Consider the following 144,179-nt stretch of genomic DNA (forward strand, 5'->3'; position numbering starts at 1 on the left):
TGTGGCTTCTCCTCCTCCTCCTCTACCGCCTCTTCGAATTCATCGTCGGTGTACCCATCGTTGGGCTCATACTCGTCATCGGCCGCGGCACTGCTGGAAGTATGACGCCGAGCCGAGCTCGTCGCCTTGCTCCTGGCCGAGAGACCCCGAGAGGAGTCGTTGTCGGACGCTGCCCTGAATGCGATGGCGCCCTCCAAATCGCCCTGTTGATCCGGGGCGAAGTCGTCGGCGAGTACGAAGACGTTCTCTTCTCGGCCGGCCTGCTTGGTGTTGTTGTCGTCGGACGTCGCGGCTGATCGACTTTGGTCGGACGTCGCGGCTGATCGACTGTCGTCGCTCCGTTGGAGGAGGCGGGCCGCCTTCTCCAGGACCTTCTGGGTGTCTTGGCGGCAGTGCGACGTGCCCCAAGACGACTTTACGTCGTCGTGACCTGATGAGTAATGACCATGGGACAGAATTATTCAAAGAATATTCAAAGTGAGTCTGAGTTACCGAATGATTAATTGCTATGTTTTAATTCTTACGACGAAAACGTTACTCCTTGTTTGTTTGTTTGTTTGTTTGTTTGTTTGTTTAGTGATAAGTAAAAATTGACTGCGTTACACCAAGGTGGTACTATACACCAGTATTTCGATCCTTGGTTACATGCACTGTGTTTCGATGCATTTTAGTGAGAGTAGTAAGAGGACGGGGAGGAGAGAGAGTATTGAAAGACGAAGAAGAATACGAAACCCCAAATGAGAATGAAGAAAGTGAGCCGGTAACAAATCAGTGTATATATAGGGAGGAACGAGAAATTGATGAGAGACGAGAAACGGATGGGCAAACGGAAGAATGGTAGGAGAAAGGAGAGAAGACGGAGGAGAGAGAAGAAGGAGAATAAGGGCGAAGAGGCGAGGATGAGGAAGAAGAGGAGAAGAAGAAGAAGGAGGAGGAAAAGAAGAGATGAAGGTCTAAAGAAGTAACGTGGCGAGGAGATGAAAGAGCAGATAGGAGAAGAAGCAGCTGGAAGGAAAGGAGTATATGGCACAAGCCCGACTCCGGGGTCAGATGGACCGAATGGGTGTTCCCTAAATCTCCAGCAAAAGGGTACTTTTCCCGCAACAAAATCCGGCCCAAGAAGGGGTGTATTTTACTTCTCACATGTTGCCTTCTCACCATCTCTTCTCTTTGTCAACCTCTTAGATATCTAAGAAGGGGATTACTAAATATCTTGAAAAATCATAGAAAATTGATCAGACAGTAATGTGAGTCATAATATTTTCATTTTGTTTGATCTCTGATCTGAGATCCCATTTTGAACACTCAAGAAAATGTTTCCCAAGCAAGGTATTATAATTAGAGCTTCCCTGAGATAAGGGGAGGGGTTTTGCCTTGAGACAGGGGGTTGAAATGAAAGCCAACCTGAGATGGGGGATACATATACAAGAGTATTGTTCTGTATTTATGGGGTCTCCAAGTCGGGAAAAGCCCGCGAAAAGCACGCGAAAGGGACGTTCAGAAATTTTGTCAGCCCTGAGATGGGGATGCTTCCAAGTGGGGGGGGGGGGGGGGGCATGATTATGCATAGGGCCTGAAAGATACTGAGGTAGGGTGGGAGACAAGACGTCAGTGGAGGGAGAACTATTGGGGAAAGAGGGAGAGGAGGGAGAATGTTTCAGAGGAGTGCCTGTGAGGAAAAGGGTAAATTATGAAGATAGAGAATGAGAGGTAAGGAGATGAAGTTGCCAAGCAACCTACCCGATATTTGCGGGAAGGGGGTCGCTCTCAGTGGTGTCCCTGGCCGATGCCTTGCGCTCACCAGGCTTTTCCTGGCGGCCACTTTCCTGCGAGTGGCGCTATTGTCAGGAGGGGGTTGCTTTGGTGGTGTCGGCTGGATGGCGGGCAGTTTTGGCGGACTCTTACAAGGCTTGCCGCCGGTGGAATTCTTCTGTCTGGCGGTCTTTGTCTTCTCCTCGCTCATCACGGGTAGGCGCCCGGAGTTGCTTGCCCTCTTCTTGGGCGATTTTGGCGGTTTCGGAGCCTTGTTCTGTTTAACTGATGATGGTGGATGAGGTTTCATTATTTTACCCCTGTTGCCCAGAGTTGTGGTAGCTGAGGAATTCGCTGTGGTACTGCTCCGTGTTGCCGAGATGTTGGGGTAGAAGCAGCCGGGCTGAGATGAGGAATCCTCCCTATCCATTAATCTCAGAGTTGCATCTGCAGCGATTGAGATAAAAATAGTTGAATGTCACACACTCGTCACGGCTTAGGCCTAACAACAATACTTCTTCTCTTGTCTGTCTGCAGCAGCTTTTTTAGAATAATCATTAATTGAAAGAAACTATATTTGTTTCTCTCTCTCTGCCGCAATGATGAAACACACACAAACAACAACAACAACAACAACAACAACAACAACAAGTGTTTTAATGTTTCCAGTCGCTATACTATAATTCTCATTTCTTTTCATCGATAGGGGGAAAACCCTAATAAGGTAAACCCTATAGTATTGTAAGGTAGATCACTTCCCTGACCCGATGACAAGTTTCCTCTGTCGCTATGGTTACTCCGAAATGTACTTCATCTTCATAATTTGAGTCACTTTAGTTTTCCCGAAATCGATGTGGCCATACACTTAGAGACAGATTTAGCTGTGTGAAAGAGGTCGTGCATATTATTCCAAAAGGTCCATCTTCATCGATAAATTTAAAGTTGCTTTATTATAGAGAAGCATTCTTGGAATCAAAGTGGGGAAAACTTAGAGACAGTTAGCTGCCGCAAAGAGGCATAATGTTACTCCAAACTGTGCTTCTTCACCTACATAATCTATTTTCATGTCTTTTGAGAGAATTATTCACGGAATCGAAGTGGGAGTACACTTTAGTCAAGGTCATACACTGGAATTGTTCAGTCAAGGGCAGGTATAGGCCCACTTCTCTTGCCCCTATAAGCTAAATGTTTGTAATCTCAGATCTCCATTAATATTTTTCTCAGATAACCTTCTGTTGATAAACTTCCATTCTGTTTTTCAAATCGAGTAGCATCTGACACAATATAAATAGACATTCTTTTTTTTTTCTTTTCTTTTTTTTACCATCAGGAAAGTATGAGTATACTATAACATATCTCTCTTGGTTTTCTCCTTTGACTGACCTTCAAGCGCAAGTCTGCGCATGGCAATTTCAATGAGAGCATCCTTCTCCTCGTATTCTGACAAATCCATGTTGGGCTGGTCTGTCTTCTTTCTGTTTGATCCCTGAGGCTTTATCGGGGGAAGACGTCTCTTTCCGCTGGAATCTCGAAAAACCATCGTGACCTTTCTTTCAAATCAGTCTTTGAGGAAGCTGAACTGCAATACCTTTGCTAAATCTTTCAAACGGGTTAAGTATACTCTTTTTGTCAAAATGGCAATAATCTCATATACGTCTGCAAGCGCCAAAAGTAGAGCAACGTGTGGCAAAAGATAACAACAAACAGTGCGATGACTTCTCTTTTCGTTTCTATGGTAGAAATTGGTTGCTTTGTAGCTTTCACTTTGACGCGCGCAACGTTTGTGACGCAACAATACCTGTAAGCTATTTACGCGCGCCGTACTTTATCGACGTCATAATAGTTATAGGTTCATGTGGAGTTACCTACTTCTACTCGAACTTCGATTACTAAGTTAACTAAAGTGCATGGAACTTTTCTTCTTTCGATTCTTCTTCTCCTTCTGGTTAAATCTGCCTCTTTCAATATTGTAAACAGAAGATTCTCGCAGACTGTGTTATTTATATTACAATATGGTTTGTTTACATATGATTTGTTTTCAAGCACACAGATACCAAAAATGAAGAACAGAGACTACTTATAGGGACTTTATGGAATTAGAAACTTTAATGAGCAGAGAGAGTTATCATCGATGATAGCGTGACAGTGCAAACACGAAATCTACCGTTGCTCCAGGCCCCGTTTCATGAAAAGTTGATATGATAGCAACTCCTGCTGGAATGGCAATTGTCATGGTAACAAGAATCCAGCCTCCTGATTGGCTGTTGCGATTAGAGGTTGTCGTTCTAGCAAGAGTTGCTATTTACATCTTTTATGAAATGGGGCCCTGGTTTTAGTTTAAACTCAGAGACTCCAACCCCAGCATCTCTTACCAATGCTTACTGGAGATTCACCCGTCTATACTGGACCCCCACACAAACTTGAGGCAGTTTGACATGTTAACCGGGTTTGACATTTGAAGGGTTTTATAGCTAAAGGAGCTAACTCCATTCTTGGCAAGTTGAGATATTTGTGATAGTAAAACTGCTAAGAAAAACAAAGAAAATAATAAGAAAATACCCGATAATTCTAATCATAACTTCTATAATATTCCTTATTATGTCACAAGTTAGGTATTACTGGAAAGGTTTAATTTGCTCTATCTGGTGATGGACTTACTTTGAAATGTTTAATATGGCACTCGGCTCATTTTGCAATAAAACTCGATATTTGTATAATAATTCCGTGTGACCCTTTTAGAAGGTCCTGGGAATACAACAATCAAATTCAAGAATTTCATACATTCACACTCCCCGATACAAGGATATCTTAATTGTCTATACGAGGTGATCAATATTGATTATAACCATGATAACTTACGATATTTATAACCATAAGAATGACGACATTATAACACAATTATTGAAAAAAAAATACATCTCAAATGTATAAAAAAACATGTGACACGAAAAATTAACATCAAAAGGCGCCAGGAAGCTAAATGACCTTCAACTAAAAAGAAAGAAAGAAAGAAACAAACAAACAATAATCGAAGTGTTCCCCCCCCCCCTTTTTTTTTAAGAAATAAGACTGTTCTATAGGGATCGGCTAATAACACAGAGGCTGTACTGGAACTTTGATAAATCTCAAAATGGCCAAAGTCATTCAGTTCAGTTTATTTCATTCTTCATAAAAATACATAAAGACACAAAGACACTTATGTAACTACCAGCATGCAGGACTTATTTCGCGGATGAGGATCAACAAAAAGAACTTACAGTCATTTGACACGTTAACCCCAGTCGTATATGCTTTAACACGTTAAGAAGGACACCAAAAGTAAAATCAATTTCATTCAGTCTCTCATATCAAAGTGTGTCTTTTTAAATGACTAAAACGTCACTCATATAAGACTGTCATGAAACTGATCTCAGGTCCATAGATAGATAGATAGATAGATAGATAGATAGATAGATAGATAGAGATAGATAGATAGATTATCAGGGGCGGATCCAGGGAGGACCACAACCGGCGCACGCCCCCCCTTTATTTTTTGTTGAAACAAAAGAAATAAAAAGAAAAAATGGGGGAGGGGTGCGTGCGCCCCCCTTTATTTTTGTAAACACGCCCCCTCTTTACGAAATTCCTGGATCCGCCCCTGGATTATGGATAGATAGATAGATTAGATAGGCACTGTTTATAGCACGGAAGTTGGCGCTGTGTTGAGATTGAGACTCTTTTTTTTTACGCTTTTTTATAGCCTTTATTCAGACAAATCAAATGAAATTGTTACATTGTAATGACACAAAATATAACTATAATACAATGTTTAACGGAAACAAAGGTTGTGTGCAAAGTAGTAGATAAAACATACTTAAATTGTACACATTTGACGTGATTCATGAATATACAATAAACACCTCATACAGAAATGGATATACATAATTCTAAGACACTCAGCCTTCTTACTCGAGGAAAGGAGTCACCAGTCTGAATAAAGATTTTATCTAAAACAAATACAAAAAACGTGAGAGGTGATGGACTTTCAAAATGTATCCTATTCACCAGTTTGAACATCATAATGACTAATATTCGCAGGTCTTATGCAAGTGGAGATTCATAACCAAATGATATTTGATTAAGTTTTAATGATATGATTTTTATACGCTTTTTATAGCCTTTATTCAGACCAATCAAATGAAATTGTTACATTGTAATGACACAAAATATAACTATAATACTTACACTGTTTAAACGGACAACAAAAGGTTGTGTGCAAAATAAAACATACATAAATATTGTACACATTTGACATGATTCAGTCACCAGTCTGAATAAAGATTTATCTAAAACAAATACAAAAAAAAAACGTGAGAGGTGATGGACTTACAAAATCTTTAAAATGTATTCTATTCCCCAGTTATGAACATCATAATGACTAATGTCTCTCAGGGTCTTATGCAAGTGATTGCTTGGTGGTTTGAGCTATATTGCGCCATCTCGGGGTAACCCCTGTTATGTTTTACAGCAAAGTGTGTAGCATGCAGGGCGGCAGCAGACTGCTGCAGCACTTGATAACTCGCTGGGGATTGGAATCATACATCTCATCCTTTCGCGAGCAAGGACAAGGCTGTTAGTGTTATTGAAGTTCACAAATGAGAAAGACATGATCTAACATTCCACCAAGTATTTTGATATAGCTTTGGGACATAATCCTCGTAATATGGCGAGCGCCGAAGGAGCGGAAAATGTCGATAAGGTGTCGGAAGGAAGTCAGACCAACATTGACGAAGCAGCTGCGGACATAGAGAGTGCAACCGGACCCAAGGGTGGTGAGGCCGCCGAAGTTCCGGCAGGGGCGACTGGAGGAGCCGGTAATAACGGTGCAGCTGCTGGAGAAATGACGGATGAACAACTTCACAACTATGCTGGCCATGAACATGCAGGCGCTGGCAATTACCCTCTATATGAGGATAGAAAACCCGTTGGAAATTACGAGTGTGAGTAAGAAGTAGAATCCAGCTAACGTTAGAACTAGAACTCAGAATAAGTAGCCCATTTGTTCTCTCTGACTCTGTGCATGGTGCAATGTGTGTGTGCTTTCATAGGCCCTACTGATTTATAGTTGAGAGAGTCAGACTCAGTGCAGTGGCAGTGCAGTACAAAGTGTAGACAGGGCCCTTATTTTTTCATCGTCAGATTATTAAATGATCAGTCTCATGAAAGTGGCCTTTAAAACCACTGGAATAGGACCAGCAGTGATTACTATACACCTGGAGTGGTGGGTGTACATCTGTTTTCCTCTTTGCTGTAAACTATCAGTGTGACTGATGAGCGAAAAACATGGGATTATGCGTGAAGTGTCCTAAAATTATGCTAAATTGCCATGAAATTATGTCACATGTCAACCAATTGTGGCGCCTCATCAGCTGACAAGCAAGAAAACAAAAACAAAATAAAAGGTCCTCACACTTTTTTTTTTTTTTTGCTACCAATGCCCAATCGATCGCAGACGAGCAAAGAAACAATGAAAAATAAAAATATTGAATTGTGGTGCTCGTGCAATGGCATTGTGGTTCCCAATCGCATTATGGTGCCCTTCGCATTGTGGTACATGATCGTCCTCCCCCCCCCCCCCCAAAAAAAAAAAAAAAAAAAAAAAAAAAATCCTCAAATTCTAATGCTCCCAACTGAATTGTGGCGCTCAATCACCAAAACAAAACACACAAAAAAAGTCCACCAAAAAAAAAAAAAAATTTTCACAAGTTTTTATTGTCAAATTTGTTCAAAATCAGCTCACAAACTAACATTTAACCAGCCATAAAGAGGTACCACAGTACACAAAACACCTGGACATTTCCTGTCTGTAGCAATATTTTATGCTCGAGTTATGCTAAAAACAGCCAAATTATGTCTAGCATAATGCTAAATGCTGAAACGTCTAAAATTAATCCTCTTTTAATTTTTTTTTTTTTTTTTTTGTGTGTGTGTGTATTTGCTTGTTAGCTGATGAAACTCGGAAGTGGCACCAAAAATATAAACTCAGCCCAGCCCCCCCCCCCCCCCACCCACCCACCCACTTTTAAAAATGTGGCGTCAGCCCTGTATGGAGCTTTTGACAATTTAAGCTCTACGGTATGTTAACACTACAGACTTACAAAAGTCAAGTAAATATTGGATTGAAGGTCTAAGCACTGTTGCCTGGATATGATGAATGAATACTTCTACTACTGTTACAGTTTTACATGAAGTTCTGACTGCTACTTCTACTACTATCATCATTAGTATTATTATTATTGAAAATAGTAGTAGTAGTAATAATAATGATAATAATAACAATAATAATGATAATGATCTGGATCTGGATGAATCGGACACTGAAAAACTCTGGCTAAAGTACTGAGTATCACTCAGCACTGTGGTGTGATGTGCAGCTAATCACAACGGAGGTGACGCTGGAGCGCTTCTTTATGTATCAAATTTATGAATTTGTTTAATATTACTTGGCAGATTATTCCAATCCTTCACTGTTCTATTGGAAGAAGGAGTTGGCGAGAGCAGTTGAAAAACCGTGTAAAGTAGAATAATTATCAGGATGATAACTTCGGGTTGTACCTCTCAATGCTCAAATAGGGCTGATATAATCCTCCAACTTTAAGTCAATGTTGCTGTGCTTTATTTTATGAAATGTTGATAGCCTTAAAAGCTTACCGGTACGTCGTTCTGGGAGTGGATGAAGTTTAAGATCCTTTATCATTCCAGAGACGGAAGACTGCCATTTGTTGTAATCATTATAGATGAATCTGGCTGCTCTATTTTGTACTGCTTGAATCTTCTTGATGTCACGTTGAGTGAAAGGGTCCATGGGCCAAGACCCGAAAAATGGGTTGTTGGTACCACCTGAGGTGGCACAGCCTTTTTGGTGTCAGTTTGTTTGTCGGGCATAGATATGCTTATCAAGCTATGATAGCATTTCCAAATGAGTAGCTTAGTCATAATAAATGATTTTTTAACCAATTTGGTCTCGTTTTTATATCCCTATACTTCTGAATCGAAACTAACCGCTATACAAAGAAGAGCACTGTCTTCTGTATGTCCACAGGTGTTCTGTTGTAAACGCGGTGCGCTTAGTCTTTGTTCAAGGCAGCGAAGGGAATATCCAAAGGGCTATGATGTCCACAGCTGTCACGCCGTGCGCTTAGTCTTTTTTTTAGACCAATGTACCGTTATCATATCTAAAGTTCCTCATAAAAGGGATTATCTATACTGTTTTTATACTACCCTATCAACAAATACATCAGTTTTAAACAAAAATCACACTGTTGATTTACAATATTATTTATTATAATGTATCATAGTGTACCGGTACATTGTTTTTGCATTAACTTATATTGTTGGATGGAAATAAAGCGACATTGGCGTGGTATTAGCATTTTCACCGTAGCGCTTTCGCCGGAAAATGATAAATAATTGAAAAATACAGTAAAATTCACGAGGAATTGCTTTTGTTATTGTTGTTGTTTTTAGATAAAAGGACATACACTGTATCATATGCTTTGGATATTCCCTTCGCCGTCTAGAATAAAGACTAAGCACTGTGGACATCATAACCCTTGGATATTCCCTTCGCTGCCTTGAATAAAGACTAAGCGCATCGCGTTTACAACAGAACACCTGTGAACATACCATAGAGCTGCATTTTACAGCTCTATGGAACATACAGAAGACAGTGCTCTTCTTTGTATAGTGGTGAGTTTCGATTCAGAAGTATAGGGATATAACAACGAGACCAAATTGGTTAAAAATTCATTTATTATGACTAAGCTACTCATTTGGAAATGCTATCATAGCTTGATAAGCATATCTATGCCCGACAAACAAAATGACACCAAAAAGGTTTTGCCACCTCAGATGGTACCAATATCTGGCCTGGCCCATGGACTACAAAGGGTCCTGCACTGTACAGCAATACTCCAAGTAGGAGTGATAATATTTTTATTATTGTTATGATGATGATGATGATGATGATGATGATGATGATGATGATGATGGTTATTATTATTATTATTATTATTATTATTGATAATAATAAGTATTGCTATTGTTATTATCATCATTATCAATATCATCAGAACTATTATTATTATGATAGTAGTAATTAATGATATTGATATAATAGTTGTAATATTATTGATACTTCCATTATCATCAAAATATTTAAAAACAAATTATTGATGAATGTTATTACTTTCATTATCTCTTCTCAGATTTGGATCATACAGCTGATGTGCAGTGAGTACTCAACCCATACGTAATTCTGATTTGATAGTTATTTAATGTGTTCAGTCCCAACTTTCAAAGTGTACCAGAGCAAACTAGAGTGGTCTAAAAAGCAATCCAGAGCATACCTTGACTTGAGACTGAACTCTTCTAAAGGCAAGCCCTACATTAAAGCAAACCAAGTCAGGAAGCGTGCCACGGGTACTGTAGCTTCTCATGATGTGGTCCAGATCGTGCCAGGGCAAACTGTACAGTGTCGCAAAATGGGACTTACACTGTATCACACAACCAATGCCAGAATGAGCCATGGTGCATTGAATTTGTGTTCTATTTATATTGTATATGCCAGTAAAGGTTGATCCTAAATTTGAAGGATAAACACCAATATTTATTAAAAAAAGGTTGTAAGTTTGGTGTGTGAATTAATCTCATCTAAATAAAAAACTGTATGTATACTGTAAACGCACAAATTTTCGCAGTGCATTAATTTTCATGCATTTCGCGCTTCTTTTGCCTAGCCCGAATTCTTTAAAACCCCTGAAAATATCTCACAATTTTCTCTGCACATTTCGCATGAGTTGACGATCGTGTAGCATGAATTCAAACCCATGCATATGTTTTTGAGCTGCTCAGTGCAAAAAATTAATCTCACAAAAATACTGTATTGACGCTTACAGTAATCACTTGAAAAAAAAAGTACACTTGAACAAGTAATGTAATTTGTGATCCAATGTTGAATCTGACCTAATAAATCATGGGTAAACAGAGATTCTTTTTTATGTAATGTAGGTGCATTAAGAGCACAATGCAGTAACTACATGTAATGATTTTCTTTCAGTAGAATTAAACAAATTAAAAAATCTTGAAACAAATGAATGCCACAAAGTATACATGTAAATGCAGTAATATTTCTCTATTTGATACATATTTTAGATTTATAAATGTCTACAAAAGTGCTTCCATTTGCAAACAGTATGACACTGGAAATCCCCTTCCTGCATACTTCAGAAAATGTGGCACACTCCCTGACCTGTGTTAGACTGTGCTGCTATGGTACAATCCTAGATCACTCTGGTTTACTCTGGCTTGGTATGCTCCAGCACAGTTTGCTTCATTTGGGACTGAAGTGACTGAGTGTACCCTAAATAGTCACTGGATACAAATTAAAACTTGTTACAGCGCACTCCCATTATAGCAAACACGGTTATAACAAAATTCCGGTTACAACGAAGTAAAATTTCAGGCTGCAACATTATCCGCTCTATGTTTTTTTTTATTGTGTATTTGTTCGGTTATAACCAAATTTTGATATAACGAAAGAAAACTGCCGGTCCTGAGAACTTGATTATAACTGGAGTCCACTGTATACCTCGTAGTGTAACTGCCATGTTCTCTGCCAGATAACCTTATCAGATTTCATTTTGAAGAAGAAGAAGAAAAAAAAAACAGTATCAAGAGTTTAGAAGTGGTACCTGCACATCCTCTTCTTACAAAGAGTTTACAACTTGTATGCCAGGTTTACAGTCAGCTAGCATTGCTACTTTTACAAGTTTGATCAAGAAATATTTGTAATGCATCATTTTGTTGTTTTGTTTTGTTTTCTTTTTGTTTTTGTTTTAAAATAAATATGATGGATAACATAATGTCTTAAGAGTCATTAGATGTCTCATACAGTCTCTAAGCTGTCTTTGGCAGAGTCATAGGAAGGAATCATTGAAAGAAACCCAATTCAAGAGATTAGATGAAAATGTGTGGGCTGTGTTATCTGTTCGGGAAAGTGAATGTAATGGATACAAGTCAGCATTACAGTATGTCAGTACATTGTGAGTGGCTTTGTTCTAAATGCATTCAGTTTACTAGTAAACCTTTTTTTTTAACATGTCATATGAATGTTTTGTTGTTGTCTTTCAGATTACATTCCTGTATCCTTTTGAATTGCTGAGAGAAATTGAAACAAAGAGAGCTGAGCACTACATAAATGACAAAACTTTGAGCAGCAATGTAATTGTGCTGTCTTTAGTCAGATGCTGTCAAGCTGTGGATGTAATTTATTACATGTATTTCATGTTGTCTTTTTTTTTTTTTTTTTTTTTTTACTTTGTCAGTTTCTTCAGCAATATCTACTATGTCCAGAGAGGGGAAGGTTTCTCTCATAAAGTTCTCCCAGATCCCATCTATAATTCTGAGATGAATGAACTTCAATTTCAAATCTTTCGAGTAGTTGTATACAGGTATGAAAGGTATTGTGCCTTTCTGGCAGCAAATTCTTCAAATATATGTACAATGTGTATAATTATATGGCATGAATTTAGAGTTCAGTGATAAGTTATTTGAAATCTGAAATATCAACAATTTCTCTTCCAAGTCAACCACCAGTACTGTCTTGTTAGAAATCCTTAACGCCTTATTTCACAGGGGGATCGTCGTTAAAAGAGTCATTTGAAGCAGTAAGTATAAATGTCCATCTTTTCTGCGTTTCTAAATAACTTTGTAAATTGCCTCAGGAACGTGCTGTATAATACGTACAATGTATATCCTCCACTGTCAAAAGAAGTGTGTACATAATTCTTTAATCTACCTTATTCTCCCTTTCTTCCCAAAATATCCCTCATCAGTTGTTCAAGAGCATGCCCTCAAAGGAAATCATGTAAAGCTGCACCTTTGATTATATTCATGATGTCTCTCTAGGCCATGTTGAGATGAACTTTTATGTTATTGCCCATCTATGGAATTTGAGATGAAAAGTTTGAAAATCATACAGTGGTATAAATGATCATCAATGCTTTTTACACCTGAGTTGACTGAGACTCTAGTGCCTCAGGGTTCTGTATCACGCTCACACGCAGGCCTGATTTATTAAAGACAAATCAGGATGAGCCAGGATATTTAGAATGCACCAAACCAGAAGATCTACATGCTATAAAGCTCCTTACACCCCCCCCCCCACGAAAACAAAAGATTATGGCTAGCTGCTCTCAGATCTTGAAATCGTTAGCATGTATTCAAGTTGCATGTGTAATGGTGTGATAACCTATTAACTAGTTTCTCCTTGACCTGCACTCGCATCTTCATTACCCTTCTTCTTATCATGACTGATGGCATAATCACTGACATCTGTAAAACATTATATTTTCGCGGTATGAAATTTTTGCGAATGGGAGCCAACGACCTTATTCGCAGCATGAATTTTTTGTGAGTTGCCTCTGACACTCAATGAATATAGCGTATAAGACAAGATCTTTATCGTGCATTTTAATTTCGCGAAACGCGGCTTGCGAAATTCGCGAAATTAAAATGCACTCAAACATTCCTCGTTTTGCAATAGTTATCATGTCATCTACATATACATAGAAATGCAAAATCTCTGTACTTGTCAGCATTTGTCTACCTTGTTACATTCAAGGTGCGTGACTCACTGTATGTATGAGATCAAAAAGTAACTGTGATTGTAAGTGCATTTTTATAGCATAAAGACGTCAGTGCTGATTCTGTCTGCCTTGCTCATGATATTCTGTTAGACACATACACACCCACTCACACAAGTTGGTAAACTTGTCATTGTCTGTTAGCGAAGCTTTTCATCTGGCGGGGACCAGCCTGAATAGGCAACCCTACCTGTACCTGGTTTTCGTCCCCCACCCCTCCCCCACCCCTACCTTCTCTTTGTTTGCTGTCGGACCCCAATCCCATCAATGATAGCAGACACAGCTCTATTGACAGTTTAGGCTACAAAAGCGCTTTGTTTGGATGGTGGGGAGAGTTCTTTTGAAAAAAAAAAAATCTTGTTTATATTTCTCCTATTCTTTGCATGTTGTTTTACCCCCCCCCCCCCCTTTTTTTTTTAAAGGAGGAGGAGGAGGTTGAGTTATGCATGGAAAAGACAGACACCCTTTGCTGTATATCTGCATCATCATACAGCCCTCTTCTGATAGATAAGCTAAAAAACAACAACAAAACACCAATGACAACTTTTATATCAATCCAGCAGCGTTTCCGAAAAGTTTTCCATAGGGAATATTTGCCACAGAAATTACAATTTCATCCTCATCAAATTGGCAATACTGCATTTTACCATTTAGCAGATATTGGGGAAAGTAAAAAATGGAACTGCTTGAATTCATTACATCTTTGTTTACAAGATCAGCAAATTATTCAAAATTTGCTAATTTGAGAGAGAACTATCAATTTTGATGTTCTAAAATGTAGGCCTACTACCAATTTAAGGATCAGATATTAATTCAGCAATCTAGAGGTTTTTGATAATCTTGCATGTTAAATAAGCATTGGTAAATGACCAAAATTGGGCGGAAATGAAAGGAAACTTTATATTCTGCCATAGATATTAAAATTCCTAGAAACAATACGATAGTAGAAATTCTATATTAAAAGGGTACAGCTTTAAACCACAGGAATGAATTGATTGATTGTGTATTTGACTGAAAAAACCCCCAAAACACTTGCTTGAGCACCACTGCACCATGAAAACTTCTTACAGTGGATGCTCACAAGAAATAAGCAGGTTGTCCAGACTTAGCAGGTGGCCACTCTGTACAGGCTGTTAAGATACAGTCTGCAGGGTTCCATACCAACTACCTAGTGATCACCACATTTGCCCTTTTCTTCTTCCAACATGTGTTCACTGAACAGATTTTAACAGAAAGTACCATGGTGGTACATGCAGTTGGTTATGAGTCAATTCACTCAGCATGCTATAAATAGAATCTCCTTCATGATCTCACAGTCTGGGCATGCTCGGGTCTTGCAACGTTTCATTGCGTACCTGTTGATTTTTTTTTTTTTTTTTTTTTTTTTTTTTTTGTGCAAATTCAGGGTTTGTTTCTTTTGTTGTTGTCCTGTTGTGTTTCATGGGGATTGCAATGCCCATTCATTCTAACCCTTTTATAACCACAATCTTAAAGTGTCTTTTGCATTTGCATTGAATGCAGTAAAGTTGCCAGTGGTACTGAAGTGGTAGAACAGCACTGTATTAGTATGTAGAAAGATATCATGTCAAAGCAAAAAGAAATGAAATATGAAACAAGTATCTTCATATTTGAAGGGGTCGGTGCAATATAGTGCTAACCCACACAATAGTCATTTTGAGATAATCGCTGTTGAATGTTTGGAAAATCCATACATCGTACATTGATAAAACATGAATGCATGCATTTTTTACCATCTTATTGGTTGAATTCAAATATGATATTTTCACAGAGGTTAGAGTAAAGGATAAGGATTATGAAAATGCATGTAACTCAATTTTGACAAAAGTGTGGGTTAGCACTATATTGCACCAACCCCTTCTTTTGTCCACATGTGCATGTATCTCCATTATAATTCCATCTGTGTGATGGATTTCAATTGAAGCTGCTACTTGTTTTTCTTGTTTTGTTTTTTTCAGTGCTCATGTTACGGTTTGAATCATCAACGGCATATAGTATATTCTCCATGCTCATACCATACCATCTATTATGATCAAATCGCTCATGCTCACATGCACATTAATGCACCCATCCTCTGCTGCCCTGCCTGCTGTGCTAAAATATGTGTGATACAACTCTTGAACAAACATTTGCCCCTCTTTGACAGTACACTATGTATATCCTGCTGGTGGGCACAGGATAATCCTCAGATGATCATGACCAAAATTCAGTTGACACTACCGCACCCTGATGTACATTTGGCTTTAAGGCATTCTTCTATTCAAGTCTCATTTTTCTCATTCTGTGTAAACACCCTTATTTGATGATGTCTCAAAGGGAACTCCAACGAATAAAGGGGGAGAGTCATTTGAAACTCATTCTCTGGTGTGGCCAATTTGATGCTTTCGCAGACTTGTCAAACATTCCCATCATACTGAAAGCAAAGACTCTATTAAGGGGGTGGGGGAATAGAGTGAATTTGAGGTAGGTTACAACTTTGTTGTTTGCTTCAATCAGTTTCTTTCAAGGGACAAGTCACAAGGTTAATTTCAGGGCATTAGTTTAGATGTTGAAGTATGAAAATCAGTAAGATAGGTTATTCCAAATTAACTGAGCCTTATACAGACAATGTGTATTTCAAAACAGAATCATTGTGAAGATACCACAAATCAGTCAATCAGTCAATCAATCAATCAATCAATCAATCAATCAATCAATCAATCAATCAATCAATCGATGTGAATGAATGAATGAATAAATGAATAAATGCTTTAATAAACAAATAAATAAAGAGATAAATAAACACAAACAAACAAAGGAATAAATGAATAGATAACTGAATGCATAAAGAAATTAAAGGCACAATTGCAAAATCTTTCAACATATGTATTGTTTCCTTGTTTCCTTCTCTCCAAAGGTGGTGCTTGCCATGTTTGACTACATGACAGATATCAAGTATGTAGAGAAAACCATCACAAAAGAGGTTACAGCTGAAGGTATGTCAATTATGTGTATATTGGGTACACCGTATATTTCATGACGTTTCTTCTCTCTTTTTTTTTTTCCAAATTTTGCTAGTGAAGTAATATTCTCAAGATCGATAACATATGAAAATGTTATCATCTGTATCACAAATATAGTGCATGATTAATTTTGAAGTTTTGTTTATGGTGCTATTATGGCCACCACGGACAGGTGGGTTGCTAAGGCGAGTTTGATTGTATTTGGTATGCTTTATCAATATAAGGAAGGAAGTTGAACATATTCAATTATGGACCCTTATCAGACATCTGAGCTATGGTTCTACGAAATTGTGTGTGCTTATTATACATAATGTATAGATGATTCTCTATATCCTTGTTTTATTGATCTTTTTCTTTTTCCAAATCACAGGTGATGACCTCAAGTCGCTTCTGTATCACTTCTTAGATGAGTGGCTCTTTGTCTTTTCTACCGACCCTTTCTTCATCCCGAGGGTGAGATTGATCGTTATGGTGATGATAGAAAGCACAGGCCCAATTCTCTGATTTGTGCTGTATTGTTACATTTCTCTGTGTATCAGGTGGTTATACAGGGGACACAGTATAATATACTGTGTCCCCTGTATAACCACCTGATATATATACCTGGTAATATTATTACCCCATTAAATTTCCAGAAGACAACATTTGCTCCTGCGACAATTGCTCCAGATTTATTTTCTCCAAGGACTTTGCAGGGTTGTGATAGGGTTTTGGGTTTAGTCTGTTGTGAGGATTAGGAGAAGGGTTAGAGTTATGTTTGTGGGTAGGTTTTATGTTTTGGCTTAGCATGCAGATGTTTCATGGGAGCAATTGTTGCAGGAGCACATGTCGTGGTACCAGATTTCCATTCAAGCAGAAGCTTTTCTGTGGAGTTTTTTGGCTCAGTGGTTAACATCACTGACAGTCAGTCTTGAGGTCGGTGCTTCAAGTCCCTTAGTGGCAGCAGTTGTACCCTGAGGTTGGGCACAACTGCCTCGAGTGTCTTTGTTGCCTCATCCTTGGGAGGGGCCTGAAAGTTAGTCCTGTGCTTTGCTTACCCAACAGGGTTCATTTCTTCCTAAGAAGTCATATGAAATTAATCGTCATTCAGTTCAGTGCTTCAATTAGATATTCATAGATTTTAATTGGTTGATGTAGCGCAAAAACTAAAGACAGAGTAAAAAATCCTTCAGAAACAGAGCATCAAAAATGCTTACCATACTTCAAGTAATCACAAACTACAGATGTGTGTGATATGTGGGTTAATTGTTCTGAAAAAGCACACATGCAATGTATTTGTTTGATCACAGTCGTGAAATGCGTATATACTGCGTGACATACCTACTGTAAAATAAGTTTGACTTTGACTGTCTCATATGGAAATGAGGGTGACGTATCTACTGGTCAAATGCCTTTGTCACAATGTTAGATAAACACAACGCAAAATTTCGGTTGTCATAGTTCACTGTGTGCTTATGTTTTGTTTTGTTGATTTTTAGATGAAAATTAGAACCCCCACAGATGAAAATGACCTGCATTCATTTGTAATAAATGTTAGCAGTCAAATCACAAATCCAACAGTGGTTGCTGATGTTGTGTAAACATTTTAAAGTTTTTTTTTATGTGTATGTAGTGGGTTTTTTTTTTTTTTTTTTTTTTTAAAGATCTTAATATCTGGCTTACATTGAGTCTTGTCCATTAGCATGATGAAGTTCTAGTAACATGTCTAAAAAGATTTTAGCTCTTGGAGAGTAAACGCAAACCAGGGCTGTCATGTGACAATGCGTTTCCCATTCTGTCTGCTCATACAGGAAGTCACCATCGATGAGTTCGATGAGAAAAACTTTACCATCAAGTCCACAGGGTAAGTGCAGATTTTCTATGCAAATATATTGTTGTGCGCATGGCAGAATGTCGTCAACGTGCTTCCCTGCACATGGCAGAATGTTATTAACCCTATGCACACTCTTACAGCCTAGCAACAATCTGCCATGCACTGGAAAGCGTGTTAATGACAATCTGCCATGCAAACAACGATATGTTTTTACCCATTTATTTACTCATTCCTACAGCATTATGTGCTCGGTTGATACCTTCTGATGGCAGTTGCAAATCACCTGAAGTGGTTAGCATCGTACACCCATTTTCTTGAGTGTGCATTTAAAGTGCTTTGCCTAGGGGAGGGCTTGGAACACCTACAACATAGTGCCACTTCAGATTTTAATGGTGCAATACGAAAAAATGTATAGTTTAAAGTATAGATTACCTTTAAAAAAATTGTCTAAGCATTTTCATTTGACAATGGTGTTTTTAGCAGAAGTTCAGGCACTACAGGTAGATATGTTGAAGCTGAATTGCCAATATTGCTCTACACACCATGAGGCAAATTTCATTTTTAAAATAAATGTTTCATTTTTGTACTTTACAGGACTGGTGAATATTTTGATATCGTCAAGCACCCACAGGTAAGTGATTTTGACTTCTTTTTCCTGTAGATACTACAAGCATATTCAATGTTTCCTTCATTCTAGTTGTCTTGAACCAACTTGTAGTGTGTTTTTCCATATGTACCGTCTACAGTAGTATAAGCCCTGTGTGATGCCGAGGCTTGTCGAACTGCCTGACAATGTTTTGACAAAATAAAGTGCACTCGCAGAAGTAGATAGAGTCAGAAGAAATATGTATATGGTCCCTCCCCTACACCCCTTCCCCACCCCCTCTCCCACTCCCTCCCCTACTCTCCACCCCCCCCCCCCAACATACTTTTTTGAATGGTTATTAAAAACAAGCCCCCCCCCCCCCCAAAAAAAAAAAAAAGAAATAACAATAAGGCATCCCCCCCAAAAAAAAAGAAAAAAAAAAAGAAGAGAGAATTACAACAAAATCCCACGACTGCTGAGGGGCCTTCCTGGGCATCTTTCCTGTTGAAGTGGGGGAGTTGGGGGGTTAGGTATGAGTGATCGACCCTTGACCTGCCATCTGCCAGCCCTCAATAAGTGACAAAGGAATTTCCCATGAATTTCATAACAAAGTTCAGTGGATTCTTAAAAACATAAATTAGAACTGAACAAGGAAACCAACAGCATACTGCATACCATGATATTTAAAGTGTTCTTAGCTTTAACCCTAACTAGGCCGGGGGGGGGGGGCCTCCGAGGCCCCCCCCTCGACGTTTCGCGCAATGTATCGCTATCGCGAAAAGCTATCGCCGCGACGTTTCATGACTTTTTTCTTTCGAGTCTCCCGCATCTTTTGACACCAAATTTGTGACGCCCGGGCGCGCGGTTCCGAAGTTGCGCATAAATATGCACGTGCATGTCAGACCAAAAATTGCTCAAAAACGTGAATTCGTGTACAATTTCAATGCAAACTGTGTTTACAGGCAAATTTCATAAAAGCATGATTATTTTGGGGTTTTAGCGATTAAAATCAATCAATAACATATTTTCTTGTTCGGAACATTGTCGCGGACAAATTTCATCGAAAAAACAATGAAAAAGATAAAGTCGAAAAAACAAAAAAATACATAAGAAATTCAAAAAACAATAAAATACTTAGGAAATTTTTTCTGATTACGCAATTTTTTTCTCTTGCATTTGCTAAGGACACTAAAAAGAATATTTACACAAAAGATGTGCCTGTTTTGAGCTTTATTTAGTGATTTATACCAAATTGTCTGATTTCTTGCATCATTATGCATAAATTAGCATAATTTAGTGTAAATGATAATTTTTGAAAAAATGAACTTCATGGTACTTTAGATTACATCATAGGCAATGTGTGTGCCAATTTTCGTCGCGATCGCGCGGTCGACGGCCGAGATCTAGAGGGGGGGCCTGGGAGGCCCCCCCCCCCGGCTCTATCATCTACCTAAATAGCCCGGCCTAGTTAGGGTTAAGATCATCTTAAATCCTCGGGTAAACCTGACATCACAAGATGCAAGAACTTGTTTCTGTTGATTGTGTTAATGTTACCATGAACATTTATTCAGTGTTAATTATTGGGGATTAATATTGATGAGTGCTTATTTGGATATCTGGTCTTCATTTTATCTCCAGGGCACTGAAGTCAAAGCCATCACCTACTCCAACATGCAGATTCATGAGAGCGGACAGCATGATGTGTATGTCATCATTGACATTTGATGCAAAGAACTCTGGTTAGGCCTACGCTAGTAATGCTGGTGGTGTGTGCAGTCACAGGAAAGTGAGTGCGTGGGACTAAAGAGAGTGTGGATCACATGCTGAAGTTCACTTTTGCAATCTCACGGGTTGTCGTGAAAGGACACCTGCTTCTTACAACTGAACTTCCTAAACTGGAGACTGAGTTATGCTCAGGTGGACAGAGCTTGCTGCAATGTTGCCAAACTTTTGACCCAATTTGGATGACACATGAATCTGTGAGAAGGGCATTGATAACTGATGACTTTTGTATAAGGGCCTTTTTCTTTTTTTCCGTTTTTTCTTTTGATCTCTTTCTCATATCAATATTTCTCATGAGCCAGATTTTATTTCTGATAAGTAATAGTTTTGCAGTAACAACTGTTGACATTAAACCTTGACTTTCCATTGCAAGCTGTGATTTTGTATGAAGTTTTCACTTTGAGAAATTTCCAACTCAGAGTTTGCATTTGTTTAGAGTTCAAAAACCCTTCTTTTTTTTTTTTTTAAAGCTACATAGCTGATTTGCTATAAATCATTATGCTATACTGTTGCAATGTCAGTGCAAAGTTTCAGCTTTCTTGCTGTAGTTTTAAACTAAATAGGCAGGGAGTAATATCTGGAAAACTTTAGGCATGCAGATTAGTATAGATAGTCACTAATCAGTTAGGCTCAGGGGGAGGGGGGGGGGGGGGAGCAAGTGGAAAATGATCCAGAGATATGCTGCAGTATTTTTTGTTTTATTGATATTTTTACTCAGCATGCCTAGCTGAGTATCAAAGATTATCATTCTCGTTTGGAGAGGTTTACCTGAATGAACCAACTTCATTCTCTGCCCACTGGGTATATCAAAAAACCAGGACTAGCGAAGGCCCGCAAGAATAGAATTGCTTGTCATACAGCAAACATGTGCATCAAAGTGTACGCTCATCGGTAACATTAGACTTCAGTTGAGGTTCTTTTGCTGTATGTGTACTTACATAGAGATCAATGATAAACCTGTACACAATTATGGAGATACAGCCTTCCTATATTGCATAGTATCCCTGCACTACAGGGTTTTCAAAATACCCACACAGGTACCTCCACGCCACCTTTGCTGAATTTCATAGAAATCTTAAGTTAGTCAGCGACATTATGTATACACAACATGTACAGTGTACATGAGGTACTTCTAGCTGAAATTAAAGGTGAATTTGTATTTATGTACCGGGTACACATTTTCCATATCATAATAGCCTGTTGATTGGTATGACACTTTTGTGTGCCATAGGTGTTTGGTTGTTTTTGAGTGTTGTGAAATATTACATTTTAGAAATGTAATGTATTTTGTCTCGAAGGTGGAAAAATCACTGATACATGTACTTCTCTTGAAAAGAGAAAATGCTTATTTGTCATTTGAAAATTCAACCACTTGTTGAACTGTCTTTCAAGTCCTGTTCAAGAAACATAATGCTCACAAATTATATGGCATATGTACAGCATGTAGAACTCCTTAGCTGTTTTGTTTTATGCAGTAACAAGGCAGTTTTAGTTTGTTTCGATTATAAGAAGTGAAGTGACTATGCATGGAAGGATGGATAGAATTATACCATCTTTGATTTATGAAGCAGATGTAATGACTGTAGCCAAATCAGGAGACATTTAACTCACAAATTAATGAGGAGTGTAACATGTTGCTCAGCAGTATGATGAAAATTTTGAAATATCTGTTGGTGAGCCATCTCACAGCAATAGCTTATTGGAATATTTTTCTAGCATTTTCATAGTGTAAACTGATCAATTGCTTTTATTTCAATTTGCTCTCAGACAAATATTGATATATTATTTGTATAAATCTTCTTGTAAGTGCTATTTGCTTTGACCGAAATAAGTGTAAACATCTGGTATACAGTAGTTCAAAAGTTATGAATTTTTTGTTTCTGCGCATTCACTGCTGGATGAGAAGACTGCTGCAGTGTATGATGTCACATGTGTAGAACAAGATAAGGAAAATATAAAGAGAATTCCAAAAAATTCAATTTCTTGAAAAAAAGTATGCATTCCCCTGATTCATTGCTGACATAAGAATGTTAAGGGTAATATTATTCCTCCTGCCTTCTGAAAGAGGCAAATCATGTGCTTTTTTATTATGCGAGATAAGTGAAAATACATGTATGTTGAATTTACTTTATATTTTCTTTGAACCATTGCATGCTTGTGACATCACAAGCTGTAGCAGTCTACTCATCCAGCTATGACGCATTGAAATTCGTCACTTTTAAACAGATTGTCAGATTTTCCTCAAACTTTCACTGATGTATGTGCTGCATTCTCTTGATCCTTATTATATATGAAGGTGAACTTGTCCTTTTATATGTTTGTTTATTTTTTCAAATAAGATATTATGTCGCTGGAGAAATTCAAGTGCCAATCATCTCCGCTGGAGATAAATTATCATACGTATTGGCCGTTACATCATTAGATATTGTGAGAGCATATAGAAATCCCTCAATCAATTATTAGAAAAGTAAATATTATATGATACATGGTTTTAAGCCACTACATATAAGTTTTCCTGCTTCGTTGTGACATTAAATATGTTTAATGTTTGTTCTTCAGTATGCTAAATGACATCTGCATCGTGGATAGCCCTGTATATTTCAGGCCTTGCTTTGTCGACTTTATGTGGAACAATGCATTTCAATGAGTCTTTTCTTTCGTTATCATTCTTTGTTTAACCTGTTGAAGACTAGTGCAGAGTAAACTCGGGCAGGTGTTTATGGGAAATACATTTTGTGACAAAATCAGCTCATCCTAAACAGGTCGTAAATAGCAGCAAGGTCTCATTTCTGACACTTTGGCCCGAATTCACGAAGGTGGTACAATTGAAACCATGGTTTAAACCATGGACAAAAACCATGGAGCGCCAAGTGTCGCACGGAATATTTCGTTACGAAATTGGTCATTTCGTCGACAAAATGACCGTTTCGTTAACAAAATAATTATTTCGTGGACGAAATGTTCATTTAGTCACAAAATGTTGTCATTTCGTTACAGAATAATCATTTCATCGACGAAATGACTGATTTCGTAACGACATATTCCATGCGACACTTGGCGCTCCATGGTTTTTGTCCATGGTTTAAACCATGGTTTCATTTGTACCACCTTTGTGAATTCGGGCCAATGGTTTTTTGTTTTTTTTTTAACATCATGTATGTTTACATTACTGCTGGCTGTCTATATTTTTTACTCCTAGGACATATCCAATCATGTTCAGTACCCTAAGAAAAAAAAAGGCTAAAAAAGAAAACTGTGACTTATTTTTCATGAAGTTACATTGATTTGTTTATAAAGCATTCATTTGTTTGTCTGTTTGTTTGTGTTTTGGGCTGTCGAAACTTAGAAACTGTCAATGTCTTGATCAGGCTTCAACTATGCTGCATTGTTTCTTTATCTTAAACTCGGGCTGTCCAACAAGTGTCCTTAAGCTGGATGATTTGTGTGAGTTTAAGTTATTTATGTTCTTGTGATACTATCTATGTATGAACTACTAGAATTATTTTGAATGCATTTTACAGGTCATTAAATTGCAGTGCAGTAGAGATGAAAGCAATGAGATGCTGTAGTCATTGTCCTATAGTTGAGTCTACTTTGAGACTAAGGAAAGTAATGAAAACCTTATTGTGTGCTGTGTTTATTGGTTTTTGGCTTTTTTTTCCTGTTCGAAGGAAATATGTACGGAACTTACTCATTGATTATTATGCATATCACAACTATTTTCATCTCAAAATTTTCTGCTGATTGCACATAATGGCAATAGTGTAGCCTTTTTCTGAGTTTATGCACTTTAAGGATACATCTCTAAATGTGATCGAAGTAATACAAAACAGCATCATCGCTGGCTTCTGCATTTACAACCACTGCGCATGCATGCCTAGTAATCCAAGCTTGTCTACATGCATTGTACATGTAGTACCTACAATATGTTCATGCAGGCGGCTCATGCTTTATTATCAGTGATACAGTGAGCCAGATAATTCTGAAGCAATAAGCGAGATCTGTATTGTTAAACAAAGAGAAGGAGTAAGGTAGAATTCTGTAGATGGGATTATTTCTCAGTTTCCTCCTCGCAGAGATCGTAGCCGTGCTATCGGTATTTCATTGGCATGTGTTGTGTTTTAAAAGCCTGACCGACTAACATGTGTTTGATTTTATGACTTATGTTTGATTGCATCTTTCTCTGGAATCAAACTCAAGTGAAATGTGTGTTTGTGTGTGTGTATGTAATTGAAATTGTAATTGATATAGTAATTCGAATGTGATTCGAGTACATCTCCACCTTTTGCCCCCTCCCCATTCATCCCCTCCCCCTCCCAAAAGGAAAGAAAAAGGGAAGGAAAGAGAAGGAAACCAAACAGAGATAAAAGTACATGTGCATTTTAAATGCACAACACGAACCTAAAGTGCTATACATGTACTCTTTCAATATTTGGTACAAGGTTTTCTCCGAGGAATCCGGAATGCCTCTGAAATGATGGTTATTATCAGTTTATGTTTTATGAAATTTCCCTTTCTTTAAATTTCAAATGTCCATGAATTCATATGCATGAAATTCCTCAATCATGTAGTCTCTCTCAACCTCTCTCTCAGCATCATTACATCTATGCTTATTAAGTAATGAAATCAATGAGCGATAACACGTTTTCATGCTTGATGGACTATACATATATACATATTTATTATATTTCATAAAATTAATACAAATAAACACAAGACAATGAACTCATCTAGGATAACGATAATAAAATTCTGAGGAAATCTCTCCTGGCTGAATTTCTGCTTGCTCCTCTTACACAATTTTACAGACAAAGCGAAACATACCAAAACATTTCTGACATATCTTATTTTGAAAGCATACTACTCTCTCTCTCAAATGTCCAATGCATTTTTTTTTTCTTCATATTTTCGCTGCATTTCACATTGGGGCTCTCCATCACATTAACTATAGACGGTAGGGAGCAGCAAAAGTGAATTCCGTGACTGACAGAATAGTGTCCCAAACACCGAAAGTGTGCTGCATCAAATCTACTTGCACAAATTCATTTAGATCTACATTCTTTTGTTTCACATCTGCTCTCAGCACTGCATCCGTCACCAACCAGGCATGGATGCCATACAGGGCAATTGTACTTTGTGCCCTGCGCTTTCAGATGAATGTATGCCTCCTTCGCGCTTTGAACGTATGCTACATATCCAAATTCCGTCATACAGCCATACTGGCATATAACGTGACCTTGGCAACGTTACAGTATGCATTTCTTGCAGGCAAAACATAGTTCTCAGAAGGGCTCCAAATTCATCTTCCACCACTTGAAATCTGCTTGCAATGTACCGAATGAGTCTACCAAGAAACTTGTCAGGCTGACAAAAGGTTTGCCGGGATAATGAGTTGTTTTGGAGTACTTTGAGATCAAAAGTGAAGAATAATTTTCATTGTATGCATACAGTGCAATCCCGTTATAACGAACATGGTTACAACAAAATAAAAAATCAAGCCGCAACATTACCAACATTATGTGTTTTTCTTGTTTATTTGTTCGGTTATAATGAAATTTCGATATAACGAAAGAAAACTGTCAGGACTTCATTATAACAGGAGCCCACTGTGTAACTTTAGAGTTTTTTGTAGGTCCATGGTAGTGGGTAAGTAGAACATTTCATGATGATCAATTGTGCCCTAGCAGTAGTATTTCCCAACAAGCTGCAAGTGCTGCATTCTACCATGGATACTTCTATGGCCTGATTTGTGATTTATTGTACAGCAAGTAGCAACCACAACTGGGGACATGCTCTGAGATTTCAATGCTGACAACGTACAGTACCTTTCTGGCTACTATTTAGCATTTTTGCCGTTACCAAACTGAAATTGTGTTATCACCATGTTATTTCACACATTTCGTGTGCATAGGTTTAAATTTTCCCCAGAGCAAAAATTGACAATTTTTGCAGGCATATGAGAACTCTTGTCTTCCCTGGAATAATCTTGAATAAATTTTTCCTTGAGATGTCTGACCAAATTATTTAGACAAAAACACTGTATTGTACAACAGCACATAATAAGAGTTTTTGCAGCTCTGCAATGGGTTGCAAAAGCGCAAGAACAACACAAATATTTGGCTGAGCTTGGACAAATATCAGTCAGTACTTCTCCGGACTTACTGCTGCAAATGTTTAAGATAAGTAATATAGTAGTGATTCCATTGATTCAACTGTTTTTATAGCATGCAACTGATAAAAAATAATCATAGGTCACTCCTATATCATCCTCATTTTTTCATTTATTTCTGATAATTTCCCTGCACAAAGTAATAATTAAATAATACATATCAATACCCTTAGCATGGTACAATTCATTCATCTGGTTTTCATCATTCCACCTTTACATGTATTCATTGTTCAGAAAACTTTTGAACTTAAGCACCACCATCCACACAGAAGCGCCTTAGTGCTGTGGCTTCAGTCAGAAGTTATTCAAGTAATACTGACCACAATTTGTCATGCGTGCATACCGCTAAACAGCATTTCCTGTAAAGCTCTCTGTTCATTGAGAGGGCAACAGATCAATCTTTGGGCGAGATTTCTCACTTCCTTACTCCAGAGACTCCAATCCAAAGCACCTTCTGATCTGGAGATTCTCCCGCCTGAAACCCCTAGCAAACGGGAGACTCCAACTTGGTGTGTGCGAAGCGCGAAGTTCCGAGGGTTCTAGATGCTCTCTTGTGCTATCTAAGGCTTATTTTTTTCAACATACGATAGAAATAAGTAAGAAATCCCTTCCAACGGGAGACAAAGAGCCAGGGCGGGAGAAATTAGATCTCAAACGGGAGAACGGGAGATTTTGCAAAAATGGGTTTTCGGCGGGAGATCTCCAGTCAAAAACGGGAGAGTTGGAGTCTCTGTTACTCTGCTCTGGACAGGTGTTAAACAAACCCAACAACGAGTGGAAGATATCATCGCTACTGCTTAAAATTGGAGCCAAGTAAAGCTTCTTGTAGTAATAGGTTTGGTTATAAATATGGTGGATCAACAACATGCCTTCCCTGCACCTTGACTTTATGTGATGTTCCAGTGGCTGCAGTAGCATTACATGATCCACAGAATACACACACACACACAAACGGAAGGTCGTGTTGCCCATACTAACTGCTCTGCATGCAGCGTACGACAACACATCTCTTTGGGAAAACTGCAACGTGGAGGACGTTTCTTCACTACATTTTGATCTAAATCTGCAATCGAGTTAAGCTCTTACTGTGACACATCATTACGATCTTGTAACATCTTTCACACAGGCCTTTCCTTTAATATTCTGCAAGACAGGTACCGACTAAGAATACACTCGATATCAAAACAAACAAAATAATGCCCCCGGCACCACTTCGTGGCGGAGGCATAAAAAAAAAAAATGTAATGTCTTGGACACACTACATACCATCTTGCATACATTACTACTAGCTTAGCTTGCAGACGCAAATGCTTTGTGAAAACAAACACAAGAAGTTCTTTTCTCACGTTGGATATCAAGCTCTCACACCAACATCAGTGTCAAACTTGCCATAATGAACTCGTAACACATATATGCAGCAGTTGGTTCCGCAGCTTTTGTTTTCTCTTTGTCATTACCATTATTATAATCATTAGCATCACATTTTGTTCATCATCATACGTGATCCCTTTTTTAAAAACTACTAGTACAAATGCAGTCTGATTGTGGACAGTATGAGCAACATGGAATAGTATGTTCTGCAACGATGATTTTGAATGCGGGTCCACAATAGTTGCAGAGGTCGAGAATGAATCTGAGGAAAACTCCATTTAACACACATACACACAAACAACTAGAGGAGGCTTTGAATTTGTGTGTGACACAGATGCAGCATCGACTTTCTTGCGCACCAAGTATAGTCGACAGCAGAATCCGTCGCATTGCAGTATTTCTGAATATATGTACCATTTGAATTCTTACTCCATGAATATTAATGATCACTGACTTAAGTATGATATTTTTAGACGCACCTGTGCATTTTGCAACACACTGTTGAGATAACACAGCCTGAGTTACAAAACATCCTCGTCAATTCGGATATACGTCATGTAAGCACCAGGATAAAATAGTCTAGTAGTTACAGCAACTCCACAAGATGCAAGTCCTTTGAATAAATATTTGGGAGTTGTAACTTTGTCCTTATACCATGAGATAACATGAAAGTTTTACATTGGCTAGACTGTTTACTAACAGGATATAATACCAGTAATGCCCATACATTGTAATTGACATTGCCTTCACTGCAGTCCAATTAGAAATATGAAGTTATTAAATGGCACATCATGTTGAATTACTGCTATGATTAAGTGTAATCTTGAGTCCAGATTTCTGACTGACTTGGCTTTCATTAATTTTTTTTTTTTTTTTTCACTACGATCTGGTGCAGATACCAAAGCTCTCCAATGTTAATGCCCTACCACACAACTTGCGGTGAACTCAATTACTGTGAGTACATACTACTTTGACAAGTCATAAATGCAGCTAGAATTTTTCACATCGTCTATTCAAGACTCTTTATAATGAAATCTCTAGAATTACAATCATTAGACACCGCACAAATTATTTGTTCCCTGCAAGCATACACTGTAAATTGGGAATGCTTTGGTTGACATTTTTCTCGGACAACATTTGCTCAAAGAAAAGCAATTTCATCATCTAGGTACAAAGCTAGTAACTACAAGATAAAGTAAAAATGTGGTGAAATATGCATGTACCATACCAAAGTATAAAGTATGGAAGGTTGTTGCTGTTGCTGTGTTCCTTTCTTTTTTTTTTGGGGGGGGGGGTGGGTGTTTGGTTTTCGCACATATTTTGACGGTTTCGTGCTACCCGAAAGGAATGGGAAGGTCATCAATCTGCTAACTCAACCATGGTTTTGTCATCTTTTGTCAGATTCGTTCTTTTCAGTGTAAAAAGCAGTTTACATCTTGCCTGGCAGGAATGACTCTAGCAGTGTGGAAGGGCAAGACGCCCTTTGTGTCCGAACATAAACTAGTGTACATATAGATACATGTGAGTGTGTCCGTGTGTGTGTGACATCTGTATGTCCAAGAAACTCTTTTCAATAAACCTATTCCCTTTCATACAGCTCTACAGGGGGACTGGTTCCGACACTTGCTAACGTGGCAGAAGATAGCTTTGTCGACCTGAATGAGGTAATTGAGCCAGGGACAAGTGTATTGCTGTCCACAGCACAGCAGTGAATATATAGCTTATTACCCAGTCAAAGATTTCAATTATAGTTAATTAATTAATTCGCGCACCTGTTAACTGAAACACCTTTAGCATGCACTTATTTTCAAGAGTTCCCGTAGGATCTTGAATGAGAGAAGTTCTTTCGTCAGAAGCGACACTTTTCATCACACGCAGATATGACAAGGTGGCACAGTTGCTGGACAGCCTTCTGCTCATGCATGAGCTGAATGTCTTACTCAAAGAGAGACAGAGATGATTTCAGACGGCATCCCGGTGGCAAATGATAGAAGATCCTCCTAAGGATTCCCCCACCAAGGAGCGAACGGCACTGCCAAGCAGGAGTGGGGCATCGCCGGGGTGGGGTGAGTTGGAGGGGGGGAGGCAAAGGTGGGTCCAGCAGGCCACGCCTAGCGTCACCTGCTGATGCTGTGCGAGTCCCGGCTGCCCCGGTAGAGGGTCTCGGTGAAGTAGGGGTGCGAGACGGCCTCCCGCAGCGAGATGCGCTTGTACGGGTCGTACTCGAGCATCTCCTCGATGAGTTCAAAGAGACGCCGGTGCTCGTCCTCGTTGCTGTCCATGTAGAAGCGCAGCTGGTGGCAGTTCTCGCACACGTAGCGGCCCGACGAGCTCTTGGGGTTCCACTCCACTTGGTCATGGTAGAAGTACTTGCTTTTCCTACAGGTTTGGCACAAAATAACAAATACTTTGTGATGCCTCCTTTTAGCATTTAACAGATAAGGTAAACATGCTTATCAAGTTACTATTGCTACTGTAAAACCAGAAACACTTGTGGCATGAAATTTTCCTAAACTGGACCCGACTATCTTATTTGCCGCATTGTACTTCTGCAAATGGCTGACCACGATGATGTACAGTATTGTACTGGCATTCAATGCATTGTGTAGATGAAAACATTCCCCTGCATTTTACATAAAACTAAACTCCTTGTAAAATGCACACAAAACTTACTGATTTTACAGTATTTAACCTTATCTCTGACATCTATACTTATTAACAACATGCCAAAATTTCAGCTCATTTATCATGCAGTAAAGCTGACTGTTTGATTCAAGGAAAGCTGAAGAACATCCCTTTCAATACTTGAAAAATCTTACTTTCGAAAACGCTTTAAAAGTTGCATCTACGCTCAGACAAGAAATTGATGTTACGGTCAATTCTTACTCCACTATCATCACATACATTACTTAATTTCTGAAAGTTCTTAGTCAGGTATCCAACTAAACTACACACCATACGAAAGATCTATATAGCAGCTTAGCGTAATCTGCTTGACCAATGCTGCCTCACCTTGTACGTTTCACCATCCAAGCTGGCATGGAGCCGAGAATTCTTTCCATCATGGCCAGGTGCTCTCTGTTGTCATGTGTCTGGGGGAAAAAATCAACAAATAATAATGAGGCAATACTCACTAGCTTTTCTGGATATGACAAAGGTGGTCTCTGCCCCTTCAAACACTAAAGGAAGATAGTGTAAGTATTGGGATAAAGATTAAAGATAGCATCTCATTTTGTGTGATCACGCGAGTATCCTTTTAACTCAGCCGCATCCTCCTTGGGGAACATCAACGTGTACTTTGACCAATGAATGGGTGCAATCAAACAACACGGATATACAGCAAAGTAAACAAAACAGAATTTCTTGAGGTGCACAACATCATCAGCATCTGGCTGTGGATATACCTTGGTATTACTCAGTGAATGTCTGTTGTGCTGCCAAACAGCATATGGCCAAAGAAAGTCTGGCATTGTAATCACAAACACATGGCCATCTCTCACTGCAAGCCATTGTATGCATATATGAAAACTTTGTGCAAAAAAAAAAAAAAAAAAAAACCGCTAGCTCCACTTTTTTTCTTGTGAGCTGTTTAGTTTTGGAAAACTGTTGTGGATCCTCAATACATTCCTATCATTACTTCAATTCTTGTGTGAGGATATTACTAATCATTCTGGCAATTGAAAGCATGCCAGAAAGATCATCCAAAGTATCAGTGCATCTTCTGATTAAATAACGTGTGGCTTAGGGTGACAGCTAGTCTTTTACGAAACACGTAATTGATGTCTATTCAGCTGTATAGATCCTGTATTTTCTTCCCAGTCAAATGGTACACCTTATGACGCTTAGATCAACTTGCAAGTGACATTGCTCAGGTCTTACCTGGAAAAGAGTATACCCTGTATAGAGCTCAAACATGATGCATCCGATGCTCCAAACATCGCAAGGCTGACTCCAGCCAAGTTCTGGAAAAGAAGAAAACAGAAAAATTACAAACTCGACCCCCTACCATCAGCTACTGTATTATTGTGTAGTTTTACAAGAACAAAAAAAAAAAAAGTTCATTTAGTCATTGAAACATGAAAAAAGATGACATATCCCAGTAACAGTTCAAGCACACCATGAACAATGGGTGAGGAATGTGAGAAGACACACCACAGACATGAGAAACATACAAATACATAGAAAGAGTTCTGATAAAGCAGTTCTTGGAAGTTTTAAATGATTATCTAAAATTACAAGTGAGACAAAACTGAAAAAAAAAAAGAAGAAGCACACTTTATACTGTATGTGCGGTTAATTTCGGGGCTTTTTTATGTTCATTAATTTCTCAAGTCAGGTGCTATTAACAAATTTTACAACAAGCAAAAATACTAATGCTGATCCCGACATGAATGCGACACGCTCATGTACAATTTTCTGTTCATTGCTGTAGTCTATGATTGTGAATTTAGGCACTCTTGAAATTGTCAGAAAGTCCCGATTCATGGAAAATTATGACTTGCTGAATTCATGGCATATACAGGAACTTGGCAAACAGAGTACATTAAGCATACACTACGACACACCAGAGACATCATGCGATGCCATTCATACAGGAGGTACATACACACTCAACTCACCCAAAATGACCTCCAGAGCTCGGTAATGCCTGGTTGATACTATCGTGCTGTGGTGCTCGTGGTCAAAGGTCGCTGACCCAAAGTCGATCAGTCGGATGTCACAGTTCTGCACCCGCCTCACATCTCGCTTCTACAGGAAAGAAAAGTTTCACAGATTATGAAACATGAACAATATTGATTTCATTTGATTTTATTTACCTGTCTGCATTCCTTTTTCACACAAGATTATAACACAAAGCAAAGTGCTTTGACAGGACTTCAGGACTATATTGCGATCCATTTATTCTTGATTTATCTACTATAAAAGTGGATATTTTCTTGTGACTAATTTTTCCCGCTCAGCTGGGTAAGACGAATTTCGCATGTTTTTAATTCCGCAAGATCGAGACATCAACTACTGGAACATATGGCAGGCAAAAATATTGGCGTGCTTTTATTTTCGCGCAAGTTTTCCGCGAAAATTTCCACTCTTTATTCATTTATTCTCTTTTGTCTCAGCCATCCAAGAGGCCGTCTTCTTGGCAGCTTCTCGTAAAACCCGAGTTGTATTCAATCACTCATAACATCTGAGGAGTTGGTGCCACAAATGCCTTCACACAGCGTCTACTACCTAACCATGAGTTCAAACACTGATGACACTGAATATCTCAGAACTTTTGAAAACTGTGCAACAAGGACACACAGGAAGCAGCATTCAAAGAGTCCAGGATAGTTCCAGCTCTAATCCTCATGATGCTCTTTTGACAAACACCTTTTACAGAAACACCTGTTTACAGATTACAATGGGTGAAGACAGGAAGTACAGACCAAGGATAGTGCTGATAATCCTCTCATAGAATGCAAGGAATTCTATTGTCACTTTACAAAATACTCTGGCCAAAGAAAGCAAAAGCAAAAGACAGAGAAAGCTCGGCAGACCCAAGTCTTTTTCTGCTTACCTTTGAAGGGTCGTACGTAATTGTGTATGCAGAGTTGACAAAGAGGATGTTCTCCGGCTTCAAATCAGTGTGTGTCACCTTCATGTCATGGAGAACTGCAGTAGGGAGGTCACAAAATATACAGGCATTTATTACATGCAGATTTTCCTCTAAAGATCCACAGTAGGCAGCAATATGATTGACTAATATCACCCAGGGATATCTTCTTTTTTTTTTTTTTTGAATGCATAGACACATCCACACACACAAACAAACAAAATCCCTGCTATTTGTCCTTGATGTAGATTTCCATACACAAGTCAGTGAACATTTCCTGAACAAACAAAAGAGAAAAAATTCACCTAGTGTTATAGTGATATTTAAGCTACTTTTAATAGGTGTATCCGGCAGCTGCTGTGCAAGCCATTCAACTTTCACTCAGCTCCTAAAGTTGTATATTAAAGCACAATATAATTGTTCCTTGCTGTAGAAATCCAGATTCATGAACCAGCTTGCTGCAGTGCAGCCTTCACATGAAATTTACACCATCAGCTCAATCATCCTCACAAAGTTTTGATACCAAATCAAACCAATAACAGGAAAACGATGTTGCATTCAATATGAAAATGTGCATTTAAATGCTTTTTCATCTATAAAGCAAATATGCAGACTGACATTGTTTCATGGCACATCAAATACATGGTATGTGACCAAACTTAATTAAAGGTCGATCCCCCATGCTATGTGATGCACAGTCTCGTCAACTTGCTGAACCAAGGATCTGTCTAAACTCTAGACATGCCCTAGGGCTTGACTTGAACAAATCTTTGACAATCTTTGACCTTCACAGAGTGCGTAGTTACATGTACATGTTCCCATTCTTGAAATAGTTTTGTAGATTCTGTTTAATTGGTATTTGTACTGTTCACCACAAGCTTGCAACTTACAACTGACGGCAGAGCATAACTGGTGTGAGATGTGCTTGATGTGGTCCATGGGGTAGGGCTGGTAGTTGTTGTCTTTCTGCAAATATATATGGGAAAAAATATGGAAACACTTGGAAATTTTCACAAAAAACAGTGCCAACAAATTCCACTGAAACTGAAAAGCAGAGGGATATCTGTCTGATATTCATGAATCAAGCATGCATATTGACATCAGAGTGAGCTATGGAGTAGTAATTTTAAGGCAGTAACAGACAAGGATAGTAATTACTTACATTTCCACCAACTGAATTCACACCTACAAGTAGTATCAAATTTCAGTCAAAAAACAATTTCGCATTCTATCACTGGAAAGTAAAGGGTATTCCTTGAATTTTCCTTGTATTCCTCTATGAAGACAGCTGCATCTTAAACATGGAATACCAGTAACAGATAAATCAACGTTGGTGATATCTCTAGAACACAAGTTGCCATTTCCAAGCCACAATAAACTGGTTTCTGTTTCACATCTTCCAAAAGAAAGTCCTCCATGAGATGATTTGACAATTTGCCCCATGTAACGATCTTGATTCAAGATTTTAAAAAGGTCAAATTACAAAAAACAAGTCTTTTCGGCATGCCTTTTTCCAATATTGTACATCAAAGGACAGCTTTGAATGATTGTGCACAATTAATCATTTATGAGAAAACTGTCTTGGGACAAGGATATTGAGCACATATGGCATAAAAAAGGAGAAAAACTGACAGACACACCACAAGAGTATTCTTTACATGTATCCATTTACTGGGTTGAGTAAGTATTCTCGCTGCACTTACCAGGAAATCAAAGATGCTCAAGCCAAGAATCTCGAAGGCGATGCAGACGTGCCCGTGGTAGTCGAACCAGTCAAACATTTTCACACACAAGCTGGAATAATGGTATGATAAAATGAGAGACATCTATGACACTGAACTAGACGGGGTATTACTTCATAATAATGGCATAAAACTGTACATGATAATTTCACCTAGTTTTCATATAACGACTGTTAACGATAATCTCCACTACACAGACACATGCACACACACAGACAGACTGACACACCACACTCATGGTTACACACATCCACCATTTTGACAGTAATGACGAAGAATAGCTGGACCATCTCTTTTACTGTGTAATCGAAGCATCTTATGCAAAAATGCGGGTAAGATATATCATACAAATACAACAATCTTATCTTACATCATCCCAATACCAGAGATGCCAACATTCACACATTAAAATCAGGGAGATTCCCAAGAGATGCCAGGGAGATCCTTCTGTGCTACATGCACCTCAATGGACAAAAATCAATTCTCAATTCAGGAATTTTTTTTTTAATTCTCATATATGGATGTTGGAAATAATGACATTTTCAGAAGCCGCCTGCAGAATCAGGGAGTTTAAAAGCCATTGCCATCCTCACTTTGGTACACTACAGTATTTGCCAAACACACAAATCAATGTTCAAAGTGCAATCCAGAATGTCATCAAAACACAAAAGCTGCATTATGCACACAGCAGCGTGAATTGCAATTTCCCTTTTACACCAGATTGCTTCAAATCAGACTTAATACACACAGGCACTGCTATCTATTGATGTGGTCCCTTCGTATACAGGTCCATGAAGTTCCATACAAGCCGAAGTAGGCTGGCTTAGTGACCTTTGCACAGGCAAAGGTATTGTAAACAAACACAGGTTTTTATCTACGGGTGTTGAAACTTGTATGCTCATTTATACAAAAAATGCTGCTTAAATGCAAAGTGGCAAACTTAAAAACACCAGATAAAGTCTACTTGTTGGATTTGACTTGGGTCATGTTTATGGAAAATGAGCCAACAACACTCCTCTCCCTTCCCCCTCCCTAGAAAAAAACACAAAAACAAAAACAAAAACAAAAAAACTCCACTGATCCATGGTGTGATAAGAACACTGTGCACACATTATAAAGGGGAGTTCAGCAAAACCATGCAGCACCAAAGAGCAAATGTGGTATACATGTACATGTATCAGAGGAGTTTCTTTCATTTCATGTACTCATAACACAAGGCACTACGTAAGCGCTTGCCTGATTGCCCGGGGCAAGTGAACATCAAAGTCAGACAAACGTTTTAGAACAAATGAGGAAAAATGCTTTGCCCAAATTGGGCAAGCAAAAAGTTTTGAAGTCACCCTTTCCCACTTTTCCCCCTTCAAACTCAAACATATAGAAGCCTACAGAAAATGACTGTTTAATGATGCAGCGTGCATTAATTCAATTTCAGCAACTTTCCAACACTTGCACAAAAAGCATCAATACAAAATAACACCAACACTTAATCGAACCAAGTTTGTTACTCCAATGTGTTGAATGCAGATAAAGTGTGTGAATCAATGTGTGCTGTTCATTCAAATGATCATTTCTTTTTTTTAAAGCCCTTTACATACAAGTAATTTTGCTATTATAATAAAAAAAATATATATATATTTTTGGACTTTCTTTTCAGGCAAGTAAAATTCCTGTCCGGGCAAGTGTTTGGCAACAATTTAGAAATCTGCTTGCCTGACTGGGCAAGTGGTAAAAAGAGTTAAATGTAGCACCCTGATAACATGTGAAAAACAAGGCAAGTGCCAAATTGTGTCTCGCCCATTCGCGTACAAGGAATTAATATTTTTTATAACTCCCAGAAGTTAATTGACCTGCTTATGACCTTCGACCTTGTGGTGACCTTCAACACCCCAAGGGACATTTACCATCCAAGTTTGGTCACAAACAGACAAAGGGATCAAAAGTAATGAGCTATAATCGAAATGCGCCATAAAAACTTAACATTGGGCCCTAAAATTTTTTTGACCCCTTTCTGTGACCTTTGACCTTGTGATGACCTTTAACTCCCCAAGGGACATCTACCGTCCAAGTTTGGTCACAAACGGACATAGGGATCAAAAGTTATGAGCCACAATCAAAACGCGCCATAAAAACATAACATTGGGCCCTACAAGTTTGTTGACCCCTGTATGTGACCTTTGACCTTGTGACGACCTTCACCTCCCCAGGGACATCTTCCATCCAAGTTTGGTCACAAACGGACAAAGGGATCAAAAGTTATGAGCCATAAACGAAATGCGCCCTAAAAACTTAACATTGGGCCCTAAAAGTTTGTTGCCCCCTGTCTGTGACCTTTAAAGGGAACGCAAACCTAAAGAGCAATGTGGATTGAGTGAAAGCAGTAACATTAGTAGAACACATCAGTGAAAGTTTGAGGAAAATCGGGCAATCAATGCAAAAGTTATGAATTTTTAAAGTTTTGGTGTTGGAACTGCTGGGTAAGGAGACTACTAGAGGTTATGACGTATGAGTGGACAACAATATAAAGAAATCATTAAGAAAATCCCACAAGAATTCATTTTTTCATGAAAATTACAAATTCCATCAACTTGATACTGACATAATGTTAAGGGTAGTAATTATTCCCTCTGCTTTCTGAAAGCGGTTAGTCAAGTGCTCTTTACTAATGCTAGAAAAGTGAATTTTTGTTGAATTTTCTTTATATTTTCTTTGTATTGTTGTCCATTCATACGTCATAACCTCTAGTAGTCTCCTCATCCAGCGGTTCCAACACCAAAACTTTAAAAATTCATAACTTTTGCATCGATTGTCCGATTTTCCTCAAACTTTCACTGATGTGTTCTACTAATGTTAATGCTTTTACTCAATCCACATTGCTCTTTGGGTTTGTGTTCCCTTTAACCTTGTGGTAACCTTCAACTTCCCAAGAGACATCTACCATCACCCAAGTTTGATTGCCATTGTAGCAACATGTGCTGAGTTACGTGTGATAAGAGAGTCTTGCAAGTAAACTTTAACGTATGACCTCAAACGACCTTTGACCTTATCATGTGACCTCTTACGGCACCATAACATGAAGGTACCCCCAGTGCATCCATCACTCAAGTTTGATTGCCATTGTAGCAGCATGTGTCGAGTTACGTGTGATAAGCGAGTCTTGCAAGTAAACTTTAACGTATGACCTCAAATGACCTTTGACCTTATCCTGTGACCTCCAACGGCACCATAACATGAAGGTACCCCCAGTGCATCTATGACCCAAGTTAGGTTGTAATCCAAGCAACTTATGTGAAGTTATTTGTCAAAAGAGAGTCTTGCAGGTAAACTTTAATATAGAAAAGAGAGTCTTGCACATACTCTTTAATATATGACCTCAAATGACCTTTGACATCATCACATGACCTCCGACAACACCATAACATGAAGATACCCCTAGTGCTTCTATCACCCAAGTGTGGCTGCCATTGCTGTAACAGTTGCCAAGTTATGCATCATAAGAGAGTCTTGCAGGTAAACTTTAACATTTGTGACGGACGACGGAAGGACAACGGACGGACGCCATTTGGATCCCTTAGTCTCGCCTTCACCTCCGGTGGGCGAGACAAAAATGACAAGAGAGCAGGATATCAGTGATTACAATTTTGCTGTCTTTTTCTCCATCAGGAGCGCCTCACCTTTTCCCGCTGGCATCCCTTTCGTTGATCTTATCGAGAACATTGATTTCTAGTTTGGCAGCTTCTCGGTACTTCTCAATGTTTTTGATGATCTTCAATGCAATCTTCGCACCTCTGCCACAAACAGAAATAACATGGGGAAAAAATAGCTTCAGAAGTTACATGAAACTAACAGACAGTCTCACACAATACAGAATCCTTGTGTGCGAATTTTATGACCTGTACTTTATTTGATACAGAATGCAATAAATGCTTTTAAAAAAGTACCACAAATATAGAAATGGTCATCTTTCTCACTATCACTCTAACCTACACTGTAGATGTATATGTAAAATACTATTTCTCTTATGTCCAAAGAAAAATTAACGTACTCTTTTTGCTGATTTTGTTAAGGGTACAAAAACACTTCAGCTGACATGGAATCTTTTCTACATAAACATCAATGAGTCTACTTGAAATTGATAACATGACTTACCAATGAAATAAAGAAAACTTTATTCATTTACACGCTGGGGCCATACATGTAGTCCTATGAAATACAAAACAGACACCATGTTGGTGTGGCAGTGCACATGTTTAACCCTAGATCAGCATCACTAGAGAAAAGCATTCACAGCAAATTTCTTCACTGGGGAACATATAATATTTCAAGTCAATACTGCACAGCAGTGATTTTGGTACTGTGAATCAGGGTTGCGCCAGTAAGATAAACACTGAAAATGTACTACATGCTCCCTAAAATGATGAATATTCCAACACAGTGCTCAATTTTACCAGCATTTAGTAACACTGATGACTTTTGTTACTGTTGTTGCTGAGTTGCAATAGTCTGGGACAACCAAAATACAATGATATCAACACACTAAAAAGACCAAATTCAACTGGGAGATTTAAAATCTTACTGTGTCTTTTTTGCGACCCTGCAAATTACATACTATTCATAAGCTAGTATTTTGTAAGCAGGTACAGTCAAACTCGCATAAGTCGATCTTCTCGGGACTGAGCAAAACACATCGACTTAGGCGAGTTTCGACTTGCGCGTAAGTCGAAATAAAATCGACTTAAAGTTACACCACGCATACACGTGTATAATGTACATGTATGATGTCTACTTTGGAGCTGAGAGCTGGAGCGTTGTGCCCGATATTTGCCCTTCAGCAAGACGCTTTATCCACTTTGAATATTACCGTTATTCATTTCCAAAATTAATAGCAAACATCTGACATTTATTCTAGCATCTTATGGAGCCGATTGTTACCGCTATTCATTTCCAAAACTGAAGGCAAACACCCGGCTTTACTTTTTAATGTTGTTGTTGTTGGCACGGCGTGCGTTTTTGGTGACCCCGGTCGCATATTAACCATTCGCGAAATCGTGATACGATTCGCGAAAAGACTCCGCTAAGTATATAAGGCATATATCGCTACACTCGGCAGAGGCGATACGTCGTCCTTTCACCAGGTCTGGGTAACGGAAACCAAAATCTCGCGTGAGTTCTTGCGTTACTATCGTTAATGTCAACGAAACATCGTTAATTTGCGCTTGGCATCGTTACTCATCGTTACTACAAACGTTAATTGTCCCGATCGTTAGTTTGCGTTAATATCAACGATTCAGGTGAAACCGCTTGCGTAAATGAAACGTTAATGTTTTTAACGCAAAGTTTCTTTTGGTATATACTGTATGTAAACAAAAACTGGCGTCTCATGATTTTGACACTGATTTATTACACAATAAAATCTTATTCGACTTAGGCACAGTGAATTCAATGGTATTTCCGTGAAAGTGTTCTTGGAATTTCATCGACTTAGGCGAGTATTCGACTTAAAAAATTCGACTTGTGAGTGAATTAATACACGTAAGTCAATGGGGAAAAATCGGGACTTTTTGAAATCTTCGACTTGTGCGATTATTCGACATATGCGACGTCGACTTAGGCGAGTTTAACTGTATTTCAAACTGTTCCTCAGAATACTAAAATTGGAAACTTTTTTATGATGGTGGGGTAAACAATACTAACAATCTCCTGTGAATTTATTCTAAGCCTGAAAAAATTCCAAACATTCTTCTTGACAAAAAAGGGGAGTGTAGTTTCGAGTGACATGGGGTTAGTTTTGCATTTCTACTTTAAAAACTCTGTGGTGTATCACCATAAGATTTTACACACGATGTTGGGAGATGTTATTCTTCAATCATGAAAAATTTAATGATGCTTGCAAAAAGGATATATTGTTGCTGGTGTGACAAAACCTTATCAGATAAGCATTGAAGTGATGTCCTGTCCAAATCATAGCTGTCTCATCCCCAAACTAAAGCCACGGTAGCATGTCAAAGGTATTAGGCAAAGGCGATCCAATTTGTTATGGACATGGTGCTTTGGCTGCCAAATTTTGTTTTCTTTTGGTGTTTTTTTGTTTTGTTTGGGGTTTGTTTGTTCTTTGTTTTGTTTTTTGCTCACCTTAACTTCAGGGGGGCGTTTCATCAACGAGTTCGTCGGAGGTTTTCACCGACGAATTTGCTATCAGCCAATCAGACGCAAGGATTTACACTGACAACTGTTAAAAGCTAATGAAATCCTTGGTCTGATTGGCTGATAGCAAATTTGTCGGTGAAATCTCCGACGAACTTGTTGATGAAACACCCCCCTGACCTTATTGAGATATGAGGTTTTGTCTCCCCAACAGCAATAAGCCCATTAAAACTTACCCAGCTGTTATGTCTCTACACTGTACCACCTTTCCAAAGGTGCCCTCCCCAAGTGTTGAGGTGATTTCATCTAAAGGACAGAGAGAGGAGGGGAAGCATTAGGGTGTGTACAGCAGTGAGACGGGTCCCTGTCTTAGGGGGAGGAAAAACTGCACTGGAATGGCAACTTGCACACTATAAATATTTAATCTACAACACTATGGATTCAAAGTCCGCTTTCTGCGAGACACGTCACTGACATAAAAGTAGTTCACTACGAAAAAAAAAAAAAAAAAAGAGCAAATCTGGTACACAAAGCAGAGCCAGACAATGCATCTGTGCATAGAATATGACATACAATTTTGCATCCTTTTTTTTTTTGCTTTGATATTCATTTCCTTTTGTTTCTTTTCCTTCAAAAATAAAACACCCTCCAAATACAACACTGGACACTGTTAGGTTCATGCACTGGAAAACAAGGAAATGTGAAAGTTAATCACACAAGCACAGATTGTTTGCCAAGAAGTAATAATAATAGCAGAACCCTACAGAAATAACAGAGTATTTGCCAGTCATGTATTTTTCTTCATTCACTCATTGAGGGTGAAAAAAAAATATCAAGTGAAAAGACTCGGATCAATGTATGTGTAGCCATGTGTATGTTTTGTGGGTGTGTCATGAATTGGTGGTGATGTTTGTATCAAGATGTGCATGGAGTAAGGGATTGGATGTCTTAAAGGAGCGCTACAGATTTACGAAGCTGCATGTGTACATCTTGCTTGCAAGCAGTCTCCCGGCCGATAGATCAAATGGCCCTCATCATCATCTATAACGCTTGCTCTCTGCCCCTCCTCCCTTTGCCGACTCTACACCGGGGATCAACAATCGCAGCCGCAACCAGCCCCCAAGCCGGACGCCATCAACAAAATGCCGCCAGAACCACCAGGAGCAGCACCCAGCGTCCACGCACACAGCGCGGTGGCACAGTCCCATCAGGCCGTCGGGTTGGGTATGGCACGGGTGGGTTGAGTCGAAGGTGGTTTGGGTAGATGAGACGATTGGGCGGTTCCATTGGGCAGCAGGGACGGTGAATTTGAGATGTTGGATGTTGGCGGCAGGTGGGCATTTGATTGGAGGTTGAGTGAGCAACATCGTTTTTGGCCCACAAATGGTTTCATGAGGATACATACAGAAGACAAGATAGGGATGCAAATGGCATACATAACTAAATCATTGCGTTTCTTTTCTATTTTTTTTTTTGGAGTCAAAGCCCTGTCCCTTGCACTCATCTATAAGGACAGGGAGCCATCCATATCACACACAGTTTTTTGTGGTCCACCAAGGTATAGGGGGGCCACAATGCACTCATACAGTACCTCATCATCTCTCTCGTGTAATTGTAACGGATGTATTCTAATCAAGAATTCGACGGAAAATATCCACACACGCAAAAAAAAAAAAAAAAAAATGTCTAAAAAATTTGAAAAGCAAAGTGCAGAAGTACAGGCTTTTAGACCAACATTTGTTTGTAATTGGAAAATGAAAGCAGTCAGGTTCAAAGAAAATGATATGGACATCCCCTTGTAGAAGCAAAAAAGAAAAAAATGCATGAAAATGTCGCAAAAATATTCCAGTTTTACCTGTGCTGATTTTGGTATTCAAAACTGACTCAACTTACATGCAATTAGCATGCGTTACATTTTGTTGTGTTTGGGTGTTTTCCTTCCCACTGACATTGGCTTACCTTTCCCATGTCAATTTTCCTAATGACATATCTTACATTAATGACAAGAATTGTATCAGCAATAGAACGTGATGCTGCAATTTCTTCTCCAATTTCTTTTTTTTTTTAAACATTTGTGGAGATGGTATTAAAAAATCTTATTCGAGTATGTGTCTGACTGTCATGTTATCAACTGAAAATAAATATCTTAGAACGAGAGAGCAGCAAACACAATAAAGTAAAATAAAAAAAAAAAAATGTAGAGAAAAAGATGGACATGAAAAACTTGTAAATTCATGTCATTTCTTCCTTTTATTTCTCTTCCAGTAAAGTTTCGTTTCCCCGTCATGCTTGCTTTCAAGAAAAAAAAGGGAAAGAAAAAAAAAGGAAAATTTTTGGAGTACCTTTAAACCTGCTAAATACTGGCTTGTCTTTGGCACTGTGCCAAAAATGGTCTCTTAGCATTAGACAGCCTCTGTAGTCAACACAAAACTCTTGGACACTCGTCACAAAAACAATTCCTTCAGGATTATAATTACCCTGAAGGAAATTGTGTGACTGCAGACATTTCCTGCTAAAGACTTCTTTTTTTTTTTCCGTTCTTCCCCTTGTTACATAACATATGGCTGGGTGCATCTCCTCTGCTAAACTGAAATCTGGTAGGAAGCAAAAAAAAAGTAACTATAATCTGGAAAGAAAAAAAATGGCTAGGACCACTGCAGTCTAAGAAATGTACTAACTTACCGTTGAGTAACTGGAGTGGTGTCTTGGACGGCGGTATTTCCTACTGTGGCGCTTTCGGTGTGAGCTTTCGTGCCTGTAGTCCCCACCATAGCGGTCCTCACAGTAGCGGTCCCTGCGTTCCCGTCCCCTGTCCCGGTCGTAGTCCCGGTAGTGTCTACCCTGCGGTGACGGTGAGGGTTCCCTGTAGTACTCATGACTGAAACAGAGAAAACAAAATGTGACATGAAGGGACAGTTCTTACAGTTCTTGAGATTTATTTTGTACAGTGTACTTTCATTAGGTTAGGTTAGGTTAAATAATTTATATGCAGTACTCCGAACTACTCTATGGCATGATCCAATATTTTCTTTTATGGTAGTTCTCAACATAAAAACAGAGTTTGAATCCTTTTTCCTTCTTTGTATTTATGATGTGTCACTATTGTTCAATGTAGGCCACTTGCATTATAGGCAAGACCCATGCATGCAGCATTCTGCTGTTCATATTCAAACTATAATAGTGCAGCAATCTGATACAGGGTCAAGATGGCTCAAGTGGTGGTGCATCCATACCTTCTTGACCGATATCTGCATGAGCCGTAGTCTCCCCGCGAGGTATAGTAGTCTCTGTCATCCCTGTCTCTGTCCCTGACATAAGAGGGCGTTCTCTGCTTTCTACGATGTCGGTGCCGACTAGAATATCGGCTTGGTGATGGGTACCTTGAGCGAGGCATCTGGAAAATCAAACCAAACAAACAAGAATACACAGAAAAGGAGAATTAATCATACCTACAATGTATCAATTCCAATCAATTCGTACAGGCCTAATTACTGTCACTTACTGTTTTACTTTACCAGATGAGGTTCAGCATAGGTGTACTGTGAATATCAATCAATGATATTGATAAATGGAGAATGTGCATTTAAGTGTAGGCCTACATGTACTTCTCATGAACTTTCTCCTTGATTATTGGGCTTCTTTTGGAGTATTTGTTGAGTGTGTGTATGGGGGGGGGGGGGGGTATGGATATATGTTAGAAGGATAGAGTTAAACCCACCAGTTTTCAGCCACTTACCAGAATTCAGACACTTATCGCTAATCACAAGCCAGCAAAATCTACAATCATGATGCACACATGTAACATCATTTCACGTAGTGGCGCGATGTCATGAACTCCAGGAGTCTCCTCATCCAGCTGTTCCAACACCGAACTTTAAAAATTCATAACTTCTGGCAGTTTGCATCAATTGTCTGATTTTCCTCAAACTTTCACCGATGTGTTCTACGTAAATGTTGCTGCTTTCATTCAATCCACATTTCTCATTGTGGACTTTGGGTTCTGGTTACCTTTAAGATTCAGGGTCGCCGAAAAAGCGTTAAAAATCAAGAAATACGCTTTTCTGTTGCGAGATTTTTTGCTCATCACAAGCTCAGAATGTGATGGTATCACCTATGACTAGGGTAAAACCCCCAGTATTCGGTCATTTAAGCTTTTCTGCAATAATTTTTAAACTAAAATAATACATAAAAATACATCATATCTACAGCAATGTATGTGAAATATGTGACCGTGCATCACAACACGAACAAAAAGTCGCATGCACTGATTTTGTGTGAGGATTGAAAATAGGTGAAAAGGGTCAATTTAGTCAATCTTGACCTTTTTTATGTTTTCCGAATGAGCAAGTCTTCTACATTATGCTAAAATTTGGTGTCATAACATGAACAGGAAAGTGTGTTTTTTAGCAGTTTATCTCGAACACCTGTTTTAGAATAGTGTGATTAGGTGTGTCTACAGAGTCCTCCTTTCATTTCTTGAAAAAACCCTGTACACACTCGTCACTTTCAACTCCAATAACTTTAGAAAGGATGATGCTACTGCTTTGAAAGTTGGCATCTATCATGGACAGAATGTGTTAATAAAGCATGCTCAATTTCAGCCCAATCTGATATTCCCTTCATTGTGGTTAAACCGGTGGGTTCATCCTGCTTTTTTGTCCCATTCATTGCACAGTTAGCACGGCTTGGTGAAGATTAAACGCTTGAATAGACCCTGTGCTTTAGAGCCTCTTTTCTCAGTTTTCTAAAGTGTGTGCTCTCTTTCCAATATTTAGATAGGTTTGGAGGGTCCATTTGATTTGAGCAGGGAGGCGAGACCTCCCTGATTTGAGCTATACCTCATTTTAAAGCTTGAAGTCTGCTCTGTCAGAATATGCTCTTAACTAAAAATGCATGTCTGGCGACTTTTTGTTTATTTTGTGGTGCAGGGTCACATATATCAAATTTCTTTAATCTCAATTTTCATTTTGTTAAATATCTCACAGAATTTTCACAAAAATCCCAAAATATATCACCTTGAAAATCCCCCAGAATACAGTCACGGTGATCAGAATTCGGTCACGCGATATGCGCGTTCAAAGTCAATGCGTGTTCAAGGCAGCTGAAAAATGCCCTGCGCATTACCTTGTTGGTGCAAAATTGAATCAGCGACGTTGCGGCGCCTGTTGGTGACCGAATACTGGGGACACTTGCATTCAACCCTTGTACACTGAATGAGTCACTGCATCTGCACGTATGGAAATTTTGTTTTTCTTTTGTGTTTTTGAGGATACATTACCATCACACTCCGAGCTTGCGATAAGCAAAAATTCCGCAAGAGAGCAATGTATTTGTTGATTTTTAGCGCTTTTTCGGCAACCCGTACTCTTAAAACTGGGCTTAATCCGCGCGCGCTTTGGGAAAATCGTGCCGATTCTGCACTTTTGATGGTGAAATTTGGGACTTTGGATGGACTTTCCGAGGGGACTAAGGGACTTTCCTGTTGTGAATGAGTGTGCAAGTATGTGAATTGATGTGATTTGCATGTGTTGTGACAGTAGAACTTACTGGCTGGTAATTAGTGATAAAAATAAGTGACCGAATTCCGGTAGGTGACCGAATACTGGTACTCTTACCCTATAATGCATATGTACATTGTACGTCTACGTGCACATGCAATGACTAAATGTAGACTCTACAGGTGTTGAATGCAAGCGTTGACTCATCAGAATTCAGAAAACAACAGGCGTCGCAACGTCCCTGATGCAAACTTGCACCAACATTGGCAACAAGGTATACAGCTGTATCTGCGGCACATTTTTAAAGTACACTCATTGACACTGAATGGGAATAGCGTGTGTGGTTAAATTCTGGCCAGACCGGACAGATTCTGGTGGATTATCATGGTGATATGACTGATATATGTTGGGATTCTGTGAAATTCTAGACCTATATGATGTATTTAACAAAATCAGCACCGAGATACAGTAGTAGATGGCTTCTACTGGTAGTTTAGGCCAAGTAAAGAAAGATAGTAGTTGCTCATCCTCGCGCGCGTCTATTTTGGCTGCCGCATGCTTTTTTTTTATTTACTATTTTTTTTAATTGGCTTTAAAAATATCAAAAACTGTTGTTTCTCGTCCCCGCCTGCACCCCTTTTTGATTGCCGCATCAACTTTTTTTTTATATTTACTATTTTTACTATTTTTTTATCTCCATACCGACTTCGACTGGGACGGTTTACACTGAAAACTACGTAGGTACCTAGGTCTATGTACGTACTTACCAGTACGTCTCAGCAGCACCTCAGCTCACTGTGGTATGGTAGCGAATATTTTTCCTTACATGGAAACGCTATGGGACGTGTGAGTGTGTGTGTGTTGTGCATATACATACGTTTGTGCGTAAACATGTCACTGCACTCACGAGGTTCGTCCGATCAGTGAACAACGGCAGGAAACTGAACTGTCACTTGCGATAGCTCTACAACACACATCAGATTGCACACACATAGCACTCTGTACATTGGATACAATCACGCTCACGTACGTCTAATTGACTAATCAGTTTGAAAACGCAGAACTAAACTCTACTGAAGTTCGATCTACTATTAGCAGTTTACATGTGGATTGGTAATGATCTTATCGTTGTATTTCGAAAGTGTGTGCGCACTTCAACATTTCAGCTCAACTTATGAATAATTCATGTCCCATAGCGTTTCCATGTACGGAAAAAATATTGGGTATGTGCGTATCATGCATGTATGTTAGCTTTTTTTCCGAGTCGACCAGTCTTTTTCAATCGAAAGTGCCGCGTGATGAAACGTAGGGATCATTGTGAAGGATGTTTGTTGTGTCAAGTATGTAAAATGTTAAATGCTTTGCCATTGAAGTCATTCTAGCGAGTGGTTCGCGCGCTCGGTATGTACGCGCGTGTGTAACCATGTGCAGCATGCATGCAGCGTACGGAAGTTCTACTGATCTGGGACAACTCGCCCCTGAAACAAATCGTACGTGACGAGTTGTCGCGTTTATGAATCAGTAATTCATAAATCACCCTTTCAAGTCTTGGAAGTAATATTTCATAAATGAGTTACGTACAACATAGAATTTCTTCAAATAAACCAAATCCTTTTAGATCAGAAAAATTGAATTTGTTTTTTAAATGAAGTCCATTGGAACATGAAACCTACCTGGCCTTCTTATATCAGGTTTCTTGTTAATATATCAGGGTCAAAACACATGAGCTTGGACCAGTAAAATTAACTTGTCATATTCATACAAGGTTTTGTTTTATATCAGACCTCTTAACGAGATTTCACTGTATTCATATGTTGGGCATGCTTCACCTAAGTGCCAAAATGGAGCCTGACATGGCTGCTTGATCAAAAATAGTAAATAGTAAGGACCTCCCTCATCTGCTCATTACTGCTTTCAAACAACCCGGATGAGAAACTACTTCCTTTAAAAAAAAAAAAAAGTAAATAGTAAAAAACAAGGACCTCCCTCATCACTTGCGTCAAAAAACCCAGACGAGAAAATGCATTTCGTTTTTTATTTTTTTTAAAATAGTAAAATATTAAAGGGATAGTACAGTATTGGTGGAGATGAGAATTGGGCTTTTAACTTTTTGCGAGATACCAAGAAAACCTTTATGATATAGTACACTGCATACCATTTTAAGAGGAATTCAAAGTTTATTTGATGAAAATCGGGTTTGGAATGACTGAAACATCCAAAAACTAAGTAAAACAAAGCAATCGTAATAAAGTGTGGGTCCCACACTTAATTAGAATTGCTCTTTTTGGATATCTCAGCCGTTTGAAAACCAATTTTCATCAAATAAACGTTGAATCCTTCTTAAAATTACATGCTCTTTCATATTTCATAAGAGGTTTCTCATTATCTCACTTAGGAATGTTCAAAACATGAACCCCCACCTCAACCAGTACTGTACAGTCCCTTTAAATAGTAAGGTCAAAAAGGACCTCCCTCATAACAAACATCACTGATCTCAAAAAACCCGGACAAGAAACTACTTTCTTTTTTAACTTGGCCTTATATTTGACATATCTAGACTACAATGAAGTCAATGTACATTAATCCAGTACATTGTTGTAGACATGATTTTGACTCTTTGAACAAATATTGGAGAAAAGTCCAAGTGACGATGTGTCTGAAAACTGGTCTTGTTACATAAAATTTACTGTAACATCACTTACTGAATAACTGTAATTAGACTAATTGTTACTGGTAAATTATCTAAATACAGCTGTACAACAAATACAACTCACACCAATATAAAGACTGAATAAAGACCCAATATTTTGCCATCTACTGTCCTGCATCACAGCACAGGCTTTTACAAAGTAAAACGTAGAGTAGAGGTGTCTATCTCCTTTCCTCTCCAACAAGGTCGTAGAATTTAACGTTACTCATCAACACCGCCAACACGGCATCACCACGCACTGATCACAGACATGTTCCTGAGCAACAAAGCTCGACTATGTACAGTATGGAATACAGTATGCAGAGTGCACTGCACGCACCATCAGAGTCTACACAACAAAATGACTGTGTGTATACACCCAAAGCCAGCAGAGGCTACATTACAATTCCTCCCGATCCCAGCATACTTTCAAGTTTCATTCGTGGGAAATATACGACAAAACACCGTAAATACTACCTACCGCACTCCCTAGTAGATCTTTGATTCTTTCCACGAACTGGAACGAAGACATCAATCTTCATGAAGTGTACATTTACGTGAGAATCGCATTCTTCTCGTGATGAAAATAACTTTTAGCAAATGCAACGATACACATAGTAAATCGCGAGTGTGCAGCATTTGCATTATACAGAACACATAGCAGTGCATGCAGTAAGCGGGCGCGGCGGCTCGGCTACGTACTAGTGATAGATAGCAGTGGCGCGGCGGGCGGTAGGTACGTACGTTACGTTGCGTATGCGTTTTACGCGTTCGTCGTTGCGCGCGTTGATTGATTACTTTGATTGTGCTACGGCGTTACGGACGTACGAGTTATATATAATATCGTCGACATGCCGTACCACGCCACGGCCACCCATTGCATACCATCCAGCAAGCCAGTTTAAAAAAAAAAAAAAAAAAAAAAAAAAAAAAAAAATGTGGAGACGCGTCGTGCGGCCGCCTTGTAAGCAATCAGAAATTTGATTGGATATGGGTTAAGCCAAAATGAAATCTGTCCAATGAAACTGCCTGTAACAAACTGCTTGTTGTTTATTGTAGTCTTACTGCTTTGTGCTGCTACAAACTTTACTACTAAACTGCGCAAACAGTGAAAGACTTCAATTTCCTTCAATTATGCCACTCCACTGACTCTCATTTGAAGGTATTAGATCATACATTTCAATTAATGCACGAGAAGTAAAATAGTAAAACAGATGAACATGTCATCGCCCATGGCCCCGAGTACCTGAGCCGATGCAAATACACTGAACATTTTACTATCGAATTATTTTTTTTTGTTTTGTTTTAGAGTTCTCACCAAGAAAACGCCTTTCCCCTGTCCCTTACAGCTTCCTTACTTTAAAGGGTGTGTACAGTTCTGGTCGAGGTGAGGGTTTAGCTTTTAACGTTTTGCGAGATATTCAGAAACCACTCTATGAGATGTCAAAGAGCATGCAGTTCTAAGGGGTATAAAAAGTTTATTCGATGAAAATTGGTTTTGAAATGGCCGAGATATCCAAAAACAAGGGGAAATAAAGTTGTGGCATGTCGCCTTTTATTATTAGCACTTTTTTGGATATCTCAGCCATTTGAAAACCAATTTTCATCAAATAAACGTTGAATCCTTCTTAAGATTACATGCTCTTTCATATTTCATAAGAGGCTTTTCATTATCTCACTTAGGAATGTTCAAAACATGAATCCCCACCTCAACCAGTACTGTACAGTTCCTTTAACTATTTCGTTCAATTTGCTGTTTGTAGTTTTTTTTTTTTTTTTTTTTTTTTTTTTTTTTTTTTTTTTTTTAAGGCAACGTCAAAACAAGTTGTAAGCCTACCCAAAATCAGGGCCGCATCTTGTAAGAGTTGCGGTTGATCCTATATGTCCTCCTTTATCAGTCTCAACTTATATTGTAATTGATTTCAAATCCATCTTAAATACAATGTGATTGATATTCATTATAGAAACTTTCAGATCTGAATTCATAGAAAAGCTGTCAGAAGTTCTGATTGATTTCCTATCAGTCGTAGGAAATACAAAATCAATTATTGCCATGGAAAATCCATGTAATCAATCATCTTTTTTTTTAAATCATCAAACTCATGAATAGGCCATTAGAGAAGCTACAACTCTAAACCCTCTAAAGTAATTCAAAGTTCATTCGGCATTCAAATATGTAATATGAATATACTACAGAAGTAAGGTCTAATTTTGTGTCATTGTTTTAAAATTGATAGGCCTGCAACTCACACTGATTGATCCCAATTTGAATTTGATATCCTTATATATTTATATCAAAATGAATTTACAATAATTGCAAGTTTAATGTTATCTAAAATTGTTTTTAACCAAGAGTTTAGAAAAGTACATGTATGTCTATATACGAATACAGGGACTTGAGCATACTAAATTTCAGGACAGCTGTATTTCACTGGTTCAAAGAAATTGTACATTGAACTGGAAAACTGCATGCTTAGGAAACTCATCCCCTTGCTGTACATGACTGGAGAGAATAGGGGTTCATATCAACTTTGCACCCTATATCAAAGTTTACCTATTATGTCAAACTGGGAGCACCGTTACAGGTGCAACTTTGCACCCTGGACCAGTGTCACCCAGTGTGACATTGGTCTGCACCTTTTAAGGTGCAAAGTTGAACCTACTTTCTTTTTAACAGTGTGCAGGGGGGAGGGGGGGGGGGGAGGCAGTCCCCTGGCCTCCCCCTACACTTTTGGCTCCTTTGAAAAAAGGGAGTCTAAAATCGGAAAATAAGGGAAAATTACACAGTAATGAAATGGACAGTAGAAAATACTACCAGTACTATTGTATTGATATCTTCTTGTGTACACGAATACACACACACACACACACACACACACACACACACACACAAACACAATTTGCAATAGTTATTGGCAAAAATACCTTATTTTTCTTGACCTTCAATGTAAATGTAGTGTATATACATATATATATATATATATATATATATATAAAATATATATATATGAAGGGTTTGTTTGCAAAAACCGATAAGTCCATTTCTGAAGATTTTAAAGTACGGTCTCTGTCATAAAGTACAAAATAATACCTTTTAAATGATATATTGGTCAGTACATATAAAGGTATATTTTTGAAGTTATGGTCAAAAGAAGCAAACATTTTCTTATTATTCTCTTTATTTTTCTTGACCTTTAATCGCAAATATCTCCATTTGACAAATATGGACTTATCGGTTTTTGCAAACAAACTCTTCATATATATATATATATATATATATATATATATATATATATATGTATATACACTACATTTACATTGAAGGTCAAGAAAAATAAATATATATATATAATATATATATATATATATATATATATATATATATATATGTATATACACTACATTTACATTGAAGGTCAAGAAAAATACATATATATATAATATATATATATATATATATATATACATATATATATATATATATATATGGATCGGTTTGACGCATGGATCGGTGGATCGGTTTGACGCATGGATGATTTTTCTTTTCCGGTGTCTGCATTTGGATATAAGCTCGGAAGGAGTGGCCTGTGCAACCTCTGCCTCGATGAGAAGGCCATCATCATCCGAAACAAAAACGCACTCAATAAAAGGTCCGAGCTTATATCCAAATGCAGACACCGGAAAAGAAAAATCATCCATGCGTCAAACCGATCCACCGCGCCACATGAGCACAGAAACACACCACTTTGTCAGTCTGCCTGAGGATCGCGACAGCGTGAAACCGCCGGTAGCAGACAAGGCACCAAAACACAGGTACGCCTATATATATTTAAATATATATATATATATATATATATATATATATATAAAAAAACGAAGAAATAAGAAATAAACTAGTAATGCATTATTTCGCCAATAAGAATGAGTTTATTGAGCAACTCAAATTTTCGGTGGCCTCCACCTTCTTCAGGAGTCTCGACAGGGAATCTGAAGAAGGTGGAGGCCACCGAAAATTTGAGTTGCTCAATAAACTCATTCTTATTGGCGAAATAATGCATTACTAGTTTATTTCTTATTTCTTCGTTATATTGGAGCCAATACGTGAATTCGCAACATATATATATATGTATATATATATATATATATATATATATATATATATATATATATAAACTCCTCAAAAAAGTCCTGCATTCCAATTTGATGTATCATATTTCTCTTAAACTACATCATTTCATTCAAATGTGACGTCATGAAAAAGCCTGATTAATTTTCTTTACGACAACTCACTTGTTTACATTATGTATTCCTGGAATGCACAGTACAACGGAGTTTGAGGAAAGGTCAAATGTGAAATGTTGCAAAATAGAGCAATCGTGTTATGTCAAACAGTGTAATTCCCAGTTGCTTTAAATTGTCGTTTCAGGGAAGGAATGTGTTTGAAAAGAATGTATTGTGAAATTATCATTAGATTCCAGGCTTCATCCATGAATTGAAAACTGCAGTCGTGTCTGCAGATTAAAATGAAACATAAAGGTTGACCAAACAGTCATCTAAGTCTAGGAGATGGGAGTTTTTGAAAGTGCTCTCATTTCAGCACTGCTTATTCCAGTGGCCTTTTTTTCATCAAAACTGTGCATAATCAATAGCAAAATTGTCGTGACGTTTCACTTTTGATCTGTCCCCATACTCAGCTGTTTTGCACATTCCAAGAACACCCAATCATGGCAAGTGAAGTGTCATTCTAAAGATAATTAATCATGCTTTCTTATAATGTCATACTTAATAAAGATAATGCAGGTATGAGAGAAATATGATATATCACATTTTAAATGCATAACTTACTTTGAGTTTATGTATACATTGTATATATATAACTCTGCATCCAGCTTACAGAAGTGCCAATGTATGGAAAATGTGTATTATTGTCTGCAGTATAGCATGGATTGAATTGCAATAAAATACAGTTGAAAATGTGTGTCTAGACACTAGACACATACGTCTAGTGTCTAGAAAAGTATGTAGCATCTCCTTCATGCGACATCCAAAGATATATACATATACTATATATATATATATATATATATATATATATATATATATATATATATATATACACACACACACACACACACACACACACACACATGACATCAGTGCACTCCCACTACAAAGATAAATTTTGTCAGCACAAAGTAAAACCTCACATCCAAAAATCATAATCATGAAAATCTATCATTATGGTCCAAAATCTCCTTCACATAAGCATGTAAAAAAATGTTGATATACTAGTAACAAAAGAAACCCCTTGGTCCCACAGACTTCAACATAACAGTTGTTGTCTGTATACATTAGGCGATAGAATGCATTCAGAGGCAAAAATGCACACAGAAAAAAAAAAAGCACAGGCAGAACTCATCAAGGCTTGTGAGCACAGGGAATTACACTGTATTACTCAATCAGATTTTAATAACATCAGGACAGAGATGAGACCAGTTATCATCCAATCACATACTCTTTGACATTCCTCGAACAAATCACACAATACAAATATTATCCTCTGTATACCATGAAAAATGAGCTGATGGGCTACCCCAGTAGTCTGGCTTCAAGGCTCTATTGGTAAATTATTTGAATGGTGAATCTCAACATTCACACAGTGCACTGCTGTTATAATGAACATGGTTTTAATAAAATTCCAGTTGACAAATTAAAAATTCAGGCCACAACATTATTGACTCTATGGTGTCGTTGTTGTTGTTGTTTTTCCATCTATTCAGTTATAAAAAATTCTAATCTAACAAACGATTACTGCTGGTCCCGAAGACTCTGTTATAATGGGAGTAATATGCATTTTACCATTCATACAAAATGGTAATTCACTTCTTGTCCATGTTATTTCTACTACAGCTGAATTACAATATTTGTCTTGTGATGTGAGCCATATTTGCACATGTACTTTGCACCACACAGCATGTAATCTAAGTTTATACAATTATGATTTTTATTTCTACATTGTCATAATTATGACGGTATGATTGGTACAGTATATGTCTAAAACTGTAATTTTTTTTTGAGATTTTTTTTTTTTGTAAATCACTTTGATTGCAAGAAAGTTTCAGATGTTCAAGGCAAACCATGGAAAGATTTATACACATTAATTGTCATGCAAAAAAATGAAAAACAAAAAACAAAAACAAAACACAAACACAACATAACAACTGATATACACTTATATAGGTCTCTCCAAAAAGGCATAGACAAGTGTAAAATCAAACTTGCAAAATTGTTCTGTACATCATACTGATGTATCATGGCCATTCAAGATCGAGTATTACTTGACTTTTAAAGCTCTCATTCTCCCAGGGGCTATGTAAAATGAATCACACTTAAAAAGCATCCATCGTTATCAAAAGCAAATATTTCAGGGCAAAGAAGTCACATGAAATGATTATAGCATATTCAAACTATGATGTCCACCTTGTTCAGTATCGACATGTCATGCCACAGTTGGCTATTGAAGACAAGTTCTTTTTTCCTAGAACCAGAGACTAGTGTGAACACAGACACAAATCGACTTGAAAATGCGGTTCTGAAATGAGTGCTCCTTCCAGGCTCAGTCTAAATATTAATTGAACCACTTTTTGTGATTCTGACAATACTGCGCACACAGCACATAAAAACGACAAACGTGTTGATCAACAACTGGAGTTCAAATCGCCTGACTTGGTCATAATTTGCAGAACGAAAGAACCAATGTGTTGAGTGCATTGTTCTGCATTATAAATACACATCATTATACAATAAATTTCATCATAGCAATTACACATGCACATTGCCTACACTACGCTTATACATATCTCACAAAATTGAAACTTCAATAAAAAAAAAAGTTCATTTTAGTATATGTGAAATTGCTACATATTCCATGAAAGAACACTTCTTTGTATTGTTGTGCCACAGAAGACAAACAAAGTAAAAGTGACAAGGCTGATTAGTGATCTTCTCTTTATTGCACTAATCACTTTTGTACACATGCAGCATCCATGGTTGAAACATGGATGTCACTTTTTTGTTATTGTTGCAGAACGATTTTGCCAAGAAATGAAATACCCCTTGGAATGTCTTGTCTCTCTCCACAATATTTAGTTAAGTGAATGCAATGGCTATTTTGACATTGGTGCTAGATAATTTGAAAGATATGATAAACCTCTTCCTCAGTCCAGGCCAGGCAAAGTCTTTTCAGGCAAGGAGCAAACACACAAGCAAGCATTTTAAGTTAAAGGGATCATATAATTTTGGTTGAGACCTAATTTCAGGTTTCTACCATTTTTTTGTGAGATAATGAGAAACCTCTTAAGAAATATGAAAGAGCATGTAATTCCATGAGGAATTCAATGTTTAATTGATGAAAATTGGTTTTGAAATGGCTGAGATATCCAAAAAAGAGCAATTCTAATAAAGTGTGGGACCCACACTTTATTACGATCCCTTTGTTTTACTTTGTTTTAGGATGTTTCAGTCATTCCAAACCCGATTTTCATCAAATAAACTTTGAATTCCTCTTAAAATGGTATGCTCTGTACTATTTCATAAGTGTTTTCTTGGTATCTCGCAAAAAGTTTAAAGCCCAATTCTCATCTCCACCAATACTGTACCATCCCTTTAACACCCTGCCCCAAAAAACCCAAACAACCAAAACTATGTCTGTTTACCTGCATAGTACCCCCCAGGAGTTAAAAGATCATTCTTAAAAATCACAAAACCATCAGGATTGCTTCGAACAACAATAACGCCCATCCTGCATATGCACATTTCTGTTCTTTGGGCTGAAAATTCCATTCGTCTTGAGTCACGTCATCGCTGGAGCACTCAAGGTTGCATTTACTCCTTTTTCTGCAATGGCCTCTCCTTCTGGCTTGGACCTAGCGGGACATGCATAAATTAAAAAACACAGACAATCATAGGCATTCACGGACACTACAAACGACTGACAAATCAGTGTTAGATCCAAGTAGAACATATGAATTAATAATACATGTACATATAAACATGCATACATACAAACATTTATATGAAAATACACCATGTTTTATGTGCATTTTTTTTTTTAAGTATAGAGTAAGATTATGCATGAAGCTCAGATGCACTAAAGCAAGCAAGCAAGTAGAAAAAAAAATACTGTAAAACACAATATTTTCACAGCATGAAATTTTTGTGATTTGGAGCTGATGGCCTTTTTTCACAGCATGACATTTTTGTAAAGTGCCTCTAGCATTCAATGCATATAGTGTAGATCAACGGACTTCTGTGTGCGTTTTAATTTTGCAAATCTTAGCTCTCGCAAAATTAAAATGCACGCAAACATCTTAGGAGCCTCGCGACGAGGCCTTTTCGCGTTACAGAATTATAGAGCGAAACGTCGAGGGGGGGGGGGGGCAGAGTCTGTGCCCCCCGGGCCCTGTTAGGGTTAAACAGAATGGTTAAGGGATATGAAATTACCAGAGCTACCTCAACTAGAATGCGAGACAAAATGCCATCTGGTTTAAATATGGGGATTTGTCTGTCTGAAGCTGTAAAAGTGCACGACAGACCTCAGCCCTACACACAGACACCTGAGAGAATTCTGGACTTGGAAGAGAAAATGCTGGGGGTAGCATGACAAGGAAGTAGGTAAATACAGAAAAAAGTAAGAGCTGAATGCAGAAGTTATGTCATCTGGCTTTGTGATGGAACCTAGGAGGAGGCGGCAACTGCTTACGACTGTGTACAAATGCCCCCCCCCCTCCAAAATATATATATATATATATATATATATATATATATATATATATATATATATATATATATGTCTGCTATTATTAGATACAAACAGTTCATTTACATAAGCCCAGTCCGCTATTCTAGTTTCAGATTTGACCTTGTTGCAGACAGATTTATTATTCCAGTCAACAGCTCTCTTTGTTCTCACAGCAACTCTCAACAACATATGCTTGAATATTTCTGATTAGTTTTGTACTGTAATCAGATGTGATCCATGGTGAACAATGAGATTAGTGTTTTGTGGCTGATGGAATTGCATCTTTCACAGCAGAATGGAAAATATCAGTATTAAATGTATCATAACATATATCAGGATCAGTAGCATCTAAGAGGGAGTTCAATGGTAGTAGATGCAGCAGATTGCAAAGGTGATCAAATCCTCTTTTATGGAATTGGAGAGATGAACGCAACAAAGACTGTAATGGTGCTGGCTTCATAAAGCGAAAGCGGATATGAATAGCATGATGATATGAAGTAACTTGATTTGGTATGGTGTCTGCACTCAGGACTGCATGTCCACAATAAGTGATTATACAAGATCTATACAATCTATGATATAAGAACTACGATATAAACTGAAGTATGTAGATTTGTCAGTACAGCCAACTTTCTCCAATTGTCTCAACACTTCAATGACTTTCTTTTTGAAGCTTGAAGAAGGGTCATCTTTTTGTTCATAAGTATTTAAATTGTGTATTCAAACAGTTGATAAAATTAATTGTTATAATCTGTTCTGTCCAACATCAACGTGTATCTCCCTTGTCAGTAGACAAATAATTTATCCTTATTGTTTGCCAGAGACTGAGCGGCTTTCCTTTCCTCATTCAATAAATTCAAAGGTGGGAGTACAGCGAGAGAGAGGGCAGCTGTGACTTTGCCCTGAATCTCCTCAGCCATGGCAGGGTTGATACTGTTATTCCTAATCACAGATTCAGTAGCTGTGATGTATTCCACATATGGTATACATTCCGGGGTGGCTGCAAAATTCAAACCACGTGACAGTAACGATTTCTCAGCTTTGATTAGTTGTTTGTCCGATAAATTTCTCACTCACACCTCATACTTTCCCTCTTATCCACTTAGTTGTCATTGGCGACTGGACAATAACGTTGACAGCGCATCTTCACTGATCGACAACAATGTTTTCCCGCCACCAAATCAGACAAGCTGATGAAGCGTCCAGGATCGAACGCGAAACCGTTCTCGGAATTACAAACAGTAAGTACAGATGCAGCAATTTCACTTTAGGATTTCATTTTTCTGGATGAATCAGTACTTACATCAGGTGATCTTCATACATGATGCTCTTTGCCATGCGTTTGTAAGGGATTGGGCAATCCTCCTTTCTGCTGGTGCAGGAGACCTTTATAGTTTGTTCTGGACCAGTGTTGATTATTTTGCTGTTGTCGGCGTTTTTTATAGTGTCCAAGTTGTCCATGCAGCCGTAGCCGACTTCCAGGTTGTTCCTGCTGCAGACCTTGTGGGGCTGGTGCTCTTTTGGGAAGTGGTGTTCAACAAGGGCTAAGAACTTTCTCCCAACGTTCATTCTAACATGCTTGCAGGATGGAGGGTTGAACCATGTTATGTTCCGTTTCCTTTGCTGTTGCTTTTCTTTACTGCAGCTGTTGTCTTCTTTGGGCGTGTATGTCAGTTTGGGGACGTCTCCAGCCTTGCGAAGCTCTTTCGTACCGTCTGGTTTGGAGCTGCTGCACATCTCTTTGCTACTGAAAATGTCGGAAAGGTGGGTTTGGATGGACTGTGGAATTCTCTTGGTGATGGCTGGTGGATGATTGGGTTCTGTATGCATAAGGTGTGAGTCTCCTGGTTTTGAGTATGGTTGGAATTCTCTCTTGGTGAGGTCAAATATCACGTCGAGAAAGTCAACGATGGCTGCGTTTGTGCTGCCTGTTACCTGAAGCCCGAACTCTTTGAATTTTCCGTAGAGTCTCTTTCTGGTGTTCTCAGCTGCGCCGGGGCATCTGTGGTCAATTGCCACACCATCCTCTCGGTACGGCACGTTTTCTTTGGAGATCATGGTACCGACCTCTGCGAGTATGTATGTGCCCACAAGTTCACACGTCTCTGCTCTGTTGTACGAGCCAATGTTGACATCGAATATGCCATCTGCATCCACTGTTTGCCAAGGCTCGTCGTCATGGCAGAGGAGGGTGTTTTTGACGTAGAAGTTGATCTCTTCTTTGGCTGGTGTTATCGCAGTGAATGTTTTTGCGTATTGGATGGCCTTGTCTAGGAGGTTCCTCTCAATGGAGTGAATGGAGAAGGTGATGGATGGAAATAATGCAGAGCTGTACCTTAGCCTAGGCGGAGTGAAGCATACTATTACCGCAGTGATGATACCTACTCTGTATGCAACTGAAAGGGAATGGAGTGAAGGCAGGATTACAGAAGGAAGCGTGGCTCTGAATACAGATATTCCATTTAATAGTTACTCAGATCTTGCTAGTTGCTTAATTCTCTGTGTGCAAACCCCCTACGTGCCGCGCTACTCCGAGACATGAGTGCTTTCAAAGTCATAGGAGCATAGTTTTTTTACAGGAGCATTTATGCTGGAACTACAGTACAGCAAAGTTGTAGAGAAAATTGCGAGCTTTGCCATGATGTGAATGTGTGTGGGGAATGAAACTGCACACAATGTTTTCAATGTAATGAGGCATATCGCAATTTATTGATTCATTACTGCACAGTTGCGCATTTGAGCAAAATATGGAAAGTTGGGAAGCTGTGGAGTGGACTGAGTCGGGCATGTGAACATGGCACAAAAAGAGTTAACCTGATCAGGCTGGGTTTCTTGTTTATGCTATATGGGGGGGGGGGGGCGGGGGTGAATCCTCCCTCAGATTTCAGCCATCAGCAGTGCAACTGCGATGAAATTTGGCATGCGAGACACCCATGTGGTAATCTACAAGACTGTTATTAAATTTTTCGAAATTATCAATTTCTAATTCTAATTAATCAATTATACAAATTAGGCCAAATATCTTATTTCAGCACAATAAACATTAAACAAAAGCATGGAGAGTCTAGTTTTTGGATTGTATGTTGTATATCTGCTTCAACATATTCAACAACTGCACATACGTACATGATGAAAAGCCATTTCAATTCTCATGTATTTTCCTTGTTTTCCAAATTTGTGATGAAATTTTTTCCTTTTTTCCTTCTGTTTTTCTTCTTTGCTTTTCATTGGAAATTGCTACTGACTACCTTTCTAACATAATTAGCATATCAATCAAGTGATTAACAGCAAAAAATAATACGCTATTTGTAAGTTTCATGACAGAGCACTCTTTTCAACAAAAAATGTAAACAAAATCACAAAATTGTGACCATTTTTGCGTGATGTGCATTTTATGAAAAATGGGTATGGCTTCATTAAGACATGCATGGACGTTGCAAATTTGGTCTCAAAAGTTGTGCGAAACTTAGTAAAAAAAAGTAAAAAAGTATGACTTCTTGCATAACAGAATTATTGCACAAAACGTTGAGGGGGCAGGATTCTGCTCCCCCTCCCACATCCCCCCCCCCCCCCCCCCCCCCCCCACTGGAATTCTCATTGTCACTGGTAAGGTCAAGAGGATGGCACCTTTCCCCTTCAGGAGGGAAGAGTAGAAATAAATGAAGCACATCCAAATACAGGCTAACTCCGTTACAACGAACACCAATACAGACATTATTCTTCCAGATACAGTGTACTGAATACTGGTACTGATCTCGCAGCACGCACTTCTAAAAGCAAACCTAATTGATATCGCGGCAAGCTCATTTTGGAAAAACAAAATTGGATTTTTTTTAATTTGTCAACACTTCCACTCCAACATGGATTGATATTGGTATCGAGTGGTGCACTCCCCTTAATATATCTGGCTCTCTTCCTACACACAGTGTTTACAATGAACTTTGTAAAGAGTAAGCTTCATGATAATACAGAGTTGTGTAGGCCTACGCGAGTCTACATACAATGTATATACACATCTTTGCAAATAACCATTCAATGCAGTCTAAATTTGACAAAGGTATTCAACATGTCAGCAAAATGATCTGTTCACCTGCAAACGGGGTGAAAATTGGTAGCAACAGTCCGTATAGTCCTACATGTGTGTATCTATGTACCGTAGGGCGTCTGTTTGAATAGATTTCGTTCCCATCGGTGTTCGCCTGTATAATATGCAAAAGCATGAATAAATGAAGACAACTACTAATACTGCAGAGGTGTAGGTATATGGATGCAATGTGCAGGTTGATGGGCCAATAGGGAGCTTTAGATTTTGACGCGCGGACGTTTGAGCCGACGCTTACGCTGGACGTTCCCCTCTCCCTGCGTCGTGTGGAAAAGTAGCTTTAGATTACGCTGGGACGCAACGTATAAAAAATACAATCGCGCCCCCATATGATCAGTGCATGAAGAAGCTCTCTACGTCGCAAACTGTGCGGACGTGAAAATAGCCCAGTACGCGTAGTGAAAAACTCAGGCGACGCAAGCTAAAAATAGATTGACTTTACGCGCGCTACTGCGCACGCTCAGAACATGTTTTTTTTTCCTTTGAACGTCCGCGCGTCTAAAATCTAAAGCTCCCTATTATTCAATGCTCAACAATTCACACACCATCTTTATGCCCTTGGGATGGTACTAGATATACACAACAAAAATCTTTCATCACTGTTTAAACATTTAGCAATCACATTGATTGAATAAAGTATAAAGTGTGATATCTTAAGTATGAATATGAATGTGAAATTGAAGGAAACCACAGCCCACATATGAATGTGGATTGAGTGAATGCAGCAGTAACAGTGACACACATCAGTGAAAGTTTAAGGAAAATCGGACAATCAGTGCTGTCATTGCTGGATAAGAAGACTACCATAATTCAAGAAAATATAAAGAGAATTCCACAAAATGTCATTTTTCATGAAAAGAACACATTCCACCAACTTGTAACTGACATTCAATATGTTAACCCCTAGATATAACTCCCCCCCCCCCCATATTGGCTGTCGATCACACGATCTCGACGAAAATTGGCATGCATGTTGCCTAATATGTAATCTCCAAGAATGAATCATTATTTGTTTTCCAAAAACATGGTAGTTTTTGCTAAATTATGTTAATTATGCTAATTCATGCATATTTTTTGAGCATCAGATTTTAAGCTCTAAATCAGTCAGTCCGCAGCACGTATGCTAATGAGCCGATCCGCCAAGATTTATTCAGCACTCTCGTTGACGATCTTTGCGTTTGAAAGGTGTCTTGTCGTGCGAGATTTTGCGAGACTTTGATAGGGCTATGGTTTTCACAGTGTAGCGACTTGTACATACTTTCGTCATGGCTACAAGTCACGGTAAATTGTTCTCCAGACTTTGATCTTTATTTTGATACCAAATTTGCGTATAACATCGGATCTTACCATGACTATATAATCAGTTGAATTTGCGTAAATTTTACCTGCTTTTCACGGAAGATTTTGTCGTCTAAAGTTCTTTTTTGGTTCCTGACCGGATTAAGAAACTGTTGTTTCTGATTTTGGCTTTTCGTAGAGAGGAAACTTAGATGCTCATCATATATTGGAGTCAAGGAGACGCAAGCATGATTTATACTAGTTTTTCCGTTTTGAAATGTCTGTAAAATTCACTCCAAAGCCGGAAATATGCTCCACACAAAGTGTACAGTGGCGCGAAAGAGCTCTCTCATTGGACACTGCTTGCATTCAGCGCTTGAACTACACGCGTGCCTGGCATGAAACCGTTATGTAGCAGCGTAATGACGTAATGCAAGCGCTGAATGCAAGCGCTGTCCAATGAGAGAGCTTACTCTTGAGATTGCACGGTTTCAAGCTGATCAGCACTGACATTCATGTATATTTTACTGGTTCCTGACCGGATTAAGCAACAAATTGTCAAGATATTTACATGGATACAAAGATTAGGAGATGGACTACCAAATAAAGCATTTTCATTGAGACGCAAGGTGAATTTGATATTTTTTTGACGTCTTGAATGTGTACTGCACGAATTACTTTTTTCATCATTTTCAAGCTCAAATTACACTATGATATTTTTCATTTACAATAATTTGAGTAACATGTGACGATAGTTTACATATTTTCCTTGAATTTGATACCAAATTTGTGAACATAAGGTGTATTTTTGTTGCCGAAAGCCCAAGGACAAAATCCCCTTATGCAGCTCATTACGTATGCAAGCCTAGAGCAGGCTTGCATACAAGTTGAATAAATACGAGTGAATTATCGGGTGCTGCGGACTGACTGTAAATCCCTTGATAAATCTTCAAATGGACAAATTTTTTATTTAAACATTGTTGTAGTATTATAAACTAATTTATGTGAAAAAAAAATTAAGTATGAAAATGAATTGATTCATTTTGTAATCTTATGTATTTCTTTGTTTTTTATTTATGTTTTCATTGTTTCTTTTTATCTAGAATATCAGCTCATAACCAGAACGGATAATGACAAAAACCAGGAAAAAACATTCATCTGACACTTCTTGTAAAACCCATACATTGTACACAGGAGTCACAGAAAACTGCCATTTTTCGATGACATTGGTCACGTAAATGTGTTATATCTCGGCAAGTGTACCCCCAATTTTCGCAAATAGGGTCTGAAAATGTGCGCAAGATGCGAAAGAAAAAACTCATGAAATTTCAGCGGGGAAAAAAAAATGTGTTTTTAAATTATTGTGAAAAATGTCAAGGGGGGCTAATTTAGCCTCCCTGGGCAACATACATTTAAGGGTAATATTAATCTCCCTACTGGTTCCTGAAAGAGGTAAGTCAAGTTCTCTTTCACTATGCTAGAAAAGTGAAAATATGGTATGATGCATTTTCTTTACATTTTCTTCATATTGTTGTCCATAATAACGTCACGAGGTGCAGTGGTCTCCTTACCTAGCGATGATGGCAGCGAAACTTCCAAAATTCATAACTTTTAAATCGTTTGTCTGTTTTTCCCCAAACCTTCACCGATGTTTTCAACTTAATGTTGCTGCTGTCACTCAATCCACATTTATATAATTGGGCTTTGGTTTCTTTTAAATATCTCTGTTCCTCTCACCATTCATGAACGATATAAGTCTCTCTCCAAAGAAGTAGAGAGGTACAGGAAAAACGGTCACAAACACTACGAAGAGGGCAAAGTGGGCTCCATTCAGAACGCGTAAGACTGGATACACCCAGATCTCCTTGACAAAGCCCAGAAATAGGATCCTGTGTGTGTGTAACAAAAAGAAATAAAGTAAATATGTTGTGTGTGTGGGTGCGTGTTTGTGTTTGTGTATGTTGTTGTTGTGTGTATATTTATATGTTTGCATGTTTAGTGTGTTTGTAGGTGCTTGTGATGTGTGTGTGTGTGTGGGTGCATGTTTGTGTTTGTGTATGTTGTTGTTGTGTGTATATTTCTAAGTTTGCATGTTTAGTGTGTTTGTAGGTGCTTGTGATGTGTGTGTGTGTGGGTGCGTGTTTGTGTTTGTGTATGTTGTTGTTGTGTGTATATTTCTAAGTTTGCATGTTTAGTGTGTTTGTAGGTGCTTGTGATGTGTGTGTGTGTGTGTGCGTGTGTGCATGTATTGTGTGGTTTTGTGTGTTATGTGTGAGTATTATGGGTGGGAGAGACACACACACAAAGAAAGAAAGAAAGAAGAGACAATAGTTTGCAAGAAATCATGACAGTACAGTATGTCCCCTCAAAAAAATTACAAGAGCTCCCCAATGATATCTTTAAAAATAGTGAATCAATCTTAATAGAAATTCAGGGTATGAAACTATAACTCATTACCCATATCTTACAGAAAACCCCATTCGATTTGCTTCAGTGGTCAAAGAGAAATGAGGAATTTTGTTCCTATATCAGGAATCTCTTCCCTCCAAGTTTCGTCTATTGTATTCACACACAAGAGCATCGAAGTGCTAAACTTGGAAGAATCAGACTCATGACATGCTTTACAACAATCCACATTTCTCTGTGACCGCTTAACCAAATTGAATGGGGTTTTCTGCAAAACGGAGCTAAGATGTTATATTTTAAGACCTTGAAGTAGCATTTAGACAGTTTAATCATATTGGGTGTTATCAATGCGAAAATCTGATTGTAATTTTTTTTTTTTTTTTTTTTTTTTGGGGGGGGGGGGACATACTGTACAGTATATACTGTTGGGGGAACAAATTTTCATATCTGAAATATGTTACATTATCAGGAGAGTGAAAACAAATGGTGGCCACAGCACTGCAACAAATAGGATTGCCTTTCCTTGACATGCTGTGGTGGCTTAATGTTGGGGGACAAATCAGCTATGATTTGAACACGACATCACTTAACTGATTATCTGATCTGGATAATTAATCAAAAAAGTGAATGACACCAAAACTTGAACCACGAGGTTATGCCAGTGCACCCCAGTGACAGTATGGCAGTTGTTTCGCTCGGTGACACATTTTCAATAAGAAAGAATAAGAAAGAAACCAAACTGTGCAAGAAACTGGCACTGCTCCTCAATAGAATTGAGCACTGTCGGTAAAAGTGAACTGCATGGGTGACACTGATGCCAATGACTAAAGAAATGATGATACAAATGTATGTTTTAACCCTAACTAGGCAGGGCTATTTAGGTAGATGATAGAGCCGGGGGGGCCTCCCAGCCCCCCCCCCCCCCCCAGATCTCGGCCATCGAACGCGCGATCGCGACGAAAATTGGCACATACATTGCCTATGATGTAATCTAAAGTACCATGAAGTTAATTTTTAAAAAAAATTATCATCTATGCTAATTTATGCATAATGATGCATGAAATCAGACAATTTGGTATAAATCACTAAATAAAGCTCAAAACAGGCACATTTTTTGTGTAAATATTCTTTTTAGTGTCCTCAGCAAATATAACAGAAAAAAAATTGTGCAATCAGACAAAATTTTTTAAGTATTCTATTGTTTTTTGAATTTCTTATGTATTTCTTTGTTTTTTCGACTTTATGTTTTTCATTGTTTTTTCGATGAAATTTGTCCGCGACATTGTTCCGATCAAGAAAATATGTTATTAATTGATTTTACTCACTAAAACCCCCAAATAATCATGCTTTTATGAAATTTGCCTGTGAACACAGTTTGCATTGAAATTGTACATGAGAATTCACGTTTTTGAGCAATTTTTGGTCTGACATGCAAGTACATATTTATGCGCAACTTCGGAACCGCGCACCCGGGCATCGCAAATTTGGTGTCAAAAGATGCGGGAGACTCGAAAGAAAAAAGTCATGAAACGTCGCTGTGATAGCTTTTTGCGTTAGCGATACATCGCGCGAAAAGCCGAGGGGGGGCCCCCGGCCTAGTTAGGGTTAATGCACTTTCAGTACAAGGGTGTGGTGCAAATGCACTTAGAAATAGAAAAGAAGAAAAACAATGATTATCAGTTTCATTTCAGTAAAAGCATTCTCCTCTCTCCACTATATTGCTTATAAGGCTAACAAATCCTGACCACTTGCAGAGAGTAAATGGCCACAGTTATATGAAAAGTGACATCCATGAACTTCACTTGACACCATAAGTCATGTATACATGTTATCAACTGTGGCAATCAGTCAAATGCAAATGTAGTCAACACACTGTGTTGTTGCTTTAATCAGACATGTGACCTTCTTGCACTAACCAGACGAGGTAGAGAGCAGCTACCGTGAAGAGTCCTAAAAGGCCGAAGACACGGGGTGGACATTTATGCTTCACGATCCACATGTCGACCACCAGGATGGGCAGTAGGTATGTGTGCTGCAGGAAAACATACAAACAAACAAAGAAGTCAGAGAACAATGACAACTCTGTGTTATTCATCCTATATATTATAATAATCATTACAATTTCTAGAGCACCATTCTCCATTCTGATTAAATGCTCAAGGCATTTACACCAAAGCAAAAAGACTGAAAATATATATACCATAAAAGAAGAAGAAGACAAAAAAAAAAGACATGAAAGTCTGACTTCAAAATGCACTGTCAAACAAGTAGGACTTTAGGTTACTCCTAAAAGATGTTATGGAGCTTGAGTCTTTCAGCTCACGCGGAAGTGAATCCCACAGTGTTGGTCCAGCATGAGCGAAATCTCGTTCCCCACAAGATTTCCTCAAAAGCGGAATATGTAAGAGATCACAAGTTGAGGATCGAAGAGTTTGTGTAGGTTGGTATTGATGAAACAAACATACATACAGATATATCATATCATATCACTCAGGAAAATTACCCCTCCCTCGGCTAAATATCAGTTAGTGATAGGGTTAACGTAAAGATTAGAGTTAGAATTTAGGGTTTCGTTTAGAGTTAGAATTTGGGTTAGGGTCGGGATTAGGTTCAGGATTAGGATTAGGGTTAGGGTCAGGGGAAGGGCTGGGTAATTGTCCAGGGGGTAATTGTCCTAGAACCATCATACATCAACATACATGTATGACATACATTTTAGTGTGACAGATCACCACTAAAGCTACACTGCAGATCAAGTCCCAAATGAGGATAAGTCAAAATTACTGATGTGCAGAATACTGAAATGATAGAAAATTACTGAATCAAAACTACTAGCAAAGGGCCAGCTGAGGTGAAAATGATGAAGTAGAATATGCCACAAGTGAAATATGTTGTGTTTTAAAGAAAGGAGAGAGAGAGAAAAAACTAGAAATGTCGCTTTGGCGACTGGTATGCCTCCGCCATAATGCATGATTTTCCCAATAGGTCTAGATAGTACATGTGGACAATGTGTGATTACATTTTCACAAAATTGGCAAAATATTGAAATGACAAGTTTGTCACAAATGTGTTGAATGTTCACCTTCCTTGACCTAGGATTTGGATGAATTAATCGGATGAATAGGAGAGCATGTATCTAGGGATTTAAGGACTTTAACTTGACTTTGACCCATTCATACATTTAGGCATTGAGTAATTTTCAAGGTACAGGTGTGGAGAAAAAGTGCAATTTCTGAATTGAATAGTAAATTGTTAACATTTTCATCTGGCCCTTGACCCTAAAATGCATAAGATACACTTTCAGGTAGAACATGCATAAGTTTCAAGATAACTTGAGCCACTTCGAGATATGGAGGAAAAAGTTAGTTCAGCACTTTCACTTGATCTTTGACCTTTTGACCTTTGAGGCAAAAAAAGAAGAAAAAAAAAACTTTCCAGAGAATTTCTATTAGGTTACACATGCATGTACACCAAGTGTAAAAAAATAATTACCCTGCTGGCATTGCATAAATATGAGGGAAATAGTAAAATTTTGAAGTGTTGCACTTGACCTTTGACCCCTGACCTTTGACCCCATGAACCCTACATTCTCTAGATAATCACTTCCAGTCAGCACATGTATATACTATGTTCCATGAAGATACCTTGAACAATTTTCCAAGGCACGGAGAAAAAAAAGTTTTGATATTTTTACTTGACCTTTTGACCTTTGACCTTTGACCTCATGACCCAAACTTTCACCAGAGAATCTTAATTGGGTAATACATGTATACACTAAGTTTGAAGAAAATATCTTCAGGCATTCAATAGATATGGCGAAAATAGTGAAATTTCATGTATTTGACCCTGACCTTTTGACCTTTGACCTTTGACCTCATGACGCAAACTTTCACCAGAGAATCTTAATTGGATAATACATGTATACACAAAGTTTCAAGAAAATATCTTCAGGCATTCAATAGATATGGTGGAAATAGTGAAATTTTATGTATTTGACCTTGACCTTTTGACCTTTGACCATGAGCATGTGCACCCAAAAGTTGATAGGCACAACTTCACCCCCTACAGTCAGACCGCAACGTCCTGAAAAGCCTTCGCATTTATCGTACGCGTATGTATGGACCTCGCGGACATGAATACGTAATGAGCTGGGAGACCACATTTTTAGAGTGTCTGTAAATCTAAACAACATTATCAATCTTCATGATTTATATATCGATAAAAAGCTGAAGAGTTGTACTTTGATGAAATTCGACCACTTGAAAGGTTATGACATATAAAATATACTGAACAAGGAAATTATAAAACACAAAATTTGCATATTTTTCATTCCTCTTAAGGGGTACACTAGACCGACGAAATTAAGGTGGACCAAAATGGAAGAGGTATAAAATGAAAGAGGAAATATCATTCTATGAAAACATAATGACTTTATGTGGACTGATCCTATGAACGGGTCAGGTTGGCGAATAAATCATTGCGTTGTACAGTTAATTTTTGACGAGATTTCAGTTTGCCGCGAATACGCGTTTCTGATTGGTTAATTCCCTCTGAGTGGAGAGTTGAACGCACCTCGCGGAATGACAGTAAAGTCTACATAACAGTAATACACTGTGTGTAGCTGACAGTGTAGGACCCTATGGTGTGTGTGTGTGCGCGCGCACAATGTGTGTATACGCGCTCAGGTTCAGGCAACTGCAGCTGGTGTAAGATCTCCACGTAAACAACAAGAACAACACTCCACTCTGATCGACAGCTCAACTTTGGCTTGAACTTTTTTTTTTGCCGGCACAACTAGTTAAGAGTAGAGTGCATTAATAAGTAGCATACAAATCAATAATAAAAGATCTAGCACTGTGTTTGCACACATGAGTTCTTTGGGGCTCTCTTTTTCGTATTAGAATAATTATTCCTTATTAATCTACTGTATACATCGCTGAGTAATTTATCTAATGATACCCTGGGAGCGCATGTATCTCAAATTGCCACACTATGATTTTTACTCGACGAGACTTTCAATTTTTATTGTTTTCTAAGCGAGGGACCAATTCAGTTCTTAGTGTGCTATTATAACAGGTATATCTAAAACGTTGACTATCATTCATGTGGTGATTCAACCTATGAACGGGTCGGGTTGGCAATAAATAGAAAGCCTTGTTCTAATTTGTCTCAGGGTCGTTTGGAAAATATCGATATAATGCAGAGATATGAATAATGATATCATAAGCTCATTTTGTATAATGTAAGCATTAAGAGGTGTGATTTATTTTAAATATTCACAAACCATGTCAATTAGTCACGGATAGTAGATCTTCATGTCGCCAATAAGTGAATCTCGTAGACCATGCACTTTGTCTCTGAATTATCTCGCAAAATCTCGGGTGCTGAGAAGGACATGCGCAAAAACCTGTGCGTACGATAAATTTCTGATTTGAGCTCATTAACAGCAACGTTGCGGTCTGACTGCCTAATACACATACATGCCAAGTTTCATTAGGATACCTCAACAGGTTTTGATAGTTACCTTGTCCACAAAATTCATTACGGACGGACGGAAGGACGGACGGACGGACGGACGGACAACCCGAAAACATAATGCCTCCGGCACCACTTCGTGGCGGAGGCATAAAAATGGGGCCCTAAGTGAAATATCCGATATGATAGTTGGTCTACACAAAGAGAAAATGACTTGAATGCTCAAATAATGCTGAAAGGGTTACTTTGAGCAGACATGAAAAGAAATAATTATCAGATGGGCTGCTACTGTAGAATAAAAGCTACCACTGTATAAACTTGGCTATTTGGATTTGGCATTTGAACATTGGTTGATGGCCCTCAGAATCAAAACAGCAGATATCTGACTGTTCAATGTGCAAAGATGCATCTGAATTGATGAGAGCTTTAGGGTACTTTAGGGTACTGTATCATAATTTGTGACTTGTGCAGTGTGTAAAACTTGCTGGCATTTTCCATAATATCGTTTCCTGGATATTAACAAGGCATGATTGATCCTGCAGGCTCTTCTCTTGTATGACAGGCCATTTTAACTTGCCCACATCCAAAAATACCTTTACTAATCTACTGCGCTTATTTCTATCTAACTCGTTGCTATGTAAAATCAGAAAACAAAACAAAACAAAACAAATCAAATCAACAACAACCAGTCACTGACATTAAAGGCATAATTCACCACTTGCAGACGAAACAAAAACCCAGCTTTAGTGCTTCAAAATAGTTCTAAAATGTGAGTTTACATAGCAATAAAAACAACCAAATGTAAAAATTTGAATCAGTATGATTAATGTTAAGTATTGTTAAATATACAAAATGTGAACAATAGTTATAATAAGAATGTTTTTAGACTAAACCGTCCACAGTTATGGTTTATTGAGAAAAATAGTTATGTCTCGGAAAGCCTAAGATATAAGGAGTCTCCTTATATCTTAGGCTTTATTGCAAAATTTTTACATGGTAGGATGTTTTGTGATACAGGCGACCTACAGTACACATATGCATCAAATGTGATATCTCGAACAGTTTTTAAATCACAACTCCCATTGGTAAACAGTACCTTTAAAAGAACAAAAGAGTCTTACCAAAACATGGTTGAGCCACATAGGAAAATATTCATCCAGCTCCTTGGGAAAGACTAGCTGCCTGTCGATGGACCATAGTGACCAGAACATGCTGACAACCACCTGATGAAAATCCAAGAGGTTGTGAAGATTGCAACAATACAGTAATAAATGTCCACATCAACAACCAAGCATGACGACCTACAGAAAATACAGATCTATGAAGTGTGCAGGGTAAACTACTTTCAATTTGATAGGGTGCAATCATTGAACACCAATGCCCTTACTTGAGTAACAGAACAAACTAACCTAAAAAGATTTTGTGTATGATGGAAGAGGGTCTGTCAAAGATATGTGATATCAGAATTTAACCCTAATCAGGCTGGGGGGGGGGGGGGGGGGGGCGGAATCCGCCCCCCCTCGACGTTTCGCGCAATATCTTCGCAAAACGATAAGCTCCCACCGCGATGTTTCATGACTTTTTTCTTTCAAGTATCGCGCAACTTTTGAGACCCAAATTGTTGCGCCCGCGCGTACCGTTTTGACGCGACGCCCGTTCGAAAAAAATTTGTCAACCCCAAAATTGCTCCAAAACGTGATTTTGTGTACAAATCCAATGCAAATTGTGTTTTTTCAATTAATTCACATAAAAATTCATATCTTCACTTAGAATGGCCGAAATTAATTTATTTTAGCATAATAATGCTTTGAAAAATGTCTGTGTCAAATTTTGGCCAAAAATCAAACAAAAACAAAAGGTCAAAAAACAATGAAATACATAAGAAATTCAAAAAACAATAAAATACATAAGAAATTAATTTCGATACAGATTTTTTTTTATCCTAAGTCTCAGGAGAATGATACAAGAAACATTTTTAAAAAGAAATTAGCTTAATTGGAGCATAAATAAGTGATTTAGATCCCAAAACTGATTTTATGCATAAATTACAATAATTAATTAATATAAAATATAAGAAAAAATTTTCGGAGAAAGCAACCATACATTTTGATAGAATACGTCGCGGGCGTCGCGTGTGCCGATTTTCGGCGCGATCGCGCGTTCCATAGGCGAGATCTGAAGGGGGGGCGGAATCCGCCCCCCCCCCCAGATATAGCATAGCCAAAAAAGCCCAGCCTGATTAGGGTTAATACAATTTTAAGGAAGTATTGACATCATTTTGCAAAAATTATATCCATCAGTTTGTTACCAACAATCCACTGTAAGTGTCTTTTGTGATGTCATGAAGGGAATATGCAGTTATGACTTTATGATTACAGTAACTCCAGTCCAACTCTCGCTGTTCATGCTGATGTGCATATGAAGTGTTTGTAAAGCGTGCATGTATTGGTTTTTACACTGACCATGGCCTGCCGGGCCAGGAAGTGGCTAGATCCTGAGCTGTATCTCCTACACACAGGAATCCACACACCAACACCATTGTGATATCACCTAATCAAGGAGCACTACAAACTGATGTCATTCAAACAAACAGACACACACATGCATACGACGTATACACAAAACCCAAGCAAGCAACCCCCCCCCCAAAAAAAAAAAAAATACTTATAGGAAACCAAAACCCAAAGAGAAATATGAATTGAGTGAAAGCAGCAACATTAGTAGAACACATCAGTGAAAGTTTGAGGAAAATCAGACAATCAATGCAAAAGTCATGCATTTTTAAAGTTTTGGTGTTGGAACCACTGGATGAGGAGACTACTAGAGGTTATGATGTCATGTGCAAACAACAATATAAAGAAAATATAAAGGGAATTCCACAAAAATTCACTTTTGTAGCATAATCAAAGAGCACTTGACTAACCGCTTTCAGAAAACATCAATGTCAGTATCAAGTTGGTGGAAGGTGTAATTTTTATGACAAATGAATTTTTGTGGAATTCCCTTCATATTTTCTTTATATTGTTGTCCACACATACGACATAATCCCTAGTAGTCTCCTCCTCCAACGGTTCCAACACCAAAATGTTTAAAAAATTCATATCTTTTGCATCGACTGTTCAATTTTCCTCAAGCTTTCACTGATGTACATTCTACTAATGTTGCTGCTTTCACTCAATCCACATTTTTTTCTCTTTGGGTTTTGGTTTCCTTTAAAAGCCTGACATGTTTAATAGCACTTGCTAGTTGAGAATATTTGATGAAATGTATTGTGCTGTACACAGTGAGACGTTTGAATGCAATCACATGACTTCTGATCCTGTTGTGCCTAGATTTAGTTCTATCTCAGAAATCCACTCTAAAATTTTATCAATTTCATAGAGAAAAAAAAATCTCTGCAGAACAGTGTAAAAAATTATCAAAATTGGATAAGAAATAAGGAAGTTATGACATTCTGAAGTTTCAAAATCTTTCCGATTTCACTTCTTGACCAGTTGTCATGAATACTCAAATCAATGTGATGATATCATGCTCTCACAATTTCTCATTCACTTCTATACAAAAATGACAAAAATCTCATATTTCAGCTGTATAGATATAAACTTGCCTAGAAACAACACAAAATTAAAAAGAACCAATGTTACCAGGTACTCAGAGATATTTTGGTATGGGGATATGCTTTTACCTGTATTGGCTAAAAATAACTTTTTCTGAATTTCATATATAACATACATGAAAACTTGTGAGGGTATGACATCAACTCTCTCATTTCAATATTATATTCATAATGATTGGTCAAGAAATGTATTTTGCAAAAATGTGAAATTTCAAACTATTGTGTCTTCTTTATATCTTACCCAATTTTTGTCATTTTTAGAACACTCTGTACGGATTTTTTTCTTCAGGGTTCATACTCTCTCTCATGAATTGAATTCCATGACTTTCCATGACCTTTTTAGCCAGAATTCCATGACCTTTCCATGACTTTTATACAATTTTTTTAATGTTTTTTTTTTTTAACATATTAGACTGAAAATTAGATCTCGAATCAAAGCAAAGCAAAGGGGGTACCTACACATCTCACACAAACAACAGACAAACTTAAACTTTTATAATTTTTGCAATTCCATGACTTTCCATGACCTTTTGATGAAAATATCAGTTTTTCATGACTTTCAAGGCCTGGAAAAAGACTAATAGCCAAATTCCATGACTTTCCAGGTTTTCCATGACCCGTATGAACCCTGTTCTTTCTATCTTCTGGAGGTTTTTTTATTTTTATTTTTTGGGTGGATTTCCTCTTTTCCTCTATGAGACTTTTGTTCTGTGTGAAAGGACACATAAACTCCAAAGTGAATTGGGATAATGGGATGTAAAACAGCATAAACCAGCAAAAGTGACTTCTTTCAAAATAAGCTCTATGTGGTCTCATGACCATCATAGTAGAACTTTCGCTTATTGTACATTGACTCTTGAACCCCCCCCCCCCCCCCCCCACCCTTGTCCCATCATACACAAAATCTTTTTAGGCTTAATATTAACTTCTAGAAATAACCTTGGTAATGTTCCAGCAGGAAAATGTGCATCAAGTATAGTATCTCAAGCTATGACTGCAATTTCATCTTGCTGTTCTATCAAAAGTTTCGTAGTTCAGCTGATAATATGATGTACACTATTCCCAGAGACTTACCAATGCTATGGGAAAGGCCACAGCACACAGAAACCAATCTCTGATGGCGATGAGGTATTTTGTCACAGAGCTCTTATTGTCACGGGTCACAAGATCCACTACATCCGTGAAGAAGGAAAAGAAGAAGTAGAACATCTGGAAGAACTGTGGGAAGACAAAAATAACATGGCATGAGGAAAATAATCTTCCATCATCAGAAATTCAAACACAGTGGCCCGAATTCACGAAGGTGGTACAAATAAAACCATGGTTTAAACCATGGACAAAAACCACGGAGCGCCAAGTGTCGCGTGGAATATTTCGTTACGAATTCAGTCATTTCGTCGATGAAATGATTATTTTGTAACGAAATGACATTTTGTATAACTAAATGAACATTTCGTCCACGAAATGATACTTTCGTTAACGAAACGGTAATTTTGTCGACGAAATGACCAATTTCGTAACGAAATATTCCACGCGACACTTGGCGCTCCATGGTTTTTGTCCATGGTTTAAACCATGGTTTCATTTGTACCACCTTCGTGAATTCGGGCCAGTGTCTGTAGGACTGTACATGTACAGTACTGGTTGAGGTGGGGATTCATGTTTTGAACATTCCTAAGTGAGATAATGAGAAACCTCTTATGAAATATGAAAAAGCATGTAATTTCAAGAAGGATTCAACGTTTATTTGATGAAAATTGGTTTTCAAATGGCTGAGGAGGATATCCAAAAAAAAAAGTGATAATAATAAAAGGCGACAGGCCACGCCTTTTATTAGGATCTCTTTGTTTCACATTGTTTTTGGATATCTCAGCCATTTCAAAACCGTTTTTCATCAAATAAACTTTTGATACCCCATAGAATTGCATGCTCTTTGACATCTCATAGAGTGGTTTCTGAATATCTCGCAAAACGTTAAAAGCTAAATCCTCACCTCAACCAGAACTGTACATACCCTTTAAAGCTTTTAACAATACAGAAATTACCGTGTATCTTTCACACTAACCGCAGCAGCGACCCCATACGGACAAATACGTACGGAGGTTTACTGTGTTACAGCGCCCCGCGACGGGGTTACTTTCACACATGTATATGTTACTAAACATTTGCTGCACAAACAATTATTTGTGGTAGAGTAACTAAGGGATCGTAACATTAAAAACTTATGACAAATGCACGTAAGGACAAACCGCAAGTATTGCTCTATTTACACTATACAGTTCCAATCTAACAAAGCTTTCCTACATGCATTTTTCATTTCATATTTCACTTAAATTTAATAACCTTACACCATACACTGTAGCTAGGGGTAAATCTACCGTACATAGAATCCGCATATAGTAGACCTACATCATATGTAGATTTTACCCAGCCCGCCCTCAGCCTCAGGCCCTATCTTAATTTACTCTAGACAACCTCTAATTCTCTACTACTAGATAATGGCATCAACAAACGATATAGGCCTACAAATTTACTTTGTTTTGAGAGTTTCTAGCATAAGTCAACTCATCACCCAACGCAAAAATCAATAATATGGGACCGTTTTGTTGCCTTTCACGCGTGGCTATCAACGACCTCATCATCACTTACCAGGCACCACATCGTCAAGAATTTCGCGTCGCCTCCAAACTGTCTCTCTTCTGGACGCATATCAGAGGAATTCAGAGGTGGATACACATACAGGCAATAGTAATAATATGAACAGCCATAATACAGGGAAATAATGGCGTGATACGCTTTACCGATACCGCTTGCGCTTGCCATGATTTTGCCGAGGTCACTAGCTCGCATACAGCGTAAATGGCGGCGGATTTTGCTGTGTGTGGTGCAAAGAGATTTTCCCCAGTCTCTTTGGTGTGGTGTGATGTTGAGCTTTGATGTGTACTGAGTACAGTATGCACGCAGCATGCAAATTGCGCAATCATACGGATGACCCGGGTAATACCCAAAGAGGGTAACCTCTTTGGTATTACCCAAAAAGATGCTCTTTTATTACCCATGCCCTACACCACGACCTCTGCTTATAGTATCACGTCGTTTGCCCATCCTGAGAGCTAAAAAATGCCGTCATAATATGCCCATAGCTGATAGACCCATAGGCATTATCATCCACCCCGCTTAGACTGGCAATCCAAACCAACGACGACATTTAATAATTTTGTAATATTTGGTATTTATTATCTTATGGATCAAAAATTTATCCTCTAGTGATTGGTCTTGTTGGTTGAAATAGCTTCAGGTGATTATAGAATATTTTCAGCTATGTCAGAATGTTGGTATTATGTTTGACACTCCATAAAGTACTATTTGCAAAATGACGTCACTTCTATCATGACATTTTGCAATGTATTTGCAAAACTAGAGATCCCAGCAGTGCCAGCACTACTTCTGAGAGCGCAGACCTCCGCCAGGCACCTATGATTTCCACCAATGGATCTTTAATTGTTCTTCCTTTCTTTACTGAGTGTATACACTCAGCAAAAATAAAGTAAACACTTTTTCAAGTTCATATTTCTCATAGAAAATTTGGCTAAATTTTATTATTAATGTTTTATATACCATGTTAAAGGTAATTTAATTGGCTATCAACCTGGTAGTTCAATAAAAAGGTGACTTTACACATACACATTCGTGTTTTTTTTCTTCCAAAGCACAAAAGTAAAAATTGCAAAAATGGGCAAGTTGTCATTCATATGCGTATGTGCTCTTCCATGTTACAATGACAACAGAGACAATAAAAAAAAAAAATAAGTTTCAAAAATCATCCTATGATCTCTATAATAATTTTGTAGCCCGCAAAAATGAAAAAAGGCGAAAATTAATGGAGAAAATCAAGAATCTTCTGTCAAATCCAAATTCAAATGGCATGAAAGAGGCAATATTAACAAAAATTGTGGAAATTTCACGTTATTTCAAATCAAGAACTTTGAAAATGATACTTGGTTTTTGAATTTGTCTCATGAATTCTTAAATTCCTAAATCAATAGAATGAAATAAAGAAAGTCTGTCCATTTTATCACCTTTGCGGCTTACTCCCTGTGTCATCTGAAGTTAGATTTGACTGCAAACTCCTATTTTCCCCTTTAGTTTCCCCACTTTGTTTGTGTTTGAGGATATAAAGAGATACAATGGGACGAAAACTTATTTTTGCTATTACATTCATGTCTCTCATTGTGTTAAATTTGGTCTTCTGTTATCATTGTTATCCTGAAGGGCATTTGCAAATGAACGACAAAATGTCAATTTTTGCAATTTTTACTTTTGTGTCTTGAAGGACAAAAATCAATGTATTCACTCATATATGAAATTTCCCTTTGTATCAACCTACCAGGTTGATAGCCAATTGAATAAACTTTAATATGGTATATGACACAATGATTTTTATTACAATCTTCTATGAAAAATATATGCTGGAAAAAGTGTTTACTTTCTTCTTCTTTTTTTTTTTTTTTTTTTGCTGAGTGTAATTTATATATTTTTTCTAAAACATGCGCTTTCCTCGCCAGGATAAAGCGCTTTAATGCCATTTTAGGTTTTTATCACATATATATCAGTGTTCGAATTCGTCTTTAGACGCTCAAGATCAGCAACTCAGCAATCAAATTTCAACTTGCGCCAATCAATTTGACCCTATATACGAGCAACGGTATTCGTCAATAGTCATTTAAAGTCGTCCATGCCTAACATCTCCGTTCCTTCGATCGGTCATTCGAAAAGGGATGGTATAAATAGGGCCTATTAGTCCATGGGCCAAGACCCGAAAAATGGGTTGTTGGTACCATCTGAGGTGGCACAACCTTTTTGGTGTCAGTTTGTTTGTCGGGCATAGATATGCTTATCAAGCTATGATAGCATTTCCAAATGAGTAGCTTAGTCATAATAAATGAATTTTTAACCAATTTGGTCTCGTTTTTATATCCCTATACTTCTGAATCGAAACTAAACCGCTATACAAAGAAGAGCACTGCCTCCTTATGTCCACAGGTGTTCTGTTGTAAACGCGGTGCGCTTAGTCTTTATTCAAGGCAGCGAAGGGAATATCCAAAGGGTTATGATGTCCACAGCTGTCACGCGGTGCGCTTAGTCTTTATCTAGACCAATGTACCGTTACCATATTTAAAGTTCCTCATAAAAGGGATTATCTATACTGTTTTTATACTACCCTATCAACAAATACATCAGTTTTAAACAAAAATCACTCTGTTCATTTACGATATCATTCATTATAATGTATCGTAGTGTACCGGTACATTGTTTTTGCATTATCTTATATTGTTGGAGGTAAATAAAGCAACATTGGCGTGGTATCAGCGTTTTCACCGTAGCGTTTTCGCTGGAAAATGATAAATAATTGAAAGATGCGGTAAAATTCACGAGGAATTGCTTTTGTTGTTGTTGTTGGTTTTTTTTTTTTTAGATAAAAGGATATACACTGTATCATACGCTTTGGATATTCCCTTCGCCGTCTAGAATAAAGACTAAGCGCTGTGGACATCATAACCTTTGGATATTCCCTTCGCTGCCTTGAATAAAGACTAAGCGCACCGCGTTTACAACAGAACACCTGTGAACATACCACAGGGCTGCATTTTACAGCTCTATGGAACATACAGAAGACAGTGCTCTTCTTTGTATAGCGGTTAGTTTCGATTCAGAAGTATAGGGATATAACAACGAGACCCAACGGCGTAAATCCATACTGAGGAGTGGGGGGGATGGTCACCATCACCACGATTACAAGCCCATAACCGGACCGGCGCAACCTTTTTTTTTTTTGGGGGGGGGGGGGGTGGGAGGGGGTGGGGGGGGGGAAGAAGCTTTGTGCCCCCCTCCCCCCCCCCCCCCCACACACACACTCACTTTACAGGGATCGGATGCCCCACTCTTTTGCATGAAATATAAAGTGGGAGAAAAGTACTGGCAGCAACAACATAAAGACTTTTTGTTCTTGTTGCTTTTTTTTTTTTTTTTTTTTTTTGCTTGTCAGACGACTTTCGGCGGAAAATCAGACCTTAAAAGTATGAAAACATTTTTTTTTTTGGAAATATCTGTGAGAGGGAGCGGAAGGACCGAACGGGGGAAGGGTGTGTATGGGGGGGGGGGGGGGTATCCCTCTCCCACACGAGGAAGATTTTGCATTTTCAGACCTGAAATTCAGCGATCTGGTGCTCACTTGTGGTGAAAATTTTGTTTTCTTTTCTTAAAAAAAACAATAAGAAAATGAAATATTCACAATATATTATTGAATGACAAAATCGTGGTATTTCAGCCCTTGCTGTGCGACATCACTGTGAAGGCCTACTAAATAATGGGACCTATCATCGGCGTATAAATAGACAGGATTTGATCTTAGGAGGAGCGGTTATGTGAGGGAACGAATCAAGCGAGGGGGGAGGGTATGGTAGGGGGTTTCCCCCTCCTACGGTGAAATCTCTTTGCGTTGAAAATTTTGACATTTTTCAGTCCAAAAAAAACTGCCGTTTGTAGCTATATTCTTCGCTTTGGAAATTAAGGGGGGGGCACACCAGGCGCAACTGCTGTCAATCACTGGCAGCAACATCAGGAGAATGGCATAGCGATTAAATGCGAGCGAGCGGAGCGAGCGAGCATGAAAATTTTAACATTTTACAGTCTAAAAACTGCCGTTTGTAGCTGTACTTTTTCGCTTTGGAAATTAAGGGGGCCGCATCAGGCGCAACTGCTGGCAATTACTGGCAGCAACATCGGGAGAATGGCATAGCAGTTAAATGCGAGCGAGCGGGGCGAGCGAGCTTGAAAATTTTGACATTTTACAGTCCAAAGACTGCCGTTTGTGGATGTATTTTTTCGCTTTGGAAATTATGGGGGCACACCGGGCGCAACTGCCAGCAATGGGGCAGCAACATCAGAATGGCATAACGATTAAATGCGAGCGAGCGAAGCGAGTGAGCCTGAAAATTTTGATATTTTACAGTCCCACATGTCCTCTGTGGCTGTACTAGTATTTTTTCGCTTTGGAAATTAAGGGGGGGGGGGGCGCACCGGACGAAAACTGCTGGCAATTACTGGCAGCAACATCAGGAGAATGGCATAATGATTAAAAGCGAGCGAGCGAAGCGAATGAGCTTGAAAATTTTGACATTTTCCAGTCCCAAAAACTGTCGTTTGTGGCTGTATTTTTTCGCTTTGGAAATTAAGGGGGCGCACCGGGCAAAAACTGTTGGCACTTACTGGCAGCAACATCAGGAGAATGGCATAATGATTAATGGGAGCGAGCTAAGCGAGCGAGCTTCAAAATTTTGACATGCAGTCCAAAAACTGCCGTTTGTAGCTATATTTTTCGCGTTGGAAATTAAGGGGGTACACCGGGCGAAAACTGCGGGCAATTACTGGCAGCAACATCAGGAGAATGGAATGATAATTAAATGCGAGCGAGCTTCAAAAATTTGACATTTTACAGTCCCCAAACTGCCGTTTGTAGCTATATTTTTCGCTTTGGAAATTAAGGGGGCGCACCGGGCGAAAACTGCTGGCAATTACTGGCAGCAACATCAGGAGAATGGAATAATAATTAAATGCGAGCGAGCGAAGCGAGCGAGCTTCAAAATTTTGACATTTTACAGTCCCCAAACTGCCGTTTGTAGCTATATTTTTCGCTTTATTTGGAAATTAAGGGGGCGCACCTGCTCACAATCACTGGCAGCAACATCAGGAGAATGGCATAGCGATTAAATGCGAGCGAGCGGAGCGAGCGAGCTTGAAAATTTTGACATTATTTTTACAGTCTAAAAACTGCCGTTTGTAGCTATACTTTTTCGCTTTGGAAATTTAGGGGGCATACCGAGTGCAACTGCCGGAAATTACTGGCAGCAACATCAGGAGAATGGCATAGCGGTTAAATGCGAGCGAGCGGAGCGAGCGAGCTTGAAAATTTTGACATTTTACAGTCCAAAGACTGCCGTTTGTGGCTGTATTTTTTCGCTTTGGAAATTAAGGGGGCACACCAGGCGCAACTGCCGGCAATTACTGGCAGGAACATCAGGGGAATGGCGTACTGATTAAATGCTAGCGAGCGAAGCGAGTGAGCTTGAAAATTTTGACATTTTCCAGTCCTAAAAACTGTCGTTTGTAGCTATATTTTCGCTTTGGAAAATAAGGGGGGCGCACCGGGTGCACCTGCTGTCAATCACTGGCAGCAACATCAGGAGAATGGCATAGCGGTTAAATGCGAGCGAGCGGAGCGAGCGAGCTTTAAAATTTTAAAATTTTACACTCCAAAAACTGCCGTTTGTAGCCATATTTTTCGCTTTTGTTTGTCCCACTTTTATTTTAGAACCACCCCCCCCCCATCGACGCCTCTATACATATTAGGTTGCTTTTGTTAAGTGACAGATCTGCTGCTCACTCTTTGATAAATTAGGAAATATACGTCTATGTCAAAAGTGTACAAAGTTTATCCCTTATCCTGTATAGCGGACCTTTTGTATGTTCATGATTGCAATACAACGATCTGATGCATAGTTCTGGCGATATTTGGACAATTTTCCATTAAGAAAGTTCGAGATTTGTCCTCATCTCGGGAATTGCTTGGGGGATAAATGATTTATCTGTCTAAACACTTCCTTTGGGGCGGGGCAAATGCCCCTTTGCCCCCCCATAGATTCGACGTCCCTGATCTTCCCTTGGTATGCCCATAGATGTATCCTGACTGAGTCATCAGTGACTGTCGTTTCTCAGGAATGATTCAGGAAATGGAGGGGATTCAGTTATGGCGATAAAGTTGTTGTTATTGTTTGTTTGTATGTTTTCATACATATTTTGCAGATGGTCCCCAGTTACTCGCGTCGTAGCATGTTTACATGTAGACCTATAATATTTGACGTTGTCAACGCCTGAGCCATACCTTACAGTGTATGTCGATGTTACTTTCTTCGCGAGCGAGCGCTTGAGAAAATTATACATTCCTACAAGATAGAATACTGTTCAGCTCTGTTACCTGTCTGAAGGCCGGCGTACAAACGACATGCAATATGCCAAAATTGATACAATCACATTTCTGCTTCCTCCATTTTTTCCCCTCAAAATTCAGGGGGGGGGGGGATGATTGTACAGGCCATCCCCCCCTCCTCCATTTCAGGGGGGGATATATCCCCCCCATCCCCCCCGGGATTTACGCCCATGCACATTGGTTAAAAATTCATTTACTATGACTAAGCTACTCATTTGGAAATGCTATCATGGCTTGATAAGCATATCTATGCCCGACAAACAAAATGACACCAAAAAGGTTTTGCCACCTCAGATGGTACCAATATCTGGCCTGGCCCATGGACTATATTGTTTTGGTTGAGATTGGGCTTCAAGTTTCCAACTTTTTATGAGACAGTGAGAAACCTCTTATGAAATATGAAAGAGCATAATAATTCTAAGAGGAATTCAAAGCTTATTTGACGAAAATTTGATTTCAAATGGCCGAGATATCCCAAACAAAGTGATCCTAATAAAAAGTGGGACTAACATTGTATTAGGATCAATCTATTTGTTTTATTTGTGTTCGGATATCTCTGCCATTTCAAGACCGATTTTCATAAATGCCTATATTTTGGCATCTCTTGAATCTATCGGCAGAGTGTGGAGAGATTTTCTGTAACAAGTGTTTCCGTCATACGAATAAAAAGTTCATAGACAGTAATGATACAGCAGAACCCTGTGCGTGAACATTGGTAACACTGAGTAGAGAAGCAAATACCTGGCCGGTAAGTAAGATCGTGTTATTATGTCCAAATCCACCCTAGTCTGGTAGTATAATAGCCATAAGCTCGCTGCCCATTGCACTTCACATCCCGCATAATCATAAGCCTCTCGTTTGTGGGAGTGTCTTTCTCCAAGATCCCATACATTATATTGGGCCTAATCTCTGGTAGATATCTGTTGACTTTTTACATTAAGCAGTGTTAAGAGGGCTTAATACATCAGGAAGGGGATAAACATATATGTATTTTCCCTCTGGTAAGCTTTTATGCTCTTCAGTGTAAAGATTGATCTCTATATCTGTTGACTTTTTACATTAAGCAGTGTTAAGAGGGCTTCATTCAAGAAGAGGATAAACATATTTTCCCTCTGGTAAGCTTTTATGCTGTTCAGTGTAAAGATTGAGCTTATCTATTTCACATGAGCTATTTTTTTTTTTTTTTTTAGATTATAAAGACCAGCAGCCTTATCTCAGGTATATTGTCGCTTACCGAACACCACGATGTCAAATAGCAAGCTTTGTACGTCACACCACCGAACCAGGGAAGCAGACGGATCATTTGGGGCTGCACCAATCCCACTCGGATGAGCAGTGGCGCCACATGAAGGTAATCGTAGCTCAGCGTACAGGTGTAGTAGCAGAGGATTGCCGCGTGCCACGGGATGCAGAAAGGGGTGCGAACGTCTTCCCCGGGGCCACCACCACCAGGGAGAACACCCATTTTCAAAACAAACGACAAGAGACGTTCAGAGGCCCAGATCTCCAGATCTTGGGATCTTCGAGAGAAAATCAAACAGAAATCACGCCACACATGATAGAAAACTATTATGTTTCAAAATAAAGCATTCAATCAGAATCTCGGCTTCCATATAAGGAGAACACATCCGTAGATGTCTCGGGAACCAAAGAAGGGAGAGGGAACGGGGCGTGACGGGGGATGGTTGCAGATCTCGCAGCACCAAACACACGCACTCCTTGTCTGGCTATAGAGAATGTTAGTATTGAAGTAGGAGTTCACCATCATAACTGTTGTTATCATTATTGTTTTTTTTTTCCTGCTTAGGTCTATCTAAATCACTTATAAAGAACAATTCCAAAAGAGTTCACTGTATCCAAGCATGTGTAGCACACACACACACACACACACACACACACACACACAGACACACACACACACACACACACAATATTTCAACTGATATTCAAATCCTCACTTTTTCCGTGCTGGTTCGGATTCTGGTGTACAGGCTCAGTTATACTGGATCGAGATGTGTGATATACCTCCCTGCTCAGACATAAGGTTCTGGTATACTTCTGACTTAAAGATACTTCCCTCTAATGATTTGGAGTCAGGGTTTGAACTTGTTATTCATGAGTCTTGTGAAAACGCGTGAAAGTTAAAGGATCATTCTGTTTTATCAATATCTCATTATTTTTATCATTACTATCATCAGTGTTATCAATATTATTATTGTTATTATCAGTATTATTACATCAATTTTATCATTATCATTATAATTATTTGTCGCTATATTAAACAGATTGAACATGGGGCAATGCAGAGTTGGACTTGAATACACTTGGAAACATTGTACGGTTCATCACAATGTCTGTTTATCCGTGCACTTATCAGTATGTCCACAAGAAATCGCTGCCATATTGCCTTGGTTTCACTGTTCAGTTGCCCGAATCTGTACTGATAATCCTTTTTATCTACATTTCTTTTTTAAACAATGACATGATTTTCGTTTGTTTACACTGCACTACAGTGCAATTCAATTCACGAAGCCAAAACACTACTGAAACCTCCTTTTTAATGATTGTGAATGCATGCAGTGAAAAAAAAGTGTTGATTCCTTTGATTCGATGATAGAGGAAAGGTGAAGATTCACGCCCATGCTGCTGTTGATGTTTTTTCTCTTCTTATATGATAAAATACAGGACATAATGTATTATACAGAACAGACAATTCAGCAGAACAGAAACACATATAAACAGAAATGAGGTATAGATAATAGGCCTATATGGACAATACTTACATAATGAACATAACTCTTTGATTCAGAGATCTTATGTTTTTTAATACCTTCCTCAGCATAAATGTACTGGTATATCTCTATGAATACTTCATTCGTTCGTGCATTCAGTACTTTATTCAACATTAAAGGGAACGCAAACCCAAAGAGCAATGTGGATTGAGTGAAAGAGCAACATCAGTAGAACACATCAGTGAAAGTTTGAGAAAAATCGGACAATCGATGCAAAAGTTATGAGTTTTAAAGTTTTGGTGTTGAAACCACTGGATGAGGAGACTACTAGAGGTTATGACGTATGAGTGGACAACAATAAAGAAATTATAAAGGAAATTCCACAAAAAAAAAAAATCATTTTTTCATGAAAATTACAAATTCCACCAACTTGATGCTGACATAATGTTAAGGGTAGTAATTATTCCCTCTGCTTTCTGAAAGCGTTAGTCAAGTGCTCTTTACTAATGCTAGAAAAGTGAATTTTTTTGAATTTTCTTTATATTTTCTTTGTATTGTTGTCCACTCATACGTCATAACCTCTAGTAGTCTCCTCATCCAGCGGTTCCAACACCAAAACTTTAAAGATTCATAACTTTCACTGATGTGTTCTACTAATGTTGCTGCTTTCACTCCATCCACACTGCTCTTTGGGTTTGCGTTCCCTTTAATTTCCTCCCAAATATTATTGATTCCGAAACAAACGGCACTTTCATTGTGATCTTAACAATTATGTAATACAGTTTCAAGTGATTAAAAAACGTTTTCTCAAAAAACCTCTTCCACCTTGCCAGTGATAACAGGTACCACCTGCAAATTTCCAACAAATACTGCAATATCACTAGTACCAAGTCATTGTCTTTCACATAAATTTCATTACACAATCATAAGGACATTAAACCTGACATCTGAAAATCGTATAGTTATATAGAAAAGAACCGCATTTCAGTATCACAAAGTCATTGGAGACGAGCATAATGAACATAAACTGAACATGGTTGAGAAATACATTTCCTAATATAATCACTGAGTTATATGGTTAAATATCAATTCTATGAGTAAAGATGAGCAACGCGCAATTTTGTAGATAATTGAAATAACTGCTCGGACGTAATGTTTTTATATATGACTGTATACTTATACTGGTTAGCAATATATTCTGCGCAGGGTACAGCAAAATGTTTTCATATACTATCTATCTCCACCTAAGGGGGATGGAGGCTTTGATGTCAATGATATGGTCATCCCAATTTGTCCAGGTGAAAAAAAAAATGATTTATCATTTCTAAAATACTGATGTCGTGAGTGTCAATTTCCTTTTTATACGCTTTCGCCATGACGGTTAGATACTTAAATGCCCTTTTCCCCCCTCAACAAATTTGAAAGATCATAATGGATGGAAACACAAACCATATATGTTTGTTAGTGTGTAAGTTGTTTGGCACCCCTTCCGGCCTCGAAACCTGCTGGGATAGTTGTGTGACCACTGCCGCAGATAAGAATCGGGTTAGTATACTCAGCACAAACATCGTATAGTTACACCAACATCATAACGGGAGCGACAGCATGGGATCTTCATAAAGTCATGAGCAGACACTGCGTCTGTTTATTTTGTTAGCTTGTTTAGATATGACAAGTTATTGTATTGTAATTGGCCACTTTGAAAGATAATTAAACCATTTCTTCATATCATTGCATGGACGCGGAGGGGGGGACGCAGCCCCACGCCACTGGCTCACGCAGAAAACGATTTGGGAAAACATGACTTCCCGAAATGGGGGGGGGGGGGGGGGGCGAGGGGAGGGGATGGAGCATTGACCCTTACGGACCACCGCAACCTACCACGAGCACTACCCTCCCCCCCCCCCCCCGCCCTTGTCCCTTCCGGAGCTCCCCATCCCTGATTTACAAAAACAGGGGAAAAAAGAAAAGAAAAAAGCTTTCTGCGGCCCCTGGATGGTCACAATTTGGACTTCTATAATTTGTACTTCATTATCATCATCAGCACCAGCATCAGCATCAGCATCATCATTATCAAAATGAACTGCAGTAATACCATGTTATCTAAAATCAGCTAAATCGTAACATTGCAAGGTATTGACTATATACTGACGTGGACTGTACGGAGAATAGTAGCTATAATATACGTTAAAAAGGTGGTGATACAGGTGTAACACGTATACCGACAGTGAATAACACTTTAATACAAGGGAATGTGGCACGTATATATAGAATTACCTTACCATTTAATGATGGTAAATCAATTCAAGATGAAACTGCAATTAAACGATGTCAGAAATTAATGCCCTCGATCCACAACACCCCCAGCTGCCATATCACTCAATGTTCTCACATAATAACGATATCAACCCAGGAAGTGCTGTGAAGAGTGTAGGCGAGAGGGGAGAGCGTGGCTCAGCAGCGAAACTGACATACCTACTAACACTCGTAAAATCTCTCCTAATCCAAATTCGACAGACGCTTAGAATAGTGACAAGGCAAGCGACTTATATAAGTTGCCCTTATTTGAATGCAGTGGATCTTTCTCCGCGATCTGAAAAACAAAGAAACACACAATTATACACACAAACAAACACTGTCTGGGTTTCGATGAATAGACTATATCCATGCACAAAAGACAAAGCAAAATTACATCACACCCCAGTGCCTTAATATGATTTTCCGTACACGTGATAGGGATTATTCCACCAAGCATGCATGACTTCAGCATGCCGTAAAACGCCTTTGATACTCACGGTTCTTAGCAGACGAGCAACATTAATCCGCCACTTCGAATCCTCCCTGAAGGAAAGTACCTGTGCTTGTGTACCAAAGCGCTACTGTCATTTTCCTACGTTTTGTGTGTGTGTGTGCGTGCGTACAGGAGAGGAAGAGAGCGAGAGGGGGTGGGGCGTTTAAAGAGGCCAGGTATATTCACAACACCCGTCACAATAACACAAAGAGCTAGCGTATAGTTTCAGGGCAGATTCATTATAAATACAGTCATTTAGACCATGACACAGGTCACACCGTATATCATCTTCGTAATACTACTACGATGTCTATACGGTGTTGTATGCGCAGTAGCATATAGGTCAATTATTATGATAATCAGACGTTGCAAAATCAACAGTAAGCAATGGCGTACAATTCATAGTAGTTCTTGCGTGAAATTCAACTTCCTTGATGATACAGATATTCACATTGTGTGGCAGGTCAGTCACTCTGAGTATACCGACATATTATTATTATTAAAAGATGGAAAATATAACCGCCTGAAAGAATAGCTTCTTTCAGAAATGAGTCGATCTGCTGAACTGTTTAACATTGATTTCTATACCGGTGAAAACTGTAAGAGTAATCGTCTGAGGTAACGGTTTCCGCCGCGATAAATTCTATACATCATTGCCTGAATAGATTATTGCATCGCTATGCACTTGCTTTCGGCCGTATCAGGGCAATTATCCCCCGAGGGCAATTACCTCCCGGCTAAATAGTGGTTAGTGGTAAGCTTAGAGTAAAGATTAAGGTTAAGGTTAGGCTTAGGGCTAGGAGTTTGGGTTAGGGTTAGGATTAGGTTCAGGATTAGGATTTATAGGATTAGGGTCAGGGGAAGGGTCCGGGGTATATTGCCCAGGGGGAAATTGCCCTAGACCCGCTTTCGGCGCACTGTACTAGGGTTCTATAGCTCCGAATTACCACCTCCCCCTCCCTCAACAATGTGATCGACAATAACAATGCCAACACGACTGATATAAACCATGGAAATACTTAAATTGAACAGGTTTAGCCCGCAGCCTCCACCGCCCCCATTGTACTGGCGGTTAGACCTGCAGAGGGGTGAGACATATAGTTCAATCGATCACCACGGAATTCTGCATAGTCAGCAGAATTTCCATCTATTATGTATATTAGAGAAAGGGGGAAGGGAGAGAGAGATGAAGTATATTCGCTCGTATAGGTATAAATAAAGCAATCAGCATTAGTTTGTATCTAACGATAAAATGCATATTCTTCCAATCTACTCAAAAGAGGTATGATTGAAATCATTCCACAGAATTGACTAACAGCGTAGAGGTTTGTTCAAAATTAAATGTAACAGCTGAAAGAATCACAATGACGTAACGTTTTCGTCTAGTCATTCTTTAAAAAGTGTTTCAAAACAAAGGTAATTATCTAAGCCGAGAGGTTTCGTAGATTTCCTACGTGAGACTCTCTTTTACAGGTTCTGCTGTCCTCCATCATGATATGTAAGCTTAATCGCTTACGATGGCGGTCTCCTGCATTCAATTATCTCTGTTATTTACTGAAAAATACTGTATATTTTATTTAATGTTTCTGTGTATGCATACTGCTCAATGCAATCACTTATGTGTATCTGTTTATGTACTGTTATCGATTGATTTCACAGCACTTGCTATTCTTTGTCTTTGTGCTTTTGAAATTTGTATTCAGTTTGTATCTGATTGAGTGCGGAACTAAATCAAATCAAATCAAATCAAAATATAAAACGTCAATCCCCCCCCCCTGATGAAGAGAAGTCGTGGTATTCATTATGATTATGAGCAACTAGATTTCCTTTTCTCCCTCTGTACAAAATGACTGCAGTCATGTGATCAAATGTAGCAGCCAAGCACAAGAAACTGATGAGCACGTCAGTGCACAGGTATACACAATGTAAGGGGCAGTAATACCCACCTTGACAATCTTTTATTTGCATTCATTTTTTCCCCTTCATTTCAAACAGAAACATACAGGAATAGAATGCACACATTTACATGACACCGTGGCACCCTAAGGAAGTTGCGTTGAAGACCTTTTTGTTGTTGTTGCTTGTTAGCTGATGAAACCCGAAAGTGGCATCAGAAGTCTCAAGTGCCCCCCCCCCCCCCACCCCCACTATTGAAAACGTGGCGCTGGCCATGGTATAAGTATGGAAGTGTTGGAGCAAACGCTTGGTGCTAAAAGAATATGAAGCTTTGATGTTCCGTTTCTTTCACAAGCATTGATAAAGAATTAATCGGCAAAATTTTACGATTATTGAAACCCGTCGTCTTTGTGAGAAAGGTGGGCATTATCATCAATCAGGTGGTTATACTTGGTATATGTCCGTATATTTCTTGCGACAATTCGTGCGTCGTAAAAATAACCATGGTAACGCTTGTATTATCTTGATCCATTAACGGCGGATAGATGTATTTCGCCAAAAAAAAAAAAATGATTAGAATACAAAGATTATGAACTGAAAATATTGCGTGGGAACGTAGTTGTTTTTTATTGTTAATATTATTCGGAAGACAGGAAAGATATCAAATTTCTATTTGTCGCTGTATCGCTCATGCAAAATCCCTTCTTTGTCTAGTTCACTTGTAAAACATAAAGCTGAATGTAACAAAAAGATGCCTTATAATCGTGTTCTTCTTCCTAATAAAGACTAATATACAGATTACTCACGGCATTAACCACACACTCGGCTCTCTGCTGCTGTCTTGAAAGGGAGCCTATATAGAGGGCGCTTGATTTTATTTGTTTTAATTATCACTGATCAGATCCAACGCCTAAAACGATTCTTGGTGAGGCATGTGCTCAAAATGAGATCGAATATCAAAAAGTCAAAATAGAGTCGAAAGATTTGGTGTTAATATCCAGGTTGACCTTTTTTTTTTCTTAAAAAAAAAAAAAAAAAAAAAAAAAACTCAGTCCAGAGTTCAGAATTTGATATGGGGGTAGGGAGGGGGTTTACCCCAACTCTGCTTAGAAATGCTGCCGTTTCCATGGTATCACACTTAAAATGTCCATTTAATTTTTTTTTTTTTTTTCACGTGTAAACCTAACGAATTGAGTCACCAAATTGCACTCCATTTTGTCAGAGGAATTCACCTTAATCAACCACAGCTTAGATTTACCGAGCTGCTGTTGCTGTAGTTTTTCATGTTTTTTTCTTATTGTTATTTTGGTACGACATATTAAAGGAATTGGGGATGATCCATTTTGTTTACAGGTGCGAAGCATACCACCAGCGTCTGCCGAGTGGAAACATGCTTTTTTGCTTTGTGTGGGTGTGAACGTAAGTTGGTTATTCTTTATTTCATGGATATTTTTTTATTATTATTTTTTTTTACTCATATTCATTCATTCATGTACTTTAGTATTTATTTTTGGTCTGTGAAAAAGAGGTGCGTTATGTGTATTTCCATGGAGGCTTCTATAGGCACTTCTACAGAGGAATCTTCTCTTTTCTCTCTCTCTCTCTCTCTCTAAGAAAAGCAGGCTAGACAGAAGAAGAAAAAAAAAAGCAGAGAAGAAGATATCGCGTGGTCCGGGAGGACTGAAAGGGAGGTAATATCATACATTTTGAACAAAGATTGATTTCTTAAGAAAAGTGCATGCCTTACCTAAATAAAGGTGCACAACTGTATGCAGCCAGGAAACTCGATCCACAAACCTTCTTGATCGGTAGTCGGTGGTCTTATCCACTGGACCTCAAGAGTCTATTGTATAATCATTAGTGATCACTGACTGCTCAAAGGTCACATAGAAAGCGTACACAATAACCAGATCAGTCAAACAATATCTACAAAACGAGTTATTTCGACTTCGATTTATCTCTCCGTGATTGCCATGTTCGCCAGGTATGTGCAACAATGGATTGGGTCTCTTTGCTACCTTTCCATACACAATTACGGCGTGGGAGTAAATATTGATTCACAAACCTTATTGATGTTTGGAAGTGCTGGAACGGTAAACTCTATTCCTTCCCCTTTTTTTTGGGGGGGGGGGATGGGTGCATCCATTGGCATTCATTTCCCTCTGTTATATTGTACATGGCGAAATGAGGAAGTGAAGTTAGAAAAATTATACCAGAGATGGAACCAAAAGACATGTCTATACCAGGGAGTGGCGAACGACTGGGGGACAATACTTTGCCACCACGAAATCGTCGCGGACGCGTGTACTTCGAGGTAAGTCGCCAGATTTCTAATCTATCTTGATATAATTTGGATGACCATGTTCAGTTAATCTATAGAATACTAGGCAGGTAATATTTATTGTAATAGTTAATAGATATTGTGTTTTACAAGAATGTGCTTTTCTAGTTTTTCAGAAGTATAGTTTAGACTTACAGTTACCAATAGTTACAAATATGTGAAATCACTGTTTACTCCGGAGTCAAAGAATGGAGTGAACATAGTAATATCATTACCAATGGTTACAAATTTGTGAAATCACTGTTTATTCCGGAGTCAAAGAATGAAGTGAACATAGTATTATCATTGTTACATCATCATTTTTATCTAAAAAATACAACTATCGAGTTTATCAAACGAAATCAGGCCCAAGATTAACGTACTGGTAATATGTTTGTGAGCCGTAAAAGTATTTACCTGCTTTTCCACCCCACCCTTCTTTATAAAATGCTTGCAAGCTCAAGATGGTTGAGATCGAACAGAAATAGAAAGATGTGCTGTTATAATGTACCCTTCATCTTTATCACTGTTATCCTTTTAAAGGGTGTGTACAGTTCTGGTCGAGGTGAGGATTTAGCTTTTAACGTCTTGCGAGATATTCAGAAACCACTCTATGATATGTCAAAGGGCATGCAATTCTAGGGGTGTCAATTATTTATTTGTTGAAAATCGGTTTTGAAATGGCTGAGATATCCAAAAAAACAATATGAAACAAAGAGATCATAATAAAAGGCGTGGCCTGTAGCCTTTTTATCATTATCACTTTTTTGGATATCTCAGCCATTTGAAAACCAATTTTTATCAAATAACGTTGAATCCTTCTTAAAATTACATGCTCTTTCATAAGTCATAAGAGGTTTCTCATTATCTCACTTAGGAATGTTTAAAACATGAATCCCCACCTCAACCAGCACTGTACAGTCCCTTTAAGGTGGCGTCATTCCCAAAACATCGTAATCGTCTCTTTCCAAATATCAGAATAAGATCATTCCAACCATTGACGCTTTCAGTGTCACATTTAATTTCCCGTCTATAGGTATACAGTCTGTCCCCCCCCCAAAAAAAAAAAAAAAAAATTACAACGGGACCCTCCGCAATGATATCTTTAAAAATAGAGATTCAATCCACATACAAATTCAGGGTATGAAACTGTAACTCATTGCCCACATCTTACAGAAAACCCCATTCGATTTGCTGCAGTAGTCAAAGAGAAATGAGGAATTTTGTAGAGGATGTCGAAGAATCTCTTCCCTCCAAGTTCTGTCTATTGTATTCACACACAAAAGCATCAAAGTGCTAAACTTGGAAGAATCAGACTCATGACATGCTTTACAACTTTTCATATTTCTCTGTGACCGCTTAACCAAATTGAATGGGGGTTTTCTGCTAAATAGAGCTAAGACGTTATATTTTAAGACCCTGAAGTAGCATTTAGACAGTTTTATCATATTGGGTGTTATCAATGCGAAAATTTGACTGTATTTTTTGGGACATACTCTAGTGTGAGAAATTAGTGCACATTTGATTCATTGACACAAAAAGGGTTAAACAGGGGCATATCATAACAGCTATATCACAAGAAGTGGCAGAAAAAACTCGAATCAGTCAAACCTGAGAAACAAGAGCTTATAATTTTGGATCGATTAAAGCCTATTTAAAACAAGCAAGGCGGAAAAAAGTCTTTGAATGTGTGTCCTACACAGAAATAGGCTGCTAATATGCTTCACTTCTTTGTTTGTTTGTTTGTTTGTTTGTTAATTTCCATCTGCGAAGATGGCTGGATAGCCCATATTCAGCTACGTTAAGCTGGTCTTCCATGGGGTCCAGTTGGATGTGAGGTGGGACCACTTCACCGGGTTAGACACCCTGCTCTTTGCGATGAATGAATGAAGCGGGATCTTTTACGTGCATGAGTTATTACTCTCTCATACACGGGACCTCCATTTTATGTCCTATCCGAGGGACAGAGTGTTTTGCCTCTTGCTAGAGGGGACGGTATGTTTACACACAACATTGCTCAGTCCAGACTCGGGTTCGAACCCGGGCCGCGTGATCGTTAGGCAGACGCGCTACCGACTGAGCCAACTCATCAAAAGTATAATGCACCCTGATTACTTATGTTGACATTTCTTTCCTGTCATTAACATTAAGCATATGCAAGTATGCTTTTCTGATTATGTAGAAATGGAGAAAAGTTATTGAACTTGAACTTTAGGCTTAACATAAATGGTGATGTGGAGAAAAATCTGTCAACAGTTGTCATAATGTCGCCGTAAGTCTGAACCCAGGTGATCAAAAATAGTTTCCCTTACGTAGCAACGTCTGAAAATATAATGTAACATATGCACATTTTCCGTTACTGCTTCTATATACTGAAGCTACTGAAAATCGTAAGAAGTCGAACATTTTCTTGCACAAATCCTACCTCAAGTCTGAATGCATTATTTAGCATTCCCCATACCGAACAATGCCAAATTTGACAATAATTCATTATCAAAGCGCACCAGATTCCAGCTCCTTTTTTTTTTTGTAAAGTAACTTTCATTGTTCTGTAAACTGTTTAATGACGTGTTTTAAGTTGATATATATGTAATTTTCTTCTTTTGTATTGTGTATTCTTACACATGTATAATCTGTCTTTTCTCATTTCTAAAAGCGCTTAGAGACTTGAATGTAATTTGCGCTCTATAAAAATGGTTTATTATTATTATTTTCTACACACTTGCCCCCTATTTGTAGAGCTTGGAATCTTGTAATCATAGTATACACCGATTTAATTGATCTGGCATGGTTGTAATTGTGCTACAAATTGTAAAATTTGATTTATTGATCCCGTTGCTCGTGGAAACCAGAGAGCCTGTCTAGGAGTGCCTATAATGAGGCAAAACTATAATGCATACTGACTGGACTCCAAGCCTTGAAATACATTTAGTAGAAGCAGATGCATAAATGGATAAGAGGTCTTCAGAGAAAATATTCTCATTAAAATGCACTAATAGCTTTGTCTGATTTGCTTATTAAAAAGTGGCTCTCAAGAGAAATAAGATAACAGTTCATATTTCATGCATTTATACTTTCAGAATCCTGAAATAGTCGAAAACGTTAGAACTGGTATACGCTTTATTTCCCTCCTTGCATCGGTAATTAAAGAAATCGAAATGTATGATGCATCATGATATTTGGAACTCATTAAAGACTAGGGATTGCTTTCAGGAAGTTGAGATGACGATGTATCTCTTTTACATTATTTGCGAATAGGCAAGTACAAATATGGGTAGCCAGTTTACTTTTGTGCGTGCATTTTTTTTTTATTCTCGCTTAGCCTGTATTATTTTGTTTGACTTGCTTCGTGAATATTGACCCATTACGCCCTCCCTTAATACAGTCACCTTTTGACTTTGGCAGGCCATAAAACCAACCCGGATCTTTGTCGCGTTATTTACCAGCGATTTCTTGATGATATTTATTCATGATTACGAAATATCGAACGTAGGGTACTCACGGTTAGATACGTTCACTTCTGAGGAATATGTATATGTAGGCTGTCATTCATCAAAATTAATATCTAAAGCAAATCTACATATGACGAATTGTCCATCATGCATTACACCAGGGAGGAGGGGGGGGGGCATTTCATCAAGCACTTTGTCCGACAAAGTTGTCAGACAAATTTAATCTCAGCCAATCAGATGCAAGGATTTTATTAGCTTGTAACGGTTCGTCAGAAAAATATTCGATCAAAACGCTTCATGAAATGCCCTCAGTTCGTATTCTGTCACCTTTCATCATACAATGTCATATCAGTTGCATAATAGGCTCACATAACTAAATAATTATGTGTAATGCCAACACCCTGAGTATGGCATAGTAGAAATTTGGTTTGATCTTGTAATGATGTTCTTTGCCGCGATGTGTTGAGTGTTGTTGTTTCATCTTTGCAGATTCTAAATCACTAAAGCCGGCGCCTGGGAACATCATCTCCCGATGGAGTCGGAGGGCATTTCAGTTCCAACAAGCACGTTGCCGATGCAAACGGGCCCCCAGTTGTTCGAGTTCAACGACTACACCCAGCGAATAATCATTGCGGTCGTTGTTGGTGTGGTATTCCTTCTCGGCACCTCGGGCAACGGTCTCGTCATCCTCGCCGTTCTGCTCTCCAAAAAGTTGCAATCGTCGACCAACTGGTTCGTCGTCAACCTCGCTTGCGCAGACCTGTTCACATGCCTCTGCTTGCCTTTCAACATAGTGGCCTTGCTGAGCCGCGACGGATGGCCACTTCCCGACTGGATCTGCGCCGCAGCTTCGGCCGTGACTCTTACGTGCCTCGGTGCTAGCGTTATGACCCTGGCGCTAATTGCCTACAATCGATGGTATCTTCTCACGCAACCACCGGCAAAGTTCCAGAAACTGTACACAAAGGGCAAGATAATGGTGATGGTGATCGCTGCATGGATGTACCCCTTTCTGCTTGTGATAGTGCCGCATTTTGCGGGACTCGGAAAGCTGGGTTACTCCAATGAGTACAAAACATGCACGCAGGATACATCCTTGCCTACATCAGAGTTCTACAGCCTGCTAGCCGGTGTTATGGCCATCATACCCGTATTCCTCGCCGTGGTGATCATCTACGTAAGAATCTACCGCTTCGTCACAAAGCAGATGAAACACATGTCTACGTTGAGGGAGACTGGTCCCGCGAGTTCGGGGACGCGGTCTGCTATTGCTGTGGAAATGAATTCCTCAGAAGTTACTTCAGATGCTGCAAGCACGACGACAACTAAAGCGCCCTCAAGTAAAAGTCTCGCCACTCTGAATAGCGATCTCGACTCCTCTCAACTCAGCCTCCCTCCACCACTCGGTGAAACTCTGAGCGAGGCAGATGTGGAACCGAAGCCAGATGATACCAACGCTCCTGATCAAAGCTCAAGGAGAAGTACAGAAGGCAATTCCAACCCTTCAAATTCCGCAGCAGCAGATCCGACGCCGCCACCCAAACAGGATAAGCGATCATCAGTAGGAAATCCGAAGGCGTCTACTAGCAAACCAGCAGCCTCTAAACTAGAACGTCACCATGTCCGTGTAACCAAGAGACTTGCAGTAGTTGTGGTTGCCTTCTTCATCTGCCTGTTGCCTTTCGGCGTTAGCGTCGCTGTTCCGCCGAGCGATCCAGGAATCCCCTGGACAGGTCTGCTCGTTTCTCTTAACAGCTGCATTAACCCAATGATATACGCAAGGACCATGCCCGATTTTCGAAAAGTGATGGGGTGCATCGTTCGCTGCTCCTGTACGAGTATTCCTCAACCTGTAAGCTGCATAAGACGGCATTAGCATCGAACTTAAGTGATAGAAACGTTCACTGTTCACCAAAGAGTGCAAGAAGACGTCTGATATTTCTGACATTTTTTCGAGTCTTCTCTTTCATTGATAACTCTACCCTTACATAATACTTGTCACACTCATATCGATTCAGAAGATAACTGATTTTATGCTAGAGTATTACATCAAGGTAATATCAACAGAAATGTAGAATATTCCTATATTACTTTACCAATACATCTTTGGTGCATGCAGTTTGTTTAATGTTATGTACGTGGTATTTACATGTACACATGTATGATAAGATCAGAGAATCTGGAACATGGTAAACGTTTTATCATCAAACATCGTGCTTATTAAACATATATTACAGGCTGTAGTATACGTTTAAACCAATAAAGTGTCAGTCCATAAAGTGGGATTTATGTATTCACTTTGTCAGAAAGTTTCAACCGGAAAGGAATTTCTCTCAATTGTAAATACAAAACCGACCAATTGCGTGAGTCCGTTATGAAGGCTTTTTTTTTTATGATAACAGAGTGACAGAACAGTACTATATATCTCTATAGGTGTCAAGACTGGATGTTTTTCACTCCCTTTTAATTCAGCTGTAGGAAAAGTGAATGATTCATGTTGCGATATATTCCTAGCACATATACATTAAATGCTGTGCCGTATATCTTTTATACGGCACTGATTAAACGTACAGGGACATAAGTAAACGCGCACAAGCACGCCCGCATTAGCATACACGAATGCAAATACGTACACATTATCATCATCACAGACAAGGACGGACAACTATGGTAACCTTTCTCATATAGCAAAATATTTATTTAGAAATATTAGCTAGCAAGTCCACGGGTGGCCGTCACGAGACCGAAGCCCACGAGTCATACAGCCCGTGAGTTCGTCACTAAGCAAATAAGGTCCATGAGTTCGACAGTAGGTAAAAACATCTCATGAGTTCGACATCACAACACTGGGACTTGCGTCGGTCTCGTGGACCTTGTTTGCCTAGTGTCGAACTCATGGGCTGTAGGACTCGTGGGCTGTATGCATCGTGGGTTGTATGACTGATGAGCTGTATGACTTGTGAGCTGTATGACTCATGAGCTGTATGACTCGTGGGTGTCGGTCTCGTGACGTCTCGTGGAATGACCCCCTTAGAGTACCGATATGATTGAACTTTTTATTTTGTGTATGAGTTATGCAGAGTACATTAAAGAATATCAAATCATAAGTGAATGTCACGCGACTTGTCGACATGAATCACCTATGTCCATGTTTGGCTTTGTTTGGTGTGTTTGTTTGCATGTTATCCGGAGCCTTTTTGGCCAATATGACCCGAATAGAATGAAAGCTGCTTGGCCTTCGTTAATGAGGAAACTTCAGAGGGAATTTCGCAAGAAAAAAAGATGCTGTGACACAGCGTGATTTCCCGTGATTTCCTCTCTTACGCACTTTTTCGTCGAGTTCACTGTGACCACGGTGACGTAAACAGCTGGGATAGTCAGGGGATTTTTTTTTTCAAACTTCCTTGTCTGTCTGATGAGAATAGCTCATAAAAGAATCTTTCCAACTCGAGGAGAACATTTGAAACTTCGATGGACCCTACTGACAACTAGCAGGTAGCCTGACATTTGGTGATCTATAAGGTAGGTTAGAATTTAAAATGTTACCTCATGGCGAGTTCATTTCTGTCATCGTACGACGTGGATGAGCATGACGAGTGATCAGTAAAGTAAACCTGCACACTTTCCTGGCTCAGATAATATATCTCTCTAAGCTGTCAGGGATAGACTCTTCCATCTATTATTATCGTCGACTTTGGGTTAACTTACAGCTTATTTCAATCCGTCGGATAATGACACGTCAACTGACTATGTTCTTTCTCACTATTTCTTTCCGTATATCAAAATCGTCAGAATCGTAAATGATCCTTAGGACGGGACCATGTTCTGCATAACTATGTTATTTAGTGTTATATATCGTGATAATGATACATCCACTGTTAAAACACCCACCTTTGAGCTAGATATTGGTGCAAATCAGAAAATGACATGTAGAACATCTATATGCATCATGTTTGTAAATTACATACACGTATGTCGGTCTGTAGAGTAGTTTGATCGTCTGTCCCATGAGATAAGCTAAAATGTGTTGCATACTTTCCGGTTAAGATTTAGGAGAGTTGAACAATTGCGCAGGAAAAGCTTTTCCGGTAAAGGGTTTCTACAAGTATTGAAGTCAAGCATGACACGTTACTCATTCAGGATATTTGGATTTTATTGGATTTATGTGAAGGTAATACCGCACTGCTGTAACGAGGAATATTCTGTCATGCCGTTAGAGCTAAAGGGACACTGTGTTTGACACACGCTGGAAGATTTGAAAAGTAACTGTTGCCATATCCTGTTACGTCTTGGTCTGCCATTTCCGTTTTGGTCTGCAAACGTATAATCACCGCATAATGGCACGTAACATGTCTCATTATTGTTTGCTTCACATAGGTATATTCCAACACAATATTACGGCGGGTATATGCTCACGGTGCAATTATTGCTAAAGACATGCAAGACACGGAACAACGCGGCAAACACGGAATTCTAACAGTAGACCAATTACCTCTCTGTTTTGAATGCTGGTGCTGCAAAGTTTCACTTTTTTTGTTTCATGGAGTAGGGGGGGGGGGTAGTTTGAAATCATTTTTAATACTACATGTATTGCTGGACACAATCATATTAGTAAATATTTATCAAACTTTATATCACGCAATGGGTAATTGCAGAAGATTCCTTCGTGTGCAAATCGCAACAATTATTCCATTCAGTAGGCTTATAGCTTACAACAATATTATGACTCTCAACCTCATTGGCAACACTTTGTAACGCAAATAAGATAGTGCTTCACCCTTTGAAACATTTCAGTCCAGGTCAGTTTAGTTTGATTTTATTTTTGCATTTTTCTACGGAAATTATGACACGTGTATCTGACAACAACAAGAACAACAACAACAAAATATTACATTAAACTTCAATAATCATTTTCCGTCCTAACACTGATTTGTGTCAATTTTCCCAGCTTCGCAAACATAGAACAATCAGAAGGAAAGATGGCGGCAAACGAAACCGAAGACAGCAACGGGCTCTTCGTCTTTGATGACTACAACCAACGAATCGTCATGGCTGTCTGCATGATTGCCGTCGCCGTTACGGGCACCGTCGGCAACAGCCTCGTCATCCTCGCCGTCGCGCTCTCGAGGAAACTCCAGTCGGCGACGAACTGTTTCGTGGTCAACTTGGCCTTCGCTGACCTCATCGCGTGCCTCTCTCTCCCGTTCGGCACCGTTGCCCTTCTCAGCAAGGGCGGATGGCCACTCCCCGGATGGATATGCGCGGTCACTGCTGCCATAGGCTTCATCTGCTTGGGCGCGAGCGTCATGACCCTGGCACTTATAGCCTACAACAGGTGGTATCTCCTCACAAAGCTTAAAAGCGACTTCCAGAGAGTCTATTCAAAGAGGAATATCATCCTCATGGTCATCATGGCTTGGGTGTATCCCTTCATCCTGGTAGTCGTGCCACACTTTGCTGGTCTAGGAAAGCTTGGCTACTCCAAGGAGTACAAAACGTGCACTCAAGATACTTCTCTTCCCACCTCCGAACTCTACAGCCTCTTTGCGGGGGTGTTTGCTATCATACCCGTGTTCACAGCCATCGTCATCATTTACATTCGCATATTCAGATTCGTTACTCAGCAGAGCAAGAAGATGTCCGCAGTGATGACGGCAACACCGGCATGCTCTAGCAGACCTGTCCATGTGACAATCGAGACGAGCTCGTCAAGCGGAACTCCACTCACAGAAGGTACATCGACAGGTGACTCGAGTACAGAATGCAAGTCACACTCCGATCAAGCGGAGGCTGACACAGGTATCCAACACCATCAAGTTACAACGTGGTCAACGACTGAGGGCGCTTCAAATGAGTCAAAGACATCAGTCAATAATATAAGTGGTACAGGAATAACAACATCCCAGAGAATTCCTGAATCAAAAGGAGGTAAAACCAACACCAAGCAACAAAGGTCAGTGACAAAGTCTCCTAGACAACTAAATAGGTATCACGTGACAGTCACCAAAAGATTGTCTGTCGTAGTTCTGGCGTTCTTCGTCTGTCTCCTACCCTTCGGCATCAGTGTCTGTATCCCTCCGAGTGATCCCGGCATCCCTTGGACCGGGCTCCTGTTGACAGTCAATAGCTGCGTGAATCCCCTCATCTACGCACGAACCATGCCTGTGTTCAGGGACGTTATGGCCTGCCTCCTCCGCTGTCGGTTCAGGCAGATTCCGGAGCCAGTCGGGTTCATCAGACGTAGGATTTAAGGGTCGGCTTTCGTTTGAGTTTGATTTATTTTCATATCTCTCAAAGATGATGACTTTAACAAAAGATGAAATTGTCTAATCTCTCAAACTGTCAAAAGTAATACTCAATACAAGTGTCGTAAAATGGTCATATTATGTAGATATTGTAGATGTATAAAAAGAGCAGAGAAGAACATGAAGGAAACCTACGAAAAGCTGAAGTTTATAGGACTTGCATGTTCAAGAAAATATAAGCTCCTATCATCAACACCTGGAGATCGGGATTGATAAAAGATTGACCAAACGAATATCTCTATCATTGCAAACATCCACATGGATTCATACACACTCACACACACACACACACACACACTTGGGTAATTTCAATATTTTGGCAAAACCATGAGGTAGAGCAGATAGCTATCTTTTCGGCTTTGTATTATAATCGGCTCATTTTTGTGACAAGCATTGTCTTCGTTGGGGCAAAACAGAATAGTGGACTGGAATGCGCATTTTCATGGTATAATAGCATACACACATCATGATATTATAAACGCATGTGTGTGTGTATATACTGCTATATGCAGTTCATTGAGAGGGAACTTAATTGTCTTTCTGTTTGCGTGGGATCGCTATGTCTTTGTTTTAGTTTTTACTTCTCTCATGTGTGTAAGTAGGAGGATCCGCATGGAAATAGATGTAAAGATCCAGAGAATGCGATATAATGTATTTAGCTATTCTTTCAACAGCGTTGATTTTGTTCATAAATTTACCGTTTGTATCTATACGGTTGGTTAGAAAACGGCTTCAGAACCGTATTCGCGGTACACAGATTATAGTATGAATAATATAATGAAAAACGATGTCTGTTAATATTCGACTGCCTTCGTGGAGCTTCACCAATTAAATGTTCGCAAGAACGCGATGAACCATTTTGTTTTTGAGGGGCGGGGTAAAATATACAGGTAATATAAGGTATGGGAGGTAGCGATCATCAAAAGGAATATATCTGTTTTGTTGCAAGATAATTGGAAGGTATACATTTGTTATATATCTGCGAACTTCTCTATTTTTCGCTGTGAGTGCCAGCTGATTTCAAAGTTTGTTCGAATTGCTTATGAAGTATGACCATATGGCATTCTTTGTGAAACTTTCATGTTTCCCACTGTGTTGCTCGCACGGTTGTTACGTCAGATTTACAATGTGATCAAATATTGCGCCTGCTTGGAGTGCGAATTCGTTTCTGCAGTGTGAGCGTCAAATTAAGATATTTCACGCCATTTTCTCACTTTATCTCTTTATAGAGAAATACGGTTCGTGAACTCGACGATTGAATATTACCTATATGGTACTTGTGAGTTGGATATTTGATCATGTGTATGTACTTATGGTACTTATGAATAAACACCAACAGACAGGTTTACATATATAGGCCTACATATACCACACACACATGCATATATATATATATATATATATATATATATATATATATATATATATAAAATAATGTAAGAGTATAAACATATATAATTATATATGTATATTAAGGACTCTAAACAGATGAAGGGGGAAAGCCTTCTCAATTTTTAGATTTTTGATATTATCTGAAAGAGGATTTTTTTTTTCTTTAATATAATTCTAAAATTTGGGATCGTAAAACGAATGGAAAATTATCTTGTTGCATTTTTATACTGGTATTCTGGAACTCTTTGATTCGGTCTGACGCATGAGGCTTTCTCAGATTTACGGATTCGGAAGTCCAGAAACCCTTCAAACACTTATCACTTTTTACCCTCATGGATTTTGAAAGAATAATGCTATTGCTTCGAAAGTTAGTATCGGTCACGAATATAATGTAGACCTATGTAATGATGTGAAAACTTTCAGTTTAGTGTGATAATCCTTTCATAGTGGTTGCCAGGGAGCTTTATCCTGTTCTTTGTTTCATTCATTGCATAAAGCACCGCAGGATGATACGCACTTGACTAGACCCTAAACTTCAAGGACTCTCTTTTTCCAGAGCGTGTACTTATTTGCCATTAATTGCATGGGCTTCGAAAGTCCCTTTGTATTAAAGTATATTTATGTCATTTTAGGGTCTGGTCCTCCAGAATCCGCCCTTACCTGAAAATCCACGTCAGGTGACATTTTGGTGGTTTTAAAGGAATCGTATGAGTTGAGACCTAACTTGAGGTTTGTAACATTTTTTGGTGACATTATGAGAGATCTTTTATGAAAATTAATATTGAAGACCTCAACACTTATTTGATGAAAATTGGTTTTGAAATGGCTGAATTATCCAAATACACTACACTACACTACTCTGTGTGAACGGACAAGTTCATCTTCATATAAGACATGTGGATTGAGTGAATGCAGCAATATTACTGGAACACATCAGTGAGGGTTTGAGGAAAATTGGACAACACGTTCAAAAGTTATGAATTTTTGAAGTTTCTGCTCAATCACGGCTGGATGAGAAGACTACTACACTTCGTGATGTCACATGTGTACATTACAACGATATAAAGAAAACATAAAGAAAATTCAACATTTTCTTTTTTTCACTTTTCTCGCATAATGAAAAAACGCTTGACTTCCCTCTTTTAGAAGGCAGGCGGAATAATTATTACCCGTAACATACGTCAGCGACAAGTCGAGGAATTTTTTTTTTAAATAAAATTTTGTGAAATACTGAGTACTCTTAATATTTTCCTTATATCGTTATACGCATGTGACATCATACAAGTAGTAGTCTTCTCATCCAGCAGTTACTGCGCAGATACTTTAAAGATTCATAACTTTTGAATGGATTGTCCGATTTTCCCCAAGCTTCACTGATGTGTTCTGATTGTTGCATTCGCTCAATCCACATGTAGGGCCTATATGAAGGTGAAATTGTTCTTTAAATCTCCGAGTTTGATTATAATGTGAGTAACTTAGTAATTCATTTCCAACCACCAGACTGGTTCTGATGTGTACAAAGGCGCGAAGATCAAATTTGCAATATACGCTCGGTGGACGAGGAAGTATAAGTATGGATACTGCTCCGAAACCCGCGGGCATGACTTGTTTGCGTCGACGGCTTGAATTTAATTGGTCGAGACCAAACAAAAAACCTAGATATCTATAATTCATGACTCAGAGCTAAGTCAAACACCGATAAGGCCCTCTTACTTAGTTTCAACATTTATTTTTTTCAAAGCTTTTGCTAACTTAACCTTTTTTTCCATTAGGCCCTATTTATAAACATGAGCATGGCCTACTTTTTCTATAGATCGACTGTGTAGGCCTAGGCTAGACAGTTTAATACCGCTTTATTTAAATGATGGGCCTATTTACACAATACAACAAATATGAGCAAAGCGGTCTTAAAGTGGGTCTGCACTGGAATGAAACATGTCTAGTGCCATCACAAGGCTCAGTTTTCTCTGTGGTGCCCAGCACTACTCCCATAATGCCGAGCGGCGTGCAGCAATTAATTAACCCGTTCCATACTGAATTCTGATATCCCCATAGACTTAACACACAGACCACCAGGTTCCCGTATAGGGGATGGCTAAGCAGCGCAGCGGCTCGCTTCAATCCCGCATTATCTTGAGCAGTGTATTTAGTATACTGTACCCAAGGAGGTATGGTACCATTATACGGTGTACGTTGTCACTTATCACTTCGCGATCTATTCGGTGCTTTCAAACACTGTCTTCAACACTCGTTTATTCTGATAGTTGTGTCGAACTTCAATCTGCGATTATGTCGCGGATACGACTTGGTAAATGCTGGATCCAGTGGGAGGAGATGCGAGCTGTTTATCGGCAAGAAATGAACAAGATAAACGTTGCCCTTCACGGCCCATCAAGCCATTCAACACAGGATGACTTTGCTGGGTACAAATTCAGAATCGGCAATATGCACCTGCCTACTGGCCTAACTAAGTCCTATGTGGTCTGATCCTTCTGGAGATGTGTGTTCGGCAATAGATAAAGAGTAATAAAACTGAATCTCCTATCTCGGTATAAAAATACCTAAAACGTTGTTCCTGGTGCGACGCTTTCATAAGTTATTCAACAGAAAACATTTTCTGTGTAAACCTTCAATTTCGCTGGATATAATTTCCATGGTCCCAAGGACTCCTTCATAATGAGTTTCTATACAAGCATCTCACTTGCTTTTTTCGGACATTTTCTATATTATTTGGTAGCCTTTGCTTCGCAAATTTCAAGATGTTTGTTTTTAACAGGGAGATGGAATCCACCTCTCTGGTTTTATGTATATTGCAGATTGGATTTCGATGCTTCATGAAGTAATTTATCATCATTATTACTGTATCATTATTATTATTATTGTCACTACTATACTACTACTCCTTCTGCTAATACTATTACTTGTACTACACATACTACTATTCTTCTTCTTCTTCCTATTATTATCACCATTACCATCCTCATTGTTACTATTATCATTAGCATCATTATTATATGGACCTACTATCTTCAACCACCTACTATCGACAATCTTCAGCATGGGCGTCACCAGGGGGGTGCGTTGGTTGCGGACGCACCCCCCTTCAGACAAAAAAACAAAACAAAAAAAAAACAAAAAAAAAACACCACTTCAGTCTGCGAGCGACCTCAATGCCGGACGCTAAATAATTATTCTAGTTTTTTAAATAATTTTCTTCCACTTTTTTTTTTTAATTTTACTCGGGGACAACAAAATCTTGGGCAAAAACAATTCTCATCCTGGGCTCTGTCAGCACTGATTTTGTACATATTCTACAGTGTTTACTATTTATCGACCGTCTGTACTGTACATCCGTACGGTACGGAGCACGTACACGTTTGCATGTACGTGCGCTTCTTAAAAGTGTGTAGGGTCTATGTAGAGCACGTTACTTCTGACCAATCCATATTGATAATGCGAGCCCAAGCGCGAGCCTTAAAAAAGAAGATTGAAGGGGCAAGTATATAATTTTGCCCATCCCCCTATAATTTCCGAGAAAAAAAAAAGTTTACCCCCATAAAAACATTGGAAGGGCAAACATATTATAATTTTGCCCCCCATAATAAATATTTAGTGAGATGGGAAGATTTTCTTGCTTTTTGATAGAATAAAAAAGTTGCCTCCATAAAATGTTCGAGGGGCAAGTGCACCATATCTGCCCCACTCCACATAAATATAATTCCCGAGATGAAAAGATTTTCTTGCTTTTTTAGTAGAAATCTGTCCAATTATTTCACCCACAGTGTGCACCAGATGGCAGGTTGCTGAATTTCAATTCTAAAAAAGCAAAGTCTCTCTCATGTGGGAGAGGGCTACCTCTTTTCACACCTTCCCCCGTTCGGTCTATTTTCCATGGACTTAATACACCTATAGATTGACAGATTTACAAAGGTTTCATCGAAAATGTGCACCAAATCTGTCACTTTACTTCATAAAAAAATGCAAAAGTTCCGTCGTGGGGGAGGGGATATTATCTCCTTTCAATTACCAATTAACCCTTTCCCAATGGCGTAGCAAAGGGGGGGGGGGGAGGGCGATGGGGCAGTCGCCCCCCCCCCCGATTTTTACCGGTTATTTGGAAGGCGGAAAAAATATAATCGAATATGGGAGAGGTATCTTACCACCCTCCCATTTTCTTTTCCCTTCTATAGACTTAGACACTATGTCATGGGGAATTACAATTTCCAGATTTTCCACAAAAAGTGTGCTTCAGATCGCTTTATTTCAATTCTAAAAACTCAAAAGCTCCGTCGAGCGGGAGGGAGTATCCCCCTCCCACATCCCCCCCCCCCCCATTAGCTCTACCTCACTATACTTTGTACATACACAGAGATGATGCACACTCGGAATAAGATCCATTAACATTTCATCGAAAAAAAAACTATTTGTTTAGATTATACAAAATCATCTTCGTTTGGGAGGAGAAATGTCCCTTATGTACACCCTCGTGTGCATGTTTTTTTTTTTTTCCTGTTTGATTGCTTAACAGACAGCGTTCATAATATTCAGTGTAAGAATTAATACAAGAAGTTTATCTAAATTACACCATTTTATATAAGCAAATTGTTTAATAATGATTTAAATCAAAATGTACTGCTACCTTAGTGGGACTGTTCAAGGAGATAAAACAAGCAAAAGCATGCATCAAATTGCACCATTTACAACATCAAAATGCAATTTCAGTTCTCACCGTGCTAGGGGGACGACCCCCTCCCACACCCTCCCCCTCGCTCGCTCCGCTTGCTCGGGCTCGGTCGCGTTCATGACATCAGTGTAAGAATTAATACAAGAAGTGTATTTAAATGATATCATTTACAGGCACATTGTTCAATAACAATTTACATCAAAATGTACTGCTACCTTAAACAAGTGGGGCTGTTTTAAGTCGATAAAACACGCAAAAACCTGCATCACACTGCACCATTTACAACATCAAAATGAAAAAAAGTTCTCACCGTGGGAGGGAGGAACCACCTCCCACACCCTCCCCCCTTGCCCCCCCCCCCCCCCCCCTCCCTCCGCCCGCTCTTGCTTGGTCGCGTTAATGATATTCAGTGTAAATATTAAAACAGGAAGTTTATTTGGAAAATACTATTTTATAGGCAAATTGTACAATAATAATCGACATCAAAATATACTGCTATACCGGGTGTCCCAAAAAAAAAAGCGGAACGGTGAATTTTCAGTACCTTGCCTTCTAAAAGTGATATATTTTTGACATTATTAGAAATAGTATCTTCCGCAGAAGACCATGATACCAAAATCATTAAATTTGGTTCAGTACTTTTTATTTTACGCCAATTTCTGTAAATGCAGTCATTTTCAATTTGTTGCGACTTATGAGATATTAGGGAGCTTCAGATTTTGACGCGCGGACGTTTGAGCCGACGCTTGCGCTGGACGTTCTCCTCTCCCTGCGTCGTGTGGAAAAGTAGCTTTAGATTACGCTGGGACGCAACGTATAAAAAACAAAATCGCGCCCCCATAATATGATCAGTGCATGAAGAAGCTCTCTACGTTGCAAACTGTGCGGACGTGAAAATAGCCCAGTACCCGTAGTGAAAAACTCAGGCGACGCAAGCTAGAAATAGATTGACTTTACGCGCGCTACTGCGCACGCTCAGAACATGTTTTTTTCCTTTGAACGTCCGCGCGTCTAAAATCTAAAGCTCCCTAATATATTTGGGTGCGACGCGCGTTCCATACGGTGAATTGTGTAAGCTCGTTGATCCATTATTTGGGAGCTTTAGATTTTAGACGCGCGGACGTTCAAAGGGAAAAAAAACATGGTCTGAGCGTGCGCAGTAACTTGACGTGCCCTACTGCGCACGCTCAGACCATGTTTTTTTTTTCCCTTTGAACGTCCGCGCGTCTAAAATCTAAAGCTCCCTAATGTCAACAAAAGATAACGCTTTCATATTGGGAGCGCGCGCACACACACACACACAGACACACACACACAAGGTTTTTTTCCTAGCCGCGTTTTTTTTTTTTTTAAGAGGGCACAGATTGGGGCATGGCGCTTGTTAAACCTATGGGAAAAACTTTGGGTTAGAGTTTTTGGTTAGGGTTAGGGTTAGGGTATGGGTTGGGGTTAGGGTTAGGGTTAGGGTTAGGATTTGATGGTTAAGGTTAGGATTAGGATTAGGGTTAGGTTTAGGGATAGGGTCCCCAATAGATTTTTAGGGTTCCCAATCTGCGCCGTCTTAAAAAACACGCTTCCTGGCCCGTGCCCAATGTGAAAGCTGTATCTTTTGTTGACATGGATCACCGAGCTTACACAATATTCACCGTATGGATCGCGTGTCGCACTCAAATTATCTCATAAGTCGCAAAAATCCGGCGAAATTTGGCAATGACTGCATTTTCAGAAATTGGCGTAGAATAAAAAGTACTGAACCAAATTTGATGCTTTTGGTATCATAGTCTTCTGCGGAAGATGCTCTTTCTAATGATGTCAAAAGATATATATAACTTTTAGACCGCAAGGTACTGAAAATCCACCGTTCCGCTTTTTTTTTTTTTTTGGACACCCGGTATAGATACCTTAAACAAGTGGGACTGTTTCAAGTCGATAAACAAGCAAAGACATATGCATCAAATTGCACCATTTACAACATCAATATGAAAAAACTGGGAGGGGGACACCCCCTCCCACACCCTCCCCCTTGCTAACTCCGCTCGCTCTTGCTTGGTCGTGTTCATGATATTCATTGTAAATATTAAAACAGGAAGTTTATTTGGATGTTACTATTTTATAGGCAAATTGTTCAATAATAATCGACATCAATATATACTGCTACCTTAAACAAGTGGGACGCTGTTTCAAGTCGATAAAACAAGCAAAAACATGCATCAAATTTCACCATTTACAACATCAAAATGCAAAAAGTTCTCACGGTGGGAGGGGTCGCTTCGCTCCCTCGCATACTAACAGCCCCCCCCCCCAAAAAAAAATAAATAGATAAAAATGAAATCCTAGCCACGCCGGTGCCCTTTCCCCGCTTGGTTTCCCTTAAAAAAAAACCTAAAGTCTGGGCTGGGGATTGAGAGCTTCCTGAATTCCAAATGTCTGTCAAAAAAATCCCGATACATTTAGTGTCAAAACGCACCCCCTTGAAAAGAAGCTGGTGACGCCCCTGAGAAGCTTTACCCTTCTGGACGCATTGGGATTGTAATCCTGTCCCAAGGCAGAACCATCAAATGCAGAACTTCCTTCCGCAATTCTGTGATTATCGTGAGATAATCTTACACATTTGAGCATTTTTGCTAGACTCACGAACGAGCAAACCGTCGGTTCGTGCGCTATTTTTCTAGCCCATTATGGAAGGCCGAAAATCACACTAATATATATTGCGCGCGCGCATACTGACACACAATCACCGCCACATTTGATGCGCTAATACTAGTTATAAAATGGGTTCAAGAATGTAGCCAATAGGAAGCGCTGAAACGAGTGACGTGTGCTTTGGTTACTCAGTCCCATTGCACTGCGTGTTAAATCCTATTGCCGATCGTCTGTGCGCGCGGCGGCTCCTTTGAATTGCATGCATACGCGCTGTCAATCATGTAAACAACTTCTAATTCGGGCTGCCGGCGCGGCCGCCGGCCTTTCTTCCCTTGTGCATAACATGTGTGGCGTACGTATAATACGTACAGTACAGTAGACCAAGCGTTGTGGGACCGGACGCGTACATGGAGTCACTTTGAAGGGTAAATCCAACGATTTAGCAGGTTAATTCTCACGCCGTTTTCAAAGTATGTTGTCTAGTAGGCCTATATGAGGAGTCTATATCAAGTCTTTAAGGTAAAGGGTGCATATTCTATGTAAAATAAGTAAGTTTTCATGCGGGAACTTAAGTGTCCGGAAACCCAATCCCCCGTTAGACGTCAATACTGTGTGTGCGGGATTTCCGAGTGCGACGTGCGTAAATGTTTGGGACGAACATCTTCGGACGTCTTGACCCACAAAGGTACGTGTAAAACGCTGAAAAATGCTGTTAGTTTTCGAATTTTCGACCCATTTTATAAAACAAATGATGCACAGGATTATTTCGTGGCGTTAGTGGAGGCGTAGCTCACTCTCGGGTATTTACAATGTAGTGCACCATGCACTCGGCTTCGCCTCGCGCATGTTTCACAATTGTAAATACCCTCGAGTGCACTATACGCCTACACTAACGCACTCTATCCTGTGCATCATTTGTATACCTACGTATGAGAAGCCGAAATTGCAAAAACAATTCAGCGCGAACAGCACATTAGTCAAGCACAAGATGAGCACGTCAGTGGATTTATGTATATGGGGCAGTAATACCCACCTTGACAAACCTTTATTTGCATTCATTTATTTTTTTCATTTCCAACAGAATCATACAGGAATAGAATGCACACATTAACATGACACCGTATACAATAAACGATATCTACACTCTTGCAAGACATTTTAAGTAAGCAGGGCCGCCGGAACCGGGGATGGGGGGGGGGGGGGGCTTGGCCACTCCCTACTTTTTTTTTCACCATACTACATAAGGTGTCACCCACTTTGGGACCCCCAATTTCTTTTCTTTTTTAACCCCGGAAGTGCGTAAGTGGCACTAGAAAGGCTTTGATTTCCGCTGACTTTTTTGTTTGGTTTATTTTGTTGTTGTTGTTGGTGGTGGTTTTGTTTTGTTATGCCTCCGCCACGAAGTGGTGCCGGAGGCATTATGTTTTCGGGTTGTCCGTCCGTCCGTCCGTCCGTCCGTCCTTCCGTCCGTCCATAATGAATTTTGTGGACAAGGTAACTATCAAAACCTGTTGAGGTATCCTAATGAAACTTGGCAAGTATGTGTATTGGGGGATGAAGTTGTGCCTATCAACTTTTGGGTGCACATGCTCAAGGTCAAAGGTCAAAAGGTCAAGGTCAAATACATAAAATTTCACTATTTCCACCATATCTATTGAATGCCTGAAGATATTTTCTTGAAACTTAGTGTATACATGTATTACCCAATTAAGATTCTCTGGTGAAAGTTTGCGTCATGAGGTCAAAGGTCAAAGGTCAAAAGGTCAGGGTCAAATACATGAAATTTCACTATTTTCGCCATATCTATTGAATGCCTGAAGATATTTTCTTGAAACTTAGTGTATACATGTATTACCCAATTAAGATTCTCTGGTGAAAGTTTGGGTCATGAGGTCAAAGGTCAAAGGTCAAAAGGTCAAGTAAAAATATCAAAACTTCTTTTTTTTTCTCCGTGCCTTGGAAAATTGTTCAAGGTATCTTCATGGAACATAGTATATACATGTACTGACTGGAAGTGATTATCTAGAGAATGTAGGGTTCATGGGGTCAAAGGTCAGGGGTCAAAGGTCAAGTGCAACACTTCAACATTTTACTATTTCCCTCATATTTATGCAATGCCAGCAGGGTTATTATTTTTGTACACTTGGTGTATGCATGTGTAAACTAATAGAAATTCTCTGGAAAGTTTTTTTTTTTCTTCTTTTTTTGCCTCAAAGGTCAAAAGGTCAAAGATCAAGTGAAAGTGCTGAACTAACTTTTTCCTCCATATCTCGAAGTGGCTCAAGTTATCTTGAAACTTAGTACATATTATGCATGTTCTACCTGAAAGTGATTATCTTATGAATTTTAGGGTCAAGGGCCAGATGAAAATGGTAACAATTTACTATTCAATTCAGAAATTGCACTTTTTCTCCACACCTGTACCTTGAAAATTACTCAATGCCTAAATGTATGAATGGGTCAAAGTCAAGTTAAAGTCCTTAAATCCCTAGATACATGCTCTCCTATTCATCCAATTAAACCTAGGTCAAGGAAGGTGAACATTCAACACATTTGTGACAAACTTGTCATTTCAATATTTTGCCAATTTTGTGAAAATGTAATCACACATTGTCCACATGTACTATCTAGACCTATTGGGAAAATCATGCATTATGGCGGAGGCATACCAGTCGCCAAAGCGACATTTCTAGTTTTGTTTTGTTTTTTACTTTTCCACCACACCTTTCTTTATAAAAATGCTTGCGCGCTCAAGATGGTTGAGATCGAACAGAAATAAGAACGATGTGCTGTTATAATGCAGCCTCCATCTTTATCACTGTTGTCTTTTTAAGGTGGCGTCATTCGCAAAACATCGTAATCGTCTCTTTCCAAATATCAGAATAAGATCATTCCAACCGTGTGTCACTGTCTATAGGCACACAGTAAGAAATACGGGTTCAAATTTGAACCCCCAAATTGTCGCTATACAACCACCCAATAGGGTGCAACTTTGCACCCCAACAAGCAATTTGCACCCTTAGAGGTGCAATAAGCTGGATTATAAAATGGGTTCAAGAATGTAGCCAATTGGAAGCGCTGAAATGAGTCACGTGTGCGTGCATGAATTCCTTAGAAAATGCACGGCCTGACCAGGGAGGTGGAAGAGTCTCTTCCACCTCCCTGGCCTGACGTACGTCACAATGTTTACACTAGCAGTGCGCACTCAATCAGTTGTTACAAGTGCGTCACGCGCTACTATACGCGCTGTCAATCCTGTAAACAACTTCTAGTTCGGGCCGCGGGTTGCCACAACAGCCGGCGGCCTTTCTTGTGCATAACACGTGGCGTACGTATACTCTACGTACAGTACTTATGTGCGGGATTTCCGAGTGCGACGTGCGTAAATGCTTGGGACGAACATCTTCGGACATCTTGACTTTTGAGCGAGTGCTACAATATGTAGCTGACTGGTATTGACCCACAAAGGTACGTGAATAACGCTGTTAGTTTTCGACCCATTTTATAAAACAAATGATGCACAGGATTATTTCGTGGCGTTAGTGAAGGTGCGCCGCACTCTCGAGTATTGACAACGGTTGCAAACATGCACTCGGCTGCGCCTCGTGCATGTCGCACCATTGTCAATACTCTCGAGCGCGCCGCACCTTCACTAACACACTCTGAGATATCCTGTGCATCATTTGTATATTTTTAACCTAAAGGGGTGCGAATTTGCACCCTCAGTTTCATGCTAATCGAGGGTGCAAACATGCGCCATAGACATTAATACACCGTGAATTGAAAATTTGGACCACGAGTACCAAGGTTTTACTCCTAAGATCAAACTTACATGCTTTCTGATGCATATGTGTGCATCTGTGTAGGTACGAATATAAATATCAAGATATTCAATTTTCTACTTGCATAATAAAAGGTGCAAATGTGCACCCCAGGGTGCTGCTATCGGGACAAATAGGGTGCAAATTAGAACCTTCATTTTTTTTTTTTTTTTTTTTAGTGTGTGTAGTGTGTGAAATTAGTGCACATTTGACTTATTGGCACTGAAAGGGTTAAACAGGGGCATAACATTACAGCTATTTAACAAAGAGTGGCAGACAAAACTCGAATCAATCAAAACTGAGAAAGAAACGCTTATAATTTTGGATCGATTGAAGCCTATTTAAAACAAGCAAGACGGAAAAAAGTCTTTGAATGTGTGTCAGGCACAGAAATAGGCGCTAAAATGCTTCACTTCTTTAATCCTTATCAAAAGTATATAATGCACCCTGATTACTTATGCTGACATCTCTTTCCCTTTATTAACATTATGCATATATACCAGTATGCTGTACTGATTATGTAGAAATGGAGAAAAGTTATTGAACTTGAACTTTACGTTCCATATAAAATGATGCGGAGGAAACGCATCAACAGTTATCGTAATGTCGCCGTAGGATTGAACCCAAGTGATCAAAAATAGTTTCCCTTACGCTGCAAGGTCTGAAAATATATGTAACATAAGCACAGTCTCCCTTACTGCTAATATATACTGAAGCTACTGAAAATCGTCAGAAGTCGAACATTTTCTTGCACACATCCTATATACCTCAAGACTGAATGCAATATTACAATGCCGAATTTGACGACAATTAACAAAGCGCACCAAAGATTCCAGCTCCTTTTCCACCTACTTGTCTGCTATTTGCAGAGCTTGGAATCTTGTAATCAAAGCAGTCCACCGAATCAGTTGATCTGGCATGGTTGTAAATTGTACTACAAATTGTAAAATTTCAGTTGTTGATTTTGTTGTTCGTGGAAACCAGAGAGACTGTGTAGGAGTGCCTATAATGAGGCAAAACTAATGCGTATGCCTACTGACTGGACTACAAGCACTGAAATACATCTAGTCGAAGCAGATCCATAACGGATATGAGGCCTTCAGAGAGAGAAAAAAAATCTTATCAAAATGCATCGAAAGCTTTGTCTGGTTTTCCTCTTAACCCCCATGAAACAACAACAACAACAACAACAATGGCTTATAAAAGAAATATGACAACACTCGATATTTCATTCTTCTGACGTATGTATTATCTCGTATTCATAATGACCGGATTCGTGACTATGAAAAGTTCTGCCTATTTATACCAGGTTATGAGGACAGTGTCATAGTTTATATAAGGTTACCACTGATTTGAGTAATAAAGATATACAGGCACATAGGATCAAAATTGACATGCAGATATTCATTTGGAGTTTTGAAAGTCATCGAATGCATTTGGGGATCTCATGTCTACTCAAGGAATAGAATGATCAGTCTGGTTAAGCTAGTTTGATTCTCTTTTGGTGTAAATTTTTTCGTACTTATTATGGACTAGATTTGTAACTGTGTAAGGTTGTACCTGTCGTGCCAGAAACTGGTAAAGCGCTTTATTTCCCACCCTTCATTTGTTATTAAAGAAATCGAAATGTGTGATACATCATGATATTCTGGATTCATTGAAGACTAGGGATTCCCTTGAGGAAGTTGAGATGACCATGTACCTCTTTTACATTATTTGCAAATAGACGCGTGCAAATATGGGTAGCCATGCAGTACTACTTTTGTGCGAGCATTTTTTTTTTATTCTTGCTCAGCCTGTATTTGTTACTTGCTTTGTGAATATTGACCCATTACGCCCTCCCTCAATACACTCACCTTTTGACTCTGGCAGGCCATAAAACCAACCCGGCTCTTTCTCTCACTATTTACAAGCGATTTGTTAGTGATAGTTATTCATAATTACGAAATGTCGAATATATGATAGGGTATCACGGTGCGATACGTTCAGTTATTAGGAATATATATGTGCTGTCATTCATCAGATATCTTAAGCAAATCTATCCATGACGAATTGTCCATCATGCATTACACCAGTTCGTATTCACTCAAGTTTCATCACACAGTCAATGGCAGTGTCAAAACAGTTGGATAATATAAAAGTCATATGTGTAATGCCAATTTCTATTAAATTTCAATGCAATTCAAATTATTCTATTTCCATACAAAGTAATACAAGGTAATATACATAACGCTTTCTTGAATAAGGAATTTCAAATCACATAAATTTCAATAGTATATAATGCAATCATAGTAATTTTGTCTTTATATTTCGATAAATGAACTAAGTAAGTGATTAAAATCATATTGTACATTATTTTGTATAACTGTATATGGAAAAACAGAAACCCACAAGAAAATCAAAGCTTGTAAATTCTGTGAATTACTAGTTGAAGATAAGGGCATCTCAAGATCAGCCAAGGACTCCATGTATGAAAATCTTAACATCATGACGTCAGAGAAAGGAAAGAGAAGAATGATTATAACAAGGACAAGGACGAAAACAATGACATACAGCATATGTCAAGGAAATACAGCATATTAGACACTCGTATTTGATATGGTATTTGTAATGATGTCCTTTTCCACGATGTGTTGAGTGCTATTGTATCATCTCAGTTTGCAGATAAAGCCGGCGCCTGGGAACATCATCTCCCGATGGGGTCAGAGGGAATTTCAGTTGCAACAAGCACGTTGTCGATGCCAACGGGCCCCCAGTTGTTCGAGTTCAACAACTACACCCAGCGAATCATCATCGCGGTCGTTGTTGGTGTGGTATTCCTTCTCGGCACCTCGGGCAACGGTCTCGTCATCCTCGCCGTCCTGCTCTCGCAGACCTGTTCACATGCCTCTGCTTGCCTTTCAACATAGTGGCCTTGCTGAGCCGCGACGGATGGCCACTTCCCGACTGGATATGCGCCGCAGCTTCGGCCGTGACTCTTACGTGCCTCGGCGCTAGCGTTATGACCCTGGCGTTAATTGCCTACAATCGATGGTATCTTCACACGCAACCAGCGGCAAAGTTCCAGAAACTGTACACAAAGGGCAAGATACTTGTTATGGTGATCGCTGCATGGATGTACCCCTTTCTGCTCGTCATAGTGCCGCATTTTGCTGGGCTCGGAAAGCTTGGTTACTCCAATGATTATAAAACATGCACGCAGGATACATCCTTGCCTACGTCAGAGTTCTACAGCCTGCTAGCAGGTGTTATGGCCATCATACCCGTATTCCTGGCCGTGGTGATCATCTACGTAAGAATCTACCGCTTCGTCACAAAGCAAATGAAACACATGTCTACGTTGAGGGAGACTGGTCCCGCGAGTTCGGGGACGCGGTCCGTTATTGCTGTGGAAATGAATTCCTCAGAAGTTACTTCAGACGATGCAAGTACGACGACGACAACCAAAACGCCCTCAAGTAAAAGTCTCGCCATATTGAATAGCGATCTCGACTCTTCTCAACTCAGCCTTCCTCCACCACCAGATGAAACTCTGAGCGAGGCAGCTGTGGAACCGAGGCCAGATGATACCAACGCTCCTGATCAAAGCTCAAGGAGAAGTACTGAAGGGAATTCTAACCCTTCAAACTCCGAAGCAGCAGAGCAGACGCCGCCACCCAAACAGGATAAGCGATCGTCAGTAGGAAATCCGAAGGCGTCAAGCAAACCAGCATCCTCTAAACTAGATCGTCACCATGTCCGTGTAACCAAGAGACTTGCAGTCGTTGTAGTTGCCTTCTTCATCTGCCTATTGCCTTTCGGGGTTAGCGTCGCTGTTCCGCCGAGCGACCCAGGAATTCCCTGGACAGGTCTGCTTGTTTCGTTTAACAGCTGCATCAACCCCATGATATACGCAAGGACCATGCCCAATTTTCGAAAAGTGATGGGGTACATCGTTCGCTGCTCCTGTAGGAATATTCCTCAACCTGTAAGCTGCATAAGACGGCATTAGAATCGAACTTTAGTGTTAGACACGTTAGAAACGTTCGCTGTTCATGAAAGAGTGCAAGACGTCGTCTGCGATATGATTATTTCTGACATTTTTTAGAGTCTTCTCGTGCGACTTTGATAAATCTAGAAATGCCTATCGTACGCTTACATAATACTTGTCACACTCACATCGATTCAGAAGAGAACTTATTTGATGCTAGAGTATTACATCAAGGTGATATCAACAAAAACGTATAAATATTGCTTTACAATACATCTTTGGTGCATGCAGTTTGTTTTGGTGTTATGTACGTGGTATTTACATGTACGTATGTATAATAAGATCAGAGAATCTGGAACATGGTAAACATTTTACCATCATACATCGTGTATATTTCAAATATATGACAGGCTGTAGTTTACATTTAAACCAATAAAGCCTCAGTTTTTAAAGTGATATCAATGCATTTACGTCGTCAGAAAGCTTCTACCTGAAATAAATTTCTCTCAGTTGTAAATAGAAAACCAACCAATTGCACGAGACCATTATGAGGGCTTTTTATGATTAAGTTCACTAATAACAGAACAGTACTTTCTAGGTGTCTAGACTGGATGTTTTTCACTCCCTTTTAATTCTGCTGTAGGAAAAGTGAATGATTCATGTTGTGACATATTCCTAACATATATACATTAAATGCAGTGCCGTATATCTTTTATACGGCTCTAATCATAAGCATGCACGAATACAAATACGTACACCAAGTCCACGGGTGCACGTCATGAGACCGACGCCCACGAGCCATACAGCCCAAGAGTCATACAGCCCATGAGTCATGCAGCCCACGAGTCATACAGCCCATGAGTTCGTCACTAAGCAAATAAGGCCCATGAGTTCGACATTACAACACGGGACTTAATGTGTCGGTCTCGTGGACCTTGTTTGCTTAATGTGGAACTCATGGGCCGTAGGACTCGTGGACTGTACACCTCGTGGGTTGTATGACTCCTAGGCTGTCGACTCTAGGATATCGGTCTCGTGACGTCTCGTGGAATAACCCTCTTAGATTACCGATATGATTGAACTTTTTCTTTTGTATATGAGTACTGTTATGCAGAGTATATTAAAGAATATCAAATTATAAGTGAATGTCACCTGACTTGCTTACAATATATACATGAATCACCTATGTCCATGTTTGGCCTTGTTTGGTCTGTTTGTTTGCATGTTATCCAGGGCCTTTATGACTCGAATATCCTTTTGTAAAATGTCAAATGTTTAATGAATTGGTTAAATAAACTTGAAACTTGAAACCTGAAACTTGACCGTTGTTAATGAGGAAACTTTAGAGGGAATATCGCAAGAAATACGATGCTGTGGCACAGATTGGCTTCCCGTTAGGACCTCTGCGCATGGACCGTATAAATGACGCTCTCTTAATTCCTACACTTATCCGTCGAGTTCATTGTCACGTAAACAGCAGGGATAGCCAGGGGATTTATTTTTTCAAACTTCCTTGTTTGTCTGATGAGAAAGCTCATAAAAGAATCTTTCCAACTCGAGTGATAACATATGAAAATTCGATGGACCTTACTGACAACTGCCAGTTAGCCTGACATTTGGTGATCTATAAGGTAGGTTAGGATTCATAATGTTACCTAGTTCATATCGAGTTCATATCTGTCTTCGTACAACGTGGATAAGCATGAACAGTGATCAGTGAAGTAGACCTGTACACTTTCTTGGCTTCGATACTATCTCTTAAAGTCTGTAGAAAATTATTAGGGATAGACTCCTCCATCTATTATTATTGTAGACTTTGGGTTAACGTACATCTTCTTTCAATCCATTGGATAATGAAACGTAAAATGGCTATGTTCTTTCCTGGTATTTGCTTTCACACAGGAAAGTTAATCAAAATAGTCAGAATCACTAATTATTCCTGCGACAGAATAATGTTCTGAGTCTGTTATTTAGTGTTTTATATCATGGTGATGAATTACATCCACCGTTTAAGCATTGAGCTATAAAATGTTGAAAATCAGAAAATGACATGTAGAACATCTCTATGTACCATGTTCGTAAATTACATACAGGTATGTATGTCTGTCTGTAGACTACTTTGATCGTCTCTCCCGTGAGATAAGCTAAAATGTGTTGCATACTTTCCCGTCAAGATTTAGGAGAGCTGAACTATTGCGCAGGAAGAGCTCTTCCGCCTTGACTTCAATACTTGTAGAAATTCCTAAGGGATTTCTACAAGTATTGAAGTCAAGCGTGACACATTACTCAATCAGGATATTTTGGATTTTACTGGATTTGTGTGAAGGTAATACAGCACTGCTGTAGCGAGGAATATTCTGTCATGCCGTTAGAGCTAAAGGGACGTTGTGTTTGACACGCGCTGGCAGATTTGAAAAGTGACTGTTGCCATATCCTGCTCTACGTCTTTATCTACCAGTTCCGTTTGGGTCTGAATAATCACCACATAGTGGCACGTAACATGTCTCATGTGTGCTTTACATAGGCATATTCCGACACAATTGTCATGGCGGATTGTGCTAACGACACAGAGTTGCTAAATACATTAAAGGCATATGGAAGAACACGGCAAACACGGAATTCTAACAGTAGACCAATTACCCTTTCTGTTTTGAATGAATGCTGGCGCTGCAAAAGTTTCACTTTTATTGTTTCATGGAGTGGAGGGGTCGTAAATTGAAATCATTTTTGAATACTATTGCTGGACCCAATCATATTAGTCAATATTGATCAAATCTTATATCGCGCAATGGGTAATTGCAGGAGATTACTTGTTGTGCAAATCGTAACAATAATTATTCCAATCAGTAGGCAGCGGTAGGCCTATATCTTACAGCAATGCATAGTTCTCAACCCAGTTGGCAACAATTTGTTGCTCTAATAATTTATAGTGCTACGCCCTTTGGAAATATTTCAATTCAGTTCGATTTAGTTTGATTTTATTTCTGCATTCTTCTACAGATATCATACATGAAAATGATAAATTGTTGCCAACTGGGTTGCCCAATGAAATTCGTAACGCATCAACTTTAAGATCTTTTCAAATGTCATTATCTGATTATCTATAGATAGAGCATTAAAAGGACTCAATGGAGTACCACATGTAGCAGCCATTTCTTTCTTCTTCTTTTTTTTTGGGGGGGGGGGGAGGGGGAGGGGGTATATGAGTCTTGCCTTTTCTTTTCTAAGTTTGTTCTCCTCCTCTTATTTTCTTTTTCTTGCTCTGCTTTACTCTGCCTATCTCTGATTATTGTTGACTCTCACTGTACCAGTTCGATTATGATTCTCATTATTTTTTTCTTATGTTTTGTATATACAGTGTATTATTCTTGTATTGTATTGTAAATTCGGGACCCTGTAGAAGAACAGACATATTTTGAAAATATGACTGAACAGGCAATCCCCCGTTTCTTCTGTACATATTATGCAATGCATATGCAACTTGTAATGTGTGTATTTTTTATATGAAGATGGAAATAAAAATAAACAACAACAAACAAACAAACACGTGTATCTGACGACAACAACAAAAATATTTCATTTAATTTTTATAATCATTTTCCGTCCTAACTCTGATTTGTGTTAATTTTCCCAGCTTCGCAAATATAGAACGGTCAGAAAGAAAGATGGCGGCAAATGAAACCGAAGGTAGCAACGGGCTCTTCGTCTTTGATGACTACAACCAACGAATCGTCATGGCTGTCTGCATGCTTGCCGTCGCCGTTACCGGCACCGTGGGCAACAGCCTCGTCATCCTCGCCGTCGCATTCTCAAGGAAACTCCAGTCGGCGACGAACTGTTTCGTGCTCAACCTGGCCTTCGCTGATCTCATCACGTGCCTCTTTCTCCCGTTCGGCATCGTGGCCCTTCTCAGCAAGGGTGGATGGCCACTCCCCGGATGGATATGCGCGGTTGCTGCTGCGATGGGCCTCATCTGCTTGGGCGCGAGCGTCATGACCCTGGCACTTATAGCGTACAACAGGTGGTATCTTCTCACAAAGCTTAAAAGCGACTTCCAGAGAGTCTATACCAAGAGGAATATCATCCTTATGATCATCATGGCCTGGCTGTATCCCTTCATCCTGGTAGTCGTGCCACACTTTGCTGGTCTGGGAAAGCTTGGCTACTCCAAGGAGTACAAGATGTGCACTCAAGATACTTCTCTTCCCACCTCCGAACTCTACAGCCTCTTTGCGGGGGCGTTTGCTATCATACCCGTGTTCACAGCCATCGTCATCATCTACATTCGCATATTCAGATTCGTTACTCAGCAGAGCAAGAAGATGTCCGCAGTGATGACGGCAACACCGGCATGCTCTAGCAGACCTGTCCATGTGACAATCGAGACGAGCTCGTCAAGCGGAACTCCACTCACAGAGGTTACGTCGACAGGTGACTCGAGTACAGAAAGCAAGTCACACTCCGATCAAGCGGAGGCTGACACAGATATCCAACACCATCAAGTTACAACGTGCTCAACGACTGAGGGCGCTTCAAATGAGTCAAAGACATCAGTCAATGATATAAGTGGTACAGGAAGAACAACATCCCAGAGAATTCCTGAATCAAAAGGAGGTAAAACCAACACCAAGCAACAAAGGTCAGTGACAAAGTCTCCTAGACAACTAAATAGGTATCACGTGACAGTCACCAAGAGGTTGTCTGTCATAGTTCTGGCGTTCTTCGTCTGTATCCTACCCTTCGGCATCAGTGTCTGTATCCCTCCGAGTGATCCCGGCATCCCTTGGACCGGGCTCCTGTTGACAGTCAACAGCTGCGTGAATCCCCTCATCTACGCACGAACCATGCCCGTGTTCAGGGACGTTATGGCCTGCCTCCTCCGCTGTCGGTTCAGGCAGATTCCGGAGCCAGTCGGGTTCATAAGACGTAGGATTTAAGGGTCGGCTTAAGTTTGAGTTTGATTTATTTTCATATTTCTCAAAGATGATTACTTTAACAAAAGACGAAATTGTCGAATCTCTCAAACTGTCAAAGTAATACTCAATACAAGTGTCGTAAAATGGTCATATTATGTAGATATTGTAGATGTATAAAAAAGAGAAGAACATGAAGGAAACCCTACGAAAAGCTGAAGTTTATAGGACTTGCATGTTCGAGAAAATAAAAGCTCCTATCATCAACACCTGGAAATCAGGATTGAGAAAAGATTGACCAAACGAATATCTCTACATTATATATTCATTGCAAACATCCACATGGATTCATACACACTCACACACACACACACACACACTTGGGTAATTTCAACATTTTGGCAGAACCATGAGGTAGAGCAGATAGCTATCTTTTCGGCTTTGTATTATAATCTGCTCATTTTTGTGACAAGCATTGTCTTCTTTGGGGCAAAACAGAATAGTGGACTGGGATGTGCATTTTCATGGTATAATCACATACACACATCATGATATTATAAACGCATGTGTGTGTGTATATACTGCTATATGCAGTTCATTGAGAGGGAACTTAATTGTCTTTCTGTTTGCGTGGGATCGCTATGTCTTTGTTTTAGTTTTTACTTCTCTCATGTGTGTAAGTAGGAGGATCCGCTTGGAAACAGATGTAAAGATCAAGAGATTGCAACATCATGTATCTAGCTGTTCTTTTAACAGCATTTATTTTGTTCACACATGTTTTGTTTGTTACGGTTTGTTAGAGAACGGCTCAGGGGCCGTATTCGCTGATACACAGATTAGGACGAACTGACACACTCCATGTATGTTAATACCTTCGTGGAGCTTTATGAAGTCACTGTCACTGGGAAGGCGATGAGCAAGTTATCATAAAATATACGCGAAATAGAATGTAGCGGAAGCAGTTACCAGCATACACAATATATCTGTTTGGTTTTTCTGCAAATTTCCCTATTTTTTGCTGTGAGTTCTGATTTCAAGGTTTGTTGGAAGTTAGATGACCACATGGAGAATCATTGTAAATCGTTTATGATTTTTACTGTGTCGCTGGAACAGTTGTCACCTCAGCTTTATAATGTGATCAAATATTGCCCTGCTTGCAGTGCAAATTCGTTTTCTGTAGTGTGAGCGTCAAATTAAAATATTTCACGCCATTTTCTCACTTTATGGAGAAATACGGTTGGGGAACTCGACGATTAAGTATTACCTATATATGCGTTGGATATTTGATAACGTGTATGTACTTACAGTACTTATGAATAAACACAAGCAGACAGGTTTACATATACCACATACACACGCATCTCTCTCTCTCTCTCTAATATATATATATATATATATATATATATATATATATATACATATATATATAGACGATGAAGACAAACAAGTTGACATAATGCATTAGAATCCAACTTCATTTATTTGTAAACCAAATTTTCGACCCTTGCACGGATCTTCCTCAGGGTAACAGTGATATTTGTATTTGAAGCTCAGCACAGAAATATAATAATAATAACAAAGAAACGCGCCTGGTTGTTAGCTTAGAGTTTGAGCTAGCAACCAACACGCACGGTTGTTAGCTCAAAATTTGCGCTATCTTCATGAGTGCAAAATCCTTAAACTCAATTATGACGTAACAATGTATCATAAAATGCATAAGAAGTAAGACATAGACATTTTCAAATCAAACTGATCGTTTACCAGCCGCGCAAAATACATACCAACACGCACGGTTGTTAGCTCATAATTTGCGCTATCTTCATGAGTGCAAAATCATTATATTTCTGTGCTGAGCTTCAAATACAAATATCACTGTTACCCTGAGGAAGATCCGTGCAAGGGTCGAAAATTTGGTTTACAAATAAATGAAGTTGGATTCTAATGCATTATGTCAACTTGTTTGTCTTCATCGTCTTCATGCTCTTATTCCAACACGCGGATAATAATACCTACATATATATATATATATATATATATATATATATATATATATATACACATATATATATATATATACATATATACATATATATATACAATTATACATGTATATATAAATCATGTAAGAGTATCAGCATATAATGTGTATATTGTGGACTGTAAACAGATAAAGGGGAAAAGCCTTCTCAATTTTTAGTTTTTGATATTTCTGAAAGAGGATTTTTTTCTTCAATATGATTCTAAAATTTGGGATCGTAAAACTAATGAAAAATATCTTGTTGCATTTTTTTTCTAGAACTCTGTATTGTATGGGCAACTTCAAAAAGCCACATTGATAGTATATTAATTTTGCAAAAGAAAGCTATACGTATATACACCAACTCAGGTTATCGAGACCATTCAGATCCTTTACTCGCAGAATTAAGAACACTTAAGGTAAATGACATTAATTTTTTGCAAAACTCACTTTTTATGTTTCGCTTACATAATGGTCAGTTGCTATCTTCTTTTTACTCACTATTTAAATTAAACAAGGAAATACATTCTTATCCAACAAGACAATCTGATAAGTTTCACTTGTATAATCCCAAAACAGTGATGGCTCTGAAATCTGTCAGACACACCGGACCCGATGTTTGGACTTCTCTTCCTTCTGAAATTCGAAGTTTAAAGTCCATGTATTCTTTAAGGAAGGCTGTAAAAACAATGTTGTTATCTAATTATCAGTAATTCCATTGTCATTGTTAATGTATTATACACGAAATTCTTTCGTAGAAATATCGACGCAATTAATCTATTATGTAATAATGATTATGTAACCGATCATGACCTGTATCAACTGTCCACCTGTACCTCGGTGAGGAAATATTTTGTCATGCCTTGCTAATCAATGATACAGGTGACTTTACTTTGTACAAACCTTTGGTGAAAGCAGACAAACCTCTCCTTTCCCTTTCTCCTTTCAACTATCCTATCTCTATGCAAGTCATCCCTCCCTCCTATTCTCCTTCCGATGTATATTATAATATTATGTTATGCTACGGGGCTGCACGCAAATCAAGCTACGCTTATGCTGTAGCCCCTCTGTATTATTCATTGTTGTATGTTTTGTTGTACTTTTGCTGCACGTTGTACACAGGCAATGAACAAGAAAATACTTATATATATTGTTATATTTATGTTTGTACATGAATGTGTATAATCAATGTACAATGATGATACAGAAACCAATAAATCAAATCAAAACTCTTTGATTCGGTCCGACGTATATAGGCTTTCTCAGATTTACGGATTCGGAAGACCAGAAACCCTTCAAACACTTATCACTTTCAACCCTTATATCTTTTGAAAGGATGACGCCATTACTTCGTAAGTTAGTATCGGTCATGCATAAAATAATATAGGCCTACGTAATGATGTGCAAACCTTCAGTTTAGTTTGTTAATCCCTTCATAGTGGTTGCCATGGAGCTTTATCCTGTTCTTTGTTTCATTCATTGCATAAGGCACCGCAGGATGACAGGCACTTGACTAGACCCTAAACTTCAAAGCCTTTTTTTTTCCCAGAGCGTGTACTTATTTTCCATTAATTACATGGGCTTCGAAAGTTCCTTTGCATTAAAGTATATGTCATTTTAAATTCTAGCCTCTGCTCTATCAGAAATCGCCCTTACCTGAAAATCCACGCCCGGTGACATTTTGGTGGTTTTAAATTTTGGTTGAGACCTAACTTGAGGTTTTCTTTTATGAAATATGGAAGAACATGTAATTCCAAGAGAAATTAAACATTTATTCGATGACAATTGATTTTGAAATGGCTGAGATATCCAAAACAGAGCGATCCTAGTAAAAGGTGGACCAACCTTATATCACGATCACTTTGTTTTGCTGTGTTTTGGATGTCTCAGCCATTCCAAAGCTGATTTTCATCAAATAAGATTTGAATTCCTCTAAGACATACAGCTACAGCAACACGTACAGATACGTCCCCGATGCAAGATTTGTTGCCTATACATGTATATAATAATACGATGGGCGTGTGTGTGCATGTTTTCAGTGCATTCGAAATTGCGCTGTAACCTCTTTACCCTTTTGAATAAGGACAAGAGATAGAGATACCAAATATCTAAACGGTGAAGTCTGTCTTTCTCTATTTGACAAACCCATGAGCTCCACTTTACAGGTAGCCTACATTTCACGATACAACGAAAACAAGCCTGGACAATGATGACATCACTGCTCTGTGTTAAATCTCCGAGTTTGATTATGATATGAGTACTAAGTAACTGAGTGTTCTCTATCAGCAACTATCTCCTGGCACAAGTCAGTGAATTCACATATTTAGGATAAAATGTTTATGAAGATGGGAAGAATGGTGGAGAAATTCGGAGAAGAATTTGAATGGATAAAACTAAGTTTACCCAAATGAGTAAAGTGTTAACAGCAAGGAAGATATCTACTGCAACCAAGCTCAGACTAGTAAAATGTTACGTGCATTCAACTCTCTTTTACTGTTGTGAAACATGGACATTGCACGTGGATGATAAGGCTGACTGCATTTGAGATGTGGATATTCAAACGCCTGGGCCGCATATCATGGTCAGACAGGAAAACAAATCAGTATGTTCTAGATCATCATTCTGAATGTCACAAAAACCTTGATGAAAGATATTAAATCAAGAAAACTCAAATATTTTGGCCATGTTAAAAGACATCAGAACATCCCCCCCCCCCCAAAAAAAAAAGTGTATACTGGAAGGGATTATAGAAGGCAGGAGATGCAGAGGACGCCAGCGCAGTTTGTGGTGTAACAACATAAAGGAGTGGACAGGAAAGAGTGTGGCCGCATGTAGTAAGGCGGCCATGAACAGAACAGAATGGAGGTCCATAGTCGCCAACCTTCGGACTGACGACGGCACTTTGAAGAAGAAGAAGAAGAACTGAGTGTTCATTTCCGGCCATTAGACTGGTTCCGATGTCTACACAAGTGCGAAGATCAAATTTGCAATGGAATACGCCCTGTGGACGAGGAAGTATAAGTGTGGATACTGCTCCGAAACTCGCGGGCATGACTTGTTTGTGTCGACGGCTTGAATTTAATTGGTCGAGACCAAACAAAAAGCCTAGATATCTTTGATTTATGACTCAGAGCTAAGTTAAACGTCGATAAGGCCCGCTTACTTAGTTTCAACATTTATTTTTCAAAGCTTTTGCTAACTTGACCTTTTTTTCCATTAGGATCTAAACATGAACATGGCCTACCTTTTCTAGATGGACTGTGTAGGCCTTCCATCGGACAGTTTGATACCGCTTGATCTAGATGGTACATAATAAAACAAATATGAGCAAAGCGGTCTTAAGTGTGGAAAAACTTGCAGATTTCATATTCTTCATAATTATTCATGATCAGATGCAACCAGTTTTTGTCAATTCCCTCACAGGTATTCCTTTGAAAAATGTAAATGACAGCATAAGCCGGTCGGAAATATGAAATTAATTCAAATGTAAAAACAAGCAACGGCGTTTTCAATCACACTATAGATTAAGAACTCGGCATTTATTAAAATTTCCAGGTCTCTGCTTGCCTTTAGAGACGCAGCATTTTATGTGGCTGGGCCTTGGCTGTTACAAATTACAAATGTTTTGAACATCGCATTATACGTAAACATCTAATTAGACATTGAAGAAGGGATGACAAACGGCCTGTCTTGGAAGGGCAGCCAAATATTGTAACAGGATGTGGCTATATTGAGCAGTGATTATGCAGAGACATCGAGCGTACCTTTTGGCACATTCTTTGGGGGGGGGGGGTTCTCATTTTTTTCTTTTTCATTATTGATTCGGGGAAAGAAAACTTAAATCTGACAACAATCACTGTAGAACGACAGGCGGATGACATGGAGGGCAAAACAAAACAAAACATGCCCTTGAACACGTGTTGAATCGAAAAGGACAGGAAGCTAGATTACTCTATTATTTGCAATCGGAAAGTGATAAACCATGGCAAGTTCCTGACTTTAATCGGCATGCTTTTTGCAGCTGTTGAAGGTAGAAGATTCTAAAGTGTCAAATTTTCCATCTTATAGTACATGGACGGTACACTCTTGATTGTAGGCCTACTATTACCTATGGAAAAGAATTTGTTCCTTTTTTTGTTGTTTTAGTTTCAGATATTTGGATACAAACACAATAGTCCACGAAACATTGTTTTCGTTTCAGACAAGATGGATTATCCAGAACTTGTAATAACTCATTTCGTAATCCTGTGCGCTTATCCATCAAACTCCATGTCCAAGAAACCACATGCCTGTGGTGGGTGCTGTATCTTTTTCTTTTATCAAGATTCGTGTTTTTCATTCTTGGAACCTTATGATGCGGAATTAAAATAGATAAGTATTTTCCATTTCAGCATTATTCTGGGAAAACACTCGTGTTCATAGGTTGCAGAATAACCAAAAGACTCTAAATCGCAAAATCTATAATTGATCCTGAAGTTGGCAATAGGGCCTACATTTTAAGAGACCAACGATAAAGGGATTGTATAGTTTTGGTTGAGATAGGGGATTCAGATTTTAACCTTTTTTTTTGCAAGATGATTAGAAACCACTTATGAAATATTAAAAAGCGTACACGTCTACAAGAGGAGTTCAAAGTTTTTCTGATGAACATCAGTTTTAATATGGATGAGTCATCTCAAAGCAAAGTAGAATAAAGGGATCTTAATAAAAGGTGGGTCCTACCTTTTATCAGGACCTCTTTTTTTTTGGGGGGGGGGATATCTCAGCCATTTCAAAACCAATTTTCATCAAATAAACTTTGAATCACTCTAAGAATTATATGCTTTTTTTTCAAATTTCATGTAAGAGCTTTCCCATTATCTAAAAAATATCATTGGAAAAACGTTGGCAACATTAGGTCCTATCTCAACCGAACTGTACCATCCCTTTAAATGAATTCAACAAGTTGCAGCAAAATTCATTTGCCATATTAGTGAGAAAGAAGATGATTTATTTGGTAAAATCATTCCATGACTTCAAAGTTTGCAACGCAATTTCTTTACGGTTGTATGTTGTTTGCGTCGGAGAATATCGATCTGTTTCATTTTAAATTTCAATTTAAAAATTTCAATATATTTTTTTCGTTTTTATTTCCAAAATTTTCAGAAATACACACATGAAAATATAGTTTTCTAAAAAAAATTCAATGTTACAAATGTCCAGTGTTGTAAGGGCCGTCACAGTGAACACATGTAATGCTTGATGAGATGAAAGCCCATCTCTCATAACCAAACAGCCAAGAAAATGTTCTCTGGGATATACACACAAAAGAAGGGGAAAAGGTGCAAGTAGGGAGGGGAGGATTCACGAAAGGTCTGGTTTGATTGTACTTCAAAATAACTGTGATAACTGATTAATTTCTGAAGGACGCTCACAAGAAGATAGCTGTTACAACATTGTCGGGATAAGGAGACACACACACACACACACAAAAAAAAAAACCCTCCCGGAAGGAACTTAGTGTGGGTATATGTCACTGTATGTGTGAGTTTGCATGCGTGTGCGTATTTCGTCAAATATACGTTTGTGTGTAGCCTATATTTGTGGATGTGTGTGTGTGTGTGTGTGTGTGTGTGTGTGTATGTGTGTGTGTTTATGTTTAAACAAGTGATATCAAGACGAACGGAAGAAACAACATCCCGTGAGTGATATGAGCTCATCTATTTTTGACATTAGCACGTAGGCCGATATGAAGTTGTAGGACAACAGATGAATGCACGAATCCAAGACGACTTTAGTTGAACATTGATTCACTATCAATAACTGAAAATCACGGCACCACTTCATACAGTGTAATACTACATACGTAGGTGTTGTGTGTTGTTGTTCGTTTGTTTGTTTGTACTCTTCTTCTCTCTTTTTTTTTTTTGGGGGGGGGGGTGCCAAGCGATTTGTTTACTTAGAAAATACCAACTATGGGTAAAAGCAATTTGCACACAATAGCAAAACCGAAGCAGATGAAAGCGAAGCGATACTTTATAAGATATTGCCTTTTTAGACCCCGCGGAAGTTATTTTTCCCCCAAACAGAGATTTTTCCCCCAAGCTGAGAAAAAAAAAATACTGTCTCAAGGGAAAATATAGTTATCGTTCAAGGGATTCTCAATTTTACTGTTAAATCACAACGATAGAAAATGCAATATTAATCGTGTATGATCTAGAACAAATCATTTATAGCCCCGTCGGCATCGAGTTTAATTCTGGAATTACGTTACCTGCACGTGTCGTCTCTGCTCGCAATATAACGATTTCGATCCTCACTGTACTAGTCACGTGATTTCATTGTGACCAATCACTGACAAGTGTTTAAACATATTATTTAACATAAATCTTAATGAATAAGCCTACACAATCACGATTACCTATGTATAATATCAGTCTGACCGTAGGCACACAAACACGCACGAGTTGTTTCCTTGAAAGATAATAGGATATCTTCCTCTTCAACGGCAAAAAAAAAAAAAAAAAAAAAAGTTATGAACTATGGTCCGGAAGTGATTTAGGAACTATGGTCCGGAAGTGATTTAGGAACTATGGTCCGGAAGTGATTTAGATTTCTCACATTTTTTCTGTTTCCGCTGACAGTTCTATTTATTGTCCAATGCAGACATAACTGATACCTCGGTGCAAGTAGATCCTACACATCTAACATCATCTAACCCGAGTTGATGTAGGCCTAAAGGCCTCCGCACACCGAACACGGTATACAGCAATAGTTCGGTTTTTGTTTTGTTTTGCTTTTGTTTCGTTTGTTTGTGTTTTTTTTTTTTTGTTGTTGCTATGGTGCACCAAAAGGAACTTCATTGTATGTCTGGTTCTGTTACAATTTACTTTCCCACCAAATAAATCTTCAACTTGTGATTTTGCTGTTCTTGATTTTGACATAGGAGCAAAATTTGGGGTGATTTTGTATTTATACTATAAATATTGATTAAAAAAACCCAGAACCGGACCGTTGCCGTTACCGTGCTTGATATGTGAAGGCCTTTAGTCCAATAAACAAACATATTAAGAAAAGATCAAGTAGAAATCACGCATTATGGACAATAATAATGTCGAAGAGAGGATTGTCATTTTCAAAGTACGCCTATCACCCATGCTTTTGTTTTTCTTCACAGAGCTGAAATAAACTATATCACAAACAGCTTTCAAAGACTGAAAAAATAAATGGCAAATCTTTTGACATGCAGTTGGAGGATAAATTAATCATGCTCATTATGTACTGATACATCGTAGTACGAGTTTTGCGTGTAACATGTCAGATTCCGTTTCCTTCAATTGCGCACGGCTCAATGAATGTCGACATCCTGGAATCGTGTTCAGTTGAGTGAATATACGATATTCGCTGTTCGGACGGATTGGACGTCGTTCCGCTCATCATCGTCATCGTCGTCGACTTCCTGTCCGAATAGGTGCGTCCTCGAAGCGACGTTGTGCCAACTTTCTTGCCTTGCATCTTGGCCACCCACAGGTCGAGGACAGTCCTGTTGGCAGTGAATGCAAGGAATATGTAGAGTCCCTGAAGAGAGTTTAGGACAATGAACACGTACCACAGGGCGCCAACGCGAGCATACGCTGCAACAAAGCCAAAGAGCCACGTGAACCCGAGCAACGTCGAGATCTGGAAAATAGAAAAATGGAGCAAAATACGAAATTACAAGAGAAGGAACTTTACATAAATAAAAATAATTACGTAAATTACAGAAATTATTTTGTGAGATTTTTTTTGTGTGCTAATGTTGCCGTTATCTAGTGTTAATTAATATATTTTAGCAAGAAAACAAACTGAAATTTTAACATGTATTGCATCATTCATAATAGTTCCGGTAATCACTACCGAGAAGCAATTTTATCATGTCATATGATTTGTTTACAGATTTCAATACGTTTCAAATCAAAGGGATGGTACAGTTTCGTGTGAGATGGGATTTGAGGTTTCCAAAGTTTTTTGATGATGATGACAGTGATTTTTTAAGATAATGACAAACCTGTTATGAAATATGAAGCACAATACTTCTAAAGAGAATTCAAAGTTTATTTGATGAAATTGGTTTTGAAATGACTGAGATGCAAAAAAAAAAACCCCAACAAAACAAAGCATTCCAATTAAAAGGTTGGACCTGCCTTTTTATTTGGATCGCTTTTGTTTTTTACTTTTTTTTGACATCTCAGCCATTTCAAACCGATTTTCAGCAAATAAGCTTTGAATTCCCCTTAGAATTGTATGCTTTTTAACATATTTTCATAAGGCGGTTTGTAAGTATCTCGCAGAAAGTTAAAAGCTGAATTCTCACCTCAACATAATGCTATACCATCCTTTTAAAAAATTACCTTTAAATATATCCTTAGCTCGTTTCCCTTCTCCTGGAGGCTGCTGGTCTGTTGTAACAGTCTGTTCCTCATTCGAGCGGCGTATCTTATTCCCCGCACAGTGTGCAAGAACAACAACGCATTTAAGAGAAGGCACCCACCTAAAGGGCATCCAAAGGCTATCAGATTTGCCTTATTATCGACGATCCAGCACAGCCTGTCGCTACCATAGGAAAAGTTCAATTCTTCCCCAATGGTAAAATGCATCGAGATACAGGTGACAACAACAGCACAAGGAAAAGCTACTGCAAAAGCTAAGTACCAAAGAAAGACTTTAGAGCTCTCAGCCGACAGTGCAAAGGTGTCTCGGTCCCCAAATGTCTTGTTCAATTCAATCGCAAGAGCACTTGTTAGCGAAAATACGAGAAGCCAAAGAAAGTGTCCCAGAATGGCGACGCCCATACAGACGTCTCGGTTAACTGTCCCGAAGCCATTGAGCAGTTGCAGGAGTTGAGCCGCGAAGAGCACCACGCAGAACGCCATTATCAACTTGTTACTGACACACTGGCGAAGGGCAGGGAAGGCGCTATAGGTTAGAAAAGTAAAAGAAAGCGCCACCAGTGAGATACAGACGCCTACGTAGCTGAGAATCACCTGGGCGTGGTCGTACCGGTACACCGTTTCGACAACGGTCCGATTGATTGTTACGTTTCGCTCGAATTCATCCGTAACACAAATCTGCACGCTCCCATGCGCAGTCAGCATGTACTCGTTTGGACCTAGAACTACATCATTTATCGTGTCCACGAGAAACCCTGATGTCCCATTAAGAAGCTTGAAGGAGCTTGCGTTTCTAGAGATCGTGGGACATAAGAGGAGTGATCCTTTGTTGCAAACCCTTACAGAAAACTCCTTGGAGTATCCCCTACGCGTGCCCATCCACCTGTAATCTGCTGTTAACAAAGTTTCATAAGGGTGATACAATATTCCCGTCGCTTCATCTTTAGCGAATGATGTGCCATTAATTTCCTGAAAGGTTACGTTGGAAATCCTTGTCATGACGGTGGGACAGAGCTGTAAGCCTTTAACGGCATCACACTTCTGATATATCACTATTTCCCTAATTGGACACTGGGCATCTATACCTTTTGTTCTGATCGCGTTATCCACAGTATCTTCCAGTTGAGCATAGCTTAATCGGTCCGAGTAAACACGAAATTTAACAACCAAAATCCCCTGTTCAGCTTCGACGTTGCAATCTGTCGTATTTGTGTTTGAATGATTGCCCTTGTTACTGGGAAGTGTTGCGATTAGACTGACATATTCACCGAAAAGAGACAGCGTTGACAAAACGCATGATGCCATGTCTGCAAACGTCTCATCATCAATACAAGATGAAGCAAGACTTGTTGCAACTTTTGTCTCCAGCATCACCTCAAGGTCATTATTGTTGTATCCGCAAGTAAGGTTTCTTGGTAGGGCATCTCTGATGCAGTGCTCGTCTTGCAGCGTGTAACCAGGTGCGCACGAAACGGCCACGCATGTATCCAGCAAAAAGTTGTACACTTCTCCGAGTTGGCAAGAAATAGCTGTTTCAACCACTCTCCTCTGTGAGTAGGAAATTGATACACCACCATTACCAGAAAAATCAACAAGCACAGATATGGGGGTAAGTCCTCCTCCTCCTTCTCCCTCTCCTCCTCCTCCTCCGGTAGTTGACTCCTCCGGCAGTGAACAGATTCTATCAACAGTGTTGTCTTGCTCGACCTGCGTCCAGACTTGGTTTCGGACATCTGCGTTGCACAGCTTGCAATACGGGTTCCTGTAGTACACCTTCGAGTTATGCTTGAAGACTGCACTGAAAAGGTTACATTTTTCCACAAGGACCTTCTGCGCATCTCGGGGACACGTGTCGATGTAGTTGACATCCGTGCACACACGGACGACCGAAGATGATGCATTTGCAGGTGGAGCGATTTCTAGTTTACACACCCCAGATACCAACAATTTTCTGACAAGCATATCATCCTGCTCAAGTGCCGTTGCGTACGTTGGGGGACAGGATAATTCTAGAGTCCACGGTTGTAGCTCCTCGTCCAATTCGACACCATTACATATTGCGCAATAAACATTTCTATACGTGATCGACTGGAAAGACACAACAGGAATGGCGCCAACGTCAGGGATCACTTGAGACTTTGCGACGTCGCACTTAGACCGGACATTTTCGTCGGTCCATCCTGACGGGCACGACACAACCATCAAATACGCTCTTTTGGTCTCTCTGAGATGAACGCACGACAGCTGATCACGTGATAGTCTTTCCACCGACTGACGGAAACGAATGTCCTCCTCAGGCTCCCCGCTGAATGCGGAGCTATCCGGGGAAGTGCATTCCTCAAAGTAGTCAGCGCAGCAGTCGCTGAAGAAGTAGCAGGCGTAGTCGCAGTTGCAAGGGGTTGGGTTGCCTTCGACCTTTCGGCACCCAGAGGTTCTGCAGAGGCTGTCAGTACAGACTTGCACACTCTGATTTGCCATCAGAACCGTCTGTGAGGCGGGCTCACCTGAGGAGAAATACGAACAATGAACAGCGTGTGAAATACATGTACACTTTTTTTTAGGGTAGATTATATAAACAAGGATTGGTGTCAGACTTCCTTCATCTTTTTTCACCCAGAGCCTCGCCAGCATACATGTCATCTTGTTAAGCAGTGTCTTATGTCTGGTCTCGTGCATAGTTTCCCTTTTGAGAAAGTATTCCTGTTTATTGTATTGTTTATTTCCGTATAGCCATTCAGTCAAGGGGGTTTTAGTGACATGAAAATACATTCAAGAAACACATAAACAGTAATACAAAACACACACACGAATATATATATATATATATATATATATATATGTGTGTGTGTGTGTGTGTACAATATTATATTCAAATACATCTGTTACATCTTTAAAAAAAATGAGGTGAGAACAGTAATATACGGAACGTACCTGATGTACATAATCGAGGCTTGAGAAATGCAGACATCGCGATGAGGAAAATTGGAAAGAAACGTCCGTGATTTCCCATGATACCAGGCCAAGTCATAAGTCGTACGTCACGGATAGCTGGATTTAAAGGTTTTAAACGGTCGATCAATACATCAATCCATGGTAACTTTAAGTGACTGGCTTCACTGTGAAAAAAGAAAATGCCATTCCAGCACGTTCAAGCTGATTTTCAAAAAATGACATAAGGACGAATGATAGAATGGAACCCAAAAATAGGTGCAGTGCTATCTATATACCTTGACATTAAAATAACAGAAGCAGGGGATTTTGCTGTTACGTCTTTTACGTGTTATCATGCCTATCAATTACTCACATACTTTGTTCTTCCGTTTTTATCTTACACCAACATATAGATATGAGAATCAATGTTCTTTGAGGATTTCTCAACTACTATCCTCTTCCACTAGAAGTAATTTTGTTGAAAATGTATATAAATAAATAAATAAATAGGTAGATTGAATGCTACCTATCTCGTATATCTCATATATTTTGATGTTTAATATCCTTAAGTTCAAATACCTAGAATATTAAACATTGAATATGGAATGGAAGTTCACTTGAAATGAGAAACGAATGAGATCATTCTGTTGTATAAGATAGAGGTGTTATGATGACGTCACGCATGATCACTGCTGGAATCAGGCACAGTGAAGATAGTTACGGATGTTGCAACACTCGATTACTACTTCGTCTCATAAAGCAGACGTAAATTTGTTCTTCGAATAATTTTTAGCCTTCAGTATCAACTGTATATTGATTCCTGAAAATCCGAAATATAAGTGTGATGTATGAAAAGTACTATTGCATCATTTTCCTGTATATTTTTTTTTCACTTTACAATAAAAAAAGTGTGTATTAACGTAGGTTAATTTCCCCCTTAGGCTCTTGAATCAAGAAACAACTTTGAAACCTGTGAAATCCTCTTTGCTCACTCTTTTAAATATTCCTTCGATCTCGACAGTTTATCATAGGCGTACAGTGTTGCAAGTTCTACCGTGCCAAGGCTGCCATGACGTTGATGAGCCTGTTTGCAAAACTACACGTATATGTAACAATCTTTATATTATCATATCGAGACTCTCGAAATTACCATCAACCTCAAAAAGCCCCCGAAAGTATCACCGAACTATAGATAACGTTTGACATGCCTATTTTCATCAATAGTTTGACTCGTTCACCGTCCGTGCAGATTCTTCACGCATTCTCGACCGAAAATGAGTGAGTCCTAATTGATTAATGGTTTAAATTGATGCAAAAAAAAAAGGAAAAACAATAAAACAAACAAAAACACTTAATTTTTGTATCATTTAACGCTGCCAAAGTATACACACATCTTCAACCCTTAAACATGTGTTAATGGCTGATTGTCTTAGACAGGATATACTTGACGCCACCGGGTATCTTGGAAAGATTCGATCTCCTGCGAATTTTGCCACTAGATGTTCATCCCATAAACATGAAGCATACAGTGGGCACACAAGTGCCACACATATGCACTTTCGCGGCAGCAGCTAATAATGTGCAGTCAGGCTTGAGGTCAATGCCAGTTACTGATATCGAATGTTTTATCTTCTCTGTCTTTCCCACCTCCATGAGAAAAGCGTTCGGTTGGCTTTGAGAGGAGGAATTCTCACGATATTGAAGGACGTAAATATATTCCGTACCCTAATTATCAAAGTAAATCATGCATGGGAACGTTCCATGCCAAAGGGTGCAGTATAGTTATCCCTAATAAAGGAAACTCTACACATTTGTCAGCATGCAAGCGTATATTATCATAAATATTCTGAAACAATTTTACACGAGTACATTGGTAGTAGTTTTCCGAGCACTGTGGAACATCACTCAATAAAATGGTGAGTTTTGCACCAGTCCCTTAAAGTTAAGTATGACGATAAAGCAACAGTATCAATGCAATCACAAAGAAACTACATGCAATTGTATTAGCTATTTTCATAATACACCATTTTACCACAAAAGGAGCACATTAAAAAGCAACCCAAGATCAAAGATATCCAGGTACCAAGTGCAATAATGCACAGGTCATAATGACCATCATAGAATATCAACTTTATACCGGGTATTAAAATTTTGTTATCACGACGTAATTAGCATATAGCTTTAGGAAACTATTCGAAGAGCATGACTTGCAATGTCCTTTATCGTGTATGTATGACATAATGTACTGTTGGTTTATGCTACTCAGGCCCCTGTGGCTTTAACAGTTAATCATTTTATTATTATCATTATTATTATTATTATTATCATTATTATTATTTTGCATTTGTATTTGCTTCATGACAATTCACCTTCTTGTACAAATCGATTATACTGCATTGCAATCATTTTGTATCATTTGGATATGAAAACAAATAAATGAAATAAAAAAAAATCTACTTTAGGTAATCATTTAAGAGCAATTACACTCCAGACCGATCACTCACTCTTCAAAAACCCGACATGAATCCTTGTTTGCCGATTGCTATATGTTTCTACTGTCCACGTGATGGTTGTTCGTATTCTTTCTCATTAAATTCCATTCAATTCAAAGGTTTTATTTTCACTTCTTTCAACAGAATGTACAAAAAGTGGTGTGGTGAAGTGGATAAAACCCTAAACGTCAGGACTAGAGGTCCGTGATTCCAAACGACTTTCCCCACGTGCATTATAGGTACCTGGTAACTCATGGAGTCATGGTGTAACAATAATGAGAAAAATAATGATAGAGCCGTCATGGAGAACAGTAAATATACAAAACCATTATTAATGTTATTGTTATCGACAATTAAAAAGTAATACCAATGTTGATTATAACGAAAATGATAATGAAGGTGATGGTAGGGCGTCTGTCTACATGGAAGAGGCTACTCCAGCAAAAACAGAAATACCATGCACTGAGACTCCCAACTTCTTCAAGCATGTCAAGTATGACATATACCTGAGCAATATAATTACATATCAATGCCCAATGTATCACTGTAATACTAAACACTTTCGGTTCATGCGAAAAAAAAAACTATGGTTACAATACTTACAACATCAAAGATGCGCAATTCTCGGATGTGATGTATGATTCCAAGTCATTCGACTTATCCACGTCAAAAGTAATGTTGATCTATCGACTAGTGTCAGCTCCAATCGTTTCTAAAAGAAACTATAATGGTAAATGTTAAAACACGTTTGCTGGCGGGAAAGAGTTCAGAAAAGACGCTCACGAAGAGCTTTATCCGCTAAATTTTGATCCATCTCACACTTGCGGCTACGGCTATGGTTAAACATTACAAGCGATCGCGGGAACTAAGTGTTAATAGTGCATTTGAGACCACGCTTCCTCGCCTGTACCACGTGACCTATCCCCAAAATGCGAAGATAACACCAAGGTGGTCCTAAATTAACATCATATTATCTGCAGCACCGGACATATTGACGAGTTTAGAGGTGGGTTAGTTAAACCGGTAGACCTTCATTTTCTCCTGGAAATAAAATAAATGTCTTATCGTTTTTTAAAAGGGATTTTGATTTTACGACGCTCGAGGAAATTAGCCCTGCTGCCTTTATTTGGATTCAAGGACCAAACAAGATTATTTGAATATGTCAGACTGAGAGAACTAGTTTCTTATGATACCGATGTAATGTATCTTGCTATCTGCTTTCTCTGCAAAGTTCAAACAATAATGGTAACACTTCTAATTATTACGGAATCAACCAATCAGATAACGCGCCCCAGAAGTAATAATGATGTTAATAGAACGGGCACAGACCTCCAAGTAGTCATACATTCACTTTCAACGAGATTTAAATAGATTTGTGTTTGTGTGTGTGTGTGTGTGTGTGTGTTTGTGTTTTGAATCAACAAGACTTACTATAGCATTAGTTGTTGTAGTTGTTGTTGTTGTTTTTAAAAATAACAGAAAAGAAGAGAGAACGAAAATGAAACCCTTAAAAAACGATGATTTGCCCCAGATATAATACTGGCATAAAATCAGACCATAATAGATCTTAAACAAAAAATAGAATAAAACATTATAATTAGATATAGAATATAGTGTCTCCACGAGAGAGCTCATAATGATTGTCTCCACTAGCATTAGACCATGGAGCTGCTTACAATATAGCTCCATGATTAGACGAAGTCAGTCTTGACAAACACGAGGACGTCGAGGGATTGAGCTTCCGGAGTCTATTTAGCGCAAAGCCTTCCATTTTCTGTCCCAAATGGCCTTCCGTCAGTGAAGAGAACGAACCGACTGTGTGTTAGACGGGATGGATTGGGCGTTAAGTGTGTGTTCGAACAGAATCTGAGAACACATTCCCATGTGAAAAAAAAAAATAATCTTGTCTGTTACTCATTTCAGACACAAACACAAACCCATACCATGGAGGTACTCTGTTTCGTAGCTCAATGCCCACACGCTCACGAATGACATCACTAGAAAAATACATTTTGCATACGTATTGAATTTTTCTCTTTGATCAATTTGAATCAATTCAAGTTGAATTTGGGTTTACACATCTATAATCTGATGCTCGTTACTTTTGTCTTAGTCAGCTATGCAGGTATAATTCAGCGTTTTCTTTTTACAGAATGATGATGTTCCTTGTCATGTGCACTAAAAGGCAGTGACAAATCTTGTATTCAGGAGGTTTAATTCAGTTGGTTTTACGCACATAGTATACAAGTTCTTTTGACGACGATACCAACACGACATCTGCAAGTTCATAAAACCGTGTAATAAACAGAATCTCAACATGCCACGAGAAATGCATGCGATCAAAGGCGGAGATCTCTTCTCTGTGGATAGGGCGCCATCTATTGACTCCATTTCCTCTCGAATTGCAGATGATATCGTATTCGTCTTTCTCTGTTTTTCCCATGTTAAAATGTTTCGCACGGTTACAGTTATCCCACACTACATGCTTTCAATATTCCAGGAGTCTGACAGGTCTACATGCTTTAGTGAGGAAAGGGGATAATGTTTGCAGCGGAACATGTGTATCATTCAATTCATGAAAAGATCTATTAGGAAAACAGGCAAATGTCTAACCACGAGTATAAGCCTCGGTTATAGAGAGAAAGATAGGTAGATAGGAAGATATATAGAGAGGGAGAGATAGAAAAAAGATAAGAAAATAGTTCTTTCTCGTAACTTTTTCGGAGACGTTCTTTCCCAAATTAAAAGTGTGTATGTGTGTTTTTTTTTTCCAAATGTCTTTGCCATCAGGATATTCTCCTCGACAGCCGTCTTTATACATCCACATAAAGCTTCTTCAATGTTCTACA

General features: G+C 38.9%; 7 protein-coding genes across 7 annotated transcripts; 4 read left to right on the forward strand and 3 right to left on the reverse strand.

Moving 5' to 3' along the window:
* The first annotated feature begins 6,374 nt into the window (after positions 1-6,374).
* On the forward strand, positions 6,375-20,652 carry LOC140240054 (protein archease-like). Its single transcript, XM_072319864.1, has 9 exons — positions 6,375-6,731; positions 9,999-10,023; positions 11,923-11,933; positions 12,427-12,458; positions 16,351-16,429; positions 16,827-16,909; positions 18,247-18,299; positions 18,864-18,900; positions 20,494-20,652. Exons 1-9 carry the CDS (start codon positions 6,455-6,457, stop codon positions 20,578-20,580), a joined length of 684 nt encoding a protein of 227 aa, XP_072175965.1. The 5' UTR covers positions 6,375-6,454; the 3' UTR covers positions 20,581-20,652.
* Positions 20,653-29,485: 8,833 nt separating this feature from the next.
* LOC140240090 (dual specificity protein kinase CLK2-like) lies at positions 29,486-50,455 on the reverse strand. Its single transcript, XM_072319896.1, has 13 exons — positions 50,322-50,455; positions 44,887-45,047; positions 44,336-44,531; positions 42,641-42,734; positions 41,890-41,959; positions 39,184-39,297; positions 35,474-35,564; positions 34,661-34,736; positions 33,735-33,829; positions 32,797-32,926; positions 32,057-32,139; positions 31,190-31,269; positions 29,486-30,556 (listed from the first exon to the last, which is right to left on the reverse strand). Exons 1-13 carry the CDS (start codon positions 50,370-50,372, stop codon positions 30,295-30,297), a joined length of 1,503 nt encoding a protein of 500 aa, XP_072175997.1. The 5' UTR covers positions 50,373-50,455; the 3' UTR covers positions 29,486-30,294.
* Positions 50,456-57,418: 6,963 nt separating this feature from the next.
* On the reverse strand, positions 57,419-60,402 carry LOC140240041 (uncharacterized). The gene is made up of 2 exons (XM_072319852.1): positions 59,944-60,402; positions 57,419-57,765 (listed from the first exon to the last, which is right to left on the reverse strand). The coding sequence occupies exons 1-2, from the start codon at positions 60,375-60,377 to the stop codon at positions 57,693-57,695; spliced, it is 507 nt and encodes a 168-aa protein (XP_072175953.1). The 5' UTR covers positions 60,378-60,402; the 3' UTR covers positions 57,419-57,692.
* A 5,300-nt stretch (positions 60,403-65,702) lies between these two features.
* Positions 65,703-78,367, reverse strand: LOC140240040 (androgen-induced gene 1 protein-like). The gene is made up of 5 exons (XM_072319851.1): positions 78,167-78,367; positions 76,592-76,735; positions 73,023-73,124; positions 68,343-68,458; positions 65,703-65,909 (listed from the first exon to the last, which is right to left on the reverse strand). Exons 1-5 carry the CDS (start codon positions 78,365-78,367, stop codon positions 65,735-65,737), a joined length of 738 nt encoding a protein of 245 aa, XP_072175952.1. The 3' UTR covers positions 65,703-65,734.
* Positions 78,368-98,286: 19,919 nt separating this feature from the next.
* Positions 98,287-99,630, forward strand: LOC140239640 (uncharacterized). Its single transcript, XM_072319470.1, has one exon. The coding sequence runs from the start codon at positions 98,287-98,289 to the stop codon at positions 99,628-99,630; it is 1,344 nt and encodes a 447-aa protein (XP_072175571.1).
* Positions 99,631-102,733: 3,103 nt separating this feature from the next.
* LOC140239641 (5-hydroxytryptamine receptor-like) lies at positions 102,734-104,005 on the forward strand. Its single transcript, XM_072319471.1, has one exon. The coding sequence runs from the start codon at positions 102,734-102,736 to the stop codon at positions 104,003-104,005; it is 1,272 nt and encodes a 423-aa protein (XP_072175572.1).
* Positions 104,006-124,234: 20,229 nt separating this feature from the next.
* Positions 124,235-125,506, forward strand: LOC140239643 (probable G-protein coupled receptor No18). Its single transcript, XM_072319472.1, has one exon. The coding sequence runs from the start codon at positions 124,235-124,237 to the stop codon at positions 125,504-125,506; it is 1,272 nt and encodes a 423-aa protein (XP_072175573.1).
* Positions 125,507-144,179: the final 18,673 nt, after the last annotated feature.

The sequence above is a fragment of the Diadema setosum genome, chromosome 16 (assembly GCF_964275005.1).
Source record: "Diadema setosum chromosome 16, eeDiaSeto1, whole genome shotgun sequence".
Lineage (NCBI taxonomy): Eukaryota > Metazoa > Echinodermata > Echinoidea > Diadematoida > Diadematidae > Diadema > Diadema setosum.

What these genes read in the sequence shown, in the direction of transcription:
- LOC140240054 (XM_072319864.1), top strand. Translation starts at nt 6,455, where the DNA reads ATGGCGAGCGCCGAAGGAGCGGAAAATGTCGATAAGGTGTCGGAAGGA. An exon ending in ACCCGTTGGAAATTACGAGT is followed by an intron (nt 6,732 to 9,998) that starts GTGAGTAAGAAG and finishes ATCTCTTCTCAG; the next exon opens with ATTTGGATCATACAGCTGAT. An exon ending in ATATCGTCAAGCACCCACAG is followed by an intron (nt 18,901 to 20,493) that starts GTAAGTGATTTT and finishes TTTTATCTCCAG; the next exon opens with GGCACTGAAGTCAAAGCCAT.
- LOC140240090 (XM_072319896.1), bottom strand. Translation starts at nt 50,372, where the DNA reads ATGTCTTCGTTCCAGTTCGTGGAAAGAATCAAAGATCTACTAGGGAGT. An exon ending in GTTATGCTCTGCCGTCAGTT is followed by an intron (nt 33,830 to 34,660) that starts GTAAGTTGCAAG and finishes TCCCTACTGCAG; the next exon opens with TTCTCCATGACATGAAGGTG. An exon ending in AGCTCTGGAGGTCATTTTGG is followed by an intron (nt 32,140 to 32,796) that starts GTGAGTTGAGTG and finishes CTTCTTTTCCAG; the next exon opens with AACTTGGCTGGAGTCAGCCT.
- LOC140240041 (XM_072319852.1), bottom strand. Translation starts at nt 60,377, where the DNA reads ATGTGCAGCAGCTCCAAACCAGACGGTACGAAAGAGCTTCGCAAGGCT. An exon ending in ATGTATGAAGATCACCTGAT is followed by an intron (nt 57,766 to 59,943) that starts GTAAGTACTGAT and finishes ATGTCCCGCTAG; the next exon opens with GTCCAAGCCAGAAGGAGAGG.
- LOC140240040 (XM_072319851.1), bottom strand. Translation starts at nt 78,367, where the DNA reads ATGCGAGCTAGTGACCTCGGCAAAATCATGGCAAGCGCAAGCGGTATC. An exon ending in TCTTGACGATGTGGTGCCTG is followed by an intron (nt 76,736 to 78,166) that starts GTAAGTGATGAT and finishes GTCTTCCCACAG; the next exon opens with TTCTTCCAGATGTTCTACTT. An exon ending in TGGCCTTTCCCATAGCATTG is followed by an intron (nt 73,125 to 76,591) that starts GTAAGTCTCTGG and finishes GATTTTCATCAG; the next exon opens with GTGGTTGTCAGCATGTTCTG.
- LOC140239640 (XM_072319470.1), top strand. Translation starts at nt 98,287, where the DNA reads ATGGAGTCGGAGGGCATTTCAGTTCCAACAAGCACGTTGCCGATGCAA.
- LOC140239641 (XM_072319471.1), top strand. Translation starts at nt 102,734, where the DNA reads ATGGCGGCAAACGAAACCGAAGACAGCAACGGGCTCTTCGTCTTTGAT.
- LOC140239643 (XM_072319472.1), top strand. Translation starts at nt 124,235, where the DNA reads ATGGCGGCAAATGAAACCGAAGGTAGCAACGGGCTCTTCGTCTTTGAT.